At 43.8% G+C, this 144,179-nt stretch overlaps 1 long non-coding RNA gene across 2 annotated transcripts; it reads right to left on the reverse strand.

The window, feature by feature from the left end:
* Positions 1-7,241: 7,241 nt before the first annotated feature.
* LOC134575313 (uncharacterized) lies at positions 7,242-121,322 on the reverse strand. 2 transcript variants are annotated; one of them, XR_010085627.1, is made up of 3 exons: positions 121,187-121,322; positions 120,073-120,492; positions 7,242-7,340 (listed from the first exon to the last, which is right to left on the reverse strand). It is a non-coding gene; the product is annotated as an uncharacterized LOC134575313 (long non-coding RNA). The 2 variants fall into 2 exon arrangements; XR_010085626.1 differs by lacking the exon at positions 7,242-7,340 and adding an exon at positions 117,854-118,209.
* Positions 121,323-144,179: the final 22,857 nt, after the last annotated feature.

Consider the following 144,179-nt stretch of genomic DNA (forward strand, 5'->3'; position numbering starts at 1 on the left):
AGTGGCAGGGGCAGGGCTTATCACAAGGCAGAGCTAATACATACCAGAAGCCCCCCTGTTATGTATTAGCTCTGCCAGGAACTGCATCCACTCCCCTTCCAGCCATAATGGAAAGAGGTAAGTCTGTGTGTGACTGTTTGCCTATTTGTGTGACTGCCTGCCTGTGTGTGTGTGTGTGTGTAAGAGGTGCTGTGTGTGAGAGAGGCGCTATGTGTGTGAGGGGTGCTATGTGTGTGAGGGGTGCTGTGTGTGTGTGAGGGGTGCTGTGTGTGTGAGGGGTGCTGTGTGTGTAGGAGGTGCTGTGTGTGTGTAGGAGGTGCTGTGTGTGTAAGAGATGCTGTTTCTATGAGGCACTGTGTGTGAGAGGTTCTGTGTGTGAGGGGTAATGTGTGTGAAAGGTGCTGTGCAGGACGGGTGCTGTGTGTGTGAGGGGTGCTGTGTGTGTAAGAGGTGCTGTGTGTATAAGGCGCTGTGTGTATGAGGTGCTGTGTTTGAGGGGTGCTTTGTGTGAAGTGTGCTGTGTGTGTGAGAGGGGTTCTGTGTGTGTAAGAGGTGCTGTGTGTGTGTGTAAGAGGCACTGTGTGTCAAGGGTGCTGTGTGTGTGTGAGGGGTGCTGTGTGTGTAACAGGTGCTGTGTGTGAGAGAGGCGCTATGTGTTTGAGGGGTGCTCTGTGTGTGTGTGTGAGGGGTGCTGTGTGTGTGAGGGGTGCTGTGTGTGTGTGAGGGGTGCTGTGTGTGTGTGAGGGGTGCTGTGTGTGTGAGGGGTGCTGTGTGTGTGAGAGGTGTGGTGTGTGAGAGGTGTGGTGTGTGAGAGGTGCGGTGTGTGAGGTGCAGTGTGTGTGAGGTGCAGTGTGTGTGAGGTGCAGTGTGTGTGAGGTGCAGTGTGTGAGAGGTGCAGTGTGTGAGAGGTGCAGTGTGTGAGAGGTGCAGTGTGTGAGAGGTGCAGTGTGTGAGGGGTGCTGTGTGTGAGGGGTGCTGTGTGTGAGGGGTGCTGTGTGTGAGGGGTGCTGTGTGTGAGGGGTGCTGTGTGTGAGGGGTGCTGTGTGTGAGGGGTGCTGTGTGTGAGGGGTGCTGTGTGTGAGGGGTGCTGTGTGTGAGGGGTGCTGTGTGTGTGAGGGGTGCTGTGTGTGTGAGGGGTGCTGTGTGTGTGAGAGGGGTGTTGTGTGTGTTAGGGGGGCTGTGTGTGTGTTAGGAGATGCTGTGTGTGTAAGAGATGCTGTTTCTATGAGGCACTGTGTGTGAGGGGTAATATGTGTGAAAGGTGCTGTGCAGGAGGGGTGCTGTGTGTGTGAGGGGTGCTGTGTGTGTGAGGGGTGCTGTGTGTGTGAGGGGTGCTGTGTGTGAGGGGTGCTGTGTGTGAGGGGTGCTGTGTGTGAGAGGTGCTGTGTGTGTGAGAGGGGTGTTGTGTGTGTGAGGGGGGCTGTGTGTGTGTTAGGAGATGCTGTGTGTGTAGGAGGTGTTGTGTGTGTAAGAGATGCTGTTTCTATGAGGCACTGTGTGTGAGAGGTTCTGTGTGTGAGGGGTAATATGTGTGAAAGGTGCTGTGCAGGAGGGGTGCTGTGTGTGTGAGGGGTGCTGTGTGTGTAAGAGTTGCTGTGTGTAAGAGGTGCTGTGTGTGAGAGGTGCTGTGTGTGAGGGGTGCTGTGTGTGAGGGGTGCTGTGTGTGAGGGGTGCTGTGTGTGAGGGGTGCTTTGTGTGAGGGGTGCTGTGTGTGAGGGGTGCTGTGTGTGAGAGTGGTGCTGTGTGTGTGTGAGAGGGGTGGTGTTTGTGTGTTGCAGAGTGTGAGGGGTGCATGGAGCAAATGTTTCCTTTTTTTTTTTTTTTAAATATTAAATCTACATTAATAAAATCTGCCAGCCCTGGTGGTCCCGTGGTGATCTATACAGCCTGCAGCTCCTCTGGTTGCAGGCTGTCTCCTGTCCTCCCAAACCGAGCAATGTGTGGAGTGTTGCTATGGCACCACTCCACACAGCATGCTTGCAGGAGGAGTGATCTCCTCCATTGTCTCTCCTCCTGCCTCCAGGTTCTCCTGCTGGTTCTCCACTCTATCAAAGGGCCTTTGGGCCGGTGTAGGAGAACTTTGATCTCCCCACCGGCCCGACATGGCCCACGGCAAAAAAGCAGGGACGGCTCTCCAAAAGCTGGCAGGGGAGATCAAAGGATCTTCCCTGTCGGCCTGGGCATGCTGGGCAGCGCGACATGGCCCCCATGCCTGTGGTGCCCCTGAGCAACTGCCCAGCGTGCCCATGGGAAAAGACGGCCCTGCCAATAGTAGAGGCTTCTCAATAATAAAAATTACATAATTTGTCAACATTTTAACAAAATCAAGTGTTTTGAAAAAAAGTATTTTGCTGATCAGTGTGTGTTATTATTGAGTTTGTTTTGGAAACTTTTGCATTTTAATATAAAAACTATATACAGCAAATTATCTATTCAAGGAGTACACACTCAGGCACTAACACACCTGTACTCATTCTCACCGAGACCGACACAATCGTGTCACTGAAAACGGGCGTATAGACACAATCACTGACCTTTATACTCAAAGAGTGAAACACACACATTGGCAAACATATACTCACTGATATACACAATCATTGACCCATGCACACACATGGGCACAGTAACACACACAGACATGTGCAGAAACACACAAATACAATGGTACATATACATATTGACACACAGGGCTGCCATCAGAAATTTCGGGGCCCCTGACACAGTTCAAAGTGTGGGCCCCCTGGGCCCGCCCCCGAGGGCCCATTCTGAGTCCACCCACAAGGATGGCCTGTGTGGTGTGTAAAATGGATACAGATTGCACATTGGTATAATGAATGTAGTTTTGTGTGTTTTAGATAAAGTGTGTGTTTGTGTGGTGAATGCAGAGTGTTTGTGTTGTGGTTTTAGTGTGTGTATGGTGAATGCAGTGCATATTTGTGTTGTGGTTTTAGTGTGTGTATGGTGAATACAGTGTGTGTGTTGTAGTTTTAGTGTGTATGGTGAATGCAGTGTGTGTTTGTGTTGTAGTTTTAGTGTGTGTATAGTGAAAGCAGTGTGTGTTTGTGTTGTGGTTTTAGTGTGTTTATGGTGAATGCAGTGCGTGTTTGTGTTGTGGTTTTAGTGTGTGTATGGTGAACGCAGTGCGTGTTTGTGTTGTGGTTTTAGTGTGTGTATGGTGAACGCAGTGCGTGTTTGTGTTGTGGTTTTAGTGTGTGTATGGTGAATGCAGTGTGTTGTGGTTTTAGTGTGTGTATGGTGAATGCAGTGTTTGTGTTGTGGTTTTAGTGTGTGTATGGTGAATGCAGTGCATGTTTGTGTTGTGGTTTTAGTGTGTGTATGGTGAATGCAGTGCGTGTTGGTGTTGGTGTTGTGGTTTTAGTGTGTGTATGGTGAATGCAGTGTGTGTTTGTGTTGTGGTTTTAGTGTGTGTATGCAGTGTGTGTGCTGTGGTTTTAGTGTGTGTATTCAGTGTGTGTGTGTTGTGCTTTTAGTGTGTGTATGCAGTGTGTGTGTGTTGTGCTTTTAGTGTGTGTATGCAGTGTGTGTTTGTGTTGTGGTTTTAGTGTGTGTATGCAGTGTGTGTGCTGTGGTTTTAGTGTGTGTATTCAGTGTGTGTGTGTTGTGCTTTTAGTGTGTGTATGCAGTGTGTGTGTGTTGTGCTTTTAGTGTGTGTATGCAGTGTGTGTGTGTTGTGCTTTTAGTGTGTGTATGCAGCGTGTGTGTGCTGTGGTTTTAGTGTGTGTATGCAGCGTGTGTGTGCTGTGGTTTTAGTGTGTGTATGCAGCGTGTGTGTGCTGTGGTTTTAGTGTGTGTATGCAGTGTGTGTGTGTTGTGGTTTTAGTGTGTGTATGCAGTGTGTGTGCTGTGGTTTTAGTGTGTGTATGCAGTGTGTGTGTGCTGTGGTTTTAGTGTGTGTATGCAGTGTGTGTGTGTTGTGGTTTTAGTGTGTGTATGCAGTGTGTGTGTGTTGTGGTTTTAGTGTGTGTATGCAGTGTGTGTGTGTATTGTGCTTTTAGTATGTGTATGCAGTGTGTGTGTGTTGTGGTTTTAGTGTGTGTATGCAGTGTGTGTGTGTGTTGTGGTTTTAGTGTGTGTATGCAGTGTGTGTGTGTTGTGCTTTTAGTGTGTGTATGCAGTGTGTGTGTGCTGTGGTTTTAGTGTGTGTATGCAGTGTGTGTGTGTTGTGGTTTTAGTGTGTGTATGCAGTGTGTGTGTGTTGTGGTTTTAGTGTGTGTATGCAGTGTGTGTGTGTATTGTGCTTTTAGTATGTGTATGCAGTGTGTGTGTGTTGTGGTTTTAGTGTGTGTAAATGTGGGGCCTGTATGTAAAATAGGGGTCTGCATAGTGGGTGGGGGGTGAGAGGGGAGCTTTTTTGGTTGCATTTACATTTTATTCCCCCCTCCCTGCTTCTTACCTGGCCAGGGAGGGGGGAGATTGCATCCCTGGTGGTCCGGTGGTCTGGTAGAGGGAGCCAGCCGCTGTAGAATGCAGACGGGGACCAGCCAGCACATCTTAACTCTCCAGCAGCTCCTGCCTGTAAGTCTCGCGAGCTGTGCTGTTTGCCGCGCGGAGCGTTGCCATGGTAACCCATGACAACGCTCTGCCGGCCGCGGAGCTCGTGAGAGTTACGGGCAGGAGCAGCTGGAGAGTTAAGAGGTGCTGGCTGGTCCCCGTCTGCATTCTACAGGTAGCCGGGGCCCGAGGTGAACATATAGATAGCGATATTCGCTATCTATATGTGCACAAATGAAATGTGGGGCCCAGGACTCCCTGAGCAGTCCGGGCCCCCCAGGACCGCCGGGCCCATGACAACCATTATGGTTGTCATACCCTGATGGCAGCCCTGCTGATGTGTGCTATGGTCGTTGCTGCCGCACAGGAGTAATGGGAGTTTGAGTGAAGGACATATTTTTTTTGGTATTGGGTTCCCCTAGTTGGTTGAAACCAGTAAGGATCACTATCCAGAAAGGTGTTGTAAAGACTCTCGGTCATGGAACCTGGCTGACTCAAACCCGGTCTGCTGTGTCCACGATTGATGACTTTGTGTAGTGTTTCTAACCCCACAGAACACTGGGTACTTAACTAATTTTGCTATGTATCTTTGCATAATCTTGGCAAATGTATACATAGGGGTTTCGATGTACTCAGATGTGTAGCTAAGCACAATTTAGATAATTGTACTACAGTAGCACACAGTCATAAGGTTTAAAAAATATGCAGCAGAAATATGTAAATAAATAAATAAATAAAATGAATGTAGTAAATTTTGGAATAATATGGTGAAAAGTGGCATTTAAATAAACCTAACAATTTCTCAGTACCAGGATTTGTACTAGAGTTAAAATTGTAAATGATACTGCCCCCGTAGCAGGCCCTGGGTAACCCGGCTGATTACCCCCGCTATAAATGAATTAAGAGACCCACCTTCCCCAGTAACTGGATAACACACAATTCCAGAGGTACAACAAAGATTTATTGGCCACACTCGGCTTTATACTTTCCCCATGCAGGGGTGGATCACACACAATGACCGTGTTCCCTCCTAGGGTCTTCCCCCGCCCGGGGGTCGCATAACAGAACCGGAAATCCAATCCCTTTGTCCCCAGGTCCTGCCACTCCATGAACCCTCCCAGGGCCCTCCCCTTTCTTGGGGCCTATGCGTGTGACAGGAACTCCAGTCCCTTTGTCCCCAGTTCCCGTCACCCATCCTCAGGGTTTTCCTCTTTATCCCATGCGCCTCTGTACCTGGGAGTTCCAGTGCTGGAAAGTTTCCCGTCTCTGTGACTCCCAGCTACAGAAAGCCCGCCAAACGGCCATTGTCCCCAAGAGCGTGTCCTCACCAATCTCAGGGATCCCCAGAACGCTAACCACCGCCGCTCATGGGGTCCGTGGGTGAAACCAGGCAAGGAAAGTGTCTCCTTTTGGGACACGAATGCTGACCCGGGCCGCCGGTTTCACACTTATGTTGTAAGTTGCCAACTTTCTAATTGATTGGTGTGAACACTCCAAGAGGCACTGGGGAGGTTCTCGTTCGGGACCCAAATGAGGAGGGTAGCAATCCATGAATGCTCCCCCAGATGGCGTTCATCTAACTAACGGGCCGCCACCCAGGGTCGGCACGCGCCAAGGTTTCCCTCTGTGGTTTGCGGTTTTCACACCTCGTTAGGAAGGTGTGAACGTTCTAAATAAACATTTTAAATGGGGTATGGAGGTGGTCCCCATTCGGGAGGCGAACAGAACCCGTTCGTCTGGGCTCCCCTGAATGGGGAGTAAGTAGAACACAGAATTACAATACAATATGGGGGAAGACACGGGGAATACACACAGCAATTCATGAACAGGTCCCGCCACAGCCCATATGACACAGTATGGTAGCAGATGAGCAAAGTAGTTAACACCAATCTATAGGTTAGTCAATTGCAGGTTACAGAGACTGTATAAGTTAAATATCAGACAAAGTAAAGGAAACCAGTGTTCTACCTACTCCCCATTCAGGGGAGCCCAGACAAACGGGTTCTGTTCGCGTCCCGAATGGGGAGGCGAACAGAACCCGTTCGTCTGGGCTCCCCTGAATGGGGAGTAGGTAGAACACAGGATTACAATACAATATGGGGGAAGACACGGGGAATACACACAGCAATTCATAAACAGGTCCCGCCACAGCCCCTATGACACAGTATGGTAGCAGATGAGCAAAGTAGTTAACACCAATCTATAGGTTAGTCAATTGCAGGTTACAGAGACTGTATAAGTTAAATATCAGACAAAGTAAAGGAAACCAGTTAATTGTTAATTTTAAGCTGACTTTATTTGAAAAATTATTCAAATTGAAAGGACAGTGCAAGCTCTACTAAAATATAATGGAACTAAGAATCATTGTGTATATTGTATCCACATGCTCTATAATCAGTAGCCAATTTTTCCACAATCATGCTCATAGCCAATAGTAGCCCATTCAACCTGTTTCCCCATTATAGTCATTAATAGCCCATTCTCACTCTCCCCTTCCCATAGCCAGTAGTAGCCCATTCTCTCCATCTCTTTCCATAGACAGTAGTAACCTATTTTCAAATTCCTGTTCCCATAAAAAGTAGTCATTTATTTTCCAATATCAGTCTCCATAATAAGTGGTTGTCCATTTTCACAATCCCTTCCCTTTTGCCAGTTGTAGATCAATCTCTCCTCACCCTCCATTCTCATGAATGTGTTGATTTGATGAGTTGATTTTATTTGAGGAAAAAGCTTAGATTTTAATTTGAAAGAACTCCTTTGACATTGAAGAAACCTGGTCATTTCAGACAATGAATGGATAGTGGGAGCTCTCCTCATTTTCATCTGGCCTAAAAATAGAAAACAAACTTCAATGGGATCAACACACTCTATAGCCATGCAATTCATAGACTTTGAAGGCTTAAAAAGTTATTTATGTGTAAAAGATTACAGAAGAAATCAAAATACACAAGTTTTAATGTAAAGTTTACTGTAAATTGTCTGTTTTTATTTAGTCACGTGTCATTTTTAAGAACCTTTATTAATGAAGACACCATGCAGGTCCCATAGAAAAACCCATAATCGGGGCATTTAATCAAATTTGCCTATGTCTGTTGGATATACCAATGATATGTAGGACAAAATGTGGCATTTCTGTTTCTAGTCCAATACTCTAAACCTGGTTGGTATAAATGAAAAGTGTTACTGTATAAAGAACAGTAAGTCTAACAAGTAAGCAGTAGGTACAAATATTACAATTTGGTCCAAAGGTTGAGATAGTAACAAATAAATAAAAAAATATATAGATTTTTTTTTAAATTGGGAAGGTTGAACATTTTTAATGAGAGTGGCAGCTTAATCATTATTATGGCCCATCAGTTGGTTGTGAGGGAGTGCTCGAACTTTAGACAGAGGAAGTATTCATGTTTAAGTCTCAGCAAGACATGTACAAGTGACAGAAAATGCTTGACATTTTACAACTGTCACCTCAAAACTATTTTTAATTTAGTAATCCTCTCATCACGTTTTGATAGGAAATATATAAATATTCTTAACTGAATTTTTAGGAAAAAAAAAGAAAAAAAAAAAGAGAAAAAAAACCTCATGTCTTCTGTTAATATATGACAGGATCCTTCTTCCATATACATGCACCTTGGATCAAAAAGTTTTGAAAACCAACCATTAGTCTTTATGGACTTCCCATCATCACTATCTGCACAGAAGTAGGGGAGATCAGACAGAGACTCTAGAAGATGAGACAAATATACTGGTGCATGCCTCAATCTTTATTGGCAGACCTCCTTGGCAGATATTTCACACATTGCTAGAATGCAGAGGACACTGGGAGAGTCCAACATTCTCAGCAGTCACTACGCAGGATAGTGTGGGATCTTTTACACAGAGTATTAAAACTAGACATTCATTTTGTTTCAAACTGCTTTTTTTTTCCTGAATTTTGGTGAATGTCCGAATTGCCCACTTACAAACTGCCATACCGATGTACAACTGAACAAATGACTCATGCAAGTGACAAACATGTTTGTTTGCATGTGGATTTGGAGTTAAGCCTGTCACACTAAGAAAAAAATACTTAATTGGGAAAAAAAGATGATTGCCGGCTAGGTAACAGCAATTAAATGTTGATTTTATTTACAAAAAAACATACTATCTTTACATATATAATATAAATACAGATTTTTAAATAAAACTTCTCCTCCCCTTTTTTTCCCCTCGAATTGATTACTTTTTCTCACTTTTTCTTTGAATCAAATGGCTGTAAAATGCGCCTATCAGTGTACTGCTAAATATATACATAATATTTATATCATGTATATTTTCTGCAGTACACCGAATGGCTAATTTACGCATCCCTTTGGTTCATCTGACTATTTTCGTCTGAATTTTTTTTTTTTTTTGTGTAGCAAAAAGTTGAGAAGCTGAACTGCAACATGTATAAAATTCTGCCAAACATTTTAAGTTTTGAATGACGTGGTTCGGCCAAAACAAATTTGTCTGCCTTGCATAAGTCTAGTGAGCACTTAACAAAATCTTGTGTATTCTAGAAGGAAGACTTTCAGCACAGATGAAGAAGAGGTGGCAAAAATCAGGCAAGCCTTATGATTTAGGAATTAACCAGCGGTAACTCCTTTATACACTTACACGCTTGCACACTTTCCCTACCCACGCTTTCTGGTGCCGGGTGCAAGAGCCTTGATTACCATTCTATCTGTATGTGCCCATTAAATAACTTACTACAGTTATAGACACATTATATTGCATACTAGATTATCGAGCAAATGGAACATTACCTTTCTTGTAGTCTATGCCAATTACCAACTGTGTTAATAGTTTGTAGATGTGCCTTCCATTCTATTTTACATCACTAGTTATGATAATTAGTCCTGAGTTCTTAACTCACCACAGATGTTCTTAACTCACCACTTTAGATGTAATATCGGCCATCCTCATCCTTCCACAGGGAGCCATACTTGGCAAACTTGATCATCCCATTATCAATGACAATGATTGATCGATCACTTGGAACCATGAAGTTCATGCACATCAGCTCATTCTTATCTCCACGTTTTGCTATTACTGTTACAAAGATGTTTCTTTGCAGAGGAATCTTAACGTATTCTTTCGGAGGACACCTTATGTATTGGATCCTGGAATCTGGCTTTAGGGTCACATTTAATTTTGTTCCTAAGTTATTATGTACTTCATGCTCCTTATCGGTAACTTTTACTCCAATGTCTGTAGTGACTTCATATGCTACATCTGAGATGTGTAGCTTTGATGATTGAAAAAAGATCATGATCTCAGATTTACAAGCATTGGCAACATGAGAGTTTTCATTACCCATTTCTGAAATTAAAGAAAAAAAGTAAGTCTAATAAAATATGAAAGCAAATTAGATATCATTTCCTACAGTTCTATGGGGTGGTGCCCGAAGTTATCATGCTTGAAGTGTTATTTAAAGAAACACTATAGTGTCAGGGATACAAACATGCATTCCTGACACTATTGTTGTAAATGTGGCATTTAGGCCCCCAACCTAAAAAGGTGTAAAACTTACCCTATTTCCAGCTGGTCATTACACCTCCTTGGCTGAGATCTTCAAATTAGAATATATCAGCCAATCCAATGATTTCTCATAGGAAAGCATTTGGAGGCTATTGCATATGTCCACTGCAAAATCCCACGTTGCGCCAATCAGCATCTCCTCAAAGAGATGCATTAAATCAACGCGTCTCTATAGGGAATGTACAGCATCTCCATGCAGATCGTGGATATGCTGAATGCTAGTGCTGCACACTGTGCAACCCTCACGCAGGTAACATCTCTAGTGGCCATCTGTAGTAGCAGAATAACAAGGGCTATACCAAGCCAATACTCATTATCTAACAACTCTGTTTAATAAAACAAAAAACTGTTTCCCAAAGTTTATAATGATAAAGTAGAATGATGGGAACCACCTCTGAAGGTATGTAAGCCATAATTTTACCTTTACTTCTCAGGAGGCAACTTTTATTCAGACTTGAAATAAGGTGGCAGAGAATTATATCCACCTCAGAGTAACAATAAATGTCAAGCAAATAGTCCTCAATAATTGATAAAACAAAAGGAGACTATTTAAACAAAGTCGATGAAACAATCCAGGTCTTCAAAAGTTAGCTGGTAAGTGTTTGGGAGATCCGTTTAGAAATCCTTAAACAATCCAGTTTGGCAATATTAATTTAAGTAGTTAAAAAGAAGGGAATCCTAAAGACACATTCCAATTAACAGTCTGAATAGTAGACAGTAGATCAGTCCGAAATCGAAGATTGAATGAGAGGAAGAGTAATCCTTTAAGCTGGTCCAGTCTGATAACATTAATTGATCTCAGAATTTAGGTAAACTCAGAAAGTGAGGGTCAAATAACAAGCTAAATCATACACGAGAAGTAGTATAAACCAGAGATTCTTGTGATGTAATTCTTTTTCAGCTGAAAAAGCATTTGGTTCCTTAAAGAAACTTCCTATAGAGAAGAGAGATGAAAATGTTCTCACTTCAATAAACATTAACAGGAAAAGAAGCACTGAGGGTGTTCGCTATTAAACAGAAAGTGTGGTGTCTGTCAGTGTCTCTTAAAGATACAGTTGCAAAAGAACATTTAAAAATATGTCAAATATTAATAGAATCAAGACAATGAAATTGAGTTACCTGTTATGGTTGCCCCAGGCTAGCTGAGGGTTGGACCATAAAAAGGATGCTCCTAGCGCTCACCAAGGACCATCAGCACAGCACCAGACACCATAGGCACGGCAGACCCCACGAACCGCCACAGCTTGGTTGGGGTCTCGCCATCATCTACCCACCCTGGACCTACGACAAGGCTCCAGGTTCCAGTCGGTGAACCTCTCTTCCTTCCAGAGAGTGAAGCAGGAACAGGAACAAGCTTTTAGAAGAGCTTAGTGAAGCTAAGGGAGAATGAAGAGCATAGCAATCCCGGTAGTGATTATAGTTGTCCCCTCCAAACACGAGTCAAGGCTGTGAGTTGAGGGTCAAGTAGAACTGGTTTAATGAGCATACAGGCCTTTCTTATATACACATTTGCCCACAAGGTTACCACCCACGTGGACCTTGTGGAACACAGGACACAAAGTTACAACAGCCAATCAACACAGTACAGTCAGAGACTCCCAGCTAATGCACACAAACCCTCCCCTCTGCCTGTGATACAATTACTAAACACAATGGGTGAACTTAATTACCACAGGCAGAAAATATACAGTTTTTACCCAAAACACAGAAACACCCCAAAACAACAACATATCCCCCATAAATCATAACTCTGATTTGGGTGAACAACATATCCAAAAATCACCCAAATCAGAGCAGGGGTTCCCGAATTCCATGGAAGTCATATTTCACATAGTTCAAATGCAGTTCGAATGCATGAACGGGGCCGTTCGTGCAAATAGCCAGAGTTAAAGTGGTGTTCGAATTGTCGAACACTGTTCGACTGCCGCCGAAGCTTCAGAGAAGGTAAGGTTCAGCGGTGTTCATACCGTCGCGTGTCCGATTTGAGTGACATGAACTCGATGGCAAAACACCGCTGACCACGTTCAACTAAACAAGATGGCCCCCGCCACTTGTTCGACTATACGAACGGCGACCACCCAGCCATTCATCAATTAGCTTGCGGTTAACCACAGCTTCTGGGAGGTAAATTGGCTGCACACTCCACTTGCGTGTGGTCCGGCTCTTCGGCGGTTTGTTTGGTAAACTCAATTTACCGAACCGCATATAGAAAAAGGCACGAACAAACCTTTTTGCAGTCTGAGAACAAAGTGTTAGCCAGGGGCCATAGTCATAGGGCAGGAGGCTGGCAATCAGACTCCTCCGAAAGCCAGTGGCAAAGGGTAGTTTGTCACATTACCTTTATAAGAATTATAGTTAATATTTCCTCTTAAGCTCCCAGTTCAGGAATTTTTCACTCTGCGGGACAAAACTGTGGTACACCTTGAAAGCCCTAACTGAACAGTGCTTCTAAACTGAACACAGGTTGTGGCTATGTCTTATCAATTTGAAAATCAGAATGAGTGTAATTAGAGCCAAAACACTACCAAAACGTGACTCCTCATACTATAATTAATATAACTACTACTGCATTAAAGGGGAGGCCTCACTTCACTGGGAATAATTCTATTGAATAAAATATTGAAAATCTCCTTGCTTTAACTTTATTTCTCATATGATGCTCCATTTTTTAAAAAAACATATAGAAATTCACATAACCAGTTCATTCAAGGCATAGCCAAGGCACTCATTGCATTGCAGGAGTAAAAACAGAAACAATGTATAAAAACATGTAATGTACTGCAAAGTGGCGCAAGCATGGAAAAGGGGAGGAGTCACCAATGCAATGTGCCGGCTGGGTTCCACAGGTTTCCATGGTGACTTCAACACTTTTATTACTTTAGACCACTTTCAGAACACAGCAACTATGTATACATTAATTCTGATGTTCTTACATTAGTGTCCCTTTACTCCATTTGTATATTGTACATTTTATATCTAGCAAGATTTGTTTGGTAGTTACTTGCTGTTACATCGCCACTCCATTACTGTAAAACACTGCAGGGAAATATAGCGTTATAGTTATGCTTATAATCTCATTGGGATATACGAGGCTGGAATTTGACAAAAGCAAACTTGATTGCATAAAAATGGTAATTGTCTGCAAGTTGTTTGTTTGAACTCTAGTTACATCGTTAAGAGCCATGTTTAGTGACAATCCTAGCTTAACATCAAACATGATTCTTACTCTAAATGTGTTACAAACCCTAACTCACAAATTGCTTACTATCACATTTGTCCTTATGTCCTAATTTTAACACTGTAACATACTCGCTAACAGTCAGTGTAACCTATTACCTTGTAGAAATCTCCATACACTGTGTGCAAGTCCAGTGGTATCAGATAACCAGGCTATTAAGTATGTGCTCACATTTAATTTAAACTATTATCACTTTAAAGTGAACTTGTTATGTATAATTTACCTTACCTGCAGTTGCTCCCATATAGATTGAATATACATATATCACAAACATAAATGCTGTATCCAATGTAAAATATAAAAATTTACTAAGTTTTCCATTGTCCCAGTGCCGCTTCATGGATGTTACTTTTTGTGTAAAACCCACCTACTGGCCATCCTTTGCTCTGCCTCTGTTCTTCTTTGATGTGCCCTACTTGGGATGCATCCACAAGCAGGGCAAATCTCGTCAGTGACGACGGCATGTTGGCTTCGTTGCCAGAGTGCCAGTGTCGGAACGGAGGGATGTCACTCATCACTCTATTCCAATGTTCCTCAGTCAGCACTATTCACACTATAATTAAACTTATCACTGATCAAATCCCATTATAAAACCAGAATTGTGTCTCCTGGGGAAATTCCCAGAGGATTTGCCCAAAATTAAAATATTTATTTTAGCCATCTCTTGGTTTCAGCCACTTCCGTCCTTTCTCGATACTGGAAAACAGCTACTATTCCTTTTATGACTGAGGTGTTTCATAATACTCTAGAAGCCAAGAGATGTGAATTAGCCTTTAGACCACCTTCCAATACAGTTAATGTTCTGAAATATGAATGGGAACTCTGGGAACGGGATGTCAATAATCAATATAAATTATAACGTATAACTTCACCTGACCAGATAACAAAGTTATGTATATGATCTTATTTTAAGCACATTGTTGCACGTAACATATTTGGCATCTTTATTTATTTTTTAATAAATGACTATACTTTATTGAAAAAACATTAATTATTACATATTGTATCGGATGATATGTGTCAATTATATTCCCCGGTTGTTATTTTTTTTAATGTATGTTATTTACATATATATTCATATTATACCATTATTCTTACTGTTATGGAAACAAATTTATCTATAATAAAAAACATTTGAAAAGAATTTCTGGCTAGACAGTTTCCACTGTTGTTGTTTTGCGAGGAGAGCAGAGAGACCTCTTGTGGGAAGTCTTTTCTGCTCTCCCTGGTCAGTCAAAGCCTTGGCATGCCAAAGCAAAACTACTAGCACTACTAGTATTCATAAAATCATATGCTCAATCTAATGAGTATAAGTTGTTTGGGGCACAACCGATGCCCTTTAAGTAGGTATGGTGTGATCATCAACGGCATCAAAATTGAACATTTATCAAACAGTAAAAGCCCCCACAAAGGCAGTTTTTTAGGCTTCTTAAAAATAAGGTTTTGCCCCGACTGGCTGTGTTTTCCACACTGAAAGGGAATCGCTAATGCTACAGACTGGATGTGTAGAAAAGCATATGACACTGGTAGGGGGGCACTATAGGGTACTTTATACAACGTTGTATTCCTAGCACTATAGCTTCTCTTCAAGGGCTGAAATCCAGCTCTATACAGGTTACTGAAAAAATATTGAAGACATCAAAAGAACATTCGAAACGTAGTCCTTACAGTGCACTTGCTGGGTGAAGATGGATTAATGTTTTTAGCATCGTGATTTATTTATTTTTCAACGTATTCTTTTTTTTTTTTAGCTCTGGTCTTTTTTAATTTTAAATTTTTATTATTTCGATGGAATTTATGGATTTTTAGTTTGCCTTCTTAGGTGCTGAAAAAAACAAAGGTTTTAGGAAAAAGAAGATATCTAAGGGCAAGTATGATTTTTTTTATTTACAAATATTTCGTTTTTTATTCCTCCTTTGACTTTTTTTAGGGTGAGGGGAGTAGGGTTTTATTTTATTGGGGGAGGGGGGTGCGGAGACTAGGGGTTTGGGGTCCCCTAGTCTCCTGTTGGGGGGTATTTTTTACATTTAGTCCCCACTGATCGCCAATGGGTGGGGGTGGGGGAGACAATAGATGCCCCCCCTTTTATCAATGATGGCCCCCACCTGCAACTCATAGGTAGGGGCTGGAGGGGAGGCAATAGGCCACCCCATTTTGCTACTTAGAGCCCCTACCCTATGGCCAGCACCAGTCGCTCATGGGTGGGGGATGGAGGGGGGGGGGGGGGGGGCAGTGCCTGACTGGGCCCCTGCTGACAAATTCCCACTGGGTGGCCCTAAGTGCATGGGCAATCTGTTGGGCCCCCTTATTGTGCAGACCCATTGAGAAATAAAAATAAATTGTTGAGGGCAGCAGGCCAAACTTTTGAAGGGAGCAGGCTGATTTGAGCCCCTCAGGAGTAACTGGGCCCAGGGCAGCTACCCCGTTTGCCCCTTGTTAAAGAAAGATTGTCAGGATTACAGAATGATCCAGCACGTATAACACAGAGGACTTATAGGTAACGTATACCGAACCTTAGAATGGCCAGACTAACGTACCAAAGAATATTCAGGAATTGCCGAGGTCAAGGGATACAGAAAGAGACACAACGATAAGGAGTCAGGGATGCCAGAAAACAGGGAAGTCAAAAACAATGCCAAAGTTAAATAACCAGAATAACCAGAATCAATAACACGCTCTCGGACAACCACAAGAGGGCACTGAGCAGGATGAGAACTGGGCCTAAATACCCTTCCTCTAGATCTGATAGGCTGTAACCGGCCTTTGATCCCAAAGGCAGTTACCAGGTTACCATTTGCATAATTGCTGCTCAGCATTAACCCTTCTGTGGATTTGGTTGCTGCTCGGCACAACTTTTCCTGTGTGGACAGTAAATGCCATTAACCACATTTTTATAAGCGGATGAATACGTGACACAGATATGGTCAGTGTATGCATCTATGCAAGTCTCAGTCTTTGCGTGTCAGTGTATGTGTCAGTGTTTGGCTTTGTCAATGTATGTATCTGGGTATGTATGTTAGTGTTTATGTAGGTGTATATATCTGTGCATATGTGTAAGTTTTTGTGTGTGTCAGTCTATCTGTGCATGTGTGTCAGAGTTTATGTGTCAGTGTCTGTATATGTACATGTGGATTTGTGTTTGTGAATTTTGCATGTATGTGTCAGTGTAACTGTGTAAATGTGTTGATATGTCTGTGGGCATCTGTGTGGCAGTGTATGTGTGTTCTTGTGTGTTGTAATGTGCTCCCGTGTGTGTGTGTGTGTGTGTGTGTGTGGCAGTGCATATGTTTCTGTGAATGCACATTTGCATAATTAAAGGACCACTATAGTGCCAGGAAAACATACTCGTTTTCCTGGCACTATAGTGCCCTGAGGGTGCCCCCACCCTCAGGGACCCCCTCCCGCCTGGCTCTGGAAAGGGGAAAAGGGGTAAAACCTTTTTCCAGCGCTGGGCGGGGAGCTCTCTGCCTCCGATCCTCCTCCATTCCGCCCCGTTGGCTGAATGCGCACGCGCGGCAAGAGCTGCGCGCGCATTCAGCTGTTCGCATAGGAAAGCATTTACAATGCTTTCCTATGGATGCTTGCGTGCTCTCACTGTGATTTTCACAGTGAGAATCCCGCAAGCGCCTCTAGCGGCTGTCTGTGAGACAGCCACTAGAGGCTTTGGGGGAAGGCTTAACCCATTTATAAACATAGCAGTTTCTCTGAAACTGCTATGTTTATAAAGAAATGGGTTAACCCTAGCTGGACCTGGCACCCAGACCACTTCATTAAGCTGAAGTGGTCTGGGTGCCTAGAGTGGTCCTTTAAGCGAAGAAGAGTTGGAGGTAGCAGTTAAACTTAGATGGCAAAACCGGGGAATTTTTGTGATAGTAACTGGAGCCAAAGATGTATTTAAGTGTAATAAAACGTCACTTTTAAGAAATAACTAAAAGAAGCCCTTTTTGTACAGGGGCTATAAGAATAAACACACTGACACACGAACATAAAGTGAAGAGCAAAAAAATAATAAACAAATTGTGGAATAAAATTGTAACGGATCCCCTGGCACCCCGACTGGGTACCTCCGTTAAAGGATGCTCCTAGCGCTTCCTGAGGACTTCAAGCACTGCAGCAGACACCACAACCACCGAATCTGAGAAGCATAGGAATCCTCTCAAGCCTCTGAATGCTGTAGACAGTTGAATAGGAACCATACAAATAGCAGTCAAACTGGAACAGCATGCAATAAATCCTCCCCCAATAATGAGACGACACTTCACTTTGAGGGTTAAAACAGGAACTCTCGATTTATTCTCACAAATCCCTTATAAGACATTCTCCCATGCAAGGGAGGGATTTACCACAATTAGTACAGCCACCAATACAGTTTAAGGTACAACCCACACATCTCCTCCCTCTAACTTATCTGTTAACACAATTAAACAGTACACCTTTTCCCCTAAGTTTCAGATGTACCCCAAATATATATGATACACCACTATGGTTGCTCTATGAGTAAGATTATATTGTACTAAAATTGACCACGCTCTCAAAATATTAAATGTGTAAGAAACACATTATAGCAAGTCCTAAGCTCCTGCTGTCAATATATTTAATGTGAGAAATGCACGTAATTACAAGTTCCGAACTCCTTTCTGGTAAGGAACTGTATGCAGTATTTCCTAATGGTGATAGCGATCTATAATAGCAGCAGGGAGCGGTTACGGTGAAAATAGCCTAAATTGCTGGCATTTTTTTGTATCTATAGATACACAATTCATTACTGTCATAGTCAGTCATAATATTTGAACCGTGTGAGGAAATGTATGCAGCCATTCCTAATGGTGATAGTAATCTGCACTTGCAGCTTAGATAGCTGGTAATGTCTTGTATCTATAGCTATCAGAATCATTGCTATCAATAACGTCCATATTATTTTAAATACCAGTTAGATAATGTTGCACTTGCAAAGTCTGATACTTAATATCCGTTAGGATGTCTATGTGAATAAAGCACCTGATCGGTGCGAGATAGAAGTAGCAGCTGAGTTGCAACAAGTTGGATGGATTTCAAGCCATCCAATCACAGTGCTCTGTGTCAATTTACACAGCGTGGGAAAGTTCTTTGGAATTTTCCCCCGCTGTGTAAAATGACAAAGAGCACTCTGATTGGCTTAAACCGGACAATCAGAGTGTTCTTAGCCTAATTGCAGGGCGTGGCAAGGCTTTATAAGCTTTCCCCCGCCCTGCAGAGCTCAGTCTGCGCGGAGCCCTCCATGGGTGAAGATGGATTAATTTTTTTTGCGCTCGTTTTTTTTTTTTTTTTTTTTTTATTGCGTCGGTTATTATGGTTTTTTATTTGGCCTTTTTTGGGGCTGAAAAAAGAAGATTTTAGAAGAAAGAAAACATTGAATGGTAAGTTTTTTTATTTTTTATTTTTTGACAGGTTCTTAGTTAAAGGTCCCCCCTCATTATTTTTAGGGTGAGGGGGGTAGGTAGGGGGATAATTTTTTTTGGGGGGGAGGGGGTGACTAGGGCCCCCCCCATTTATATTTAGGGCCCCCACCTGCCGCTCAGGGGTGGGGGCCAGGGGGGAGGACATTAGGTCCCCCCACTTATTAGTATTTAGGGCCCCCACCCCCTGCTCAGGGGTGGGGGCCAGGAGGGTACAGTAGGTCCCCCCCTTATTGTTTTTTTTAGGGCCCCCACCCACCGCTCAGGGGTGGGGGCCGGGGGGGGACAGTAGGTCTCCCTCTTATTGTTTTTTTTAGGGCCCCTACCCACCACTCAGGGGTGGGCGCCGGAGGGGGACAGTAGGTCCTCCCCTTATTGTTTTTTTTAGGGCCCCCACCCGCCGCACAGGGGTGGGGGCCAGAGAGGGGGAGGACAGTAGGTCCCCCCTCATTATCTTTATGGCCCCCACCCGTCGCCCAGGGGTGGAGGCCAGGGGGGAGGACAGTAGGTCCCTCCCCCTCATTATCATTATGGCCCCCACCCGCCACCCAGGGGTGGGGGCCGGAGAGGGGGAGGACAGTAGGTCCCCCCTCATTATCTTTATGGCCCCCACCTGCCACACAGGGATGGGAGCCGGGGGGGAGGACAGTAGGCCCCCCCCTCATTATCATTATGGCCCCCACCCGCCGCCCAGGGGTGGGGGCCAGAGAGGGGGAGTACAGTAGGTCCCCCCTCATTATCTTTATGGCCCCCACCCGCCGCCCAGGGGTGGGGGCCGGAGAGGGGGAGGACAGTAGGTCCCCCCCTCATTATCATTATGGCCCCCACCCGCCACACAGGGGTGGAGGCCTGGGGGGGAGGACAGTAGGTCTCCCCCCCTCATTATCTTTATGGCCCCCACCCGCCGCACAGGGGTGGGGGCCTGGGGGGAGGACAGTAGGTTCCCCCCCTCATTATCTTTATGGCCCCCACCCGTCGCCCAGGGGTGGGGGCCAGGGGCGAGGACAGTAGGTCCTTCCCCCTCATTATCATTATGGCCCCCACCCGCCGCCCAGGGGTGGGGGCCGGAGAGGGGGAGTACAGTAGGTCCCCCCCTCATTATCTTTATGGCCCCCACCCGCCGCACAGGGGTGGGAGCCGGGGGGGGAGGGCAGTAGGTCCCCCCCTCATTATCATTATGGCCCCCACCCGCCACCCAGGGGTGGGGGCCGGAGAGGGGGAGGACAGTAGGTCCCCCCTCATTATCTTTATGGCCCCCACCCGCCGCCCAGGGGTGGGGGCCGGAGAGGGGAGGACAGTAGGTCCCCCCCTCATTATCTTTATGGCCCCCACCCACCGCCCAGGGAGGGGGGCCAGGGGGGGGAGGACAGTAGGTACCCCCCTCATTATCATTATGGCCCCCACCCGCCGCACAGGGGTGGGGGCCTGGGGGGAGGACAGTAGGTTCCCCCCCTCATTATCTTTATGGCCCCCACCCGCCGCCCAGGGGTGGGTGCCAGGGGGGAAGGAGAGTAGGTCTTCCCCCCCCCCCCTCAATTACTATTGTGGCCAGAAAGAGTCCCTGTGGGTTTTAAAATTCGCCTGCCTATTGAAGTCTATGGCGGTTCGCCTGGTTCGCCCGGTTCGCGAACATTTGCGGAAATTCGCGTTCGCGGTTCGCGAACCGAAAATTTTATGTTCGCGACATAACTAGTTAGCAATAAGCCACTCTTCTTTGTAAAGTGGAAACTTGTTGCAACTCAGCTGTTACTTCTATCTTGCACCGATCAGGTGCTTTATTCACATAGACATCCTAACGGATATTAAGTATCAGACTTTGCAAGTGCAACATTATTTAACTGGTATTTAAAATAATATGGACGTTATTGATAGCAATGATTCTGATAGCTATAGATACAAGACATTACCAGCTATCTAAGCTGCAAGTGCAGATTACTATCACCATTAGGAATGGCTGCATACATTTCCTCACACGGTTCAAATATTATGACTGACTATGACAGTAATGAATTGTGTATCTATAGATACAAAAAAATGCCAGCAATTTAGGCTATTTTCACCCTAACCGCTCCCTGCTGCTATTATAGATCGCTATGAAGGAAATTACTGCATACAGTTCCTTACCAGAAAGGAGTTCGGAACTTGTAATTACGTGCATTTCTCACATTAAATATATTGACAGCAGGAGCTTAGGACTTGCTATAACGTGTTTCTTACACATTTAATATTTTGAGAGCGTGGTCAATTTTAGTACAATATAATCTTGCTCACAGTGGCTTAGATTCCACTTAGTATTGTATTCTAGCAACAACTGTCAGTATTTAACTGCAGTACATATCGACATAACGATATCTGGACATTACAATAAATATATAATAATTTTATTCCACAATTTGTTTATTATTTTTTTGCTCTTCACTTTATGTTCGTGTGTCAGTGTGTTTATTCTTATAGCCACTGTACAAAAAGGGCTTCTTTTAGTTCTTTATTAAAAGTGACGTTTTATTACACTTAAATACATCTTTGGCTCCAGTTACTATCACAAAAATTCCCCGGTTTTGCCATCTAAGTTTAACTGCTACTTCCAACTCTTCTTCGCTTAATTCTACTTTAAACAGGGGTTATCCCCCACACGGAGGTACTAGTTAGTTAAGGTTCCTTTTCTTCTTTTTTCTTTTCTTTTCTGTCTCTATCGCATATTTGCATGCAATCATCAAATATTACACACAAACACCAACACCGTACACAAAACAGTCCTGCATTCAAATGCCAATACTACACAAAAACAGACCCCTGCATTCAAATAACAGCATTATACACAAAGATATTCCATTACATAAACACACTTACATTCATAGATACTGTATATAAATATAACCCTGTAAGTATGGATAAATAGTAGATCTACAGCTGGCAAAGCATCATGGGAATAGTATGACAGCTGAGGATCTACCAAATAGCCTTTGCTCTGTACTTAAATGAGCCAGTAAGGAAAAAAAACCCCAAAAAACAAAAACAGCTAAATGCACACAATGAGCAAACAAAATAAAGTACAAATATCTACATCGTGGGTAACACTAGTATTATCAACTTCCTCCTATCTCAAAGTCTAGTACCTACACAAAATACGTTTGGTACCTGAAAAAGGAAAAAGTTGTCTAAAATATTGAAAATTACTAGGTCCGGTATAGGTTTGCAAGCGTACAAACCATCAAATCCCACGGTTTGCAATGTGTGGGGTAGCAAGACAAACCTTTACCAGAAGATGTATACGTAAAAAGAGAGAATCATTTTATTTTTATAAAATCACTTTGATTTTAATATTTGACTTAAATAGGTGTAGGAAAAAAATACAAGTGAGTGAAACCCCATTTACGTTCTCACAATAAGATAATTATATTTACGTGCAGATGTTTTGACCTCATAAGTTCCTTGCTTAGTGCAAACAAACAGGGAAGCCTATATGAACGAGAGTGATGATGCATATTCCTACACAACCATGGAGGCCATGGAAATCGTTGCCCATTTTTACAAGTGAGAACAGATTACTCAAGTTGCTTCTATTGTGAACTCAGAGGACCAAATCTTAATACTTACCTGGCGATTGGAGTTCTCTGTGAAGCAGTTGTCACCACAGCCTGTGAATCTCTCACAACATCCATGTGTGTCTGAACAGCTACCTACACCTCGGCCTATGGGCAGTGGTGTATTTAGGATTTGTGCTGCCCTAGGCATAATACCTTTTTACAGTGAAGGAGACCCTTGAAACAAGGGGATCCCAAAGGAAATAGCTCTGGATACAAAAAAAGGATTATATGTAGTACCAGAAGATAAATTGAGTCAAAAAAGGAAGGGGGAGGGAGATTCCAAATAATGATAAATACGGGAAATCGAGATGGTAAGGGAACAGGATCAGAACAGCAGAGGAGCCCCTCTCCGCCCTATACCACCCACAGCTTCCCAGATAAGAATAGAACTAGGAGCTGATAGCCCAAACAAAAAGAAAATGGAAAGATCCCCCCTTCTCTCAAAAGCAGTTACTATAAAGTCCTATGGACAAATGGGTCCTTGAAAAAATGACCTAAATATAGAGTCCAAAAAGGGGACTGAGGTAGCTGCTAGAGAAACCAAACTAACTGGGAAACTAACTAACTCACACCAACATACTAACTACCTAAGTGCCACCCAGAGTGAAAATAAAAATAAAAGAAAAGGCGCTCGACGAGCGTTTCAGCATGGATACACGCCGTTATCAGGAGCAAGTGCTCCTGACGACGGCGTGTATCCACGCTGAAACGCGCGTCGAGCGCCTTTTCTTATATTTTTATTTTCACTCTGGGTGGCACTTAGGCTAGCAGCTACCTCAGTCCCCTTTTTGGACTCTATATTTAGGTCATTTTTTCAAGGACCCATTTGTCCATAGGACTTTATAGTAACTGCTTTTGAGAGAAGGGGGGATCTTTCCATTTTCTTTTTGTTTGGGCTATCAGCTCCTAGTTCTATTCTTATCTGGGAAGCTGTGGGTGGTATAGGGCGGAGAGGGGCTCCTCTGCTGTTCTGATCCTGTTCCCTTACCATCTCGATTTCCCGTATTTATCATTATTTGGAATCTCCCTCCCCCTTCCTTTTTTGACTCAATTTATCTTCTGGTACTACATATAATCCTTTTTTTGTATCCAGAGCTATTTCCTTTGGGATCCCCTTGTTTCAAGGGTCTCCTTCACTGTAAAAAGGTATTATGTATAAAATTATAAAATACATACTTCTGTACCTATTTTTCTAGCTTCTTAAAGCTTTACCCAAATAACCACAATTTGATTACTTATTTTTAGAAAAGGAAAATCAAGACACCGATGTGGCCAATTCCTGTAATTTACAGTTAAGACATGTATTTGTATTTACTTTGTATCACACAGCCTGGTTACAATGCTGCTACCCATCCCATGTGTTCCCTATTAAGGGTTAATAAGTAAAGGGGTGTATATAAAAAATACCCCTTTCTGTCTCATTAGAGATATCTTTGCCAGAAGCTCAAGGAAGCAGGCTGAAGGGTCAGTGTTAGGACCCGCTTAGGGGGGGTCTGCCTTGACGTTGGCAGGCGGGCATCCCTCCAATGGCCATTGGAGCAACTAAATGACCTCCATTTGTCTAAATATACATAGGGATTAAGGAAAAAGCGCAAGTAACATTTTCTTTTCTTTGGTTTTTACTACATATTGGGGCTGATGTGTGTTGTAGTCCTTGCTGCTTTAGCGCAGGACTTCTCTTTTTGTATTTGTATTTACTTTGTATCACACAGCCTGGTTACAATGCTGCTACCCATCCCATGTGTTCCCTATTAAGGGTTAATAAGTAAAGGGGTGTATATAAAAAATACCCCTTTCTGTCTCATTAGAGATATCTTTGCCAGAAGCTCAAGGAAGCAGGCTGAAGGGTCAGTGTTAGGACCCGCTTAGGGGGGGTCTGCCTTGACGTTGGCAGGCGGGCATCCCTCCAATGGCCATTGGAGCAACTAAATGACCTCCATTTGTCTAAATATACATAGGGATTAAGGAAAAAGCGCAAGTAACATTTTCTTTTCTTTGGTTTTTACTACATATTGGGGCTGATGTGTGTTGTAGTCCTTGCTGCTTTAGCGCAGGACTTCTCTTTTTGTATTTGTATTTACTTTGTATCACACAGCCTGGTTACAATGCTGCTACCCATCCCATGTGTTCCCTATTAAGGGTTAATAAGTAAAGGGGTGTATATAAAAAATACCCCTTTCTGTCTCATTAGAGATATCTTTGCCAGAAGCTCAAGGAAGCAGGCTGAAGGGTCAGTGTTAGGACCCGCTTAGGGGGGGTCTGCCTTGACGTTGGCAGGCGGGCATCCCTCCAATGGCCATTGGAGCAACTAAATGACCTCCATTTGTCTAAATATACATAGGGATTAAGGAAAAAGCGCAAGTAACATTTTCTTTTCTTTGGTTTTTACTACATATTGGGGCTGATGTGTGTTGTAGTCCTTGCTGCTTTAGCGCAGGACTTCTCTTTTTGTATTTGTATTTACTTTGTATCACACAGCCTGGTTACAATGCTGCTACCCATCCCATGTGTTCCCTATTAAGGGTTAATAAGTAAAGGGGTGTATATAAAAAATACCCCTTTCTGTCTCATTAGAGATATCTTTGCCAGAAGCTCAAGGAAGCAGGCTGAAGGGTCAGTGTTAGGACCCGCTTAGGGGGGGTCTGCCTTGACGTTGGCAGGCGGGCATCCCTCCAATGGCCATTGGAGCAACTAAATGACCTCCATTTGTCTAAATATACATAGGGATTAAGGAAAAAGCGCAAGTAACATTTTCTTTTCTTTGGTTTTTACTACATATTGGGGCTGATGTGTGTTGTAGTCCTTGCTGCTTTAGCGCAGGACTTCTCTTTTTGTATTTGTATTTACTTTGTATCACACAGCCTGGTTACAATGCTGCTACCCATCCCATGTGTTCCCTATTAAGGGTTAATAAGTAAAGGGGTGTATATAAAAAATACCCCTTTCTGTCTCATTAGAGATATCTTTGCCAGAAGCTCAAGGAAGCAGGCTGAAGGGTCAGTGTTAGGACCCGCTTAGGGGGGGTCTGCCTTGACGTTGGCAGGCGGGCATCCCTCCAATGGCCATTGGAGCAACTAAATGACCTCCATTTGTCTAAATATACATAGGGATTAAGGAAAAAGCGCAAGTAACATTTTCTTTTCTTTGGTTTTTACTACATATTGGGGCTGATGTGTGTTGTAGTCCTTGCTGCTTTAGCGCAGGACTTCTCTTTTTGTATTTGTATTTACTTTGTATCACACAGCCTGGTTACAATGCTGCTACCCATCCCATGTGTTCCCTATTAAGGGTTAATAAGTAAAGGGGTGTATATAAAAAATACCCCTTTCTGTCTCATTAGAGATATCTTTGCCAGAAGCTCAAGGAAGCAGGCTGAAGGGTCAGTGTTAGGACCCGCTTAGGGGGGGTCTGCCTTGACGTTGGCAGGCGGGCATCCCTCCAATGGCCATTGGAGCAACTAAATGACCTCCATTTGTCTAAATATACATAGGGATTAAGGAAAAAGCGCAAGTAACATTTTCTTTTCTTTGGTTTTTACTACATATTGGGGCTGATGTGTGTTGTAGTCCTTGCTGCTTTAGCGCAGGACTTCTCTTTTTGTATTTGTATTTACTTTGTATCACACAGCCTGGTTACAATGCTGCTACCCATCCCATGTGTTCCCTATTAAGGGTTAATAAGTAAAGGGGTGTATATAAAAAATACCCCTTTCTGTCTCATTAGAGATATCTTTGCCAGAAGCTCAAGGAAGCAGGCTGAAGGGTCAGTGTTAGGACCCGCTTAGGGGGGGTCTGCCTTGACGTTGGCAGGCGGGCATCCCTCCAATGGCCATTGGAGCAACTAAATGACCTCCATTTGTCTAAATATACATAGGGATTAAGGAAAAAGCGCAAGTAACATTTTCTTTTCTTTGGTTTTTACTACATATTGGGGCTGATGTGTGTTGTAGTCCTTGCTGCTTTAGCGCAGGACTTCTCTTTTTGTATTTGTATTTACTTTGTATCACACAGCCTGGTTACAATGCTGCTACCCATCCCATGTGTTCCCTATTAAGGGTTAATAAGTAAAGGGGTGTATATAAAAAATACCCCTTTCTGTCTCATTAGAGATATCTTTGCCAGAAGCTCAAGGAAGCAGGCTGAAGGGCCAGTGTTAGGACCCGCTTAGGGGGGGTCTGCCTTGACGTTGGCAGGCGGGCATCCCTCCAATGGCCATTGGAGCAACTAAATGACCTCCATTTGTCTAAATATACATAGGGATTAAGGAAAAAGCGCAAGTAACATTTTCTTTTCTTTGGTTTTTACTACATATTGGGGCTGATGTGTGTTGTAGTCCTTGCTGCTTTAGCGCAGGACTTCTCTTTTTGTATTTGTATTTACTTTGTATCACACAGCCTGGTTACAATGCTGCTACCCATCCCATGTGTTCCCTATTAAGGGTTAATAAGTAAAGGGGTGTATATAAAAAATACCCCTTTCTGTCTCATTAGAGATATCTTTGCCAGAAGCTCAAGGAAGCAGGCTGAAGGGTCAGTGTTAGGACCCGCTTAGGGGGGGTCTGCCTTGACGTTGGCAGGCGGGCATCCCTCCAATGGCCATTGGAGCAACTAAATGACCTCCATTTGTCTAAATATACATAGGGATTAAGGAAAAAGCGCAAGTAACATTTTCTTTTCTTTGGTTTTTACTACATATTGGGGCTGATGTGTGTTGTAGTCCTTGCTGCTTTAGCGCAGGACTTCTCTTTTTGTATTTGTATTTACTTTGTATCACACAGCCTGGTTACAATGCTGCTACCCATCCCATGTGTTCCCTATTAAGGGTTAATAAGTAAAGGGGTGTATATAAAAAATACCCCTTTCTGTCTCATTAGAGATATCTTTGCCAGAAGCTCAAGGAAGCAGGCTGAAGGGTCAGTGTTAGGACCCGCTTAGGGGGGGTCTGCCTTGACGTTGGCAGGCGGGCATCCCTCCAATGGCCATTGGAGCAACTAAATGACCTCCATTTGTCTAAATATACATAGGGATTAAGGAAAAAGCGCAAGTAACATTTTCTTTTCTTTGGTTTTTACTACATATTGGGGCTGATGTGTGTTGTAGTCCTTGCTGCTTTAGCGCAGGACTTCTCTTTTTGTATTTGTATTTACTTTGTATCACACAGCCTGGTTACAATGCTGCTACCCATCCCATGTGTTCCCTATTAAGGGTTAATAAGTAAAGGGGTGTATATAAAAAATACCCCTTTCTGTCTCATTAGAGATATCTTTGCCAGAAGCTCAAGGAAGCAGGCTGAAGGGTCAGTGTTAGGACCCGCTTAGGGGGGGTCTGCCTTGACGTTGGCAGGCGGGCATCCCTCCAATGGCCATTGGAGCAACTAAATGACCTCCATTTGTCTAAATATACATAGGGATTAAGGAAAAAGCGCAAGTAACATTTTCTTTTCTTTGGTTTTTACTACATATTGGGGCTGATGTGTGTTGTAGTCCTTGCTGCTTTAGCGCAGGACTTCTCTTTTTGTATTTGTATTTACTTTGTATCACACAGCCTGGTTACAATGCTGCTACCCATCCCATGTGTTCCCTATTAAGGGTTAATAAGTAAAGGGGTGTATATAAAAAATACCCCTTTCTGTCTCATTAGAGATATCTTTGCCAGAAGCTCAAGGAAGCAGGCTGAAGGGTCAGTGTTAGGACCCGCTTAGGGGGGGTCTGCCTTGACGTTGGCAGGCGGGCATCCCTCCAATGGCCATTGGAGCAACTAAATGACCTCCATTTGTCTAAATATACATAGGGATTAAGGAAAAAGCGCAAGTAACATTTTCTTTTCTTTGGTTTTTACTACATATTGGGGCTGATGTGTGTTGTAGTCCTTGCTGCTTTAGCGCAGGACTTCTCTTTTTGTATTTGTATTTACTTTGTATCACACAGCCTGGTTACAATGCTGCTACCCATCCCATGTGTTCCCTATTAAGGGTTAATAAGTAAAGGGGTGTATATAAAAAATACCCCTTTCTGTCTCATTAGAGATATCTTTGCCAGAAGCTCAAGGAAGCAGGCTGAAGGGTCAGTGTTAGGACCCGCTTAGGGGGGGTCTGCCTTGACGTTGGCAGGCGGGCATCCCTCCAATGGCCATTGGAGCAACTAAATGACCTCCATTTGTCTAAATATACATAGGGATTAAGGAAAAAGCGCAAGTAACATTTTCTTTTCTTTGGTTTTTACTACATATTGGGGCTGATGTGTGTTGTAGTCCTTGCTGCTTTAGCGCAGGACTTCTCTTTTTGTATTTGTATTTACTTTGTATCACACAGCCTGGTTACAATGCTGCTACCCATCCCATGTGTTCCCTATTAAGGGTTAATAAGTAAAGGGGTGTATATAAAAAATACCCCTTTCTGTCTCATTAGAGATATCTTTGCCAGAAGCTCAAGGAAGCAGGCTGAAGGGTCAGTGTTAGGACCCGCTTAGGGGGGGTCTGCCTTGACGTTGGCAGGCGGGCATCCCTCCAATGGCCATTGGAGCAACTAAATGACCTCCATTTGTCTAAATATACATAGGGATTAAGGAAAAAGCGCAAGTAACATTTTCTTTTCTTTGGTTTTTACTACATATTGGGGCTGATGTGTGTTGTAGTCCTTGCTGCTTTAGCGCAGGACTTCTCTTTTTGTATTTGTATTTACTTTGTATCACACAGCCTGGTTACAATGCTGCTACCCATCCCATGTGTTCCCTATTAAGGGTTAATAAGTAAAGGGGTGTATATAAAAAATACCCCTTTCTGTCTCATTAGAGATATCTTTGCCAGAAGCTCAAGGAAGCAGGCTGAAGGGTCAGTGTTAGGACCCGCTTAGGGGGGGTCTGCCTTGACGTTGGCAGGCGGGCATCCCTCCAATGGCCATTGGAGCAACTAAATGACCTCCATTTGTCTAAATATACATAGGGATTAAGGAAAAAGCGCAAGTAACATTTTCTTTTCTTTGGTTTTTACTACATATTGGGGCTGATGTGTGTTGTAGTCCTTGCTGCTTTAGCGCAGGACTTCTCTTTTTGTATTTGTATTTACTTTGTATCACACAGCCTGGTTACAATGCTGCTACCCATCCCATGTGTTCCCTATTAAGGGTTAATAAGTAAAGGGGTGTATATAAAAAATACCCCTTTCTGTCTCATTAGAGATATCTTTGCCAGAAGCTCAAGGAAGCAGGCTGAAGGGTCAGTGTTAGGACCCGCTTAGGGGGGGTCTGCCTTGACGTTGGCAGGCGGGCATCCCTCCAATGGCCATTGGAGCAACTAAATGACCTCCATTTGTCTAAATATACATAGGGATTAAGGAAAAAGCGCAAGTAACATTTTCTTTTCTTTGGTTTTTACTACATATTGGGGCTGATGTGTGTTGTAGTCCTTGCTGCTTTAGCGCAGGACTTCTCTTTTTGTATTTGTATTTACTTTGTATCACACAGCCTGGTTACAATGCTGCTACCCATCCCATGTGTTCCCTATTAAGGGTTAATAAGTAAAGGGGTGTATATAAAAAATACCCCTTTCTGTCTCATTAGAGATATCTTTGCCAGAAGCTCAAGGAAGCAGGCTGAAGGGTCAGTGTTAGGACCCGCTTAGGGGGGGTCTGCCTTGACGTTGGCAGGCGGGCATCCCTCCAATGGCCATTGGAGCAACTAAATGACCTCCATTTGTCTAAATATACATAGGGATTAAGGAAAAAGCGCAAGTAACATTTTCTTTTCTTTGGTTTTTACTACATATTGGGGCTGATGTGTGTTGTAGTCCTTGCTGCTTTAGCGCAGGACTTCTCTTTTTGTATTTGTATTTACTTTGTATCACACAGCCTGGTTACAATGCTGCTACCCATCCCATGTGTTCCCTATTAAGGGTTAATAAGTAAAGGGGTGTATATAAAAAATACCCCTTTCTGTCTCATTAGAGATATCTTTGCCAGAAGCTCAAGGAAGCAGGCTGAATGGTCAGTGTTAGGACCCGCTTAGGGGGGGTCTGCCTTGACGTTGGCAGGCGGGCATCCCTCCAATGGCCATTGGAGCAACTAAATGACCTCCATTTGTCTAAATATACATAGGGATTAAGGAAAAAGCGCAAGTAACATTTTCTTTTCTTTGGTTTTTACTACATATTGGGGCTGATGTGTGTTGTAGTCCTTGCTGCTTTAGCGCAGGACTTCTCTTTTTGTATTTGTATTTACTTTGTATCACACAGCCTGGTTACAATGCTGCTACCCATCCCATGTGTTCCCTATTAAGGGTTAATAAGTAAAGGGGTGTATATAAAAAATACCCCTTTCTGTCTCATTAGAGATATCTTTGCCAGAAGCTCAAGGAAGCAGGCTGAAGGGTCAGTGTTAGGACCCGCTTAGGGGGGGTCTGCCTTGACGTTGGCAGGCGGGCATCCCTCCAATGGCCATTGGAGCAACTAAATGACCTCCATTTGTCTAAATATACATAGGGATTAAGGAAAAAGCGCAAGTAACATTTTCTTTTCTTTGGTTTTTACTACATATTGGGGCTGATGTGTGTTGTAGTCCTTGCTGCTTTAGCGCAGGACTTCTCTTTTTGTATTTGAATTTACAGTTAAGGCCTACAGCTTTCAGAAATTGCATTAGATGTATTTACAGATGAAGGAGACACTGTTAGTATGAGTGCAGAAGACCTTTGAGATATTAAAATAAATAAATAAATAACTTAGTCCTGTTTTTGAACATTCCATCAATGGAGTCCCCAAAGATTCCACTACAAGGAGATCTTTATTTATTTTATTTTTTTTATTCTTTATTTTATTTGTGCATGAAATATCACATATAGCACACCCTGCCACAACAGCAAGAGCATGCAGAGTCAAAAAAATATTTGCATGAATTAGGCAGTGGAAAAAACTTTGCACATTTTTGGGTTATTAATGCTTGACACAGAGTTATATCCAAACTGATTACTAATAAAGTAAGAAACAGGATTTGCATAAGACAGGTTATAATAAAAGTAGAGAATATTGCAGGCTAGTTGTTCAAAGGTTGGCTAAACTGTCTGTGTGCATAACATTTAAATCATGCTTATGGTGCTTGCAGACTATCGCTACGGGCTATTCTGTTACAGTCATAATCGATAAATCACATTGCTAAACATTTGCGATAAGTACACAAGGAGATCTTTATGTGACTGTCTTAGCATGAAATGAGCTGATGTCCTTAAACCTCATGATTCCACGTAATCATTCAATAATTGTCATTGATGGTGGCATTCGGTTTTCCACATATGGTTTCCTATGGAAGAATGAGATTGAGCAATACTACTAATACATTCTTCATGTTGAGTTATAATGAGTGCACAATGCAAGCAAATTCTGAACTACTTTAAATCAACCAGGATGGCCCTAAAAGATTCAGAAAGATAAAAAGATTACTTGGGAATTAATTATTCAATGATTCTGAACTGTTTGCTCAGAATAATAAATGCGTATAATAGTTTGCTGCCGAATTGTTTAATAAAAAAATTCTAAAAAAAAAATCTTACAACATACATTTTATAAATTCTTTGAAAAAGACTTTTGAAAATGAGGAAACTGACATTCAGAACAAGACTCCTAAAGCATTATCTTGCAAAACATTGTCACAACATATTTGCCAAAGTGTCCAGTAAGCAGGGGTCAAGTCCTGGGTAAAAAAGTGTGGGAACTCACTCAAGATCCACCCCCCCCCCGAAAAAATAATAAGTATACTCTCGCATGCAAAGGGGACAGGGGCTGAGTAAGGGTATGGGGCTAAGTAGGGGGACAGGGGCTGAGTAAGGGGACAGGGCTGAGTAGAGGGACAGGGGCTGAGTAGAGGGACAGGGGCTGAGGAGGGGGACAGGAGCTTAGGAGGGGGCAGAGGAAGGGAGATAGGGGCTGAGGAAAGGGACAGGGGCTGAGGAAAGGGACAGGGACTGAGGAAGGGGACAGGGACTGAGGAAAGGGACAGGGGCCAAGGAAAGGGACGGGGCTGAGGAAGGAAGATAGGGGCTGAGGAAAGGGATAGGGGCTGAGGAAGGGGACAGGGGCTGAGTAAGGGTATGGGGCTGAGTAGGGGGACAGGGGCTGAGTAAGAGGGACAGGAGCTTAGGAGGGGGGCAGGGGCTGAGGAAGGGAGATAGGGGCTGAGGAAAGGGACAGGGGCTGAGGGGGACAGGGACTGAGGAAAGGGACAGGGGCAGAGGAAAGGGACAGGAACTGAGGTAGGGGACAGGGGCTGAGGAAGGAAGATAGGGTCTGAGGAAAGGGACAGTGACTGAGTAAAGGGATAGGGGCTGAGGAAAGGGACAGGGACTGAGTAAAGGGATAGGGGCTGAGGAAAGGGACAGGGACTGAGTAAAGGGATAGGGGCTGAGGAAAGGGACAGGGACTGAGTAAAGGGATAGGGGCTGAGGAAAGGGACAGGGACTGAGTAAAGGGATAGGGGCTGAGGAAAGGGACAGGGGCTGAGGAAGGGAGATAGGGGCTGAGGAAGTGGACAGGGCTGAGGAAAGTGATAGGGGCTGAGGAAGTGGACAGGGACTGAGTAAGGGGATAAAAAAAGTGAATTCCCCCCTCCCTCAGGCTTACCTTGGGCCAGGAGGGGTGGGACAGGATCTGGAGCCTGCAGCCTTTAGCCAGTGGAGTCGGCCAGCCTCTACAGACGATGTCAGGAGGAGGGGGCGTTATTTCTGCTGCTCTTCTCCCAGACTCCCCAGCGGTCCTGGGAGAAAAGCAGTGAAAATCACGCCCCCTCCTCCTGACATCATCAGGAAACGCTGGCCAACTCCACTGGCTGCAGGCTGCAGGGAGAGACGTGAGTTTAAAAATCTGAGTTCCCAGCCAGAGGCAGGGGATTCGGATTTGTGCTCCCCCCTGCTCTGGCGGCCGCTTGTGCCAGCCCTGGGTTCTGCAAGACTAGTAATGGGAACGGTGTTTCTGCTGTGGAAAAAGTGCAGGAACACCATTCCCACGCGTTCCTGCAGGACTCGAGCCCTGCCAGTAAGGGTATTTGTTATTAATTATCATTGTAACAAGAGTTAAAATTCTTAACACTTCTAAATTATTCTACAAAAGGAAACAATATTACTGACCCACATATGGATTTTATGTATTCATTTATTTTACTTTTAAACTTTTTTTTTCTATGTTGTGGTTGGCTAGCCAGGAAGATAGACATGATAAATAATGTGTTGGGAGAGTTTTACTACATGTCCCAAATTCGACACTGCCTAATAAAACACACACTACATCCACTACACAAACACACACTCTGCATCTAATATACACCTCATACATTACACAAATGTACAATCTGCATCCACTATGCACACTGCTTCCACTTTACATCCGCACTCTGCATCAACTACACACATTCTACATCCACTGTACACACACCACAATCAGTACACACACTGCACCCTGTGGGCGGACTCAGGGGCTATATATGGGTAGACTTTGGGGCTATATATGGGTGGGCTCGGGGGCGACCCTGTGGGCAGACTCGGGGGCAGGCCCTAGGGGGCCCAGACCGTGAGCTGTGTCAGGAGCCCCAAAATTTCTGATTGTGGCCCTGGCTGTATCATTTTATATGTCTCAAAAAAAAGGAAAATAAATTAATAAATAAAAACCCTATGTAAGTCAATAGGATTGTTGTCTTATCTAGAGGTAGAAGTCTGACACATTTAAACTTTTGTTACAATGGTAATTAATAACAAATATCCTTACTGGACATTTTAACCCCTTAACGACGAGTGACGGACGAGGTCTGTCACTCAGGGGAAACCCTTAACGACGAGTGACGGACCTCGTCCGTCACGCGGTAAAATTAACCCCAGATCGCCTCGATCGCGGCGATCGCGGCGATCGCGAGGTTAATGGTGCTCCGGTCTGCCTCTGTATTAAAGGCAGACCGGGAGCACTGGATCGGGCTGTCCCAGCACATGTGCCCGCTCTGACAGCATGTCAGAGAGAGCACATGTGCGGTGTATACTCACCTTCCGCCTCCTTGCACTTCCGGGTTCACTGTGAAGTGCAGGGCGACGGATCAGTGCTGATCCTGCCCCCTGTGTAAAAAAAATAATAAAGTTTTAATAAAATCCCACCCCCTTTACCATTTTAATAAAAAAATAACCCCTTCCCTGCCAATTGATCACTGACTACAGTGATCAATTGGCAGGGATTGCATTTTACTATGATCTGATTTTTTTTTAACCCCTGAGGGTTAATTTTTTTTTTAACCCTCAGGGGTTAAATTTAGTTTATTAATTAATTAAAGTATTTTAAAATGATATATTTAGCTAGCTGGGGAGGGTGGATGTTAGTGGGGAATTTGGGGATTTGGTGTTAGGCTAACTAGGGGTTAACGTTAAAAAAAAGTTTTAAAATGAGCTTTAAAAAGTAAAAAATTAAGTTACATTTTTTTAATAACGTTTAAGTTGAAAAAAAAACCCTTTACCCAGTCCAAATAAAAATTAACCCCTTCCCTGCCAGTCGATCACTGCCTACAGTGATGAAAACACAGATCACAGTATTATACTTTTTACTATTATTTAACTTTTATTTCTTTTTTAATCCTCGGGGGTTCAATTTATTTAATTAACTAATTTAAATATTGTATAATTAAATATTTTTTTTCTAGCTGGGGTGGGTGGGAGTTATGGGAAAATGGGGAATTTACGGTTAGTGCTGCTTACTGCTAGTTAGGGGTTAACGGTAAAAAAAAAGCTTAGAAAAATGTTAAATCTGTAAAAAAAAGTTTTAAGAAAGTTTAGGAAAGTTTAAAAAAATTAATAAGCAAAACAAAAGTTTAAAAAATAGTTTTAAAAAGTTAAAAAAGTTAAAAAAAAGTTAAAAAATACATTTTAACAACGCTCATTACCACTACACCTAGAACAAACTAGAGAAAAAAATGATCCCACGCTAAGGTTCAAAATATGCCTTTTGAATTACCCCAAGGTGTATTCTTTAATAAATAGTATGTGTTTGTGGGGAAGTTTCAATAACCAACCATCTAAACTACTCCAAATTGGAACATGGACACAGCGTAAAACTTCAAAGTTAGAAAAAAAACTGAATGGCTGCGTCTCAAATGTGCCCCTTCAACATCCACATATACCTGGCAAAGGTACATACAGGGGTATTGCTGTACTCAGACCACATAGCTGAGCAACATATGAAGTATTATACAGTCGTAGCACACATAAGGTTTGCAAAATATACTGTGAAAACTCACTTTGTGTGTCAAAAAGGCAGAAAAAACGCTTATTACCACAACACCTGGTACAAGCTAGCGGAAAAATGATCCCACGCTAAGGTTCAAAATATGCCTTTTGAAATACCCTGGGATGTCTTCTTTAAGAAATGGTATGGCTTTATGGGGTATTTGGATCATATAGCCTGGTAAAATACTCTAAAATGGGACATGGGCACAGCGTAAAAATTTAAAGTTTGAAAAAAAACTGGAATGGCTGTGTCCCAAATGTTAGGTCCACATATACCTGACAAAGGTACATACGGGGGTATTTTTGTACTCAGCCGACATAGCTGAGCAACATATGAAGTATTATAGAGTGGTGGTACACATAAGGGCTGCAAAATATACTGTGCAAACTCACTTTGTGTGTCAAAAAGGCAGAAAAAACGCTTATTACCTCTACACTTGGTACAGCTAGCGGAATAATGATCCCACGCTAAGGTTCAAAATATGCCTTTTGAAATACCCTGGGGTGTCTACTTTAAGAAATGGTAGGCCTTTGTGGGGTAGTTTGAATTTAAAACCTGCGAAGATGCTTGGAAATTGCACATAGGCCCAGCGTCAAAATTCAAAGTTCTGTAAAAACCGATATGGCTTGGTCTCCTATATGGCACTGTAGCTTCACAAAATAGTGCCAAAGACATTCATTAGGGATGTCTTTTTACTCAGAAGACTTAGCTGAGCATAATTTGGGGGTTTTGAACTTAGTGGCACATATAAAATATACAAAATTCCCAGCAAAAATGCAATCCGCATGTAAAAAAAATGCCCAAAATAATTTTTTACCACATACTTTGGCATATATTGGTGAAAAAATGGGGGCATGCTAAGGCATAATATGCACCTTATGATATACCCTGGAGTGTCTACTTTTACAAATGGTAGGCCTTTGTGGTTTTTTTTTGAACAGTCAAACTGTTATAATACCCCAAATGGAGCATAGGCTCATTAAATCCGTCTCTCAAAATTCGACTGATAATACTGAAAAGGACAGGTCTCCTGTATGGCACTGTAGCTTCACGAAATAGTGCCAAAGACATACAATGGGGGTGTCCTTTTACTCAGAAGACTTAGCTGAGCATAATTTGGGGGGTTTGAACTTAGTGGCCCATATGAAATATACAAAATGCCCAGCAAAAATGCAATCCGTATGTAAAAAAAGCACAAAATTATTTTTTACCACATACTTTGGCATATATTGGTAAAAAAAATGGGGGCATGTTAAGGCACAATATGCACCTTATGAGATACCCTGGAGTGTCTACTTTTACAAATGGTAGGCCTTTGTGGTGTTTTTTTTGAACAGTCAAACTGTTATAATATGCAAAATGGAAGCATAGGCTCATTAAACCCGTTTCTCAAAATTCGACTGTGAATACTGAAAAGGGCAGGTCTCCTATATGGCACGGTAGCTTCACAAAATAGTGCCAAAGACATACAATGGGGGTGTCATTTTACTCAGCAGATGTAACTGAACACAAAATAAAACTTTGTACAGGAATAGCACACACCAACTCTACAAAATACACATGAGAAGTTCTTTGTTATAAGTTTGTGTGCCAAAACCCCCAAAACACACAATTTTACTCCAATATTTAGCAGAGATTGGCGGTGAAATGGCTACGTAGAAAGTGTGAAAACAACCTTAGGTAAATAGCCTGTGGTGTCTACTTTATATAAATATATACTTTTGTGTGGCAATTTTGTTTTCTTTTATGGCTATTAAGCTTACAAGACAAACATACCAAATTCTAAAATCGCTCCACATTAAAAGTTTATTTTACTCCTTGTGCTTTGTGACCTGTAACTACAAAAAAAAAAAACTTAAAATCCCAGACACATTATATATTCTGTAAATCAGAACAACTAAATGAATTTATTTTTAATTACTTTCCTTAACCTGCACTAATTGTGCACACATTATTATTGCAAAAACTGTAAAAAAAAAACACACAAAATGTTTCATTTTTTTTGCATTTTTCTGTATTTTTTTTATAATAAATAAGCATGTATATATATATATATATATATATATATATATATGTTACATCAAATTAAAGCCCTTTCTATCCTTTAAAAAACAGTATATAATATGCGTCGGTGCAATAAATTAGTCAAATGCAAATTGCAGTTGAACGCAAACAGCAAAAAATGCAAAAAATGCCGTTGTCATTAACAAGCTTCCGAAGCTCTGTCCTTAAGGGGTTAAGAAACATAGAAATATGTTGTGACAATGTTTTGCAAGATGAATTTAAAAATATACATTTTTTGCATGACATTTTACTCACAGTACTGAAAGTCTGTTTCCTCATTTTCAAACCTGTCTTCCTAGAAACATTTTTAAAATGTATGTTGTAAGAGTTCTTAGAAACCATTATTATTATTTTTACATTTTTTTTTTTTATAATTTGGAGCAGACTATGATATACATTTATTATTCTGGGGAAATAGATAGCTTCAAGATGATTGACGAATTCATTTCCAAATAAAATTTGTAGCTGTTTGAGTTTTTTTGTTTGTTTTTTTTTTTTTAGAAGAGTTTAGATCCAATATATGGTATATTATAACGGATAAAAAACAAGAGATAAAATAAAGTTAGTGAACAAATAGCTCAGACAATGTTCTTCATATCTGATTCCATTAATTTAGAGTTCAGTGATTATCTGTCAGGAACAGTTACCTCACTCACCAGAATCCATACACAGCACCTATCATGCTCTTGCTAAAAACTAGTTTATAGCTCACTTACTGTACTTGTTGCTGTAACCCTCAACTGTGTTCATGTATTTGTTTCATATGTAATCTATTAGTCTTTGTTTCTGCTGTTTTAGTGACCTGATCTTGTTAATTTTGTCATTTGTCTTCTGGCTCATTTATTATTTGAGTATATCTGGTACCCACTATCTCGTGTATTATTATTATTATTATTATTATTATGTTATTATTTATATAGCGCCAACAAAGTCCACAGCGCTTTACAGTGGGTGGAAGAACAGACATGTAGTTGTAACCAGACAAGTTGGACACACAGAAAGAGAGGGGCTGAGGATCATGCTCAATGAGCTTACATGCTAAAGGGAGTGGTGTAAAGTGACACCAAAGGTAAGGATAGTATTAGACTAATGACAGTTGCAAGAGAGGAATCAGTCGAGAGCTATTAACAGTTGAATTGATACGCTTTTATGAAAAGGAGGGTTTTTAATGATTTTTTGAAGGAGTGGAGACTGGGTGAGCATCTAACGGAGGAGGGAAGTAAGTTCCACACGCTGTGCAGCCCTCGAGAAGTCTTGAAGGCGAGCATCAGAGGTGGGAGTACGGACAGAAGATAGACTTAAGTCCTCAACAGAGCGTAAGGGCCTAGACGGGACATACTTGTGTATTAGGGAGGATAGATAGGTGGGAGCAGGTAGACAGCCACTGAGGTCAGATTTAGTACTGCAATGTAAACATTGCAGTTTCTTTAACATTGTAGCACTAAGGGCAATAGGGACAATGTACCAAGACCACTTCAATAAGCTGAAGTTGTCTGAGTGCCTGCAGTGTCCCTTTAAACCCTTAAGGACCAAACTTCTGGAATAAAAGGGAATCATGACATGTCACACATGTCATGTGTCCGTAACCCCTTAGTGACCAGGCCATTTTTCAATTTTATTACCGTTAAGGACCAGAGCTCTTTTTACATTTCTGCAGTGGTTGTGTTTAGATGTAATTTGCCTCTTACACATTTACTGTACCCATACATATTATATACCATTTTTCTCGCTATTAAATGTTCATTCTAAAGATACCATTATTTTCATCATATCATATAATTTAGTAGAATACAAAAAGTTAAATATGATGAAAAAAAAAAAAAAAACCACAGCTGGCCATCATGCACCCATGTCCCAGCTTGAACATGTCTGAAGCCGGCCAATGTAATTCACCTCCGTCAAACTGTATGTTTTTGAAAAGTACACACCCTAAGGCATTTCACATGGTGGCATTTCAACACTTTACATGCACTAATTCTACCACCAGTCTCTGCCAAACGTTTTTGTGGTGTAATTTTTCACTCACACATTCTACTTTGGGCATAGATTCTACGCTCCTATTAGGTGTTACTGCCAAAGGACACCCCAATATGTACTCGGCATCATCTCCCGAGTACAGCGATAACACCCATGCATACGTTTGTCGGGTTTACTGGGCGGTGCAAAGCAAAATGTCTGATATGCGTTTTTCAAATTTTACATACCGTATATACTCGAGTATAAGCCGACCCGAATATAAGCCGAGGCCCCTAATTTTTCCCCAAAAAACTGGGAAAACTTATTGACTCGAGTATAAGACTAGGGTGGGAAATGCAGCAGCTACTGGTAAATTTCTAAATAAAATTAGATCCTAAAAAAAATATATTAATTGAATATTTATTTACAGTGTGTGTATAATGAATGCAGCGTGTGCGTATGAGTGCAGCGTGTGCGTATGAGTGCAGCGTGTGCGTATGAGTGCAGCGTGTGCGTATGAGTGCAGCGTGTGCGTATGAGTGCAGCGTGTGTGTATGAGTGCAGTGTCTGTATGAGTGCAGCGTGTGTATGAGTGCAGCGTGTGTATGAGTGCAGCGTGTGTATGAGTGCAGTGTGTGTGTGTATGAATGCAGTGTGTGTGTGTATGAATGCAGTGTGTGTGTGAATGCAGTGTGTGTATGAATGCAGTGTATGAATGCAGTGTGTGCAGGGCCGGTGCAAGGATATTTGCCCCCCCCATATGTCCTGACCTCCCCTCCTCCTCCCTCAGTGGTCCTTACCTCCCCACCCCCGTGTTCCTTCACCCCCCTCCCCCAGTGGTCCTGACTCACCCCTCCCCTAGTGGTCCTTACTTCCCCCTCCCCTCCCCTAGTGGTCCTTACTTCCCCCTCCCCTCCCCTAGTGGTCCTTATCCCCCCCTCCCTCCCCTAGTGGTCCTTATCCCCCCCCTCCCTCCCATAGTGGTCCTTATCCCCCCCCTCCCTCCCATAGTGGTCCTTATCCCCCCCTCCCTTCCTCCCATAGTGGTCCTTATCCCCCCTCCCTCCCATAGTGTTCCTTTTCTCCCCCCCTCCCTCCCATAGTGGTCCTTATCCCACCCCCTGCCTCCGATAGTGGTCCTTATCCCCCCTCCCTTCCATAGTGGTATAGTGGTCCTTATCCCCCCCTCCCTCCCATAGTGGTCCTTATCCCCCCCCTCCCTCCCATAGTGGTCCTTATCCCCCCCTTCCCTCCCATAGTGGTCCTTATCCCCCCCTCCCTCCCATAGTGGTCCTTATCCCCCCCCTTCCCTCCCATAGCGGTCCTTATACCCCCCTCCCTCCCATAGTGGTCCTTATCCCACCCCCTCCCTCCAATAGTGGTCCTTATCCCCCCCCTCCCTCCCATAGCGGTCCTTATACCCCCCCTCCCTCCCATAGTGGTCCTTATCCCACCCCCTCCCTCCCATAGTGGTCCTTATACCCCCCCCCCCTCCCACAGTGGTCCTTATACCCCCTTTTTTTTATTATTTTTTTTATTATTATTATTTTTTTTTTATTATTATTTCTTATTTTATTTATTTTTCGTCCCCCCTCCCTGCTTGATACATGGCAGGGAGGGGGGCTCTCCTTCCCTGGTGGTCCAGTGGCAGTTCAGTGGGGGGGAGAGGGGGGCTGGCAGAGCTGTAACTTACCTGTTCTGCAGCTCCTGTCAGCTCTCTCCTCCTCTGCGCCGTCCGTGCAGCTCCTTCTATCAGCTCACACTGTAAGTCTCGCGAGAGCCGCGGCTCTCGCGAGACTTACACTGGGAGCTGACCGAGGTGCTGAACGGACGGCGCGGAGGAGGAGAGAGCTGACAGGAGCTGCAGAACAGGTAAGTACAGCTCTGCCAGCCCCCCTCTCCCCCGGTCTGTATTATGGCAATGCAAATTGCCATAATACAGACCTTGACTCGAGTATAAGCCGAGTTGGGGTTTTTCAGCCCAAAAAATGGGCTGAAAAACTCGGCTTATACTCGAGTATATACGGTATCTTGTTTGCCTATCTTCCTTATCAGATATCCCAATGTATTTTCTTGCCATGAGCGTGCATATATTTGAAAAGTTGACACCCCACAGTTGTTAAAGAACGTGTGTGGAGGTAACTGTTCAATCCTCAATTTTACACACGCACACCACTTTTTGACTGTGATTTAGGAGAGCCCGTTGTTGGTTATTGCAAGAAGACACCCTGAGTTGTTTTCTGCAAGGCCTCCTTAGGACACCCATGCCCCCCATGCATAGGTCTGCCAGGATTTTGGGAAGGTACGGTTACAATTGTATGACTTGCAATTTGAGTTGAAATTGAGAGTATTTCTTCTGATAGGCCTATCTTTAGCTTGGGACTTATCACGTACCCCACTTTTATATATCGCCACGAAAGGGTACATACTTGAAACATAGACACCCCAAGGTATTGCATGTGGAGTGCTTTGATGCTACTTTTTGTTAGCCAAACAAAAAATAAAAAAAGTTGAACGTGTGTGGAGGTAACTGTTCAGTCCTCAATTTTACACACGCACACCGCTTTTTGACTGTAATTTAGGAGAGCCCGTTGATGGTTATTGCAAGAAAACACCCCGGGTTGTTTTCTGCAAGGCCTCCTTAGGACACCCATGCCCCCCATGCATAGGTTTGCCAGGATTTTGGGAAGGTACGGTTACAATTGTATGACTTGCAATTTGAGTTGAAATTGAGAGTATTTCTTCTGATAGGCCTATCTTTAGCTTGGGGCTTATCACATACCCCAGTTTTATATATCGCCACAAAAGGGTACATACTTGAAACGTAGAAACCCCGAGGTATTGCATGTGGAGTGCTTTGATGCAACTTTTTTTTAGCCAGACAAAAAATAAAAAAAGTTGAAGAACGTGTGTGGAGGTAACTGTTCAATCCTCAATTTTACACACGCACACCGCTTTTTGACTGTGATTTAGGAGAGCCCGTTGTTGGTTATTGCAAGAAAACACCCCGGGTTGTTTTCTGCGAGGCCTCCTAAGGACACCCATGACCCCCATGCACGGGGTAAATGTAACAAACCTCCCCCCCAAAAAAAAAGGCACCCAAAAAAAACTGAACGGCAAATGTTAAAAAATAAATAAAAAATGGACCAGCGTGTGGTATTGTTTGAAGCAGTCACCAATGCAGAGTCCAGGCTGTCCAGGGCAATCAGGACATTAATATACACTATCTTTTCTCTGCCCCCTCTTAGAACAGACCCTGCATCTTTTTGGGGTATTCTGCTTTGCCGAAGTAGGGGGAATTTTAACCCCTTAAGGACAGAGCTTCAGAAGCTTGACTTACGCTTAATGACACAAGCAATTTTTGCATTTTCTTGCTGTTTGCGTTCAACTGCAATTTGCATCTCTCTCATTTATTGCACCGACACATGTTATATACTGTTTTTTAAAGGACAGAAATGGCTTTAATTTGATATAACATATATATATATATATATATATATATATATATAAATGCTTACTTATTATAAAAAAAATACAGAAAAATGCAAAAAAAATAAAAATATTGTTTTTTTTTACAGTTTTTGCAATCATAATGTGTGCATAATTAGTGCAGGTTAAGGAAAGTAATTAAAAATAAATTAATTTATTTGTTCTGATTTACAGAATATATAATGTGTCTGGGATTTTAAGTTTTTTTTGGTAGTTACAGGTCACAAAGCACAAGAAGTAAAATAAAATTTTAATGTGGAGCGATTTTAGAATTTGGTATGTTTGTCTTGTAAGCTTAATAGCCATAAAATAAAACAAAATTGCCACACAAAAGTATATATTTATATAAAGTAGACATCACAGGCTATTTACCTAAGGTTGTTTTGACACTTTCTACGTAGCCATTTTACCGCCAACCTCTGCTAAATATTGGAGTAAAATTGTGTTTTTTGGGGGTTTTCGCACACAAACGTATAACAAAGAACTTCTCATGTGTATTTTGTAAAGTTGGTGTGTGCTATTCCTGTACAAAGTTTTATTATGTGTTCAGTTACTTCTGCTGAGTACAACGGTACCCCCTTTGTATGTCTTTGGCACTATTTCGTGAAGCTACAGTGCTATATAGGAGACCTGTCCTTTTCAGTATTCACAGTAGAATTTTGAGAGACGGATTTAATGAGCCTATGCTTCCATTTGGGGTATTATAACAGTTTGACTGTTCAAAAAAAAACCACAAAGGCCTACCATTTGTAAAAGTAGACACTCCAGGGTATATCATAAGGTGCATATTGTGCCTTAACATGCCCCCATTTTTTTTACCATTACATGCCAAAGTATGTGGTAAAAAATAATTTTGTGCATTTTTTACATACGGATTGCATTTTTGCTGGGCATTTTGTATATTTCATATGTGCCACTAAGTTCAAACCCCCCAAATTGTGCTCAGCTAAGTCTTCTGAGTAAAAGGACACCCCCATTGTATGTCTATGGCACTATTTCGTGAAGCTACAGTGCCATACAGGAGACCTGTCCTTTTCAGTATTCACAGTAGAATTTTGAGAGACGGATTTAATGAGCCTATGCTTCCATTTGGGGTATTATAACAGTTTGACTGTTCAAAAAAAAAAAACCCACAAAGGCCTACCATTTGTAAAAGTAGACACTCCAGGGTATATCATAAGGTGCATATTGTGCCTTAGCATGCCCCCATTTTTTCACCAATATATGCCAAAGTATGTGGTAAAAAATTATTTTGTGCATTTTTTGACATACGGATTGCATTTTTGCTGGGCATTTTGTATATTTTATATGTGCCACTAAGTTCAAAACCTCCAAATTATGCTCAGCTAAGTCTTCTGAGTAAAAAGACATCCCCAATGAATGTCTTTGGCACTATTTTGTGAAGCTACAGTGGCATATTGGAGACCAAGCCATATCAGTTTTTACAGAACTTTGAATTTTGACGCTGGGCCTATGTGCAATTTCCAAGCATCTTCGTAAGTTTTAAATTCAAACTACCCCACAAAGGCCTACCATTTCTTAAAGTAGACACCCCAGGGTATTTCAAAAGGCATATTTTGAACCTTAGCGTGGGATAATTTTTCCGCTAGCTTGTACCAGGTGTAGTGGTAATAAGCGTTTTTTCTGCCTTTTTGACACACAAAGTGAGTTTGCACAGTATATTTTGCAAACCTTATGTGTGCTACGACTGTATAATACTTCATATGTTGCTCAGCTATGTCAGCTGAGTACAAAAATACCCCCGTATGTACCTTTGCCAGGTATATGTGGACATCAGAGGGGCACATTTGGGACATAGTCATTCCAGTTTTTTTCAAACTTTACGTTTTTACGCTGTGCCCATGTCCCATTTTAGAGTATTTTACCAGGCTATATAATTCAAACTACCCCACAAAGGCCTACCATTTCTTAAAGAAGACATCCCAGGGTATTTCAAAAGGCATATTTTGAACCTTAGTGTGGGATCATTTTTCCGCTAGCTTGTACCAGGTGTAGTGGTAATAAGCGTTTTTTCTGCCTTTTTGACACACAAAGTGAGTTTGCACAGTATATTTTGCAAACCTTATGTGTACCACCACTCTATAATACTTTATATGTTGCTCAGCTATGTCGGCTGAGTACAAAAATACCCCCGTATGTACCTTTGCCAGGTATATGTGGACATCGGAGGGGCACATTTGGGACACAGCCATTCCATTTTTTTTCAAACTTAAAATTTTTACGCTGTGCCCATGTCCCATTTTAGAGTATTTTACCAGGCTATATAATCCAAATACCCCATAAAGCCATACCATTTCTTAAAGAAGACATCCCAGGGTATTTCAAAAGGCATATTTTGAACCTTAGTGTGGGATCATTTTTCCGCTAGCTTGTACCAGGTGTAGTGGTAATGAGCGTTATTAAATTAATTTTTTAACTTTTTAAAAAATTTTTACTTTTTAAAACTATTTTTTAAACTTTTGTTTTGCTTATTCATTTTTTTAAAGTTTCCTAAACTTTCGTAAAACTTTTTTTTACAGATTTAACATTTTTCGAAGCTTTTTCTTTTACCGTTAACCCCTAACTAGCAGTAAGCAGCACTAACAGTAAATTCCCCATTTTCCCATAACTCCCACCCACCCCAGCTAGCAAAATATTTAATTATACAATATTTAAATTAGTTAATTAAATTAATTTAACCCCTGAGGGTTAAAAAATAAATAAAAGTTAATCGTCAGGGGTTAAAAAAAAAATTAGATCACAGTATAATACTGTGATCTGTATTTTGATCACTGTAGGCAGTGATAGACTGGCAGGGAAGGGGTTAATTTTTATTTGGACTGGGTAAAGGGTTTATTTTTTTTTTATTTTTTACTTAAACGTTATTAAAACTTTTTTTTAACTTAATTTTTTAACTTTTTAAAGCTTATTTTAAAACTTTTTTTAACGTTAACCCCTAGTTAGCCTAACACTAAATCCCCCAATTCCCCACTAACTTCCACCCTCCCCAGCTAGCTAAATTTATAATTTTAAAATATTTAAATTAATTAATAAAATAAATTTAACCCCTGAGGGTTAAAAAAAAAAAAGAATTAACCCTCAGGGGTTAAAAAAAAAATCAGATCATATTAAAATGTTATCCCTGCCAATTGATCACTGTAGTCAGTGATCAATTGGCAGGGAAGGGGTTAATTTTTTATTAAAATGGTAAAGGGGGGGTAAAGGGGGGTGGGATTTTAAATAAACTTTATTTATTTATTTATTTATTTATTTATTTATTTTTTAATTCTTTATTTTTGTTAGTGCATGAAATAACATTTTGGCTTCCTGAACCACAACAGTTACAGGAGACCATTGGATAACAGTATATAACATGTTATAAAGATAGCAGTGCACATTTAAAAAAAAAAAAAATTGAACTATAAATGAATATAAACAAAGTTGTCAGACATTTAAATGGCGAGTAATGACAATGCATAGGATAAAATGAATGGTGACTAGATATATATATCTTATGAAGTATTGACGTCATTGTAAGCCAGAATCTTTCTAAACGTTATACACATTGAAAAACTGTTTCAGCTAGTATTTCTGATTATACGTCTAATTATGTTGTCACAGGTTAGATTATATAATATGTACTCTTAATAACATCAAGTATGTAAAAATAAATAGTATTAAGGTCGGTCATGATAGCCTAATCTTGGCTTGTAGGTGGGCGCAGTAGGATGCCTACAGCTATCTAATAAGAGCTATAGGCCTGCTTCCACCTGGGGGACACATACATCTCTTGTGGCCTTCTTAAATTATATTGCAGATTAAGCCTATTTACAGCAAAGCAAACATAGTGTGGCGTCTAGGAGAACCTGTCTCGTGTAGTGGTTCCTATATGTAGCAGACTGGCTGCAGTGAGATTGTAAAGACTGCTCTGCGTGCCTATAGTTACGGGTTCAAAAATAAAATAAAAGATTTTATTTGTAATTCTCTTTTTTTTTGTTGAAAATTCACCACTGGTTGAAATGGTGGCACGCATTTGTTCCATACAAAAGAATAAAAGTGAAGCATAAACATAAAGTAACAGTGTGCCAGTATTCAACTTGGTAGTGCACATTGGCAGTTCTGGTATTGCGCCAAAAAGAAAATATACATTCGTTCATTACCAAAAGGTAAAAGGCAAACATATCCTAGAGTAACAGTGTGTGTGTAGTCATCTTGGTATCTCACGTTGGTAGCTCCCCGAACTGGTTTTAAGTCCTGAGTGAGCCTCCGCCCTGTCCCGGCAGTCTTTCCAGCTGTGGCCTCCCCCGATGTTACCTGCCTCTGGTTTTCTTCCCTTCTCGGTGGCGCGTTTGTCTGCTGGCTGCGTCTGACTTGTGGCAATGGCAGCGGGCGGTAACTGTGGTACTTGGAGCTTTTGCAAGAAATCCGCTGGGTCTTCCTCTGCAGACAGCGTTAGTATCGTGTCTCCGCGCGGAACCACCAGGGTACCAAGAGCACCCCACCTGTATTTGATGCCGTGGTCTCTGAGGAGTCTGGTGACCGGCATGAATTTACGTCTCTCCAGTAGGACAGTAAAAGGTAAGTCCTCGAAAATCCGCACTTGACAATTTTCCACCGCGACGGTGGGTGTATTCCGGGAGCTGTTCAGCATCGCTGCTTTCACCGCTGCGTCCCGTGTGATGGCAATAATGTCCCTGGGGGCGTCTGCTGGGGCTGTCGCGGCCTTCCTAATCTGGAATGCTGAGACTATGGGTGACAGCCCTCCCTCTCCCCTTACTGCCAGCACGGTGGCCACCTTGTTAGAAAACTCCAGCACTGACTCAGGTCCCACTGTCTCCGGCACCCCTCTTATACGTAAATTTTTCCTCCGGTGTCTGACCTCCATGGCCGTGACTGCACGGGTGAGTCTTTGTAGCTGCTGGGAGAGGTCTGCCACTTTCGCTCCGGTTTCTGCGAGGCTGCTGTCCCTCTCCGCCCCTCTGGTCTCCACCGTTCCCAGGCGGGACACGATGCCGCCAATTTCACCCCGCACTCCGTCCAGGTCCTTTTTCCAGACTCCGCGGAGCTCTAGCAGGAGTCTTTTAATGTCTCCCTTGGTAGAGGGTGATGTATCTGAGTCGGAGTCCTCCCTTCGGTATACTCCGCTTGAGGTTTGTGTTATTACAGGTCCCTCTTCGTCCGGGGACATGTCCGACTCACTGGAGCCTTGTGGTCTTCCAGACGCCATCTTAGGCCGCATAGTCTGTTGCGGCCTATCAAATGACCGTCTGATATCGGGCTGCCCGGCGGCCTCCGAGGTCTGTATTCTGCGATGTTTGCGCCCCATCTTTCTTTTGGGGGATTCAGGGTCGCTAGTCTCTTGGTTGTAGTCTTGGGTTATTGGTTTTTCGTGGCTTTTTAGGGTTATTTTTGCTGTGTTTCACAGGAGCTCCCTGCACACACGTCTGCTCAGTTGCACGGCTGGCCACGCCCCCATAAACTTTATTTTTTTTTCCACCAGGGGGCAGGATCAGCACTGATCCATCTCCCTGCACTTCACACTGAACCCGGAAGTGCAGGGAGGCGGAAGGTAAGTATACAGAGCACATGTGCCCGCTCTGGCATGCTGTCAGAGCGGGCACATGTACTGGGACAGCCCGATCCGGTGCTCCCGGTCTGCCTCTAATACAGAGGCAGACCGGAGCACCATTAACCCCACGATCGCCGCGATTGCGGCGATCTGGGGTTAATTTTACCGCGTGACGGACGAGGTCCGTCGTTAAGGGTATCCCCTGGATGACGGACCTCGTCCGTCACCCGTCGTGAAGGGGTTAAAAATAAAATGTGTAGCCCCAACTCTGCTCTCTCCCATCACCGCCCGGGGAGCAGGTGAATCACGGTACAAAATCCCCGAAATGATCTGGAGCTAAAACTGTAAAAAAGTTGCGTCCCGGGGTTTGCTTTTTTGAACAACAAGAAAGCGTTGTGGGTTGCAATCTGCATTAGGTAGATTGCAACCTTTTTGTACCAGGCCCTTGTCTTTCGTATAATTAGGTAGGGCTGCAGCAGCTGATCTGCCAGATCAACCCCACCCATATGACGGTTATAGGCCTTGATGCACGCTGGCTTCCTCGTTCTCTCAGCTCTACCACGTACAGGGACCTCCACAGTCCCCTCAGTGTGGATGGTGGTAAGAAGGTACACATCCTTCTTGTCTCTGTACTTAACTGCCAACAGCCAACAGTCTCCCCCCTTCATAACCAGGTGCGTGCAAGTTGTCCTGGGAAACCTGTGCTGTTCTTTCTAATTGTGCCGCAAGCTACTGTATCAAAACAGTACAGTAGCTTGAACAAAGGGACACTTGTATAAAAATTGTCAGTAAACAAGTGGTATACAGCCTGTCAAACTGGGGATGCTCCCTAGGGGGACACAGGCTGTTGTCGCTGAAGTGCATGAAATGCAGAATCATTTCATACCTCTTCCTCGACATACATTGGGAGTAAATGGGGGTAGAGCAGATGGGGCTACTGCTCCAGCAGGAGCGGATGGAGGACTTCTTTATGATGCCCATCAGCATAGTCAATGCCCAGAATCTTTTACATTCTGGCACATCGATGGGGGCCCATTGCTGCTTTGCCAAAAAAGAGTCCGGATTTGTAGCTCGGAATTGATGGGCATATAAATTAGTTTGGGTGACAATGTTCCCAAATACATCATCGCCCAGAAACACCTCCATAAACTGCTGAGGGCAAAATCCTGTGACATCCAAATTAATGCCAGGATTTGCAGTAAAGGATGGGATGTCTGGCCTCTGGCGATGAGGCACTACCCACTCCTCAGCAGTTCTGCCAGCTGGAGCAGCACGTCTCCTTCTGGCAGGGGGACTAGCAGGTACAGATACAACATCACCAGATACATCACTAGCAGTAGACACTGTATCTAGTGATGATGTATCTGAGCACCTGGCAGGGTCAAAATTAGGGTCAGAGTCTGACATAGACACGTCAGACTCTAGCGCAAGGGTGGCATATGACTGCTTAGCGCTGGTTGACTTCCGTGACCCATGTGACATGATCACTATCACTTTACTTAGTGACCTGTCACAAAAAAAATAAAAAATTAACCCCTGAAAAAATTAACAGACAGCAAAATAAGTGATGCTGTGCAAGAGCCTGTGATCTGTATAGTGATCACTGACAGGACAGGGGTTAATCGTTCTGAAAAGAGCTTTTGGGTCTCAACAAAGAAAAAAAGATCACAAAAAAATTAACCCCTAAAAAAAGGCACAAACAGCAGAAAAGTGCTGCTGTGCAAGAGCCAGTGATTATAGTGATCACTGGCAAGACAGGGGTTAATGCCTCTGAAAAGAGCCGTTGGGTCTCAAGATTTTACAAATCCCTACCTATAAATACCTAAATCTCTCTAGCTAAACCACAGATCTCTCTCCCTATCTCACTAAAACACAAGTGAAGAGAGGGAGGCAGATCCACACTAATCAGAGAAATGGGGAACACACTTGGGATGAAATTGCTAATGGGGCAAGCTGTGATTGGATGACCCCAGCCTGCCCCTTATGATGCGGCATGCTAGGGACGCCCCCAGAAGCCCCATGATTCACTGCCTTTAGAAAAAAGGGGGGTGGGTAGTTAATATTGATCATTTTATTTATTTTATATTTATTTTTTTATATATATTATTATATATGCACTGAGTGCCAGGACCCCTCAAGGCACTTGTCACATGCAGAGCATCACTGCTATACTATCAGAGCTTCCAGAGCTCAAAATAGGTGCAGACGTACCTGATACGTCCACGGTCGGGAAGGGGTTAAGGGGTTAAATCCAAATGTGGATGTGATTTATGCCTCTCCTGCAGAAAAACGAAAAAAAGAGATATATAACAGACATGAAAGAACACATAAATACAAAATGTAAAATTGAAGACCAATCGACATGTTTCCCTAAAGCAGTGTTTCCCAATTGGTGTTCCACAGAACCCTGGAGTTCCGCAGAACACCGGTTAGGGTTCCACCAAAAGTTTAAAAAATAAAATGTCCGTGGGCGGTGAGGGAGCAGTGAGCAGTGATCTGTCTGCTCAGGTCCCTCGCGCGCACAGCAGTGATGCTGGAGCCGGAATATGACATCACTCCTGCTCCGGTATCACTAAGAGGCGCGCTAAGGGAGCTGAGCAGGGAGATCACTGCTCCCTCGCCGCCCACATGCCAGCTGCTCAGAATCTCCACAGGACCCCAGGGACTGCACGCTTAGCACGCAAGCCGCTCAGCAGCCCCACTGGACCCTTGGGACTCCATGCCAGCACTTCTAAAGGTAAGGGGGGCTGGGTGGAGTAAAATGTAAAAAAAATAATAATAATTGTATGTGTGTCTGTTAGGGAGTTTGTATGTGTTTGTGTGTCTGTCAAAGAGTATATGTGTGTTTGTCAGTGAGAGTGAATGTGTGCTTGTCAGTGATTGTGTGAGAGTGTATGTGTTTGTCAGTGAGAATGTATATGTGCTTGTGTTCTTGTCAGTGAGAGTGTATATGTGTTTGTATGCGTGTCTGTAAAAGAGTATGTGTGTTTGTCAGTGAGAGTGTATATGTGTCTGTCAAAGAGTATGTGTGTCTCAGTGTGTCAGTGTGTCAGTGTGTGTATCTGTGTGTCAAGGTTTGTGTATGTGTCACTGTGTGTATCTAAGTGTGTATGTGCCAGTGTGTATCAGTGTGTTTGTATGTGTGTGTGTGTTTATTTCAGTGTGTGTGTATCTGAGTGTGTCAGTGTGTATATGTGCCAGTATGTATCTGTGGGGGCAAGTGTGTGTATATGTCACTGTGTGTATCTGAGTGTGTGTATTTGTGAGTCAAGATGTGTGTGTCAGTGTGTATCCGAGCGTGTGTATCTGTGTATCAAGGTGTGTGTCTGTGTGCCACTATGTGCCAGTGTGTGTTTGTGTATCTGTGTGTCAGATACATACACACACACACACACAGATACACACTGACACAGAGATACACACAATGGCGCATACAAACACAGATACACACACCTTGATACACAGACACATACTGTGACGAGAGCAATCTCGCCACATTGCATTGGAGAAGCCTGGTTGCCCGCCTGCTGCCTTTGGACTATGGCCCTGGGAGATTGGGCCCTTTAAAAACAGTATTCAGCCCTAACAGAGTGCATGTCACTCATTCTGGCCCTTTAAATATAGTGGGGTCATTCGGTACTTGCCCTGTGTGAGCGGTGATACCCCAGATAGCTATGCCATGGAGCCTATTCATATAACGAAAGACTATGGGAAAGACTTTAGCTCCATGGCAATTGAACTGTGTGAATAGGATCTGCGCGCTATTCGGTAGTTTTGTGCGCTCAGATCCCAGCTATCTGGGGATATGTGAAATGTCTGTGTGTTATGTGTAAAAGGTGACTTTATGTATTTTAAAGTGTTTTACTGTCTTTGTGTCCCCATGTGCTCAATGGAGTCTGTCTCTGTCCTGGGAGGTAATTGGATTACTTCTCCATTGTCTCCAGGAGAGAGGGCTCTGTAAAACCGGTCTGAGCCGGAAAAACAATGCTGGCAGGGGTTTTAAAAGATACTTTACTAACTTTTGAACCCCTGGTCTGATTCATGCCATTTTTCAATATGTTGCTCCCCTGAATGGATTGATTGTGGATATGTATTTTTATGTGAATGTGATGTATGGTTTTAGAGTTATGAAAGTTGGGTAGAAAGTATGTTTTAACTGTATGTATAATTGAGTTTCCTCTCAGGATAAGGGGAGGGAATATGTGGGATGTAACTGATGTGTGAGTGGTTGTTTTATACCTCCCTGTGGGCGGACCTGTATTTGTAACAACTGCAATAAAAACCAGGCTGGGTGTGCCAGCACCTCAGACCTCTTCTTGACCCTCAATACGTAGCCTTGTCTCGTTATTGGAGGGAACTGCTATATATCACACTGGGGATTGCTATGCTCTGCATACTCCCCTGAGCTTTAATCACTTAGCTCTTTTAAGAGCTTGTTCCGGATACGCTCTCCTGGAGGAGAGGTCTTCCCACACTGTCCTGGAGGACAGAAGCCGATCCAGGGTGGAAGGAAGACGGCGAGGCTCCAGTTAAGCTTCGGCGATTGTGGAGTCTGCGGTGGCTGTGGTGTCCAGTGCGGTGCTTGTGGTCCTCGGCGCAAGCTAGGAAGCGTCCATCAACGGAGGGTACTCGGTCGGAGTACACGGAGCTCCGTTACACATACAAACACAGATACGCACACTTTGACACAAGGATACACAGACTTTGACACGCAGATACACACTATGTGTCAAGGTGTGTGTATCTATGTGTCAGTGTGTGTATTTGTGTGCTACTATGTGCCAGTGTGTGTGTGTGTGTATCTGTGTGTCAGATATACACACACTGGCACATACAAGCACAGATGTACACACACCTTGACACACACCGGCACATAAAACGGTGCATTCTTTTTTTTCTGGGAGGGGTTGGGGGGGGGGGGGGGGGCAACACTTTAGCCCCACACACAAATATACTACTTTTTAAAGTAAAAATGATTTTTATAAAAAAATTTATATACACTTGATAATAATTAGATTTTTTCATAGAGAAATGTCATTCTTTTTTTTAAATTGAGTGGGTTATTTTTACAGTTTTGGCACAATATCACTTTACTTTGTATGGTGTTTGTGTTTTGGCAAATTTTTTATTTCCAGCAACTTTTTGTTGTAAAGTCATTATTAGTGATGTACCGAACGGTTCACTGGCGAATAGTTCCTGGCGAACATAGCGTGTTCGTGTTCGCCACGGCGGGCAAACACATGCGCGGTTCGATCCGCCCCCTATTCGTCATCATTGAGTAAACTTTGACCCTGTACCTCACAGTCAGCAGGCACATTCCAGCCAATCAGCAGCACACCCTCCCTAGCAGACCCTCCCACCTCCTGGACAGCATCCATTTTAGATTCATTTGGAAGCTGCATACATTTTTTTTTTTTAATTTTTTTTTTTATTATTTATTTATATATTTTTTTACAATTTTTTTATTCTTTATTTTTGTAGTGCATGGAGGTATAACAAATGAGCATGTGGTACCCCAACGGCATCCCTCATGCTTTTCAAGTAATAATTGTAACAATAGGGTATATGTTAATACCCTAGTCTGCACGGAGCCCTCCATGGGTGAAGGTGGATTAATTTTTTTTGGGCCCTCTGGATTTTTATTTTATTTTTACGTTCGACGGGTATGATGGCTTTTTATTTGGCCTTTTTTGGGGCTGAAAAATGAAGATTTTAGAAAAAAGAAGACGTTGAATAGTTAGTTGAATTTTACTTTACAGGGTAGTAATTTTATTTCCCTCTCACTATTTTTTAGGGTGAGGGGGGTAGGTAGGGTTTTTTTTATTTGGGTGTGTGACTAGGGGCTTGGGGACCCCTAGTCACCTTTGATGGGGGAGGGGGGATTTTCATTTAGGGCCCCCACCCGCCGCTCAGGGGTGGGGGCCGGGGGGGACAGTAGGTCCCCCCCCCCTTATTGTTGCTTAGGGCCCCCACCCGCAGCTCAGGGGTGGGGGCCGGAGGGAGGACAGTAGGTCCCAACTCTTATTGTAACTTAGGACCCCCACCCGCCGCTCAGGGGTGGGGGTGGGGAGGACAGTAGGTCCCCCCCTATTATTCTTTTATAGGGCCCCCACCCGCAGCTCAGGAGCCATGTTACTCTGTATATAGAGGGAGCCATGTTACTCTGTATATAGAGGGAGGCCATGTTACTCTGTATATAGAGAGGAGCCATGTTTACACTGTATATATAGGGAGCCATGTTTACACGGTTTATAGAGGGAAGCCATGTTACTCTGTATATAGAGGGAGCCATGTTATTCTGTATATAGAGGGAGCCATGTTTACACGGTATATAGAGGGAAGCCATGTTACTCTGTATATAGAGAGGAGCCATGTTTACACTGTATATAGAGGGAGCCATGTTACTCTGGTATATAGAGAGGAGCCATGTTTACACTGTATATAGAGGGGAGCCATGTTACTCTGTATATAGAGGGAGCCATGTTACACTGTATATAGAAGGAGCCATGTTTACACGGTATATAGAGGGAAGCCATGTTACTCTGTATATAGAGAGGAGCCATGTTTACACTGTATATAGAGGGAGCCATGTTACTCTGTATATAGAGAGGAGCCATGTTTACACTGTATATAGAGAGGAGCCATTTTACTCTGTATATAGAGGGGAGCCATGTTACACTATATATAGAGGGAGCCATGTTACTCTCTATATAGAGGGAGCCATGTTTACTCTGTATATAGAGGGAGCCATGTTACTCTGTATATAGAGAGGAGCCATGTTTACACTGTATATATAGGGAGCCATGTTTACACGGTTTATAGAGGGAAGCCATGTTACTCTGTATATAGAGGGAGCCATGTTACTCTGTATATAGAGGGAGCCATGTTATTCTGTATATAGAGGGAGCCATGTTTACACGGTATATAGAGGGAAGCCATGTTACTCTGTATATAGAGAGGAGACATGTTTACACTGTATATAGAGGGAGCCATGTTACTCTGGTATGCAGGGCCGGACTGGGAAAAGAATTCGGCCCGGGCATTTTTCAATCACAGCGGCCCCCTGAGAAAGGGCCAGAGAGGGTATGTTTTGTCATCACTAATGACAAGCACGCCCCCTCTCAAAGTGAGCATGTTGGTTCAATGCGCAGAGCCCCGCTGAGGAGCTCTAGCATTAGAAAAAGGCCCTGTATTTGTTCTGCACAGTGCAAGCAAATGTAATAACAAGCTTGCGCTGTGTTTGCTTTTAACTTGTCTCTGGTGTCTCCATAAGTGGGATACCAGAGGACAAAAGGGCCAGAAAAGCGTATGGTGCATGTGTTTGGAGCATACTTGTGGGATTGCGTGTGTGTTGAGTAAGTTGATTGTGGTGTGGTATTGTGTAAATAGGTCAATTTAATTTGTGTTTGTGGTGTAATATGTGGGGCTAGGGGCTGTAGCGAGTGTTTATAGGGGGCATAGTGTGTATAGGGGATGTAGCGAGTGTGTGCATACGGGCTGTAGTGTGTGTAGGGGTTGTAAAGAGTGTGTGTTTAGAGAATGTAGTATGTGTTTGCTTACAAGGAATGTAGTGTGTGCATAGGGGATCCAGAGTTTGTATGTCAGGAATGTAGTGTGTGTAGGTGGTGCAGTGTGTGTGTAGGGGATCTTGTGTGTAAAGGACCCAGAGTGTGTATAGGAGATTGTGTGTGTTTGTATAGAGGATTCAGAGTGTAAATATGGTAAGGGATCTAGCATGCATCTGGAGCGTAATGTGTGTAGTGGTGCTGTAGTATATAATATTGTAAAGCGCTACAGAATCTGTTGGTGCTATATAAATTGCAATAATAATAATAGTATGCATGCTGCACCCTTCACACATACACACAGCACACCCAACACACTGCGCCCTTCACAAATACAATACGTCCAAACACATATATATATATATTTGGACGTATTGTATGTGTGAAGCGCGCAGTGTGTTGGGTGTGCTGTGTGTATGTGTGAAGGGTGCAGCATGTGTGTGAGGATTGTAGTGTGTGTGAGGGTGTTCTTATCTACTGTCACATTCTATGTTTCTATTTTTTTTGTCTGTTAACTTACTGAGTGTTATTTTATATATTATACATACGTGTGTGTGTTGTATATGTGTGAGTGTGCTGTGTGTGAGTGTGTTGTGTGACTGAAGGTGATGTGTGTGTCTGAGGGTGCTGTGTGAGTGAAGGTGCTGTGTGTGTCTGAGGGTGCTGTGTGAGTGAAGGTGCTGTGTGTGTCTGAGGGTGTTGTGTGTGTGTGTGTGTGTCTGAGGGTGCTGTGTGTGTGTCTGAGGGTGCTGTGTGTGTGTCTGAGGGTGCTGTGTGTGTGTGTCTGAGGGTGCTGTGTGTGTGTCTGAGGGTGCTGTGTGTGTCTGAGGGTGCTGTGTGTGTTAGTGTCTGAGGGTGCTGTGTGTGTTAGTGTCTGAGGGTGCTGTGTGTGTGTGTCTGAGGGTGCTATGTGTGTGTGTCTGAGGGTGCTGTGTGTGTGTCTGAGGGTGCTGTGTGTGTGTGTGTCTGAGGGTGCTGTGTGTGTGTGTGTCTGAGGGTGCTGTGTGTGCTGTCTGTGTCTGATGGTGATGTTAGTATGAGTGTGCTGTGTGTGTCTGAGGGTGCTGTGTGTGCTGTCTGTGTCTGATGGTGATGTTAGTATGAGTGTGCTGTGTGTGAGTGCTCTTAGTGTGTGTATATAGCACAATGATTGAATAAATATTTTTTTTTTATTATTATTTATAAAAACTAAAATTATGTATCCCACCCCCTCCCTTCTTACCTTTAGCCTGGGAGGGGGTGGGAAGCCGGGTTTCCATAGGGGGGTGCCTGGTGTCATGGAGGGTGCCGTTCTGCCTGATCCCTGGTGGTCCAGTGCTGATCTCGCGAGATCTAAGCGTTGCCGCGGCAACGCTCAGACCTCGCGAGAGGACCCGGCGGAGCTGCTGGCTAGAGCTCCGCCGGTGTTCTCTCCTCCTGCCTGCCTCACAACCCAGCACCGGCCACATGTAACAGTGCCTGTGGGCCGGTGAGGGAGATCTTTGATCTCCCCACCGGCCCATGGAGACACACAGCAGGGCCGGCGCTCGGATAGCGCTGGCCCTGCAGGGGCCGGCCGGGGAGATCCTGTGATCTCCCTGCCGGCCTCGGCCCCACGGCCATCGCGGCCCACCGGGCATTTGCCCGGTATGCCCGATGGCCAGTCCGGGCCTGCTGGAATGTAGAGAGGAGCCATGTTTACACTGTATATAGAGGGGAGCCATGTTACTCTGTATATAGAGGGGAGCCATGTTACACTGTATATAGAGGGAGCCATGTTACTCTGTATATAGAGGGAGCCATGTTATTCTGTATATAGAGGGAGCCATGTTTACACGGTATATAGAGGGAAGCCATGTTACTCTGTATATAGAGAGGAGCCATGTTTACACTGTATATAGAGGGAGCCATGTTACTCTGTATATAGAGAGGAGCCATGTTTACATTGTATATAGAGAGAAGCCATTTTACTCTGTATATAGAGGGGAGCCATGTTACACTATATATAGAGGGAGCCATGTTACTCTATATATAGAGGGAGCCATGTTTGCTCTGTATATAGAGGGAGCCATGTTACTATCTGAGGTGGTTAACTATGATTGGCCCTGGCATGTTTGTTAGTCTGGCCTGCATGGTTGTCTGGCATGAATAAAAATAGCATGTTTCAACTATATTAGTAGTTAGACTAGTTTGCACTAAAACATGTGCAAATGGGGAGTTTGCGGTTGTGCAAATGGACTGTTTGCGGTTGTTTGCGGTGCGTTAAACGGGGAGTTTGGTCTGTCACTGTGAAGCGGGCGTAACCCTTACACTAACTGATCGATACAACATCATACCTGATGTTTTAAAGCACGATATTCCCAACAATTTAGGAATGTTAGGTGATTTCTGCCCTTTATGGATTAAAACCAGACTCTGCATCAACTATGTAATTTTCCATGGGAGTTTTGCCATGGATCCCCCTCCGGCATGCCACAGTCCAGGTGTTAGTCCCCTTGAAACAACATTTCCATCACTTTTGTGGCCAGAAAGAGTCCCTGTGGGTTTTAAAATTCGCCTGCCCATTGAAGTCAATGGCGGTCCGCCCGGTTCGCCGGTTCGCGAACGTTTGCGGAAGTTCCCGTTCGTGAACCGAAAATTTCGTGTTTGCGACATCACTAGTCATTATACATGTGTTATATTTAATTTATGTAATGCTGTTCTATGCTCATTCGCACCCGCTACATTGGAAGAGGTTTCTGCTCTGCTCCAGTCCTCCCGCCCCACCACCTGCTCCGTAGATCCAATTCCCTCACATCTCATCCGTATTCTGTCTTCTTCTCTTTCTCCACCTCTCACTAAAATTCTCAATATCTCTCTTTCCTCTGGTATATTTCCATCGCCCTTCAAACATGCAACTGTAACCCCAATTCTAAAGAAGCCCAATCTTGACCCTAACTCCCCATCCAACTATCGTCCTATCTCGCTACTGCCTTTTGCATCCAAGATCCTTGAAAGAATTGTGTATGCGAGATTGACAGACTTCCTCGAGTCCAACTCTCTGCTAGACCCGCTTCAGTCTGGTTTCCGCGCCAAGCACTCTGTGGAAATGGCACTGACCAAAGTATCCAATGATCTACTCGCTGCAAAATCTCGTGGTCACTACTCTATCCTAATTCTCCTTGACCTGTTTGCAGCTTTTGACACTGTTGATCATCAACAGCTTCTTCTCATCCTCAGCAATATCGGTCTACAAAATATTGCTCTCTCCTGGTGCTCCTCCTACCTCTCCCAGCGCTCTTTCAGTGTTTCTTTCTCTGGCTCTGCTTCTTCTCCCCAACTCCTCTCTGTTGGTGTCCCCCAAGGTTCAGTCCTTGGTCCCCTACTGTTCTCCATCTATACTGCCTCCCTTGGTAAACTCATTAGCTCCTTTGGCTTCCAATATCATTTCTATGCAGATGACATGCAAATCTACCTGTCCTCTCCTGATCTCTCCCCGTCCCTCTTGACTAGTGTCTCTGACTGCCTCTCTGCTGTTTCTAACTGGATGACTGCCCACTTCCTTAAACTAAACTTGACCAAAACTGAAATTCTGGTCTTTCGTCCCTCAAGTGTTGTTACTAGTGTCTGTCTCCCTCCAAGTCAATGGTGCTACCATCAGCTCCACCACACAGACCTAGGTGTTCTCTTTGACTCCGACCTCTCCTTCAAGCCTCATGTTCAATCTATCGCCAAATCCTGTCATTTCCATCTCAAAAACATTGCGTGCATCCGCCCCTACTTAACGCCAGATGCGACTAAGGTGTTGGTCTATTCCAGTGTTTCCCAACCCAGTCCTCAAGGCACACCTACCAGTCCAGGATTTAAGGATTACCCAGTTTTGTCTAAGGTGTTTTTAGAAAAAAAAGAAAAAACACCTTAGACAAAACTGTGTAATCCTTAAATCCTGGACTGGTAGGTGTGCCTTGAGGACTGGGTTGGGAAACATTGGTCTATTCCACTGTCCTTTCTTGCCTTGACTACTGTAATCCGCTTCTCAGTGGTCTTACGTGCTCCCAACTCGCGCCTTTACAGTCCATAATGAATGCGGCAGCGAGGCTCATCTTCCTGTCCGCCCGCACCTCCCATGCCTCCCCCTTCTGTCAGTCCCTACATTGGCTTCCTATAAAATATAGAGCCAATTTAAAATTCTGGTTCTTGCTTTCAAATCTCTACATAATGCTGCTCACACCTATCTATCCTCCCTTATACACAAGTATGTCCCGTCTAGGCCCTTACGATCTGCTGAAGACTTACGTCCCACCTCTGATGCTCGCCTTCAAGATTTCTCGAGGGCTGCGCACCGTTCCTGTGGAACTCGCTTCCCTCCTCCGTTAGATGCTCACCCAGTCTCCACTCCTTCAAAAAATCGTTAAAAACCCACTTCTTCTTAAAAGCGTATCAATTAAACTGTTAATAGCTCCCAACTGATTCCTCTTCCGCAACTGTCACTAGTCTAATACTATCCTTACCTTTTTGTGTCATTTTACCCCAATCCCTCTAGCATGTAAGCTCATTGAGCAGGGCCCTCAACCCCTCTGTTCCTGTGTGTCCAACTTGTCTGGTTACAACTACATGTCTGTTCGTCCACCCATTGTAAAGCGCTGCGGAATTTGACGGCGCTCTATAAATATAATAATAATAATAATAATAATAATGTATGGTACCCAATATTGGAATAATTTGTTAATTGGATTTTTGAAGATCACTTGCCATATACAGTTATTAGTTGATCACCTAATAGCAAATTGACTTTTGTGGATTGCATATGTGTTTCAACAGTTGATAACCAATATGGAGTGGAACACACAATATGCTCCAAGGAACCAAGTTTAAGAGCCAGACATCACGGGGCAGACGTGCACCAAAGCGTGACATCAGTAGAGTGCAGTGGTGCATTCTATATTTCATATAGGCTATGATAGAGAAGTTTCTCTCTGTATTGCTCCACCGATTGTGTGTATTTCTTGCACAGGAGAGCAATATTTTGTAGACCGATATTACGGAGGATGAGAAGAAGTTGTTGATGATCAGCAGTGTTGACAGCAGCAGAAAGGTTAAGGAGAATTAGGATAGAATAGTGAACACTAGATTTTGCACCAATTAAATTATTGGATACTTTGGTCAGAATCATTTTGACAGAGTCACAAGCATGGAATAAAGACTGAAATGGGGCAAGCAGTGAGCTGGATTCGTGGAAGTTTGTCAGTCTTGCGTACACAACACTCTCAAAGATCTTGGAGGCATATTGTAGTAGTGAGATAGGACGGTAGTTAATGGGTAATTAGGGCCAAGGTTGGTTTTTTTTAGAATTATAGTTACGGTTGAATGCAAAGATAAATGGCAGTCCAACAGATAGTCAATAGAGGAAGGTAATAACAAAATGAAAAGTTAAATTCCCTGTAAATGGGGGGTGGGGGCAGTATGGCTGTTCATAGAGACATGGAAACATAGAATGTGACGGCAGATGAGCCATTCGGCCCATCTAGTCTGCCCAATTTTCGAAATACTTTCATTAGTCCCTGGCCTTATTTTATAGTTAGGATAGCCTTATGCCTATCCCACGCATGCCCAAACTCCTTTACTGTGTTAACCTCTACCACTTCAGCTGGAAGGCTATTCCATGCATCTCCTACCCTCTCAGTTCCTTAGTCTAATCTAGCTAGAATATATATATATATATATATATATATATATATATATATATATATATATATATATATATATATATATATATATATATATATATAGCTATTCACTGCATATTAGCCAGCTGGCTGCTATCTACCAGTTTGTGAATTATCAGTGCCGGGAACACTCCTGATGATCCCGACGGCAATAGTCGGGTGAAATGCATGTCGAGTGTGAGTGCTGTTCTACTCATTATTATCCCTCTGGCACTGATAATTCGCAAACTGGTGGATAGCAGCCGGGTGGCAAATATGCAGAGAATGGCTATACTATATATGTTCTAGCTAGATTAGATTAGGGAACAGCCATACTGTCCTCCCCTTTTAATAGGGAATGTGACTTTTCATTTTGTTATTACCTTCCTCTCTCGCCTATCTGTTGAACTACCATGCTCTTTGAGAACTACTCAGGTAGCTCTTAGTATCTAATCAATTAGGCTCACTTGTTTTTATTTTGGGTGGACAGTGACCCCTTGTGATAGACTCATCTAACTGCATTCACCATATTATATTAATTTAATGTGTGCCAGTGAGTGTGTCAATAAAAGAGCACCCAGACTGATTCCAATGTGGGCCAAATATTCACTCAATTCATGTGATTGATAGTAAATAAATAAATAATATGTATATATATATATATTAATATTGTTTTTTTGTATTTTATTGACCCCTAATGTAACAATGCAATAAAACGAGAGAAATCTTAATGTATCTTTCCTGGTAAAATATTTGATAAATAAATAAATATACACACAGGGTACGGCTTAAAGATCTCCTATATTTTGAGGGGGCTGTTGTGGGGGTAGAGAGGTAGGTTTAATTCAGTAGGTTAGGCTCTGCCATTTTCATGTGTTGGACCGCTGAACATCGGGGCTTTGTTGTTCAAGTGTTTTATGAGAACAACCGTTCTGTGATACCGACGCAGAGAGCGTTCCATACACGCTTTGTGCTCAGTCGAAATCCATCAGTACCATATCGGAAAACGATTTTGCTATGGATTTCTAATCTAGGACAACTGAATGCACACTGAAAAGAAAATCACATGGCAGATCTAGAACCACTAGAACAGGGATAGGCAACATTCGGCACTCCAGATGTTGTGGACTAATGCTCTTACATCTATAATCAAAAAACAACACAGAACTTCGGGATACGGCTGGAAGTTAATCTAAAAGGAACATGAAAAAATACAACAATAGTGAAGCACAGTTAACACGTTTTTTTGCGCTGAATACAAATGCACTCACAGAATAAAGTAGAATATATCGCTCATAGGGTGCCTCCCCTGGTTGGAATGGGGGGTTGGTAATCCCTTGGCTCCGTTATCAGCTTCCTTAATGATGCTCAGGACTCCAAACGGGTAATGGTAGAAAAAGATGTTTTTTAAACATCAGAAAAACATCTTTTTCTACCATTTCCCGTTTGGAGTCCTGAGCATCATTAAGGAAGCTGATAACGGAGCCAAGGGATTACCAACCCCCCATTCCAACCAGGGGAGGCACCCTATGAGCGATATATTCTACTTTATTCTGTGAGTGCATTTGTATTCAGCGCAAAAAAACGTGTTAACTGTGCTTCACTATTGTTGTATTTTTTCATGTTCCTTTTAGATTAACTTCCAGCCGTATCCCGAAGTTCTGTGTTGTTTTTTGGTTATCTTTGTATGAAAAGGTCGTCTTCTCTGGGTAACGATCTTGGGAGGCTGTATTATAATTAAGTTAAGTACTTTTATACATTTCACTACAGTTATTATCCATAGTAGTGTGTATATTATATTCTTACATCTATAATGCTGGCAAAGCATTATGGGAGGTATAGTCCAAAACATCTGGAGTGCCAAAGGTTGCCTATGCCTGTGCTAGAACATCAGAAAATGTGCAAGCAGAAAGAGCATCCATTCAGCAAACATTCGCAGCTAGCAAAGCTCGACAGAGAGCCACGCACGTTTATTGCCTAATGAGGAGCAATAAACCTGAGTGGCTCTAGCAGTGGGACCCTGTTGTTCCTTGTTACACACCGGGATCTGGATAGATATATATGTGCTAGACTAGTACCCACACACAGAGTTATTCACTAAAGTGAGAATTGCCAAGTGACTTTCAACGTTTAAGTCCAAAATAGCTCAAATGGAAAAAACTCTGATTTAAATTCTGCAACTTTAAATTTGAAAATATCTTTGATTTCCTGACAATTCTTACTGCACAGGGTTATTTACTATCATGGGCGTCCACGGGGGGTGAGGGCACTTGCCCCCCCCCCCTCCCCCGGATTTTTCAGCTTGTTCTGCTATTTTTCGTGTGATATTGAAAATGCAGTGCATTACTGGCGCCGGCCAGTAGGTGGCGCTGTGTATGGAGAGAGACAGGGATAGGAAGCTACATCTTATCCCAGCTTCTCTCTCCTGACTGAATCCGCAGGGGAGCAGCACATGCAGCCACATGCAGCCAGAGACAGCCTACAGATCAGGTAAGTGAGGCATTTGGGTGCAGGGGGAGAGAGAGCCTATAGATCAGGTAAGTGAGGCATAGGGGGTGCAGCCTATAGATCAGGGAAGTGAGGCATGGGAGGGGCAGGCTATAGATCAGGAAAGTGAGGCATGGGGGGGCAGCCTATAGATCAGGGAAGTGAGGTATGGGGGGACAGCCTATAGATCAGGGAAGTGAGGCATAGGGGGGTGCAGCCTATAGATCAGGGAAGTGAGGCATAGGGGACAGCCTATAGATCAGGGAAGTGAGGCATAGAGGGGGTAGCCTATAGATCAGGGCAGTGAGGCATAGGGGAAGCCTATAGATCAGGGAAGTGAGGCATAGGGAGGGACAGCCTATAGATCATGGAAGTGAGGCATGGGGGGCAGCCTATTGATCAAGGAAGTGAGGCATAGAGGGGCAGCCTATAGATCAGGGAAGTGAGGCATGAGGGGGCAGCCTATAGATCAGGGAAGTGAGGCATAGGGAGGTGGTCAGCCTACAGATCAGGGACGTGAGGCATAGAGGGGCAGCCTATAGATCAGGGAAGTGAGGCATGGGGGGGGGCAGCTTATAGATCAGGGAAGTGAGGCATAGGGAGGGCAGCCTATTGATCAAGGAAGTGAGGTATAGGGGAGGCAGCCTATAGATCAGGGAAGTGAGGCATGGGGGGCAGCTTATAGACCAGGGAAGTGAGACATAGGGGTGGGGGCAGCCTATAGATCAGGGAAGAGAGGGATGGAGGGCAGCCTATAGATCATGGAATGAGGGGTGTGTGGGCAGCCTATAGATCAGGGGAGTGAGAGATGGGGGGATCCAGCTACAGATCAGGTAAGTGAGGCATGGGGGACAGCCTATAGATCAGGGAAGTGAGGCATAGGGAGCAGCCTATAGATTAGGGAAGTGAGGCATAGGGGGGCAGCCTATAGATCAGGGAAGTGAGGCATAGGGAGCATCCTATAGATTAGGGAAGTGAGGCATAGGGGGCAGCCTATAGATCAGGGAAGTGAGGCATAGGGGGCAGCCTATAGATTGGGGAAGTGAGGCATAGGGGCAGCCTATAGATCGGGGAAGTGAGGCATGGGGGGCAGCCTATAGATCAGGGAAGTGAGGCATAGGGGGCAGCCTATAGATTGGGGAAGTGAGACATAGGGGTGGGGCAGCCTATAGATCAGGGAAGTGAGGCATGGGGGCAGCCTATAGATCAGGGAAGTGAGGCATGGGGGGCAGCTTATAGATCAGGGAAGTGAGACATAGGGGTGGAGAAGCCTATAGATTAGGGAAGTGAGGGATGGGGCAGTCTATAGATCAGGGAAGTGAGGGGTGGGGGCAGCCTATAGATCATGGAAGTGAGGGATGGGGGGACAGCCTATAGATCAGGTAAGTAAGGGATGGGGGGAGGCAGCCTATAGATCAGGTAAGTGAGGGATGGGTGGGAGGCACCCTACAGGAAGGGTCAGCAAGATGCAGGAAGGTAAAGTAAGAAAAGGAGCAGAAAGGAGATTGAACAGAAATGAGCAGGAAGGGACATGAAGGAGCAGAAAGGGGCAGCAAGGAGCTGGGAGAGACAGCAAGGAGCACACTTGACTTACAAACATATCCAAAATTCAACCAATTACATCCAGGGGTTAAAGAGTTAGCTGTAAGTCCTTCATAACCGACTTTTTCCTGCCCAAAACAGTTCCATAGATTTGGGCTGTGCGGTCGGTCAATTTCACACTGAAAAAATGACTAAGTCCCATTTGAACGTGCGTTCAAATCTTCGAATGGGACTTAGTCTCTGTGGCTGAAAACTCGGTGCAGGAGAAGGTAAGGGTCAGCGGTGTTCGTTGAAATGTGTAGCCGATTTCAGTTCCATGGATTTGGCTACACATACCGATGACCTCGTTCGAATGAACAAAGATGGCCGCCGCCACGTGTTTGTTTGTCGAATGGCGGCCACTTCGACTACTTTGGCACTTCGGCTTTATCCGAAGTACCAATTTAAAATTGCAACACTCCTCCAAAGTAATTAAAGGGCCAGAAACAGCATTATAAAAATCCATTATGCCCAAATACAGTTCTTAAAGGGTCAGTAACAGCATAATATAAGTCCATAAGCCCCAACTCAGTTCCTTAAAGGGCAATACATCCCAGGGCCATAGTCGCAGGGCAGGAGGCTGGCAAACAGACCCCTCCAAAAACCAGTGGCGAGGTTACTGTCGCCACAAGCAGCAAGGAGCAGGAAGGGTCTGCAAGGAGCAGGAAGAAGCAGGAAGGTTCACTTTTATTTACTGAGTGTCAGGAAGCACAGAGTGCCGCTGGGTAGGCTAGAGTGGTCAGCTGACACTCTAAGTCAATCAGTAGCTCCCCATTCATAAAAAAGTAAAACATTTTTATGAGCCTTAGAGCGTCAATTGACCACTCTAGCCAATCTGCAGCACCCATCCCTGACATCAATCTGAACTTCCTGACACTCCATTTCAGAAGCCGTATACCACTGAGCGACCTGGAGATCTGAAACTGGAGGAAGCCTTTGGGGTTAAACTATTTGAGAGCAGTTTAACCCCTTAAAGGAAAGAGAGCACCCAGGGGCTTCCTGGCCTCATAGCATTTTCATTTAGATGAAGTTGTTATGGTGACCAGAATGTTCCTTTCATTTGCTTAAAGGAACACTATAGTATCAGGAATACAAACATGTTGTGAAAACGCTATTCACCCTGCCTTTATGTGATAATGATTATGCCCCTTCCCTTTCATGATACTGTCAAAAAGGGACCAAGCATGGATGTCATTACAATTATGCCCTCCCTTTACCCCCGGAAAAATACCTGCGGACGCCCATGTTTACTACGGTGAGAATTCAGAGTGAATTAAAAAATTTAAAGCCAAATTTGCTGAACTGGTGACTTGTAAAATCTATCCAGCTGGACTATTTTGACCCTCGATTTAAAATTCACTTGAAATACAACATGTATTGAGGAGCTAGTGCACGTGCCTGGCAATCAGCACCTCTTCAGAGCTTGGAAACAAACATCAATATTTTAACTATTGCAGGACCACAACCAAGAAACATAGAAACATAAGAAGCCTCTCTGGAGGCAGCCAGTAGACGAGGCACTAGGCAACAGTGTAAATCTACACAGTTTGTGTACCAGAATCCCTAGATTAAGATTGTAGTGGTTCTTGTGCAGTGCTTGTTTTTTAGTGTTTGTGTTCTGATACAGTTTTTTATGACTAGACAGTACGCATTCTGCCAGAAATAGAACACTTGCTGAATGACGCTGTTCCAGACTATTTAATTTTATGGTAATTGAGGAGAACAACTAAGTATTTTTTAGATTATAAGAAACGTGATACAATATAGGGTCACAGACTCCTGGGTGCAGAATGTTTTTTTGGTACCCCCATGTGGGCATGGTCATCTTACTGACTCCTCCCCTTTGCAAGTTGTAGCGGAACCCCTTTTTGGCTGTCCCATCTCTTGTTTTATTTGTTGGCACTGCAGAGGTTTTTCATGCCTGGATTACACAGATTTACATTGCACCATCTATGGACATACTTTGTTCGATATACGAACAAAGTACCGAACAACCGGACCACCCTGATGTACATCAATCATGTAATTTACCTCCCTGATCGCTTCTCCTATTCCCTTTGTTCATACGAACTCGCTGCTGTATTCCCTGGGTGGCCGCCATTTCGGCAGCCGAACACGTGGCGGCGGCCATCTTAAACTCATGACCAGCGGTGTTTGGTCGTCGAGTGTCTGGAACTCAAAACGGACACTCGACTAGCCGAACACCGCTAAGACCTCCAGGACGGCAGAAACTACCGAAAGCAACTCACAAACGGCCCGTCAATCGGTAGGATAAATCCCACGAACTAGGGGATTCATCCGGTTACTGACTCCATTATGTGTGGCATAGCCTTTCGGGAGTTTTGGGGCACGAATAGAGACCGACCGCAGGGCCAGATTTCATGGAACTAATTTCGGCATCTTTACCCATGTGGTCGGTCAAAACTTTACCTTCCTATAACTCCCGAACCCGTGGTCTGATCTGGGTGATTTTTGGATATGTTTCTCACCCAGATCATGGCTACCAGGGGGTGCCATATTTAATCACACATATTTGGGGTACATCTGGAAAGTGGGGAAAAGTATGTACAGTATAATTGTATTATCTGTTAAGCTAAGGGGAGGAGATGTGTGGGAGGTAACGTCGATATGATTGGTGTAATGTGTAATTAATGTGAATCCCTCCCTTGCATGGGAGAATCTTATAAAAGCAGGAATGTTGTCATTAAACTTCAGTTCTACTCCTGATACTGTGTGTCGTCCAGTGATTGGGAAAGGTGATGGTATATTATTGGATTTTATTGCTGACTGTGCTGGATATTCTCTGGGATTTATTACTTGTTCCTGCATCCTTTGGATATACATCCTTTGGAGTCAAGCTGTGAGAAATCAGCTCTCCGCTACATTGGATGGCAGCGTCGGGATCCAGACCCACAGAGGAGCAAGTACCAGGAAAAGCAACAGCACTAATGGATCACGGAGCAACAGCACTAATGGATCACGGTTAAGCTGTGAGAATTCAGCTCTCCGCTACATTGGTTGGCAGCGTTGGGATCCAGACCCACAGAGGAGCAAGTACCAGGAAAAGCAACAGCACTAATGGATCATGGATGGAGATTGATTACACCACTTTAAAGCGATCCACTTTAAAGGATCTCCTAGAAGCAAGGGGTATTCCTGCCAGCAACAAGACCAAGGCAGTCCTAGTTGCAGTAGTCATGGCGGACTGCAGAGCAGAAGAGGGTCCAACTTTGGTACAGAACAACCCAGCAGAAGAACCGGGCGGTTGGAATTTCAAAGAGAATTACAATTCCGGCTGTCATTTTATGGGGAAAACCCACCAATAGAGATTATCTCCAGAACCATAACAGAGGTACAGGAGTTTGTACTACGACAAAGGGTCCAACAAGCTCCAGAGAGGAACCAGACTGTACCCATGGTACAGGAGAGTAAACCAAAGGTACCGTACCAAGCATTTAAGACTTATGTAGAAGCAGAAGAAGAAATTGATGCTTTTTTAGAAGATTTTGAAAGGCTGTGCCGCCTGCATAAAATAAATGTCGAGGATTGGGTTCCTATTTTAGCAGGGCGGCTAACAGGAAGGGCAGCAGAAGTGTACCGCACGGTACCAGATGAGGAGCTAAGAGACTATCACTGGGTGAAAGAAGTCATACTGGCCCAATACGCCATGACGCCAGAAGCGTACCGAAGGCGATTCAGAGACCTTAAAAAGACTGGCAAAGATTCACACGCAGTGGGTTTGTCGATTACAGAGAGCGGCACTGGGTTGGATACAGGCAAACAAAGCAAAATCCATGGAGGATTTATTACAAATGGTGTTGTTGGAGCAATTTTTTGACGGACTGGCACCAGAGATACAAGAGTGGGTGAGGGATCGCAATCCTACCAACCTCACTGAAGCAGCACAAAGGGCAGATGACTACCTAGATGCTCGGAGGCAACAGAAACCGATCCTGGGTAAAGTCATAACACGCCCAAATATAACACCATCCTATCCGTCCAGTACAACAACTACACCATGCCAACTTCCACCACCTGCAGTCGCTCAACCCCAGTTTAGACAGCCTAACAACATCAAGTGCCATCAATGCCAGCGCTGGGGACACTATAAAAAAGACTGTCCACAACTGCGAGATCGCTCCACATGGATCCGTCCCGGTCCACCACCACCACCACCCAGGGCAGCAGCACATTGTTACCAGGCAGAAGCTGCAATGTCATACGATGCCGGAGTACCCACAACCACAGTGGAACAGCGGGAAGTGCTCCATGAGGCAGATCCCCTACAGGCACACGCAGACAACTGCCAACACCATCGGCAGACCGTTTACCTGGAGGGAAAAGCAGTACAAGGGCTTCGAGATTCTGGAGCCACTATCACTTTGGTAAAGAGCCACCTAATTCCCACCGAAGCAAGAACCAGCAGGACTGTAGCCGTAAGGGTAGCCAGGGGAGCAGTATACCGACTACCCACCGCCCGAGTTCATTTGAATTGGGGGGCGGGTTATGGGAAAGTGGAAGTGGGATTGATGCCACAACTCCCAGAGGAAGTTTTGTTGGGGAATGATTTGGGAAAACTGACATCGGCATATGAACCTCAGACTCCAGCAGTTGGAGAGGCGCACCCCGTGGTCACACGCGAGCAGGCCCGCACCCAGGACTACAACTCACACCTGGAGGTTCAGGTAAGAGACCCTTCCCCATTTGTAGAATGTATACCCTGGGCCCCACCTAGCGAATTTGAAGCCGAGGTAGCCACAGATCCTACGCTACAAGTATATAGGGATAAGATAAACACAGGGGTGGCAGGGTCAGACGGAGAGAGATTCCTATGGGAGGGTTATCTCTTATATAGAGAGACCGAGAAAAAGGTAGACGGAGCAGACCCAGTCATTATGCGTCAGTTAGTGGTGCCCCAGAGGTACCGAGCCGAGTTACTCCGGATAGCGCATGATATACCGCTATCCGGACACCTGGGGGTCAGTCGCACCCGGTATCGATTGACTCAGAGTTTCTTCTGGCCAGGGATAAGTCAGGAGGCCCGGAGGTATTGCGGTACCTGCGATACCTGCCAGAGGGTAGGGAAAAGGGGAGATCGCAGGAAAGCCAAGTTGCACCCCCTACCCATAGTAGAGGAGCCGTTTAGCCGCGTAGCGCTGGACATAGTAGGTCCCTTAAGGAAGGCTAGCCCCTCGGGCAAGAAATACATATTAACAGTGGTAGACTATGCCACCAGGTATCCCGAGGCGGTAGCATTAACTAATATTCATGCGGAAACGGTAGCTGAGGCCCTCATGAAGATTTTCTCCCGGGTAGGAATACCCTGGGAAATTCTCTCCGATCAGGGTACTCAGTTCACTGCAAAGGTCACCCTTGTTTTGGTTGGATTTGATTTAATTTGCAGGCTTACTGGGCAAGTTAAAGATTTGATTTGTAATGGCAGCCAAATCAAGCCCCAAAAATCTTTTAACTTTAAACAAGTGAATCAGTTTACAAAGGTATGAGGGAATGAGTTAAAGTGACACCACAACATTGTCTAACTTAGCTCCTGTATGTAATAAACAAGCACAGTTAAGAGACCAGTTAAAGAAAATTAACTCAAAAATTGCTTATGAATATCAATTTGATTTTATCTTAAATACAAAAAAAGTTAACTTTTGACACAGAAGAACTTGCTCTCCTAAAGGGCAGCACTCTATTTTCTCCTCTAGCTCTGCTTCACTCCACCTTGATTGATTGCTACCTCCTGTCCTGTTGTGTTTTCTTGGGATGTGCATGGGCAAAAAAATTTGGTTCGGTTAGGCAATTCTGGAATTCAGCAATTCGGGACTTTGGCAGTTCGGTTCAGTTTGGCACTTCTGAAATTCGGGACTTCGGCAATTTGGGAATTCTACACTTTGGTTCAGTTCGGTTCAGGTCGGCACTTCCAAAATTTCAGAAGTGCCAAACTGAACCGAACTGCCAAAGTCCCGAATTGCTGAATTCCAGAATTGCTGAAGTCCCGAATTTCGGAAGTTCCGAACCGAACCGAAGTGCTGAATTGCTGAATTTCCGAATTGCTGAAATCCTGAATTGCTGAAGTCACGAATTTCAGAAGTGCCTAACCGAACCAAATTTTTTTGCCCATGCACATCCCAAGAAAACACAACAGGACAGGAGGTAGCAATCAATCAAGGTGGAGTGAAGCAGAGCTAGAGGAGAAAATAGAGTGCTGCCCCTTTAGGAGAGAGCAAGGGACAGGTATGTGAGGTAGAGGTTACTCGGGAAGGCCATAAGCTTTCCTAAAGAGATGGATTTTGAGGCACTTTTTAAATGATTGAAGACTAAGGGAGAGCTTGATGGTCATAGGCAGGCTATTCCAAAGGAAAGGAGCCACCCGTGAGAAGTCCTGCAAGCGTGAGTTGGCCATACGGGTGCGAGCAGCGGACAGGAGAAGGTCATGGGCAGAGCGGAGAGACCAAGAAGGGGCATAACTGTGGATCAGTGAAGAGATATAGGAGGGGCTAGAATTGGTCAGTGCTTTATAGGTGTGGATTAGTACCTTGAATTGACTCCTATAGGATATAGGAGAGGAAAATCAGTCTAGCTGCAGCATTCATTACAGACTGTAGCGGGGCAATACGACTTGTGGGAAGACCTATTAGGAGAGCGTTACAATAATCCATGCAAGAGATTACTGGAGCAAAATGCTACTAAGGAGATGGACAAACTCCTTATTAGCATCTTGGGTAAGAAAGGGGTGGATGCGGACTATGTTTTTTTTTTAAAATTGTTTATTTTTGTTATGACAGTAGGTAGAATCATAAACAAAGAGAATAACAGGGCGTACACAGAAGCCGTCTTGGAAGGCATAATGTGTCCTTTGGATGCCAGGCTTGTGCATAAGCCAACTGATAAAGTAAATCTATGATTGAAAAACAGGGCTTGCGCAGAAGCCTTCTTGGATGTCACAATTTATAAATGACAAGCAGGGCCTGTGCAAAGGCCGACTTAGAAGGCGTAATAATACATTTTAAATAGTGCTTGTGCAAAAGCTGTCTTAATGTATGTGTATTAGATGCATAGTTGATCGAATCGTTACATGCTGTGTGTTTGTGGGAAGTGTGGAGTCTCTATGGTTGTCTATCAAGGTTTCTAACTTCTAGGTGGTGTTGGGGCTGGGAATGAGGGTTGTTAGGGGGTCAGTGTGTGTCTGGGGGAGGGCGAGTGGGTGATGCTGTTTTTCCAGTGTGGTCGGGGTTCCAGTCCTTTGAACCCAGTGTAGATAGGGGGCGAGAGGAAGACGAGGAAGAGGTGGTAGAGGAGAGGGAGGAGGGGAGGAGAGAGAGAATAGAGAGAGAATGAAGAAAGAAGGAGAAAAAAAACAAAAAAAAACACAAACACAAAACCCCCACGTTCCCCATCTCTCCCTCCCGCATCCCCCTGTAGATGGGGGGGAGGGTTAGTGGAAGGGTGCGGGTGGGTGGGGCATGGAAGGAGGGGGAAGTGCTATGGGGAGGTCCTTTGGGGGCGAGGGCTGGTTTCTGTAGAGTCTATGGTGCAAGTGCTGTTCTGGTTAGCCATGGTCCCATATCTTGTGGAAGGATTTGGAGGTGTCATGGATCAGAGCAGAGAGTTTGTCTATTTCGATTGTTTAGTCTATTTTCCATAGTAATTCCGTTGCGGTGGGGGTAGTGTTGCTGCACCAGTGCCTGGCTATTGTTCTCCGAGTGGCCAGCGCCACTCGGGTTGTGAGTTTATTTTGGGCCCTTGTTAAGGATTCGTGTGGTTTTGAGAGGAGCCAGATCCACGGATCCATTGGGAGGTCACTGTGTAGAGTCCTGTTGACTGTTTGGACCATTTCACGCCAGAGTGGGGTAATGTGCGGGCATTCCCACCATAGGTAGATGTACGTGCCCTGTTCTCCGCATCCCTTCCTGCATCGGTCAGAGGTGGAGAAGCGCATTTGTTTCAGTCTCAGGGGGGGTGATATACCATCGGAACATGGTCTTGTAGGCCTGTTCCTTATGTGTGACGCAAATGGAGAGTGATGCTGTGGCTTCCCAGATATCCCTCCAGTCGGAGGGGTCCTCCGGGGGGCCTATGTGGACTATGTTTTTAAGGTGGAATCTACAGGATTTAGTAACATACTGGATGTGATGCCAAAATGTGAGGCCAGAATCAAGTACAACGCCAAGACAGCGTGCTTGCAAGGATGGACTGATGTGGGTACCACTAACTTGAAGGAGAGTGAAGGAGGAGCATCAGTATTAGGAGGAGGACAGACAAGGAGTTCAGTTTTAGAGAGATTGAGTTTCAGAAAGCGGGAGGACGTCCAGTCAGAGATGGAAGAAAGGCAAGCAGTGACACGTTGCAGGACGGCAGGGGAGAGGTCTGGGGAGGAGAGGTATGTCTGAGTGCCATTAGCATACAGGTGGTATTGGAATCCAAATGAGGTAATAAGTTTACCAAGAGAGGCAGTATAAAGAGAAAATAGAAGAGGACCAAGTACAGAGTCTTGGGGGACTCCAACAGAGACAGGACGAAGGGATGAGGTATCATTAGAAATGAAGACACTGAATGTGCGTTGGGAGAGATAGGAGGAAAACCAAGAGAGGACAGTGTCACAGAGAACGAGTGATTGAAGAGTTTGGAGAAGGAGAACATGGTCAACAGTGTCAAAGGCAGCAGAGAGGTCAAGATGAATTAGTATGGATTAGTGCCCTTTGGATTTAGCTGTGATTAGGTCTTTAGTGACTTTAATAAGAGCAGCCTCAGTAGAGTGGTGGGGGCGGAAGCCAGATTGCAGAGGGTCAAGGAGAGAGTTGGAATTGAGGAAACAAGTCAGACAGGTAAAGACCAGTCTTTCCAGAAGATTTGAGGAAAAAGAAGGCAGGGATATGGGACGATGGTTAATAGGGGAGGACGGATCAAGAGATGTTTATTTTTTTTATTTTTTTATTTTTTTTTAGATTGAGTTTTAGATTAATGTGTCACACATGTTCATCTGCAGATATATATTATGACTAAAGCCAAGATATGTAATAGAATTCATTGGAAGAGAAAAAAGCCTATATTGGATCTATTCTACAGAGAAGGAACAGAACTTGTTTATACATTGACAATAAGACAAGGAAATAGCCTATATAAAAGTTAGGGTTGTAAGCAGTAATATGCCAAGAGGATTGTGAGCCTGAAATTAATGACTAGCATATAAAACACAACGGACCTTTCTGATCATGATTGCTCGGAAGTGAGAAGTACTATTTGGCTTAGTCACATAGGGAGGTTATAGGGAGGTTATATAACTGTATGAAGGGCGTCTCCATTGCAAGGTAGAGTGAAATCCTGTAAGCATCTAACATGCACTGGTATGCATATAAAACATGACTTTTACAATGGGTATATTGCATATCAGAATTGTTTGAGGTTATTGAAATGATGCTGTGTTAAAACAAGAGTGTCATTGCAAAGCCATTAAAAATGTCACTGGTTATTGCTGCTGCTAGGCCTAAGGTTAGAATTGGAGGTTGTTACGAGTTGGGGTATTTATGGTTAGATAAAGTAAAGGTTAGGGGTTAGGTTTAAGTGGGATATTGGGTGTGGGTGTGTTGTAGAATTATTAGGCCCCTTTAAAGTGTACCTGCCTAAAAAAGAGCCTTGCACTCCTACTCACTTAGTTATAGACCCGGTGCTCGATGGAAGTGGAACTGAAACGTTGACTTTTGGAGTAAAGAGAAGTTCTTTTTCACAAATCCTGGGAGTGCTGATTATTTTTATTCATATTTTTCATAAAAAATTGTTATTTTCAGTTAGCTTTGACAAAAAGCATGCAACCAATCTTTACAACACTTGACAGGCGCACAGTCGGATTTGCCGGCATATGCGCTAACCTTACCCAAACCCCCATTAAAACACAGACACAGGTTATACTGTTGGAAATAATTAGTCCACAGCTTTATTAGATTATTAATAAAATAATTAAGGAATAACAAATGGGGTCATTGCCAACAAATCTTATTAAAGTTAACATCCCCCCATATACATAGCAATGACCCCACAATAATAACAATAGATAACAATCTAAATAACATGTTAATACATAAACTGGGCGACTTTCATTAATACTATACTAAGACCCCCACAATTCAGTGAAACACGCTGAAATCAACCCCAAACAGACCATGGGCAGAAAGACGAAGAAACAAAAGTCAGACAAGTGCCAGCCGGGCATGACTATAGGGGAAATGTTCCGACAAGCGCAAGGTGCATGCGGGCCCAAGATGGCCGCCGACCTCGGAGAACTGACTGACTCCTCGGAGGACTTGTCCCTGGACGACAGCATCCTGGGGCTGCCTCAACCATCACATCCACGGCCGGCCCCAAAGACCTCAGCACCTGTGATGGAGGCAACCCTCAAAGCAATGCTGGGGGACCTCCAAAGAACCATCCAGGCTGACATGGCGTTAATCCGCACTGACCTTCAAGGGATGGTCAGCCGCCTGGGCAAGGTGGAAACCTCGGCAGAGGCCGCGACACGCGCCATTACGGAGCTCCGTGGTGAAGTGGCCGAATTAAAGAAACAACAGGGCCTGACGGACCTGCGCTTCGCAACGCTGGAGGATGAAAGGCGCAGAAACAACCTCAAAGTGAGGGGAATACCGGAAGAGGTGCCGACAACATAGCTCCCTCATCTGCTGCGGAGGTTGTTGGAGGCCCTCCTAACACTCAAACGGGCCAAAAACGTGTTACCTGAAGAGTTCTTCCGCATACCCAACCCCCGGAAAGCTCCTGCCACAGCGACCCGGGACCTAGTGGTGAAGTTCCGCAGTAGAGCGGATAAAGCGACAGTACAAGCGGCACTCAAAGGGACAGGCACTTATGCTTTCGAAAATATGACCCTTACTTTTTACACCGATCTCACAGGAAATACCCTTCAATGGAGGGCAACGATGAGACCACTCACCACCCTGCTCCAGGACCATGACATCCGCTACCGGTGGCGCCCGCCACGAAAGCTGCACATCCAGCACAGGGACACCGAACACATAGTGCAGAACATGCAGGACGCAGCAGCACTCCTGCAAAAACTGGGCATGCCAGCAGAAGCGTTACAACAACGTGGAACAAGTGAACACGGCCCCTCGAACAGCAGATGGGACCCTGCCAACATTACCCCATTTGTGCCGCAAGGCACCCAGAAGGACACTTACGCAGCAACCTCCACCTGAAATACCGGGCGATGCCTGGCTGCCTTCATTGTAGGAACCACACACCACCCCTAATCAGGGAAAGGACTGATTCCCACATGGACTCAAGTTCACGGTTAGCATATCTTGCATTTTCTGTTTTCTTTTTAAATTTACTTATAAGTTGCTCACAGCCCCACGCAGGGCGTACAGGACACATATGTCTCACCAGGCACGCAAGGGACAATCGCACCCAACTAGGGACCTAACACACGCCATCTTAGAGTCTCCATGCATTTCTGTCTCGATTGTAGCCATTTACTGTTTATGTTTCTCTTGTATGCATCCTTTTAATGTTTATCCGCCTCTTAAACTGCGGCCACGGCCTTGCAGAAATGCATACCACCTGTTACTCAACACACAGTGAGTGCTAACTATAACACTCCCCGCTACTTGCACACCTCCTATACCAGCACAGGGTGACTGGAATACTCCTACCTTAACTGACCACCCAGCAGCTGCACGCCAGTATTATAGCATATGCACCCTATGTTTTATTTAATCTTGTAGTGCCTGGTTTCTCCCTAGGATATTCAACACAGCAGAACTGTTCATACCAGCAAATACCATGTCACAAACAAATTGTTTAGCTGCAAAATGGCGAACAATGCTTAATAGCATGTAATCTAATCCAGCACAACATTAGGCCACCTGCCAACACAGAGGCAGTCACCCAAATCTGCTCATAAAGGGCACAACGCTGAAGGTTTACTTCTTTTTTCTTTTACCTGAAGCGCGCTTTTACCTAACCAAATATAACGACATCCTCTATAGTATGACAAGCATCGATATATGCTCTGCAGCCTTGGTTTGTTTATTTCAAGCGAGAATTTACACTGCACAAACACACCAGCCGGCCTACCACGCTCTATAAAGGATGTTCTAGACAGGCCTGCACATAGGTGTGAACCTAGTACACACAAGTTGCCGAGCACGTACATTAACCAAAGTTTAGCGGGTCGTTTTGTACTTTTATAATTGACTAAGTTAGGACCAATCCATACAAATGTCTTGGCCAGCCTTAAGGGTTTTTCCTTTTCTTAAGCGACAATGTAAGCGGTAGCTTGGATTAATGCATCCATATATTGTCCATGATGACGCACTTAACGTAATGCAAGCGCAAGCTAGTTTAACTCTCACCTTAACTCTCAAATCTGATGGTCAACTTTCTAATAATGTTTTGTCTTAACGTGAAAATACCTAAGCAATGATAAGCCATACTGTTTATAACCCAAAATGTGCTTGTTATATCGTGTACCTCTATGTTATATCGTGTACCTCTATGTCAAATCCCAGCTGCCTAAACATTTCCCCAGGTCCTCACTTAAAACCAGGCGGGACGCCTCTGTCGCCGCCATTATCCGGGGCATGGGCCCAAAAGTGCCCGAGATCCAAACCCAACATTGTCAAACCCCTCCAAACAAACCCCTGCGGGAATTGAATCGTGACAGCGCCTATCCGTCCCCTTTTACCAGTAAGCCACCCGGGATGTCCGGGCAAAGCTCCAAGTAGCATGATGCGCTTGACGCCGGGCGTACCCCTGACCCCAGCAAGGAAAATAGCTTTACCAAAACTTCCTTTACCAGACACATCCGTTCTTGTACAACCCTACCGAATCGTTACCTTAACCGACTGAGGTTCGACAACCGAGTGTAGAACCCCCCAACACCCGCCTGAAAGGCACTCACCAGCTCCCCAATCCGAATTGCTCCAAGCCCCTGAGAAGGCCACTGCAAACAAACTCACCGCAAAAGTAGAGTAACACACCACCAGGCGTTGCGTTACCCAAGGAAACAAGCCGCCCGGCACCGACATTTCATACCTCTCCGTAAAACCGGTGATGCCTGACGGACGTGACAACATTCCGTTACTTCCTCCCAATCGGTCAGTTTGAACCCTAACACCAATGCCGCCATGCTTCTGTCCATTGCCGATGGAGCTAACGCTGAAAGAACAAGCGGCTTAGGAACCACAGCAAGGTATCCCTTCGCCCCTCCTTTGACTGGGACCCCCCAGTGAAACCCACCGCCTCGTCCCACATATCCCAAACCTTCACATAGGCAGTCCCTGTGCCATAGGATTCCGTATCGATCCTCCAAGCATGGCGTCTCGAGCTGCCACATTTCCTCCAGACTGGCCTGTCCCTCCTCCCGCGCCCCCTGGGGCCGCCATTCGCAGCTTGTCCCCTTGTGCGCGAGCCAAGTAACCAGCCCCTACCTTCCGCCAACCAGGCACGTGTCGTGCCTGCACCCGATATTAAACGACCTGCACAGTAATACGAATCGCCGCCATCGGCGTACCTCCTGAACCGAGGACCCGGCTGGATTGTAAACCGCATGAACCCCGCCGTATTGTCCGTGAATTACGACTTTTCGGCCGTTAATCCTTCACCTTTTAGAGCCACGGCCACTCCCAATGGAAATAACTCAAAAGATGCCAACTTCGAATAAGAGGACTTACCTTTCATGCCTCCTGCCAGCGCTCCGTGCACCACCTGCCTTCCAGGTATGCCCTGGAATCTATGTTCCCAGAGGCATCTGTGAACAACTCAATACCACCCGCAATGGCTCCACAAGTAGCCTTCACCATGAAACAGCTACAGACCCATTCCTCGCAACTAACCTGACATGTGAACTTGAAACTGCCTTATGAACAACTGTGATTTCTCAGCATAACCTTCTTGGACCTGCGAACCTTCACCCTGAACTCCCGAAGTGCAGTCAACTGATCGCCAGGCAATTGACACTCTCCTACCACCGAAACAATTTCCAACCTAAGCTAAGACGTGCGGTAGGATTCCCGCGACCGTAAGGTATGTCCACAACGGCCCGGCCCAGCCGAGCCCACACAGCAAGCTATCTTACAGATAATGTACTAAGGAACCCCTTCCTGATTCCTCTTTCACCACTCACTCCCAGACGGAACCAACTTCCCGAAGTAGGAACATGAAATGTAACTGCCCCTTGGCAAGCAGATGTTACCAATAGGTACCTGCAAACATGCAACCCAAAAGATGGAAGGGTCGTCAATAATCGAACGCGTCCAGCTACCCCGAACCAACTCGACGGCAAGGCCGAATGATGCCAAAGATACAGAGCAGGTCCGCGTCGATGTCCTCATTTACCAATGCTCCTTTCGAGTACGAGAAGTTTTATATCAGACGGAATTTGCCTGCCCCTTTCTAGGGGACCACCCCCCTCGGAGACACCCACAGATCCGCTAACAGCGGCATGTAACGGACCCGCCATCCCCCCAATTGGGCTTCCTCGCGTGACCACTCGACTTTTAATGGAATAGCGAAACCCCCCCCCAAAATCCCAGCCATAAAGCTAGTGCCTTCATTGGAGGCTTATTGCCTTAGTCAAGGCAGCAACGCACTGATCGTCACCGGTGCCGCTCCGAGCTGAAGCACCGGCGAGTACCCCTCCTGCCTTAGGTTTTCCTTTCTTGTGCGTCAGTTGACACCGTGACTCCCACCGCCCCTCGGAACACCCGTATCCAAGCCTACCCGCCGGTCCCTAGTTGCATTGACCTTTCTTCTGTCCGGCCAGCACCGCACCTCCTGGAGGCGCGCCGGTAGCCCCTGGAAAGAGCGCATTTCCTGCACCATCATTAGGAACCGGGCACCTTACGTCGATTACGCCTACTAGGATACAAAAGCCCTAGGCCAATACCCGAAGTCTTCAGTATCTTGCGATACTTCCGCCTTTCCCCTCCTCTTCTTTTCCGGCCTCCTTCCTATTATCCCCTTTTAAATCAAGGAACTCCTCGAGCGGAAGACAGGAAAATTATTATTATTTTTTTAATTTATGTATTTATTTTTTTACAAATCCCGTTAATCAAATCTTATCCTCCGCCTTCAAGTGACCCCCCAATGTCCCGGCGATGGACACATGCCCATTTTGTCACGCCGCGCCAAGAATATTGCCACACATTTAACTGTTCTCCTGCCCCGTCGGATGTCCCCGGTACCGGTCCACCATATTCCCCTTCCCTTCCCGGCACGCCGTCACCACCGCCCTAACTTCTGCCTCTCGACCGCCCTCCGGTGACCCCACCTTCCGCACGGCAGTCCTTGATCATGACTCTAAAATGATTTTTGCAATTTAAAAAGTGTTGTGTGTTTATGGACTCACCGCCCAAACCCCCATCTGCGCTCTGGCTCTGGAGTATCCGGTGGACGCCGACTCTTATCCGCACTGGTCCCGCCTCAAGCCCGTAGGAGTAACACTCCTCGACCTGCTGCTCCTCCATCCCTCATCCGATCTCCTGCTGCTGCTGTGCCTGTCATTGTCCCTGCGCTGCTCCCTCCCGTACTCACACCTGCTGCCGCTCCTCCTGTGTTCCTGCTCCTGAGAACGCCCCCCAGGGGGCTCCCGCTTGCCTCCGTCCCTTAGGTCCATTTCCACCCGTCCTTGTCCTCTCTTCTGCCCTCTGCTTGCAGTACCTGGCCTCTCCCTGGCCGCCTCATCCACTTGTGGCCCCTTTAATTAATCCTGGTTGCTGGCCTTCCCCTCCATAGCTGCTCTGCTGCGCCTGTGAAGACTCCGCCTGCTGCTTTCACTATCCCCTTCCTTCACCTCTGACCTGACCCTGGCCCCATCCAGGGCCGCCTCCGTCTGTGTCCTGCCAACCTGGACCCCCCCGCCTGCCCATTGGGGGGGGGACCGCTTTTATACTGCTGGCCCCTTGCATCATTCCCCCCGGCCCTCAGGTATGCCACCAGGGGCAGACTCACCAGGACGCCTCTTGCCGCTCTCCCTGCCCGGCGGCCATCATGTCATGCTGGATTCCGCTGTCCTTCGTGCTTTCCCGCCCCCCGCCTTACGGCAGTGGGCGCTCTTCCTGTGCGGCCTCATCATGACCTGCCACTTTGCCTGACCAGCGCCGCGTCGAACAGACGGCGCCAGCCGCCCTCCAACTACCGCCTGCTTTCCCACCTCATTTTCAGCTGTCCCCTTGCCGCCTCCTGACAGGATCTAGCGCCGCCGAACTGCCGATGTCACTCCCGGGCTGCCGCTGGGGCGGCCTCGCTCTTCCTGCCGGCCTCCGTTCCGTCGCCGCGAGGGGGGGGGAGCAGACGTGCTCGGGGACCCCAGCTGCTCCTGCAGCCACCAGCCAGATTTCTGCCACAACCTTTGTGTCCAGGATGGTGGCTTGCTTGGAGTTCTGTCTGAGGCTGATGGGAGTGAGCATGCAGCAGCAGCTCACTCCAGCCTCTCCTGTACTGATACCGGAGAAACTGACGGAAGCCAAGCACAGAGAGATGGACACAGGTTTCTTCAGGAAGGAAGAGATTCTTTATTCGACTCACCGAACGGGACTAATGTCACCAAAATACAACAAGATCTGAGCCCCAGACAATAGTGTAGGCTCCTTATATAGGCATGTAACTCCTCCCATAATAAGCTCCACTCACACATATTCTTACCCAATCAATCGAACAAGAACTAACTTCCTGTTTGACCGCATGGCTTGCCCAGCACAATGGAGGAGGGGAATACTACATCCGGTATTCTTGCACATGCTCCGTACACTACTGATTGTATCTTTGCCACGTGCAACCAACCGACCGATACACCAGTATATGCACGTACACATGCCACGTGGTAATCTCGGCCTACTAAATTTATTTTTACCGAGATTCCACCACATTCCCCCCTTTGATGCCTCTGATATTTTCACAATTCCGGAGGCATCACTTAACCATAGTTTGCATATACCTCAGGTTGCCATGAGCCAGACCAGACTTTGCGATTAATTACATGAATCCCTCAACATTCCTCTTCCTGCACTGGTTCTCCCTGATTTAGAGCCTCATATCTATATATGGCCATTATCTGTGCAGCAGCCTTTCTCTCTGCTATATTTTCTATAATGCCCTGCACAGACCTAACTACCAAAGGAACAAGACATGGTAGGAGAAGACACAGCATTAAGATTAGCATGACTCCACCTACCAATGCCTTAAGTCCTCCAAACTGCTCATACCAATTAACAAACCAACTACTTGGATTATACCCTGTCCATACCTGAGTAGGCACATGCGATAGTTTAACCATATGGCTAGTAAGCTCAGCTATTGCTTGCCCTTCATCATCTATTTGAAGACAGCAATTGCTTAGATTAAACTTCCCACATACACCTCCCTCTACTGCCAATAGGTAATCCAAAGCTAATCTATTTTGGTAAACGGCTGTCCTCATCCTAGTATTATGCTTCGCTAGGAGATTGAGCGCTTGTGATGTCTCATTGGTAATTATTAACCTTATAATACGGTTTAGCATATATATTGGGGTTCTATATCCAAAAGTACCATCCTCTGCCCATGTAGCTGGCCCATAATAATCTATAATACGCTGGGGAGGCCATTCATTATCTTCCCAGGTATCTATCTCTAGGGGTCCCCTTTTCTTCCTATGATTCACATCATATACTTCAACTCCCAAAGTCTCTCCTGTTTCAATAGGCAACAAGAAGAAGGATGGTTTGAGCATACCTAACACACATGCCCCTTCCCAGTCCTGTGGTAACTCCGAATAGGCTTTCTTACCACAGATCCAGTACAAATTTGCCGGGGCTTTCCAACTAGATGTGATAGATAGATCAAACCACACGTCCTTTAAATTGGCATAACTTGCAAACGGGTTAGGTGGTTCTGAGACATTTGAAGCCGACCACCAGGTTGTATTCTTTGTATTATCATCATAAGCTTTTTGCCCTAGACAAGTTAATTCTCCTACAGATGTATTAAACATTTTTCCTTTCCTTACTATGCAATAGTGATGTACCGAACTGTCCGCTGGCGAACAGTACCCGGCGAAATTAGCGTGTTCGCGTTCGCCGCGGCGGGAGGACACATGCGCAGTTCGATCCGCCCCCTATTCGTCATCATTGGGCAAACTTTGACCCTGTGCCTCTCGGTCAGCAGACACATTCCAGTCAATCAGCAGCACTCCCTCCCTTCCACACCCTCCAACCTCCCTCCCAGCATCCATTTTCGATTCATTCGGAAGATGCATGCTTAGTGAGAGGAGGGAAAGTTTAGCTGCTGCTGATTAGATAGGGAAATTGATAGCTAGGCTAGGGTATTCAGTGTCCACTACAATCCTGAAGGACTCATCTGATCTCTGCTGTAAGGACAGCACCCCAAAAAGCCCTTTTTAGGGCTATAACATCAGGCTGCTTTTTTTTTTTTTCCTGTGTAATGTAATTGCAGGTGCCTGCCTGCCAGCTTCTGTGTGAGGTTCACATTGGATACTGTGCCTACTTGCCCAGTGCCACCACTCATATCTGTTTTAACAATAGGTTAAGCTTTACATTTAAAATAAATATTTTTTTTCACTGTAATAGAAGCAGTTGCCTGCCTGCCAGCTTCTGTGTGAGGTTCACATTGGATACTGTGCCCACTTGCCCAGTGCCACCACTCATATCTGTTTTAACAATTGGTTAAGCTTTAGATTTTAAATAAATAACTTTTTTCACTGTAATAGAAGAGCAGTTGCCTGCCTGCCAGCTTCTGTGTGAGGTTCACATTGGATACTGTGCCCACTAGCCCAGTGCCACCACTCATATCTGTTTTAACAATTGGTTAAGCTTTAGATTTAAAATAAATATTTTTTTTTCACTGTAATAGAAGAGCAGTTGCCTGCCTGCCAGCTTCTGTGTCAGGTTGGATGCCTTGCCCATTTGCACAGTCAGTGCCACCACTCATATCTGTTTTAACAATAGCTTAAGCTTTAGATTTTAAAGAAATAATTTTTTTTCACTGTAATAGAAGATCAGTTAGTTGTCTGCAAGCATCTGGGTGTCAGGCCTACTTCAGCGTGTGCTCTGCAGACCTGTGCCAGCGTGCTTTGACAGTTGCCAATCATATCTGGTGTCTCTTTAGCGTGCTTTTACAAAGAAAAAAGGTTTCCAGTGTAAGCTAATAGCAGACAGTCAGTGTCCTTCAAGCGGCTCTGTCAGGCCTTCCTTCAGCGTGTGCCCTGCACAACCCTGCCAGCGTACTTTGACAGTTGCCACTCATATCTGGTGTCTCTATAGCGTGCTTTTACAACCAAAATTTTGTTCCCACTGTAATAGAAGAGCAGTTGCCTGCCTGCCAGCTTCTGTGTGAGGTTCACATTGGATACTGTGCCTACTTGCCCAGTGCCACCACTCATATCTGTTTTAACAATTGGTTAAAGGGACACTATAGTCACCTGAACAACTTCAGCTTAATGAGGTTGTTCAGGTGAGTGCTACAGCTACCCGGAGCCTTTTTCTTGTAAGCAGTGTATTTTCTGAAAAAATGCAGTGTTTACATTGGAAGCTTGGAACACCTCTTGTTGCAGTCAATCAGACGGCCACCAGAGGGACCTCCGAGTTCAGAGGCCCTAAAAAGGCCTCTCGTCCGATGCATTCTGGGTGAATGCATCAGACGGGCTATCAGCACACAAAGCACTGTGAACGCGCTTTGTGTGCTGATAGCCTGTCAGCACTGCTGTGGGCGTGGCTTCAGCTGACAGCTTCAGCTTCAGCTGACAGCTGAAGCCCGAACCCACAGGGACGCTTACTGTCCACAATAGTGGTTGAAGGGGGGGGGAGACCAACTCTCCTTCCCCCCCCCCCGGCCCCACCGCTGTGCGGCGGGTGGGGGCCCTAAAATTATCAATAAGGGGGGGACCTATTGTCCCCCCCCGGCCCCCACCCCTGAGCGGTGGGTGGGGGCCCTAAAATTATCGATAAGGGGGGGGACCTACTGTCCCCCCCCGGCCCCCACCTAAAATTATCGATAAGGGGGGGACCTACTGTCCCCCCCCCCCGGCCCCCACCCCTGTGCGGTGGGTGGGGGCCCTAAAATGATCAATAAGGGGGGACCTATTGTCCCCCCCGGCCCCCACCCCTGAGCGGTGGGTGGGGGCCCTAAAATGATCAATAAGGGGGGGACCTACTGTCCCCCCCGGCCCCCACCCCTGTGCGGCGGGTGGGGGCCCTAAAATTATCAATAAGGGGGGGACCTACTGTCCCCCCTGGCCCCCACCCCTGTGCGGCAGGTGGGGGCCCTAAAATTATCAATAAGGGGGGGACCTACTGTCCCCCCCGGCCCCCACCCCTGAGCGGTGGGTGGGGGCCCTAAATACAAAGGAGGGGGGGACCCTAGTTAACCCTCCCCCCCCCCCCCCAAAAAAAAAATATCTCCCTACCTACCCCCCTCACCCTAAAAATAATGAGGGGGGGAACATTAACTAAAAACCTGCGTGTGCTCTGTAGACCTGTTCCAGCGTGCTTTGACAGTTGCCAATCATATTTGGTGTCTCTATAGCGTGCTTTTAAAACCAAAATTTGTTTTTCACTGTTATAGATTGAATAGCAGTTACTTGTCTTCAAGCGGGTGTCTCAGGCCTACAGTGTGTGCTCTGCAGAACTGTTCCAGTGCACATCGCCAATCATATCTGGTGTCTCTATAGCGTGCTTTTAAAACCAAAATTTGTTTTTCACTGTTATAGATTGAATAGCAGTTACTTGTCTTCAAGCGGGTGTCTCAGGCCTACAGTGTGTGCTCTGCAGAACTGTTCCAGTGCACATTGCCAATCATATCTGGTGTCTCTATAGCGTGCTTTTAAAACCAAAATTTGTTTTTCACTGTTATAGATTGAATAGCAGTTACTTGTCTTCAAGCGGCTCTGTCAGTCCTTCCTTCAGCGTGTGCTCTGCAGAACTGTTCCAGTGCACATTGCCAATTTACGTTGCACTCATTAGAACCAAACACTGTGGGGTGATTTCACCAAGGACCACACGACGGAACAGGATCTGATTTTTAGGGTCCTTCAAATTGAAAAGGAGGATCCGGTATTTATTCTTATATCTGCTGTCAGTACACAGGAAAAGTTTAAATATTTCTTGTTCTACGTTCTCTGCAACTCCACGCACCGACTCATCCAATACGTGAAGATCTGGGGGTTCTCTGACTCTCCTCAGTAGTGTATCAAACAGAGTCTGCGCTGTGGTAACACGGACATCTTCAGGACATAACTCAACTATTTGCAGATAGGCAGTCTGCAGCTTATCTTTTTCACCTGTTCTCTTCTTTCTCTTATGCGTATTCTTGTCTATATGCAGGTGGTCTCTTGCCTTTCTTTTAACCAATTCGTTCCTTCCATATGGTTTCAAAAGATCTCTGGCATCATTACTTTCAACGCAAATAACGTCATCATAGTTAGTCTCCTCATTATTCACCGGGAAGAGAGTGTTTGCACTGACTACCCACAGCATGCTCTTGCCATTGCCTACTCCACCTTCAACGACAGGGTGCAAGTCCCAAGGAGAAGGATCATTCACTTTATTATCTGTCTTTATTTCACAAGTAGTGCCTGGAACATCCTCATGGGTCACAAGATGTAAATCTGGACTAATGTCAACCCCAGGGTCTGGAAAATCATCAATTAGAAATTTTTCGAATAATCCCAGTGGGCTGCCACATTCTTCCTCCTCTGATGGTATTAAAGTTTGCAGAGATTCACTATGGGGTGGTGTCAAGCATTTTGGAGAACAATTAAGCATCTCCATCCCAATACGTTTCAGATGTCCTATCAGCTCTTCCACCCTATGCGATACTATGGGCAGGCTACCCGTGACGTCATTACTCACGGCCCTATTTCACGCGGACACTCTGTGTCAGTGTGTATCATGGTCTCTGTGGACAGGGAATAGTCTCTATTCTGCTCTGTGTCAGTGTGTATCAGGGGTTTTGAGGACAGGTGTCAATCCATATCTGCCAAGTGACCCTATGTAGGGGGAACAGTCCCTATTCTGCTCTGTGTCAGTGTGTATCATGGTCTCTGTGAACGGTGAACAGTCTCTATTCTGCTCTGTGTCAGTGTGTATCAGGGGTTTTGAGGACAGGTGTCAATCCATATCTGCCAAGTGACCCTATGTAGGGGGAACAGTCCCTATTCTGCTCTGTGTCAGTGTGTATCAGGGGTTTTGAGGACAGGTGTCAATCCATATCTGCCAAGTGACCCTATGTAGGGGGAACAGTCCCTATTCTGCTCTGTGTCAGTGTGTATCATGGTCTCTGTGGACAGGGAACAGTCTCTATTCTGCTCTGTGTCAGTGTGTATCAGGGGTTTTGAGGACAGGTGTCAATCCATATCTGCCAAGTGACCCTATGTAGGGGGAACAGTCCCTATTCTGCTCTGTGTCAGTGTGTATCATGGTCTCTGTGGACAGGGAACAGTCTCTATTCTGCTCTGTGTCAGTGTGTATCAGGGGTTTTGAGGACAGGTGTCAATCCATATCTGCCAAGTGACCCTATGTAGGGGGTACAGTCCCTATTCTGCTCTGTGTCAGTGTGTATCATGGTCTCTGTGGACGGTGAACAGTCTCTATTCTGCTCTGTGTCAGTGTGTATCATGGTCTCTGTGGACAGGGAACAGTCTCTATTCTGCTCTGTGTCAGTGTGTATCAGGGGTTTTGTAACGGAGCTCCGTGTACTCCGACCGAGTACCCTCCGTTGATGGATGCTTCCTAGCTTGCGCCGAGGACCACAAGCACCGCACCGGACACCACAGCCACCGCAGGCTCCACAACCGCCGTAGCTTAACTGGAGCCGCGCCGTCTTCCACTCCCGTAACATTGTCCTGTTGCTGTAGAGAGGGGCCAGCTGCCTCTGCTCTCTGTAGGACACACTGCTGCTGGGGAGGAAGAACGGAATACTTCCCTGTCCTTGCCGGACATTCTGCTTCCATCTGCAGATACTCCGCCAGTTCTCTCCTCACTTCTGGTACAAGATCCTCTGTTAGGTGGGGCCTGTAGACAGCCAACCGCCTCTTCAGCATAGCGTCAAACCTTACGTGACTATACCAATATTCCAGTTTTGCTTGGTGTTCCCAAGGTGCTGCTCCTCGCACTAGGGAAGCCATCCCACCGCTGCCACCAATGTAACGGAGCTCCGTGTACTCCGACCGAGTACCCTCCGTTGATGGATGCTTCCTAGCTTGCGCCGAGGACCACAAGCACCGCACCGGACACCACAGCCACCGCAGGCTCCACAACCGCCGTAGCTTAACTGGAGCCGCGCCGTCTTCCTTCCACCCTGGATCGGCTTCTGTCCTCCAGGACCATGTGGGGAAGACCTCTCCTCCAGGAGAGCGTATCCGGAACAAGCTCTTACAAGAGCTAAGTGATTAAGAGCTCAGGGGAATATGCAGCGCATAGCAATCCCCAGTGTGATATAGCAGTTCCCTCCAATAACGAGACAAGGCTACGTATTGAGGGTCAGAAGAGGTCTGAGATGCTGGAACACCCAGCCTGGCTTTTATTGAGGTTACATGCAAATAGGACACTCCCAGGGGGAGGCATAAAATCACCAATCACACATCTGGTGCAACCCACACATTCCCTCCCCTCAGATAAACAGTTAAACCAATTATTACATACAATAAAAATACAGTTTTTACACACACACTGTAACTTTAAAACCATACATTCAATTTTAATAAAAGTTGCATATTCAGACTCAGCATACATCAAACATAAACCCTTCCAAAAATCAGCCAAATCCCTCCAGTGGATCAAAAGTTAGCTGGAAGTCCTTTATGACCGACCGCAAGCACAATTTCCTGCCCAAAACAGTTCCATAGATTTGGGCTGTGCGGTCGGTCAATTTCATGCGAAAAAACGACCCTATGTAGGGGGAACAGTCCCTATTCTGCTCTGTGTCAGTGTGTATCATGGTCTCTGTGAACGGTGAACAGTCTCTATTCTGCTCTGTGTCAGTGTGTATCATGGTCTCTGTGGACAGGGAACAGTCTCTATTCTGCTCTGTGTCAGTGTGTATCAGGGGTTTTGAGGACAGGTGTCAATCCATATCTGCCAAGTGACCCTATGTAGGGGGAACAGTCCCTATTCTGCTCTGTGTCAGTGTGTATCAGGGGTTTTGAGGACAGGTGTCAATCCATATCTGCCAAGTGACCCTATGTAGGGGGAACAGTCTCTATTCTGCTCTGTGTCAGTGTGTATCAGGGCTGGGCTTTGAGGACAGGTGTCAATGTTAGGTGATTTCTGCCCTTTATGGATTAAAAACAGACTCTGCATCAACTGTGCAATTTTCCATGGGAGTTTTGCCACAGTCCAGGTGTTAGTCCCCTTGAAACAACTTTTCCATCACTATTGTGGCCAGAAAGTGGCCAGAAAGTCCCTGTTGTTTTTAAAATTCGCCTGCCCATTGAAGTCAATGGCGGTTCGCGCGGTTCGCCGGTTCGCGAACATTTGCGGAAGTTCGCGTTCGCCGTTCGCAAACCGAAAATTCCGGGTTCGTGACAACACTACTATGCAAACATAACCTATAATGGAGGTCTTTAATCGCCACTCAGATTTACCTCTAACACTCATTTGATAATCGGCTTGAGAAGATATTATTTGTTCAATTGTCTCAGAACCAGAATACATTACCTCCTTTGCTTCCCAGGGCCATTGGTCTCCCATATTAGTACCTCCACACACATAGCAGTTGGTCACATTAAGACTACCAGCAATACTCTCAGCTAGATCAATAATCAGGTTTTTAGCATTATGGGGGATCTTATTTTCTACACTCATCTCTTCATAAAAAGAATGGAAAACCTGATGAGTTTGGGATGCTACGGTATCGGTCTCTATCCCTATAAATAATATCATCCCAGGATCCAAACCCGTCCCATATATCTGAAACCCAAATACGTTTCCGAACCTATCTATAAATTGTTCAGGATTATTAATAAGTATATGGACTGGGTTACACTCCATAGACTTACAATATGGTTTGGTAGGCAACTTAGTAACAATCATATCCCTATCTACTGTCTGTCCCCAAGTTGCCCACCCCACACAAGACCAATATGGACAATAATTATAATCCCTATCTGGGCATTTTGGATTTACATACTTGTTTTTACTACTGGGACAAATATACTTATCATTAGACCCATACGTTCTCTCCCACTTAAGATCCCCGCATACATTCCACGGTTTTCTACCACTTGATATCGCCTTACATGCATCAAATAGCAGAACACCCGAAGAATGTACGGTTTCTAATACTGTTTTATTTATTAGGGTCCCCTGTGGGTCTCCATTCCGGAGGGTCAACCAAATTGTACGGAGTTGATACTCTGGATTGAAGCACTTAGGTTCTCCTACTCCTAAATGGCATACACTATACTCTATACCTAAGTATCTACACCTAGATACATATCCTTTACACTCATATTGTGAATGCCAAATTAGGGTCTGGGAAATATGATTACCTGTTATAGTAGTCTTAATGCAAACCTCACAGCTAGGTGTGTCGGTACCTCTACCTTCCTGAATAATAAAATCACCAAAATATACATTATCAAAAGCATTTCTTTCGACGTTTTCATCCTCAGTCTTCGTCCGTGCGATGGCACCTCAGCTTCCAGGATGTAAGGGCTGCAAGGAATGGAGTTCTCCAGGTCCTCTCTTCCCTTCACAGAGGTCCCTTCAAGACACCCTGGCTATGTCACGTGGGTAAGTGGTCAGGCTTTATTATGGCCGTCAAAACACTCACTTGCTGATCTCTTTAAACACACTTGAAATCCCGATATCTCCTCGTCACTCCGACTGAGTCGTGCGCTTTAACCGGATCTTGCAGGGATTCTCTGGATCTGTTGTAGCTTGCCAAGAATCTACTGCTGCTGGTTTAACCCTGGAGTGATGAATCCACAGAGTCACTTCAGCCACCTTTATAGCTGTAGGGGTAGACAAAAGAACAACATAAGGACCCCTCCACTTAGGCCCTAACGGTACACTGTTCCACTCTTTAATCCATACTTGATCTCCTGGATAATAACTATGAACAGGGGGATAAATATTCACAGGTAATCTATCTTGTACCCATTTCTGTACCTCCTCCATAGTTTTACCCAACTCTACAACCTGCTGCCGGGTAATTCCTTCTCCCAACTGACTCAAATCCCCCCTTAAGTTACCAAGTACGGGAGGTGGACGCCCATACATGATTTCAAAAGGTGAGAGACCCATCCTTCTGGTAGGTGTACTACGAATACGCAACAGAGCTATGGGCAAAAGAACATTCCACTTAAGCTGAGTCTCTTGACACATCTTTGCCAATTGGTTCTTAATAGTTCTGTTCATCCTTTCTACTTTACCAGAGCTCTGAGGTCTATATGCTGTATGAAGCTTCCACTTAATACCAAGCATATGAGTCAGTTGTTGTAGGCACTGGTGAACAAAGGCTGGACCATTATCCGATCCTATAGAGCATGGTAGTCCATATCGGGGTATTATTTCTCGCAACAGGAATTGTACAACTTCTCCTGCTTTCTCTGTACGAGTAGGACATGCTTCTACCCAACCTGAGTAGGTACACACAACTACCAGTAGGTAGCGATGTCCACCGGATTTAGGCATTACCGTATAGTCTATTTGAAGATCGGACATAGGGAGTCCCCCCATATACTGGACTCCCGGTGGTTTCACTGGTCCTTGCCTTGCATTATTCTTGGCACATATCACACATCTTCGTACAATGGCTTGAGTCAAGTTGGACAATCTTGGTATGTAGAAATGTTTCCTGAGAGATTCTTCCATACTATCTCTTCCAGAATGTGTCCCGTTGTGATAGTTCTGGACAATTTCTACAGCTAGTGATGCTGGAATAACTATTCTTCCATCTTCTAACTGATACCATTTGTTCTCCAGGTACTTCCCAGTTTCAGTCTTTAACCACTCTTCTTCTTGAGCTGTATAAACTGGAGTCCATTGAGACAGTGGAGTCGGTATAAGAGCAGCTATATGTTCCACATACTCCTGTCTTCCTGATTCAGCGGCACGCTTAGCTGCATTATCTGCCATCCGATTTCCTTTGGTTACATCACCATCTCCTTTCAGATGCGCCCGACAATGTATGATACCAACTTCTTTCGGTTCCCACACGGCTTCCAGTAGTTGTAATATCTCAGCTGCGTACTTGATTTCTTTACCCTCTGAATTCAATAATCCTCTTTCTTTACACAAAGCTCCGTGGGCATGAGTGGTTAAAAACGCATACTTGCAGTCCGTGTAGATGTTCACTCTTAAACCTTCTGCCAATTGTAACGCTCGTGTTAGTGCAATTAGTTCTGCCTTCTGTGCCGATGTTCCTTTTGACAATGGCCGAGCTTCTATCACCTTGTCTATGGTTGTTACTGCATATCCTGCATAGCGAATCCCTTCTTTCACATAACTACTGCCGTCCGTATAATACTGGACATCAGGGTTCTGGATGGGAAAGTCACGAAGATCTGGTCTACTTGAGAATACTTCATCCATCACCAGGGCCGCCACCAGAAATTTTGGGGCCCCTAACTCAGCTCAGGGTCTGGGCCCCCTGGGGCCCGCATCCAAATACCGCCCACTGGGTCCACACACAGACACAAACGCACACTGATATAAAAGGACACAGATAGATACTAACAGACACACATACTGAAACAGACATACACGCATACAGGCATACATACTGACACACACATACTGAGACATACACACAAGCATACATAGTGACAGACAGACACACATGCAAGAGGACATAAAGACACATACATACATACATACACACACACACATACATACACACACACACACATTCATACATACAGAAACTGACATCCATACACACATACATTCATAATGGCATACAGACATACACAGACATACATTCATAATGGCATACACACATACATGCATATATACAAACATACTGACAGACATACATGCATACAGACATCCATACACACAGACCTACGTTCATAATGATATGCAGACATACATTCATACTGACATACAGACATACATATATAATGACATACAGACATACATATATACATACATAGACATACATACAGACAGACATACATGCATACATACAGACATACATGTATGCATACAGACATACACACGTAGACATACATGCAGTCAGACAGACATAGACATACACACAGACATGCATCCAGACATACATACATACACACAGACATACGCACAGACATACACACAGACATACACACAGACATGCATCCAGACATACATACAGACATACATACATACACATAGACATACATACATACATAGACATACATGCATGCAGACAGACATACATACACAGACAGACATACATACACATACATGCATCCAGACACACAGACATACATGCATACAGACAGACATACACACATACAGACAGACAGACATAGACATACAGACAGCCATGCATGCCTCCAGACAGACATACATGCATACAGACAGACACAGACAGACAGACATACATACACATACATGCATCCATACAGACACACAGACATGCATACAGACAGACAGACATAGACATTCACACAGACATACAGACAGACATGCATGCAGACAGACATACATAGACATACATGCATACCGACATACACATACAGACAGACAGACATACATACAAGCATACAGACAGACAGACAGACAGACACAGACAGACATACATACACATACATGCATCCATACAGACATGCATGCAGACAGACATACATACATAGACATACATGCATACAGACATACACACAGACAGACATACATAGACATACATGCATACAGATATACACACAGACAGACATACATAGACATAGACATACATGCATGCATACAGACAAACAGACAGACATACATACATACATAGACATACATGCATGCATACAAACAGACATACACAGACAGACAGACATACATGCATATATACAGACACACACATACAGACAGACAGACACAGACATAAATATATACATACATGCGATCACACAGCTCATTTTCCAGCCACCCTCCTGTCTCTTACCTTTTCTTTGCAGGAGGGTGGCTGGGGATGATGAGAGTCGGCGCTGCTCCCTCTTCAGGCGCGCCCAGCAGCACTTCCGGCTGCTTTTTTTTTTCTTAAAGGGGCCCGGTCGCGCTATACAACGGCCACAGCGCTGACCGGGCCCCTGAAGGAGGGGGCTCATCGGGTGGCTCTAAGTGTGTGGGCCACCCGATGGACCCCACACGTGGGGGCCGGGCCCCCCAGGGCTGCCGGGCCCGTGACAACTGTTATGGTTGTCACCCCCTGATGGCGGCCCTGTCCATCACCTCCAGGAAATCATGTTGACTCTCAGTAGGTTGTGGCAAAAGGGTAGCTGGATTTAAGGTGTTAACAGTCTCTAAATGCACTCTTGGGTTTTCACACAACATAGCTTGATACTTAGTCATGCGGCTGTTACTAAACCAATGATTGCCTTTATAGTCTAGCAACGTTTGTACTGCGTGCGGGACTCGCACATAGAGTTCTTGACCCAGAGTGAGTTTATCAGCTTCGGCTACCAGCAGGGCAGCGGCAGCTACGGCTCTTAGACAAGGTGGAAGACCACTGGCCACTGCATCCAGTTGTTTGGACATATCTGCAACAGGTCGTTGCCATGATCCCAAGTACTGTGTCAATACTCCCACAGCCATTCTTCTTTGCTCGTGTACATATAAGTAGAATGGGCGTGTATGATCAGGTAGACCTAATGCTGGCGCACTCATCAAAGCCTTCTTCACATCTTCAAATGCCTTTTGCTGTTCAGGGGTCCACAGGAAGGGATCGTGTTCTGTGCCTTTTATAGCTGCATAAAGAGGTTTCGCCAATATCGCATAACTGGGAATCCATATCCTACAGAACCCTTCTGCCCCCAAGAATTCCCGCACTTGTCTTCTATTCTTGGGTATTGGTATTTGGCATACAGCTTCTTTTCTCTCTGGCCCCATTATCCTTTGACCTTCAGAGATATGGAATCCCAGATATTTGACAGTTGGCTGACACAACTGAGCTTTCTTCCTGGACACCTTGTATCATGCCTTCCAGAGAATGTGTAGTAAATCATGTGTTGCTTGCTGACATATTTATCTTGTAACTGCCGCTATCAACAAATCATCTACGTATTGCAATAGTACACACTCTCCTGGGATGGACTTGAAATCCAGTAAGTCTTGACTTAACCCCTTAAGGACACATGACATGTCTGACACGTCATAATTCCCTTTTATTCCAGAAGTTTGGTCCTTAAGGGGTTAAAGCTGATCCAAATAGGGTAGGTGAATTTTTAAACCCTTGGGGCAGTCTTGTCCAAGTCATCTGGCGTTTCGAGCCCGTCACAGCATTTTCCCATTGGAATGCGAAGATACACTTGCTTTCCGCAGCAATTCGAAGGCAAAAGAAGGCATCTTTGAGATCTAGGACAGTGAAATAGGTAGCCCCGCCTGGAATTAAAGCAAGCAGGTTATATGGATTGGGCACAACTGGGTGTATACTTACGACCGCATCATTGACTGCTCTCAAGTCCTGCACAGGGCGATACTCATCTGTACCGGGCTTTTGAACAGGCAACAATGGGGTGTTCCAGGGGGAAGTACAGAATTTTAGGATACCATTTGGAACTTATCCAAATATGATTGTATGTTCTTCTTGGCCTTTTGTGGGATGTGGTATTGTCTTAAGCTCACTGGATAAACCCCAAGTTTCAGTTCGATTCGAATTGGTGGAATATTGCGAGCAAGTCCTGGTGGGTTGTTCTCTGCCCACACTCCTGGTATATTGAACAAGGATTCATCACTCTTAGGGTTTGGGCTAGTCAACATTGTATAAAGTCGCCACTCTTCTTCCTTTGGTACAGATATTGTCATTATACCTGAAGGTCCATTGAACTTTAAAGATGTTGTTCCATTAGGTAGAAACGTTATCTGTGCTTGTAATTTTGACAACAAATCACGTCCTAGCAGTTGGACTGGACATTCAGGCATATAAAGGAATTGATGTTTCACTACGTGGCCTCCCAATGTACAGAGTCGACTTTTAAGAACCGGTTTAGCAGCATTCCTTCCAGTTGCTCCTATTACGGTGATAGTTTTTCCAGATGGAGGAGCAACTAGGTCAGTCACCACCGAATGTTCAGCACCAGATCGATCATGAAAGCACTCCTTTTTACCCCTATTGCTACATCGACCATAGGCTCCGCTCGGCCAAGGGGGATGGAGCCGGTCGGTATCAATAGTCCTCCATGACTGTGTCTGCCAAACCTACAAAGTCCCTATCTTCTCTATCGCGGGGTCTCTGCGCTGCTGGATAGTACCTGTCTCCACTAACACTTCCTCTATTGTTACCTATTCCCTCCAGGACCTCCTCTACCTCTCGCTCTGCCTCTATAATTACCATATCCTGTCCTAGGTCTGTCTCTCTCATACTGTTCCCTTTGTGGACACTCACTTCTCCAATGCCCTTCTTCCCTACAGTACGCGCCTTTATCCGTTCCCCTATACACTTCCTTTTCCCTTCTATCTACACCTGCGATCGCTACCGCCAGCATATCTGCCTTTCTACGCATCTTGCGCTCTTCCTCCTTCTTTGTCTCGGTTTCCCTATTCATATATATCTTGTTTGCTACCTCCATTAGTAGGGTTATGGACATCCCTACAAACCCTTCTAACTTTTGTAGCTTGCGCTTTATATCTCCATAGGCTTGGCTGACAAAGGCAGAGTTAACCATCCGGGAATTCTCAGGGGCCTCCGGATTAAAGGGGGTATACAAACGGTATGCCTCCAATAATCGGTCATAAAAGACACTGGGCGATTCATCACATTTCTGTAATACCTCAGCCGTCTTAGACATGTTAATCGCCTTCTTTCCTCCAGCTTTCATGCCAGCAATAATAGCGTCCCTGTAAGCTTTTATATGGACCATGTCTGCACCATTTGCATTCCAATTTGGATCGTGTTTGGATAATGGGCTATAATTCCCTATATCTGAATTACCCGTCTATAACATACCCCAGTAACATCGTCTTTACAAACAGTAGTTATAGTACGGTTAGCATTGGTTAGAGTACAATTTAAAGTCACAGTTCAATTAGTAGTGGTTATGGTGTTAAACATACAACATAGACGACAATTATTAGTACTTATTTACAGTGTCAGTAATTATACATGGTTATGGTACCGTGCGCTATAATACAGTTACACACTATTCACACTCTCGCTAGATGGCTAGATGGCAGAGCTCACGCTATCTAGCAAGATATACACGCTACTACAACAATCTTTAGCACATTTACAATTCCCAACTAATCTATTGGCCAGTACCTTGATGGACTACCTAAAACTATCTACATACGTTTTGGTTAGCCACACTGCCCAAGCACCACATATAGCAAACTAGAGGGCGGAATTTACAACAGTACCCTCTTAGTCTATCTACTCTATCAATAGTCTAGTGGGTTCCAAATTTACACGCCTTCCCACTTAGCCAAGATAGGTTGAGATCTAGCGAACCGAATTTTCACAGGCGCCGCTTAGTCTCCCGGTCCCTCCGACCTAGCGAACAAAATATACACTCTAGAACGCTAGTCTAGACAAGACACCGGTGTCCGGCTAGGGCTATTTACACCAGAACCCCGCCTGATTCCAAACCAAAATTAAACGGGCTGACTACAGGGCGTTTAATTGAGCGGTGCGCCTTCGCTCCTTCCCTCCACTGGAGGGGGCAGATTCCAAATAACCCCTTATGGGCCTACCGCACAATCGGTATCCAATACCCCTAGTGGGTCCGCCGTCTAAAACAGCGGTCGTCTTACCTCCTCGTTCCTGAACCTGAGTTCACACTCATCGACGGGGACACCCCAGCACTTACTACGTAGAGGCCGATGATCTCCTGGACAACAGACCAGTGGCGCCGAGACGAAGGGAGGTCCACGCAGAAGTTCAGGGGTGCAGCCGTAGAGAACGTGGGCAAAGATAGACCGTCTCACGCCTCTGCTTCTCAGCTACCGTTGAACGATGAGCTTCCCGGCCAATGCACCAAATGATACCGGAGAAACTGACGGAAGCCAAGCACAGAGAGATGGACACAGGTTTCTTCAGGAAGGAAGAGATTCTTTATTCGATTCACCGAACGGGACTCAGAGGGACTAATGTCACCAAAATACAACAAGATCTGAGCCCCGGACAATAGTGTAGGCTCCTTATATAGGCATGTAACTCCTCCCATAATAAGCTCCACCCACACATACTCTTACCCAATCAATTGAGCAAGAACTAACTTCCTGTTTGACCGCATGGCTTGCCCAGCACAATGGAGGAGGGGAATACTAAATCCGGTATACTTGCACATGCTCCGTACACTACTGATTGTATCTTTGCCACGTGCAACCAACCGACCGATACACCAGTATATGCACGTACACATGCCACGTGGTAATCTCGGCCTACTAAATTTATTTTTACCGAGATTCCACCACAGTACCTCCATGCTGCCTCCTACCTCAATACTGCTCTGTTCTTCTATGCTGCCTCCTGCCTAAATACTGCTCTGTTCTTCTATGCTGCCTCCTGCCTCAATACTGCTCTGTTCTTCTATGCTGCCTCCATGCTGCTGCCTTCTCCCTCCAGGGCAGGCAGCTTTCACAACTGACAGGTAAGCTTAGGTTCAGTTAAAATGGCCACTTCATATAATGGCTGGTGTAAATACTCCCCTTATGGCGCCGCCCTACCCAGCATGCTAGCTGTCACTAACTTCCTGTGGCTGCTATGCCTACCTCCTGGCTCTGTCAGGGCCTATTCCTCTTAGCTGCGCTGATCCATGGGCTACAGAACTTGTGTATATATAAAGTTCAGTGTTGTAAAGATTGGTTGCATGCTTTTTGTCAAAGCTAACTGAAAATAACTACTTTCTCATAAAACTCAATATGGAAAAACTAGTAGCTGCTTTCTTAAAAAATAGATTTTAGAAACATCAAATGCCACTCCCAGCAGTAATTCTGCATATTGCACAAACAGGATGCAACAATTTACTTTTAAACGGGTCAATGTACATTTCAGAAGTCTTTATAGCAAAACTATCAAGGAAATGAAGTCAAACATTAACAGTGGCATTAAAGTAACGTTTACAGAAGTGTACATTAAGTACCGCACATCTCTTGGCGACATAGGAGACTGTGTGGACTGAAATTCATATTACTCTCAGTTATTCTGGCTTGGAATGGTAGGTGTTACAGTGTAATGCATCTTTATTGCAAGTGCCCTATGACTCCCTGGCTCACTTTATTCTAAGTACTTTAACCACAAGTAACCCTTAACTCTAAGAATCTCCATATGCCAAATCCCACAAACCCAGAGTACCTCAGAAACTGTGTAGTGGATTGCCACTACAGCATCACTAAAAAAGAAACGACATCTGAAATGCACTGTATTGATAGAATTTAATAAATGCAAACCCCAAAACAACCATAGAGTGATTAGCTTTATTAAGAAAGTGTAGAAACGTTTTGAATTCTTACATAATTTTCATTCTGCTCAAAATGTGAAGAGATGTTTTTTTTTTTAAGATGGGTATTACAGTAGCATGTAATACTATACTATTGTACTAAACTATATGTTTGTGTTTGTGTATATATATACCAGGCAATGATGGTTTTCTGCACAACTGTCAGGTCAGCAGTCTTCCCCATGATTGTGATTCCTACTGAACCAGACTGAGAGACCATTTAAAGCTCCGGCCCCCCAGATGTTGCTGAACTACAACTCCCATCATGATTCTCTGGCTATCTGTGTAATTCAAAGAATCATGGGAGTTGTAGTTCAGCAACATCTGGGGGGCCGGAGTTTGAGGACCCCTGCTTTAAATGGTCTCTCAGTCTGGTTCAGTAGGAATCACAATCATGGGGAAGACTGCTGACCTGACAGTTGTGCAGAAAACCATCATTGCCTGGTATATATATACACAAACACAAACATATAGTTTAGTACAATAGTATAGTATTACATGATTCTTTGAATTACACAGATAGCCAGAGAATCATGGGAGTTGTAGTTCAGCAACATCTGGGGGGCCGGAGTTTGAGGACCCCTGATTTAAAGGCTCAGAAACCCTTTGCAGGTGTTATGGCTTACTTAGATGATTAGAGTGGGACACTGTGAGCCTAGAATATTGCACCTTTTCACAATATTCTAATTTACTGAGATTGTGGATTTGGGGTTTTCATGAGCTGTAAGGCATAATCATCGCACTTATGGCATATCACGGCTTGAACTATCTTGCTTTGCATGTAATGCGTCTATCTCATATATTCGTTTCCCCTTTTACGTTGCATTAGTGAAATAAATGAACTTTTGCACGATATTCAAATTTTTCGAGTATCACCTGTATATTGCATCCACTGGATTTTAGAGTTTTATAAATGTATTTCATGATCTAAAGTTTCCCGTTTCACTGAAATTATATATTGTCTATTATAATGCATTTAACCCTGCTTAAATTATTTCTTGGCATGATACAAGTAGTCCTTATAAGTGTAAGAAGGCAACTTGGAAGCCGACCTCACAAACAGGATTGCACTTTCAATTCATTTTGTTTTTAACCATTATAAAATATAGCACTTTTTGTAGATATACAAGTTACTTTATAATGGCAAAATGAATCCAAAACAAGACACCTTTTTTCTTTTGAAACACCATATTTGTTCCCCAGCTCCACCAACATGTGCAAATAGAGATCAAATTCCTCTCTTCTGAATGGATAAATAGAACACATGAGAACCCCAAAACATAAAGGCCAACACAAATCCAGTAATAGACATTTTTTTTAAGGAGTCTAGGGTCTCTGGCTTTAAGGACAACCAATAAATCTTGATAAGAATATGTCTGAGAGGCAATGTGAAGTTCAGATCCTTGCCTTCCAGTATATATTTTCTAATATTTGGAGGTAATATATGAGCGGGGATGATTGTGGCGGACCTTATACTATCCCATTTGGATGCCCGTACCTATTCTGAAGCTTACCGAACATACCCTCGTGTGACAGCTTAGGTTCGCTGTATAAAACTTATTTCATTCTATTTGTCTGTACCCCCTTTTCGTGGCCCGAACAGAAGATGTGTGGTCCACCTTTTATACCCTTCGGACACCGACCACCCTTGACTCGATAACTTCAAAGAAGCAATTAGTTCAAGTGCTTTCCCAGGGTGGCCGCCATTCATATAACCGAACACACATGCTCTAGTGAATGGTGGTCATTTTGTATCCCGAACAAAGACAGCAGTACATGGTACATGGTACATTCTTTGGCGGCTACACGATCCTGTGAACTCCAAAAAAATTGTACAGCTGCCTGTTCCTCTCCCAGGCCAGTTAGGAGAATGCCGTTCACAAGAAAGAAACTACCGAACAGGGTATTTGCTCTTTAAAAGCCAAGGGGAGCGTTCGTCGGTGTTCGCATAGAAACCCCAGAAAATAGACTGCCCATTGCCTCTTTTCTCTTTTCCTGTGGAACTATGTTAGGTTATGGAACTATGGAACTATGGAACCTTGTGGCCGGCCGGTAAGAATTTTACCCGAATGGCGAATCCATTCTACCAAATGGATCTGAGAGCTATTTGGACAACTTGGGTGCAAGGATCTATTCGGGGATATACAAATTGTGGGGTTCCTGTATATTTTAGATATGTTTTTGGGGTATTTTGTATATTTTTGTATCATTTCCTGTAACTGGGAGATAATTAAGTTATCTTTCTTTTTACTTAATTATCTTCCAGACACAGAGACTTAATTGAGGAGTTTGTACTATTTTCTATAGAGACCCCATGCTGGGGGTCTGTGCATAAAAGGCAGAATGTGGCATAATAAACCTCAGTTGACTCTCAGAACTGTGTGTTGTCCAGTTACTGGGGGAATGGGCTATAATCACTAAACAGCATTTTGTTCCAGCTCGAGAGGACTTCAGCTGAAATATTCAGTCTCAGGATTGCATCTCCGCTACAATGATCACATTAGATTTAGGAGGATTTAATTTTAACAATGGATTACCTGGTTGTACAGTAGGAAGACATGTCAGGCCAGGTAGCTGATTCAGTTGGTGTCAAAGCCAAATTGCCTGATTTCAGTCTTTCCAGTCTGTCATTAATATGGCTTATAAATGACAAGACTTAAGTTATCATGGCATGAAAATCTATGATGTTTGTACTGCTGGAGCCTTCTCCAGCATCAACGTTGCCTACATTAATCTGCATTAGCCTGAACAATTCAGCTTTCTTAGCTGTTGCCAGAACAGGTACATGTCTTTTAAGTTCTGCTAAGATTTGCGGGATAGTCCATGATCTTATAGAGGTTGAACTAGCTGAGTCCTGTCTTCATGAAGGGGTACAGGTACTAGGGAGAGAAAGTTATTCCCCTTCTCCTGGAGCCTGAGACATACTGAAATGAAAGTAGAGATGACTTCTATATTGTACAGGCTTACTGACTAATGCCAAGTGGCAAAAACATTCTCTAAATGGTTACAGGTTAGGACCTGTCTATCGCCAAGCAGCTTGAGAAGCTCTATCTATGCATTGGGCCAAGGGGAGTGTGGCCACTGAATGTTGTGGCGGGTGGTGTGGGCCTCTCCGTGAGTAGGATCAGAATAAGATAGATTGGAGTGACAGATGAGGTCCTACCAATGCAATGAACATTTCTGATGAAATAATATACAACAAAATAATGAATCTTATTATTGTTAATTGTGGCCTTTCAGGACAGGATCCGAACCAAAGTAAACTAGAATTATAAAAATTAGAAAAAATATACTATTCGGATCCTGCTCGGAAAGGAGCCATTTCTATATGCTACACTCATTCGGCTGGGGAACTTAAAAAAAAATTAGATTCAATGATAAAATGAGAGGGAGAACTGGGTAAAGCATTTAACATCACACAATGGATTAACTTTGTAAATGCATTGAGGGGTATTACACAGTGTGTGGTACATTTAGAGTTCTATTATAAAATGTTACAACACTGGTACCTTACTCCTTCCAGATTACACAAATTTAATTAATCACATACAAATACATGCTGAGGGGGTGTGGAGAAAGGGGATATTTATGTCACATGCTGTGGTCTGCCCTAAAATTAGACCTTATTGGAATTCGATACATAAATTAATTAAAGCTGTTGACAATTCAATTGAAAATTTGAAACCAGAGCTTCGTCTCTTCAAGTAAATCCCCATACATTTATCAAATTATAATAAAATTATACTAGGCCATAGTCTAATTTCTGCAACGGCAATTATCAGTTCAAAATTCTGAACTGTAATACAATGGACAGCCAGTAGAGTGCACACAACCTTGGAAAAAACTCCTGCAAACACCATCTACTAATTCAACATAGCCACAATAAACTGAACTTATAGATAGCAAACAGTCACATAGAGCACTACCCTTTAGAAATGTGGCTGACCGCGGCCAAAACAGAATTACATAAGGTGGCTGAATGAGAGCTAAACCTACATACCGAATATCTGTTGAGCCAATGCAAACACTGTATAATAAGAATATACAGCTGTGTGAATGTTGAGCAATAGGAGAGAGAGAACACTCGTGGAGCAAGGTGTGATGAGCCGAATGCAGTTAAAGAAACAACTGGGGTGGCCGAATAGCTCCAAACTCCCAGTGTGTAGGGTATGAAATATTAGCCATTGCAAATGCACCTGATGTGGGGATGGCTGAACTGGCGAAAAGTATATGGCCAAAAGAGGGCGGGTATTTACTCACTGTTAGTTGAAAGAAGAAAATGCAGTAACTTGGTGATGCGGCTTACATGAAATACTCTGATCTCTATGTAGCTATCGGATTAGATCTCCTGACTTGCGGGAGGTGCCAGAATGGATGTCGGCCTGAAGAACTTGGTCGAGTTCTCTAGATAGGTGGGAGAGTAAGGCATTTGTCACTACATAAAGCGCTGACCACGTAGTTGTACCTTGAGACAGAAGGGGAGTCCCTTATAAGCCCCTCCCACAATTTTAGGCTACTCATTAGGATAACCCAACAACAGTGCCCACAGTGAATAAATAACAAAAGGTAAATCAAAATAATGAGATCCATATGAGGTACTTACCGCCCAATTTCTGATTGCTAGAACCGTCAGCTCTCAAAACTGTGCGGGATAAATCACCGATTGGTGCTCAAAAAAGTGATTGACTGTTTCATTTTTAGATATCTTGTGCTTCTACAGCACAGGTATCCTCTGAGTGCTGTGGCTGTTGGGCCATCACAGAGAGCTTAGTTTCTGTTGCCATCGAAACCTCCTGACGCCAAATATGATGCTAGGCTGATTCTCCACTAGTCCCGGTGTTGCGTTACAGAGGTTCCCGTAGAATGCATGTCAGCATGTGTCAACATGTATGTCTGCATGGGTCAGTGTGTGTCTGAATGGGTCAATGTGGGTGTCTGCATGGGTCAATGTCAGTGTGTATGCATGGGTAATTGTGAGTGTGTCTGCATCGGTCATTGTCAGTGTGTCTGCATGGGTCAGTGTGTGTCTGCATGGGGCAATGTGTGTCTGCATGGGTCAATGTCAGTGTGTCTGCATGGGTCATTGTGTGCCAGCATGGGTAACTGTGAGTGTGTCTGCATCGGTCTTGTCAGTGTGTCTGCATGGGTCATTACATGTCTGCATGGGTCATTATGTGTGTGAGTGAGTTTGCATGGGTCTTCACCAAGGCTAAAGTTTTAATTAAAATAATTAATGCTTTAAAATTGTGGAAGACAATCATGCACATGTACATAAGTATGCACACACACACATATCTATGAAATGCAATGAGCAGATAACTAAACGGCACCCTGTATCTTTGCATAAACTTGGCATTCGGTATACATAAGGGTATTGATGTACTATGGAGATGTAGCTGAGCACAGTTTAATATATGTAAAGGAATGCTTAAACCTTAGAAAGGGGAAGTACTGTACAAGTCTCAGCAAGAGAGATACGATTGACAGAATAGCAGAGCAAGCAAAATTTGGAATGCTTGAATTTTTACGATGTGTTCTGTGATCTTAAAGGGCAACCGTCACCTCAAAGCTGTTTATTTATTCTTTATTTATTGATTTTATAACATTCCATATCATCAGATAATAGTTCGACTGACAGAATAGCAGAGCAAGCAAAATACGGGAAACTTGAATTTTTAGAACTTCCATATCATCTGATAACAGTTCACTTACATGTACAATCATGTATGTGGTGAAAGCAAAATAGAAGAAAAGGATTAGCAAGAAAACTAAAAATAGAACATTTAACATTAAGCCGTGAAATACACATCTGTCACTATCATTTGTAACATGTCTAATATAACAGAGACCATTACCCAAACAATAAACACAATAATACAGTGTTCCCACTGTCCCTGTCCCCTAGTGGTGATTATATATCCCATTGTACATTTTCAGAGGTCATAAATTTATGGTTTGTTGTTTCGTTTAGATGGTTGTACATTAATACACTTTAATCAGTTAAACCATAATAAACTGGTATAATTTTGATCTCAGTCAAATCAATCCTATCTCTTAGGGTCACTGGCGGAACTACCGCGGTCGCAGGGGTTGAAGCTGCAAACGGGCCCTACACTCCAGGGGGCCCGGCCGCCCTGAACCCCTGCTGATACATCTTGTGATAATTCTGCAGCCAAGGGGTACTGACAGCAGGTGAAGTCAGACTAGAAGGATTGCAGTATAGTTGGAGGGCCCCGGGCTATCAATAACCAATCACCCCACATCTCAGTGACTTCATTCAGGTAAGTCTCCCCCCCCCACCTTGGGCAGATCGGCAGGGAATAAGGACAAGGCACACTTCAGACTGTGGGAACCTTAAAAGTATGGAGTTATTTCAGTGTTTTACTGTGGTCATTCCTGGTGTCCCTGTAAATTTATCAGAAATCCTCTAATGGTTAGTGAGGCAGGGTCTGGGCTCAGACAACCTAATCTTAGTTTACTCTTCTTTTTTGAGTTGAATCCCACGCAGGTTAGAGAGCCAAGAGTGTTTTGTAGCCTGTATATGGGCTGTATGAATTGTATACAGCAATGATACACAGCAATCATGGGCTACCTCTAATCCCTGCACTGTGTTCATTACAAGAGCTACTTTTGGACAGTGGGGCCCCAAAGTGGTTCCCCTCTTCCCCAGCTATTGCAGAGCTGCAACTTTCTGATGCTAACATCATGGGAGTTTCAGTTCTACAAAAGCTTGGGGTTCTAAGCTTTACCCACCTTGTTTTAGGGGCATCCATTGCTTGCGCATTACATAGGGAGAGACAGGTTTTATTGTAATCTGTGTAATTTGGTGAGTGAAGGGGCAGGGTACAGATATTCCTGGGTCTGGTGACTGTAACTCTTTATTGTAAACACAGGCTTTTGAAGCATTACATTAGGATCAGGATGTGTAGGTAATCTATTAGTATGGCAGCCCCCTGTAATTAAAATAATGGGGAACGTTGATCATATTCTCATTAGCTGAGAGAATTCATTCAAAGTACTTGATTTTAACTTTTAATCAAATATCAGCTGTTAAATGTTTTGTTACTTCATCTATCTAGGAGGTTCAAAATAGACTTTGTTGAGAATTCTATTAAGTTGGGGCCAGTGGCCGGACTACCATGGTCACAGTGAGTGTGTCTGTTTCAAATCAGAGTGTGTCTGTCAATAATCAAATGAGTGTCTATCTATATGTATGTGTCTGTCAGTGAGTGTGTGTGCTTGTCTGTGTGTGCCATACCAGTGAGAGTGTGTGTCTGTCAGTGAGTGTTTTTGTCAATGAGAGTGTGTGTCTGTCAGTGTTTGTCAAATCAGTGAGAATATGTGTCTGTCAGTGACTGTGTTTGTCAATGAGAGTGTGTGTTTTTCAGTGAAAGTGTGTCTGTCCGTGTTGTCAAATTAATGAGTGTGTTTGTTAGTGAATGTGTCTTTCTGTCAATGTGTGTCAAATAAGTGAGAGTGTGTTTGTTAGTAATTGAGTGGTTTGTCTGTCAATGTTTGTTGTCAGTGAGTGAGTGTGTCTGTCAGTAAGTCAATATAGTGATAAAAGCACAAGGTACAAAGGTGTGGGGCTGTTAGCAGGGGATGTAGTAGGGAGCATTGAATTTTCATAAGAAAAGTTTTTTTATTGCAAAAGTGGACTCTGGGTCTGATGTGTATGCCCACCTGCCCTTTTCTCCTAAAAAAGACTTACTTATGCCTATGTAAGATGTGCAAAAGACCTCCTCCTTTAGGAATGGAAAAGGTGCCATACTTCCCATTGACTCAGTCCATCTTGCTAGATTATCTATGAAGGGCACAGCAAGTTCTTATAATATCCTTAGGTGTTTCATCACGTAAAGTGGGCACATTATTTAGAATATGCTTATTCATATTTTTTGGAGGTTTAGTTTCTACATATGGACCTGTTGGATCTTTACACTGGACTGATCCCATTATCTTAGCAGCAAAACGCAAAATAAAGTATTTTGAAATATTATACACAGAAAAGTACTTTTTTTTTCCAAGTGAAAACAAATACACTTAACCCCTTAAGGACCAAACTTCTGGAATAAAAAGGAATGATGACATGTCACACATGTCATGGGTCCTTAAGGGGTTAAAGGGACACTCCAGGCACCCAGACCACTTCTGCTCATTGGAGTGGTCTGGGTGCCAACTCCCACTACCCTTAACCCTGCAAGTGTAATTATTGCAGTTTTTTTTAAACTGCAATCATTACCTTGCAGGGTTAAGTCCTCCCCTAGTGGCTGTCTATTAGACAGCCACTAGAGGGAACTTCCTGCTTCATAGCACAGGTTTTCTGTGCTAGAGCGTCGCTGGACGTCCTCACGCTGTGTGAGGACCTCCAGCGTCGCTCTATTCCCCATAGGGAAGCATTGAAATTAATTTTCAATGCTTTCCTATGGGGTGCGCTAATGCGCATGCGCGGCATTGGCGCACATGCACATTAGGTCTCCTCGGCCGGCGGGCGAGATCAGTCTCGCCCACCGGCCGACGTAAGCAGAAGGAGGAGCGGCGGGGGAGGAGGAAGCAGCGACCTGGGACCTGTCGCTGCCTCTGGTAAGTCACTGAAGGGGTTTTCACCCCTTCAGCAACTGGGGATTTGGGGGGTGGGAGGGAGAGGGACCCTCCAGTGCCAGGAAAACGGATCGTTTTCCTGGCACTGGAGTTTCCCTTTAAGTTTCTTTTTGCAGAGTGCCAAGGTCTACACTGAAAAGGGAAAATAGGTTGACTAGTGACAACAAACACAGTTTTCTACCTATACTTTCTGCTACCTTATTGTTCTATAAAAAAAAAAATAGTAGGGTGTATGGTTTGGCAAAATGCCAAAATTGCAAAACTTTTAAATGTTACTCCCAGAGTCAAAAACATTAGAAAGCACGAAGAAAATCTGCCATACATGCCATTGATTAGTTCAACACCTTTATAAACTAAGATACCAGTCAATCTGCAAAAAATGATTATTAGCACAGCTTGGAACAATGACAAATCGTATGGACTTCTTAACACCAAATTATGGTTTTAGACTTAAAGGGACACTATAGGTACCTAGACCACTTCATCTCATTGAAGTGGTCTGGGTGCCTTGCCCCTGTCCCCTTAACTCTGCAATTATAATTATTCTAGTTATTGAGAAACTGCAATAATTACCTTGCAGAGTTAACTCCACCTGTAGTGGCTCTCTACCAGACAACGACTAGAGGTAGAGAGCCACGACAGGTGTCCCTAGCAGACTATTAGTCTGCTAAATGACACTGTACGTCCTCACGCTTTGCATGAAGACATCCAGCCGTAGCTAAAACCTCATAGAAAAGCACTGATTCAATACTTTTCTATGGGGAAGTACTAATGCGAGTGGTGCTTGTTCTGCATGCACATTTGGTCCTCCCTGCCGGTTGACCTCAAGGAGGTGCAGAGGTTGACCTCAACCAGCATAGAGAGACATTGGCACTGGAATTAGTTAAGTGACAAAAGGGCTTCCAACCCTTTATTGACCTGGGGGGAGGGGGCGCAAGAGAGGTGGAGGCAGATACTACAGTGTACTATAGGGCCTTGAATAAAACTTTGGTTTTCTAGCACTATAGTTTCTCTTTAAAATCCTTAAAATGTTTTTTTTTTTTTTTTTTATAAAGTTGTCAGTCAAGCAAATTTAGCAACCGGTTTGGGAAGAATAATCACACTGACCAACAGAGTTTCAGGTGCAATTTGACAATATGTTAATATACAGTTTCCATAGATTTCTATGACGTTCTAATACATTATCTTTTAACTTCCAGAGTTCTGACGTATACCATACGTTATTCTTGCCAAATCATGGGTGTTTAACCCCTTAATTACTGATCACTAAATAAACTCTTTATACTCTTAGATGTTTATTATTTTATCACTGCAAACTTATCATACTGCACTGCACGCATTATGCTCTATCTTTAGATATATTAATCTTCATGGTACCTAAGAACTATCACTTAATCTACAGTTTATTCTCTAGTTTGCTTGTGACTAAACGTACGCTTTGATATTATGAGACACTGGAGTTGAATGTTGTGACAGACGTGTTACAAGATAAAAATAATAAAACTAGCTTATCTGACCTTGTATGAAGGTATGAAATAGTTAAAGTCAGTTAAAATAAAACTCAGCGTGACTTAACATATTTAGTATCTTTGCTTGAAAACATTTTCCTGTTTGGTAATGTTCTTAGAGTGGTATAATTTTAAATATGAAAAAAATAAATAAAAAATAGGCCTCAGATACAAATTGTACAAAAGTTAAAAAGATAGGTGGACTGGGTAATTTTGCCCTGACCTCTGAAGCATCTGACTCTGATTTCTGCCCCACCCTTCTTCCACTACATCACCAACCTGCCAGAATTCTGTTCTCACCCTAAGGATATTTGTGGATTGTGCTTGTATTGCACCTGAGTTTCAGGACCAAACACAATTACAGTAGGTTGTTACAACATGTCAAATATTTATTTTAAAGAGCAGATAACTAAACGGCACCCTGTATCTTTTCATAAATTTAGCAAAGGTATGAGTATAGCTATCGATGTACTTGTAGCTGGGCACAGTTTAAATAATTCTACTTCAATAGCGCAATTATAATTTGCAAAATATGTGAAGGAGTGCTCAAACTCATAGAGAGTGGACTTCCTGATATACAAGTCTCATGAAGATAGTTACAAATGACAAAATAGCAGAGAAACTATGATCTGGAATATTCGAAGGTTCCAACTTCCATGTGATCTTAAAAGGCAACTGCCACCTCAAAACTATATTTTTTATTCTTTATTTATGGATTATAGAACATTCCATATCAACAGATAAGACTTTGCTTACATGTGCGATCATGTATGTGATGAAAGCAAAATAGAAGAAAACAAAAATATATTTTAACCAAAACATTAACCATAATAATATAGTGGCCAGTAGTGATCTTATATTCCATTGTATATTTTTAGAGGCCATAGATTTGTGGTTTTTGCTTTTATAAGCGAAAGTTATTTCTTTTAAATGGTTGTACGTTAATACAATTCAATGAGGTACTGTCTTGATACTTACCTGTTCGATATACTTACCCGTTCGATGTGGAGGTTAAGGAGGAAATACTTACCCTATTAATACTGTCAAACTGCTCCTCTCAATTCCTTTTATTATTCAGATGTTGCTCGCTGAAATGGCGCTGCTTATATATATTTAAACTGCGCAATGTCACATGCTGTACTAAAGTGCCCACGTCACCTAGGTGACACCGCACTTGTAATTTTAGGAGTTGCAGAGATGATGTGGACCAATCAGATGTTACATATGCGTATATAAAGTGAGTTAAGACTCTTATTCAGTGCCCTATGATTACTTGTATCTTACATGTAGAGTGCTTACTGTGAGTCTCTCTTGAATTTCTGAGATTGACCTTGGCTTGTTTATTTACTTTGAGTATTTCTGGAATTCTGACCTGGCTTGCTTATTGACTTTGAATATTTCTGGTATCCTGACCCAGCCTGTTTATTCGTATATCAGTATTTCCATAATCCGGCTATTTTTTTCTATAATTGGCTTAATTTCTGACTTTGTCTTTATAGGCCCGGTAATACATCTATTTGTGAGTTTTCCATTTCCTGTAAGTTATTGCAATAACCCCATGACAGTTACAACATAATTAACTAATATGTTGATCCTATCTGTATACAGTGGCATATTAGTCTGATCAGAGCTCTCTGAGGCTTAAAACTGGGATGCTGGTGTAAGAATTACTGCCATGGGATAAATGAGGGAAAGTGCCAACTGGGAATTTTAACTTTTCCCAAGCTTAATAGACCAATAATAAGACTAAAGGAAAAAAAAAGAAAGGAAGAGGTTAGTTGGATGGATAGATGTACAATAAGTCATCCACTGTGTAAGAAAGAAGGAGAAGAGATGTAAGAGAAAGATAGATAGAGGAGTATTAAGCTAAAACAGTTGTTAAATGGTAAAATGGTGCAGTTTACTCTCGGCTTGAATCTGCAACCAAAAATCTTGTGAAAGTGTTTAGATGTTTCATGAATAAGGGCAGTGAGTTTGTCAATTTCCACGTTGTCCTTTACCTTTCTGTGCATCATTGCGATGGTGGAAATTGGGCTATTCCCCATTTTTCTGCTTTTTTTTTTTTGTTTACAAATATTTCTTGAAAAGTATTTTTGTTTAACCATGCTTATATTTTGTACATACAAAAGTGATAAATATTTTAGATATGTATTATTATCTGGATCTCATATAATGATGTACAAATCACAGTAATATAAATCAATATGGTACATACAAAGTAATATAGAAAATGTTTACATCCACACTACTGTACATTCATACATTCATACATTCATACATGGAGACCTTGGTGGGGAGTGAGGTCATCAAGTTGCCATATTTACTACTAAGAGGAAAAATAGAACAAGGATAATATAATCCCCTGATAGCCCTGATCTGGGTGACCAACATATCCAAAAATCATCCAGATCAGTTCAGGGGTTCAGAAATTTCCTGGAAGTCATTTGTTTGACAGACCACAGGCATGGTCCCATGCCCAAAACAGTTCCAGAGAATCAGGGCTTGCGGTCGGTCTAGTTCGGTAGTTTGAAAACAAACAAACTACCGAACAGTCAATAGTCTTATCCTGGAGCTTGTTGCCCTCATCCAGACAAATGATTTCACCGAACAGTGCCCTTCTAAGTTGTATAGAAATGAACACAGGCGATAATGGAAGACAAGCGGTGTTCGGGAGTTTCTGTGTCCGTATGAGATTCATGCCCAAACACCACTGCATGTGTTCATGCAAACAAGATGGCCATCACCTCGTGGTTGTCCATAAGAATTGCGGACACCCTGACGAACAATTAGAACTCTGCAGGGAGAAACATTCCAAGTTGTTAATAGGTGTTAACAAGCTCCAGGGTGGTCTCTGGGTTGTTTGGTAACCAAACCATATAGTCCCAATTGCACGAACAGAGTCTGTTTAAAGTATTTTACCCAGGTCTATTGCAGGGGCCATAGTCACAGGGTAGGAGGCTGGCAAACAATCCCCTTCAAGAACCAGTGGCAAGGTTACTTTCGCCACACATATCCTTTAAACTGTTAGCGGGTTTTCATTCCCCCCATCTCCCTATGACTCCTCTCCTGCAACTGTCAAAAATAACCTACTAAGTTCTCAGTGATTACTTTTCTAGCAACCTATTCCACTACCCTTACTTATACCCTTTGTGTCACTATACCCCACTTCCTCAAGCATGTAAGCTCATTGAGCAGGGCCCTCAACCCCTCTGTTCCTGTGCGTCCATTTGTCTGGTTACAATTACGTGTCTGTTAGTCCACCCATTGTACAGTGCTACAGACTTTGCTGTCGCTATATGAATAATAAAATAATGATAATATAATCTGGAGAAAGTTGCTCAGTTAATTTGGTAAGTATGTATAGGTGAAAGATATCTAGGTGGTAATCGGAAATTGATAGTGATGCGTAATTATTGCAACAGCATTTCCGTTACTGCCAAATTTTTTACATAGTCTCTTTTAAGGCTAATGTAGACATTTTGATACTTTGTTACAACCTCACACAACTTACTAACAACATTTATCGACCATTACATCTAGTGGTTTTCTTTTATTTATATATGACTATTCTATTGCGATTACCACTTAGATATCTGACACCTATACCAAATTGACTGAGCGACTCTCTCCAGATTATTATATATTTTAATTTTTCCTGTCTTGTATTTAGATTTTTCTAGTTTTGTCCTACTTTTATCCTAATATTTAATAATGTTATGTTTTAATATGACCCTTATTCCCTAACAATGACAATTTACATTCTGTTTATTATATTTACTACCAGTGTAACCCCCTCCTTTCTGTCCTAGATCATTCACTAATAAGCTTCAAACCTTTTCTGTTTTGGTATTCTTTTCACTATACTCTCCCCTCTCCAAACATAGCGCTTATGGTTGTGAGCTCTATTTTGGTCTTGTCACTCCAAATAACAGTGTGCAAGAAGATGTGAGACTTGTCAAGGTGTTGTCGGTCATATTGTAACTGGGCTTTTCCGCTTTATAGTTACATAGTTACATAGTTATATAGTTACATAGTTACATATCTGAAAAGAGACTTGCATCCATCAAGTTCAGCCTTCCTCACATATGCGTTTGCTGTTGATCCCAAAGAAGGCAAAGAACCCAGTCTGAAGCGCTTCCAATTTTGCAACAAACTAGGAAAAAATTCCTTCTTGACCCCAAAATAGCAGTCAGATGTCTCCTTGGATCAAGCAGCTATTACCCCACTAATTAAAAATTATATCCCTGTATGTTATGTTTTTGCAAGTATTTATCCAATTGCAGTTTAACCCCTTAAGGACACATGACATGTGTGACATGTCATGATTCCCTTTTATTCCAGAAGTTTGGTCCTTAAGGGGTTAAATATCTGTATAGACTCTGACAAAACCACCTCTTCAGGCAAAGAATTCCATATCCTTATTGCTCTTACTGTAAAAAAAAACATTTTCTTTGCCTTAGATGAAATCTCCTTTCTTCAAGCCTAAATGTGTGACCTCGTGTCCTATGTATAGCCCTGTTTATGAATAGATTTCCAGATAATGCTTTGTACTGGCCCCGAATATATTTGTATAATGTTATCATATCCCCTCTCAGGTGCCGTTTTTCCTAACTGAAGAGATTTAAAATTTTTTAACCTTTCTTCATAACTAAAATGCTCCATTCCTTTTATCAATTTTGTAGCTCGTCTCTGCACTTTTTCTAGTGCCACGATATCTTTCTTTAGAACAGGTGCCCAAAATTGCACAGCATATTCAAGGTGTGGTCTTACCAGCGATTTATAAAGAGGCAAAATTATATTTTCATCTCGAGAATTTATGCCCCTATTTATACATGACAAAACCTTACTGGCCTTAGCAACGACAGATTGACATTGCATATTGCTACCTAATTTGGTGTCTATAACAATTCCCAAATCCTTCTCTTGTGTGGTTATCCCTAGTTCACTACCATTTAGGGTGTAAATTGCTTGTGCATTCTTAACCCCGAAGTGCATAACTTTGCATTTTTCTATGTTAAATTTCATCTGCCATTTTAGTGCCCAGTCCCCCAATCTATCCAAATCCCTCTGCAGCAAGGCAATATCCTGCTCACATTTTATTACTTTACAAAGTTTTGTGTCACCTGCAAACACTGATACATGGCTTTCAATGCCCATTTTAAGATCATTTATAAATATGTTAAATAGAAGCGGTCCCAAAACAGAACCCTGAGGGACACCACTTACCACTTTTGTCCAGCTTGAAAATGTACCATTTATGACAACTCGTTGTACTCTATCTTTAAGCCAATGTTCTACACAAGAACAAGAATATTCATCTAGACCGATTTCTTTTAGTTTGAAGACTAACCTATTGTGAGGAACCGTATCAAATGCCTTGGCAACATCCAAGTAGATCACATCCACTGCAACACCCTGATCTATATTTCTACTTACTTAGTTAGGTTAGTTTGTGCTCCTTGAAACAACCACAATTCTTTTGGCAGTTGTGTTTTCTTTGTATTCCGAACAATTCTTTTGGGTTGTGGCTGAAATCTTTCTTGCCTTGGTTTGGTATCAAGGTATCCCCCAAATTTCCACTTCCTAATAAGTGATTGAATAGTACTTACTGGCATTTTCAAGGATTTGGATATCTTTTTATATCCATTTCCATCTTTATAAAGTTTAATTACCTTGTTACGCAGGTCTTTTCTGCTCAGTGTCCAGCCTGCTCAGTGAGAGCTAACAAATACACAGGTGTGGGAAATTAACCTTTAATTGCCATTTTAACCTATGTGTGTCACCTTGTGTGTGTCACGATTATCATCGTGCCATACACAATATTGTGTATTTGGGCCTGGCTGGGATTGAACCTGGGTCTCCTGCTTCCCAGTCAGTAACCTTACCTTGGACTCCACGCATCTTGTCTCTACGTCTGGACCCTACACACCTGTTCCTGATAAGTGGCCGATAAATCCATATATAAACCCCTCCTTGGTTGTTACACATGGTCAGATCATTTTGTTTCTGTTTGGTATTCCTGCTGTTCATCTGACTCCTGATTTTTGATCCTCTGCTAGTCTTCCGTTTATGCCTGTTGGCCGCCTGTCCTGACTATTGATTCCATCCCTGACTACTCTTTTGGATATTCCTTGCCTGTACCTCGTTCCTGGAAGCACTGGTTATTATCAGCCACAGTGCACTGTTTCACAGCCTTGGGTATTTCTACCTTGAGTCCCCTTGGCTTGTGTAAAATTGCAAAGGGTCTTTAACTCTGCGTGTCGGACTCCACTCTCAAGGTAAGATCATTACAGTGTGTCTGTAACAAAGTCAAACATTATAGGGTATGTATACTTTTGATCAGGGCCATGTGAGTGATTTCTGTTATCATTATGATTTAAAAAGGAGCCAAACAACTATGTGATAATAAATGGCTTCACATGACCACTATTCTTCAATAAAATATATATATATTTTTTTTTGCATGATCAGTCATATTTTAAAAATCAATGCCAAGATTTCACAATTTCTGCCAGAGTATGCAAACTTTTGAGCACAACTGTCGGTGAGCACAGTTTATATAATTTTACTACAGTAGCACACACACATAAGGTTTGAAAAGTATGCAGCATAAATATGTAAACAATATGAAATAAAATGGATTTTAAAAACTTTTAAAGAAATTGTGGGAATGACACCTAACTAAAACTCAAACTGTATCTGTACTAGGATTTGTACTAGAGTAAACATTGTAAATGATACTGCCCCATATGACACAGTGTGCTAGCAGATTAATAAAGTCTATATGACCTGAGAAGTCATAGTAGTTAGCAGCCATCTATAGTTTAGTAAATTGCAGGCTACATAGACAGTCTATGTTACCTGGCATCAGCCTATATATGATGAAGAGGAATAGTTAAAAATATCAGTCAAAGTAAAGAAAATCAGACTCTCATAAATTTTAAGCTGACTTTATTTGACAAAAAATTGTTACATTTGAAAGGACAGTGCAAGCTCTTCCCAAATATAATTCAACTAAGAATCATACATTTATTGTATCCACATGCTCTATTACCGTATTAAACTGGTGTTTTTTCTGCTCCTGTGCTAAAACTTAAGCAGTAGCCAATTGTCACGCAACCCTGTCTACTAGTATACCATTCAACCTGTTTCCCCATCATAATGATTATATATATGATTATAATTATGGCCCATCAGTCTATTGTGAAGGAATGCTCTAACCTTAGAAAGGAGAAGTACTTGTTATAGTTTCCCCGTCTCCCTTTCCCATAGCCAGTAGTATAAGATTCTATCAATTTCTCTACATTGACAGTAAAAATCTATTTTTAACACTCTTGTCCCCATAACCAGTAGTTATTTATTTTTACACCCCAGTCTCCATAATCAGTGGTAATCCATTTTCACACTCCTTTCCCTTTAGCCATTAGTAGATCAGTCTCTCCTCACCCTCCATTCTCAATAATTTCAAGTTGATTTTATTTTAAGAAAAAGCTTAGATTAGAATTTGAAAGAATTCATTTGGCACGGAAGAAACCTGATCATTTCAGACAAGGAATGGATAGTATGAACTCTTCTCAAATCCATCTGGCCTACAAACAGGAAAGAAAAAGAAATGGGATTAATATACTCTATAACCCTGCCATTCATAGACTTTGAAGCCATCATTAGAAAGTGCTTTATGTGTCAAAGAAGTTACAGAATAAATCAAAAGATATAAGCTTTAATATAAAGTTTGCTCTAAATTATGTCTGTTTTTCTACATTCACATGGTATTTTTGAGAACCTTCATCCATGAAGACACTAGTAGGTCCCATAGAAAAACTCATGTAGGACAGAATGTATTTATGTTTCTATGCCAATACTTCAAACCTTGTTGGTATGAATGAAGAGTGTAACTTTACAAAGTATATTTGGTATCACCAAACAGCAGTAAGTCAGCAGCAAGTAAGGTTGAACATCCAAACATCCTTAATGAGAGCGACAGTATGATTATAATTATGGCCCATCAGTCTATTGTGAAGGAATGCTCTAACCTTAGAAAGGAGAAGTACTTGTTAAAGTCTCAGCAAGAGAGGTACAACTGACAGAATAGCAGAGTAAGCAAAATCTAGAATGTTTTTAATTTTACAAGGTTCCCTGTGATCTCAAAAGACAACTTTCCCCTCAAACCTATTTTAATATAATAATGCTCTTATAAAGTTTTGATAGGAAATATATATTTAAACAAAGTATATGTAAAAAAATGAGACAAACTCATTCATCATTTGGCCATATATGTGCACCTTGGATCAGACAGTGTTTGAATACCAACAGTCTCTGTGGTCTTCTCTGCTTCACTCTCTGCACAGTAGCAGGGAAGATCAGAGACTCTATAAGAAGAGACGAACTTAATGGTGCATGTATCAACATTTATTGTCAGACCTCCTAGGCAGCTTTCTCACACATTGCTATAATGCAGAGAACACTGGGAAAGTCCACCATTCTCAGCACTAATTACACTATATATATTGTGTAGGATCTTTTACACAGAGTATTAAACTTGGAGATTAGTTTTTTTTCAAACTACATTTTATTAGAATTTTTGCCGTTAGGGTGAATGCTCAAATTCCCGACTTTTAAACTGCCATACGGATGTACAACTGAACAAATGACTTGTTCAACTGACAAACATGTTTGTTTGCATTGGGATTTTGAGTTCTGCCTGTGGCACCAAGAAAATAAATAATTAAAGGGAAATAAAACTGATTGCTGTCTATGGAACAGAAACTAAATGTTGATTTTATTAAACATTTTTACTTCTCCTCCTTTTACGTCTATTGTTTACTTTTTCTCACTTGTTCTGTGAATTAAATAGCTGTAAAATGCTTCTATGTTATGTATATTTTTTGCAGTACATTGATTGACCCATTTTTGCACCCTATTTAGTTCATCCAATTTGTTTTTCCTGGATCTTTTTTGTGAGCACAAAATTTTTGAAGACCTGAACTGGCACATGGGTGACATGGTTTGCCCCCCAAAATGTTTCTTCCTTGCCCAAGTCTACTGAACACCTAAAAAAAACTTTGGGAATCTAGGAGGAAGACTCTCCTTCAGCACAGATGGCAAAACCAGACAAGTCTTATGATTTTGGAATCAACCAGCCATACTTCTTTTCTCCTCCTTCTGTACACTTACACACTTTTGCACACTTTTCCTCCCTACACTTTCTGGTGCTTGGAGCCAGAGCCTTTATTACCATTCTCTCTATAAGTGCCCATTATATGACATATTACATCTATAGATACATTGTATTGCATAATACATTATCAAGCAAATGGGACATTCTTTCACTTGTACTTTATGCCAATTACCAACGGTTGGGTATAGTGTTTATAGTTTGAAGATGGGCCTTACATTCTGTATTATATCACTAGTTTCAATAATTAGTCATGAGTTCTTAACTCACCACATACCTTAGTAATATCTTTCATCCTCATCCTTCCACAAGGAGCCATACTTGGCAAATTTGACCATCCCATTATCAATGACAATGATTGATCGATCACTTGGAACCATGAAGTTCATGCACATCAGCTCAGTCTTATCTCCACGTTTTGCAATGACTGTCACATAGATTGTTCCCTGCAGAGGAATCTTGATGTATTCTCTTGAAGGACATCTTATGTACTGGATCCTAGAATCTGGCTTTAGGTTCACATTGAACTTTGTAGCTAAGTTATTATGCGCTTCAACCTCCTTTTCTGAAGCTTTTACACCTGTGTCCGTAGAGACTTCAAATGCTATCTCTGTGATGTGTAACTTCTTTGATTCAAAGTAGATCATGATCTCAGTGCTGCAAGCATTGGCAACATGAGTGTTTTCATTACCCATTTCTAGATTAAAAAAGAAAAAAAAAAGTAAGTCTAAAAAAAATATAATCTTAAATTAAGTAAATTTTTCCACATTTCTACATCTTACCATTGGGTAGTGCCAGAAGTTATCCTGCTTTAAGTGTTTCATTAAATAGCAGAATAGCAAAGAAGCAAAGACATAGAGCAACCAAACCAATACTAGTGATCTAACAACTATGTTTAAAAAAAAACAAAAAAAAAAAACTGTTTCACAAAGTCTATAATAAAGTAAAAATATATTGTGAATTCATGACAAAAACAAAGAGCTACAGGTTGTTTGCCATTTGATTATAAACCTGGTTTGTACAAAATTTAGAAAATATTTAATGGATATTCACATTTAAATGAAAAGTAATCAAATATTCTACAGGAGCACAATCAATGGGAGATGCCACTAGAGGCACAATCTCCATAATTGAGGCAGACAATGTGAGGAAAAGTAAGGTGAGCTTAAGGGATCAACAGATGGCATGAATGATAAGTAACCTGGAGAGTATAGGGGGCCTAAAAGAAAACACAGTAGTTGTAAAAGGTATGAATGTTATGTTTTCCTTGAACCTTTTTTGTTTATAAATATGAATCAAAGGAATATAATTATCTTTCTTTCATTTATTTACAGATTTTCAGAAATAAGTTGGAATATCCAGAATTAAAGGTAAGTAAACCATAATTTTACCTTTAGTTTTCAGTAGACAACGTTTCTTCAGACGTGAAATAATCGGCTGAGAATTCTATCCACCTCAGAGTAACAATAAATGTAACGCAAATTGTCCTGAATAATTGATAAAAGAAAAGAGATTTTTTTACAAAAGGTCTATGAAACAATCCAAGTCTTAACAGGTAATTGGTAAGTGTTTTGGAGATCCATTTTCAAATCCTTAAACAATCTAGCTTAGCAATATTCATTTAAGTAAAGAGAGGGGAACCCTAAAGACACATTCCAAGTAACAGTCTGAATAGCATACAGTAAATCAGTCCGAGATTAAAGGGTATATAAGAGAAAGAGTAATCCTTTAAGCTGGTCCAGTCTGATAACATTAATTGATCTCAGAATTTAGGGAAATCCAGAAAGCAAAGGTAAAATAACAAGCTGGGTCATACACGAGAAGTAGTATAAATCAAAGATTCTTGTGATATCATTCTTTTTACGCTGACGAAGAGTTGGGGCCCAGAAATAAACTTCTTATAGAGAGTAGAGAGATGAAGGCAATCTTAAATATACAGTTGCAAAAAAAAAAAAACATGGATTTCTCAATCTGCAGCACAAAGTTACGGAACACAGTACCTTGAAAGACTAACTGAACAGGAGTTTACTCTTCTTTGTATTAAGGTGTTCAGTAAAAAATTACAGCTGCCACACCAACATGGAAATGGTAGAATGGAATGTAGTTTCGGACTTAAATAGCAGCTAATCATGCCTGAGGTAAAATCAAGTATTTCTGTGGAAAACAACAAAAAGTGGAAAAACTGGTTTATAAACTCAAAGACAAAGACGCTATTACAATTTTTATTTAATGAATAAACATTTTCATACTACTGTTATGCAACATATTTCATGTTTAAACACAGGTTGTGGCTATGTGTCACAACGTGCTGGGAGAGGCACTAACCGGATGCTCTGGTTGCAGGAGAGGGCCTCTGTTCTTCAGTGGTTCCTCACTCATTCCTCACCCACTTGCCCCTGCAGCTGCTCCATGTGGGTTTCAGAGTGCAGGGGATGGGAGCCACGCCTTGCCTGCCCTTAGGCCCACCTCCCCTCCAGCATCCCCAAGCAGGGCAAATCTTACCAGCACACTATCCTCATTGCCAACCATTCCTATACTCTGTAGCCAGCACTAGAAGTGCTGGCTAGGCTCACCTGACCGATAAAATACTTGAGGGGTGGACATCATACAGATTACTTAAGATCCCCAATGACAACAGGTGGACACATGGAATTAGGGACTGTAGGTGGTTTATGGGTCAGTCTGTGTAAGTGCTTGAGCTCCAAGAGAGATACCTCTCATCTCGTGACCTCCTCTGTACTCGATTGATAGGCAGCCTTCTCAACCACTACGTATTTGATTGTGCCACCCCCTCCCTGCAAGGTAAGATCAGGGAAAGGAGATTATTATTTTTTTTCCTTTCTAAAAACAATTAATAAAGTAAAAATTGTAAAGCTCTTCCCAATCCCACTCTCTACACCCCCTGAACACAGTACACACTCACAGACCGTGAACCCCCACATACAGTCCCACCAACACAGAGTACACCTTTGCATACACACACAGTGCACCCCTCACACACATCATCTCTTCACCCACATAAACACTTCTTCCCCACATACCTTCACCCCCACACACACATACATACATACATGCTTCACCCCATTACACACCGAATCTCATATATAGAGGATCCGGTCTCTATAGTTACGAGATACACTAATTGCCAGGACATTTCCGCACATAGTCCGTCATTACACATGATGTCACCACGCACTCACATGCCGGTACGTGCATGTGCACATTCTCGGTCATTTCCGAGCTCGGGAGCACAGATGGGCACAATCACACACCTTGGGTAAGTCACGTATTTATTATTTGGTATATATTCATGTATTTCACTTGCTGATATCCATTTTGGATAAGGATCCAGGAGAGTTGAAATGTTGGTTTATTTTTCAAACACACATTTAAAATCCCACTGGAGTACCATGAAGTTGTTGAAAATCGCACATATGCTTACGGTGATATTTCTGTTGTGTTGAAGGCTAGGGATGCTTTTGGTGTATATATAGGGATGTCATATGCTCGGTACACCTGCATAGACAAGAGGAACGTGACCTCTATTTGCACAAGCTGGTGGACTTGGGTAATAAATACGATGGCTCATCTTTTTATGATTACCACAGGTCCTTTTCGGCAAGGGCGTCTGCAATTCTGGATCAGTACAACATCAAAACTGACTGGAGCCGCATGGACACTGAGCTGTTTTGCAGACACTTTGCTGGACGCTGGCTTGTGCAATTTGTGCATCCACCTCACATGCCTCAGACTATTGTCCTATCTTACCCGAGTCCACACCTATGACTTTCCCAGAGACACATACAAGGACCGACCGATCTGGCAAGGACAAACTTGGTTGTCCTATTGTTTACCTGGGAAAGTCGCAGGTGTGCAATAATTTCAATGTAGGTACATGCGGATATAGTGCCTGCAGATTGTTGCACATGTATTCTCATTGTTTTAGGACTTATGCCAGGTCCATGTGTCCTAATATAACTCATGCAAAACCTTACCTGACATCTGTGAATATTGGCTCTCTGGCTAACACCTTAACTTCTCACCCTTCCAAACACCTAGTTGATTTCCTGATCGATGGTTTTACAGAAGGCTTTCATACAGGTCTTGTTCACATTCCTGCGGGCATTTGTTATTGCAACAATTTACAGTCAGCTTAACAACAACAGTAGTATAAGGCTGCGCCAAAGTATATTAATATGGATTATGGGTAATAAAACAAGTATATAAATAAAACATATATAGATAAAGCATATATATGAAATTAGTGCATTTACATAAGTTCAAGATAGTTTAAAATTGCACTCTGGCGATAAGTGTCTTGGGGTGTCCTCACTGTTTATAGTAGTCTGATTATTCTCGGGATATGGAAGACACAAAATAATGGACTGATCGTATAGACTGTGTGGGTCAATATATGTGAGAAGAAGGATATATATATATATTAAACTCACATTTAGGAGAGCTATAGCCAGCTCAGGTATAACAGGCGTACAGCGGCATGATCCCCGCTTATGGGATATATGGGTTGTTCTCTTCTGGAGGGAATGATGCCCAACTCTCAGGAAAGGGGTATATAAAAACAGCTGATAGTGGTCTCTGTTTGACAATATATAACATTTTTAATATGAGCATATATATTGGGGTTCTATATCCGAAAGTACCATCTTCTGCCCAAGTGGCTGGCCCATAATAATCTATGATACGCTGGGGAGGCCATTCATTATCTTCCCAGGTACCTATCTCTAGGGGGTCCCCTTTTCTTCCTATGATTCACATCAAATACTTTAACTCCCAAAGTCTCTCCTGTTTCAATAGGCAACAAGAAGAAGGATGGTTTGAGCATACCTAACACACATGCCCCTTCCCAGTCCTGTGGTAACTCCGAATAGGCCTTCTTACCACAGATCCAGTACAAATTTGCTGGAGCTTTCCAACTAGATGTGATAGATAGATCAGACCACACGTCCTTTAAATTGGCATAATTTGCAAACGGGTTAGGTGGTTCTGAGACATTTGAAGCCGACCACCAGGTTGTATTCTTTGTATTATCATCATAAGCTTTTTGCCCTAGACAAGTTAGTTCTCCTACAGATGTATTAAACATTATTCCTTTTCTAGCTATGCAAACATAACCTATGATGGAGGTCTTTAATCGCCACTCAGATTTACCTCTTACACTCATTTGATAATCGGCTTGTGAAGATATTATTTGTTCAACTGTCTCAGAACCGGACATTACCTCCTTTGCTTCCCAGGGCCATTGGTCTCCCATGTTAGTACCTCCACATACATAGCAGTTGGTCACATTAAGACTACCAGCAATACTTTCAGCTAAATCTATAAACAGGTTTTTAGCATTATGGGGGATCTTATTTTCTACACTCATCTCTTCATAAAAAGAATGGAAAACCTGATGAGTTTGGGATGCTACGATATCGGTCTCTATCCCTATAAATAATATTGTCCCAGGATCTAAACCCGTCCCATATATCTGGAACCCAAATAAGTTACCAAACCTATCTAAAAATTGTTCAGGATTATTAATAAGTATATGGACTGGGTTACACTCCATAGACTTACAATACGGTTTGGTAGGCAACTTAGTAACAATCATATCCTTATCTACTGTCTGTCCCCAAGTTGCCCACCCCACACAAGACCAATATGGGCAATAATTATAATCCCTATCTGGGCATTTTGGACTTACGTACTTATTTTTACTACTGGGACAAATATACTTATCGTTAGACCCATACGTTCTCTCCCATTTAAGATCCCCACATACATTCCACGGCTTTCTACCACTTGATATCGCTTTACATGCATCAAATAGCAGAACACCCGAAGAATGTACGGTTTCTAATACTGTTTTATTTATTAGGGTCCCCTGTGGATCTCCATTCCGGAGGGTCAACCAAATCGTACGGGGTTGATACTCTGGATTGAAGCACTTAGGGTCTCCTACTCCTAAATGGCATACACTATATTCTATACCTAAGTATCTACACCTAGACACATATCCATTACACTCATATTGTGAATGCCAAATTAGGGTCTGGGAAATATGATTACCTGTTATAGTAGTCTTAATGCAAACCTCACAGCTAGGTGTGTCGGTACCTCTACCTTCCTGAATATTTAAAAACACAAAAATACATTATCAAAAACACTTCTTTCGACGTCTTCATCCTCAGTCTTCGTCCGTGCGATGGCACCTCAGCTTCCAGGATGTAAGTGCTGCAAGGAATGGAGTTCTGCTCTTCTCTTCACAGAGGTCCCTTCGAGACACCCTGGCTATGACACGTGGGTAAGTGGTCAGTCAGGCTTTATTATGGCCGTCAAAACACTCACTTACTGATCTCTTTAAATACAATTGTAATCCCAATATCTCCTCGTCACTCCGACTGAGTTGTGCGCTTTAACCAGATCTTGCAGGGATTCTCTGGATCTGGTGTAGCTTGCCAAGAATCTACTGCTGCTGGTTTAACCCTGGAGTGATGAATCCACGGAGTCACTTCAGCCACCTTTATTGCTGTAGGGGTAGACAAAAGAACAACATAAGGACCCCTCCACTTAGGCCCTAACGGTATACTGTTCCACTCTTTAATCCACACTTGATCTCCTGGATGATAGCTATGAACAGGGGAATAAATATTCACAGGTAATCTATCTTGTACCCATTTCTGTACCTCCTCCATAGTTTTACCCAACTCTACAACCTGCTGCCGGGTAATTCCTTCTCCCAACTGACTCAAATCCCCCCTTAAGTTACCAAGTACGGGAGGTGGACGCCCATACATGATTTCAAAAGGTGAGAGACCCATCCTTCTGGTAGGTGTACTACGAATACGTAACAGAGCTATAGGCAAGAGAACATTCCACTTAAGCTGAGTCTCTTGACACATCTTTGCCAACTGGTTCTTAATAGTTCTATTCATTCTTTCTACTTTACCAGAACTCTGAGGTCTATATGCCGTATGAAGCTTCCACTTAATATCAAGCATATTAGTCAGTTGTTGTAGGCACTGATGAACAAAGGCTGGACCTTTATCCGATCCTATAGAGCATGGTAGTCCATATCGGGGTATTATTTCTCGTAACAGGAATCGTACAACTTCTCCTGCTTTCTCTGTACGAGTAGGACATGCTTCTACCCAGCCTGAATAGGTACACACAACTACTAGTAGGTAGCGATGTCCACCGGATTTAGGCATTACTGTATAGTCTATTTGAAGATCGGACATAGGGAGTCCCCCCATATACTGGACTCCCGGTGGTTTCATTGGTCCTTGCCTTGCGTTGTTCTTTGCACATATTACACATCTTCGTACAATGGCTTGAGTCAAGTTGGACAATCTTGGTATGTAGAAATGTTTTCTGAGGGATTCTTCCATACTATCTCTTCCAGAATGTGTCCCGTTGTGATAGTTCTGGACAATTTCTACAGCTAGTGATGCTGGAATAACTATTCTTCCATCTTCTAACTGATACCATTTGTTCTCCAGGTACTTCCCAGCTTCAGTCTTTAACCACTCTTCTTCTTGAGCTGTATAAACTGGAGTCCATTGAGACAGTGGAGTCGGTATAAGTGCAGCTATATGTTCCACATATTCCTGTCTTCCTGATTCAGCGGCACGCTTAGCTGCATTATCTGCCATCCGATTTCCTTTGGTTACATCACCATCTCTGTTCAGATGCGCCCGACAATGTATAATACCAACTTCTTTTGGTTCCCACACGGCTTCCAGTAGTTGTAATATTTCAGCTGCGTACTTGATTTCTTTACCCTCTGAATTCAATAGTCCTCTTTCTTTATACAAAGCTCCGTGGGCATGAGTGGTTAAAAACGCATACTTGGAGTCCGTGTAGATGTTCACTCTTAAACCTTCAGCCAATTGTAACGCTCGTGTTAGTGCAATTAGTTCTGCCTTCTGTGCCGATGTTCCTTTTGACAATGGCCGTGCTTCTATCACCTTGTCTATGGTTGTTACTGCATATCCTGCATAGCGAATCCCTTCTTTCACATAACTACTGCCGTCCGTATAGTACTGGACATCAGGGTTCTGGATGGGAAAGTCACGAAGATCTGGTCTACTTGAGAATACTTCATCCATCACCTCCAGGCAATCATGTTGACTTTCAGTAGGTTGTGGCAAAAGGGTAGCTGGATTTAAGGTGTTAACAGTCTCTAAGTGCACTCTTGGGTTTTCACACAACATAGCTTGATACTTAGTCATGCGGCTGTTACTGAACCAATGATTGCCTTTATAGTCTAGCAACGTCTGTACTGCGTGCGGGACTCGCACATAGAGTTCTTGACCCAGAGTGAGTTTATCGGCTTCAGCTACCAGCAGGGCAGCGGCAGCTACGGCTCTTAGACAAGGTGGAAGACCACTGGCCATTGCATCCAGTTGTTTTGACATATATGCAACAGGTCTTTGCCATGATCCCAAGTACTGTGTCAATACTCCCACAGCCATTCTTCTTTGCTCGTGTACATATAAGTAGAATGGACATGTATGATCAGGTAGACCTAATGCTGGGGCACTCATCAAAGCCTTCTTCACATCTTCAAATGCCTTTTGCTGTTCAGGTGTCCACAGGAAGGGATCGTGTTCTGTACCTTTTATAGCTGCATAAAGAGGTTTCGCCAATATCGCATAACTGGGAATCCATATTCTACAGAAGCCTGCTGCCCCCAAGAATTCCCGCACTTGTCTTCTATTCTTGGGTATTGGTATTTGGCATACAGCTTCTTTTCTCTCTAGCCCCATTATTCTTTGACCTTCAGAGATATGGAATCCAAGATACTTGACAGTTGGCTGACACAACTGAGCTTTCTTCCTGGACACCTTGTATCCTGCCTTCCAGAGAATGTGTAGTAGATCATGTGTTGCTTGCTGACATATTTCTCTAGTAACTGCTGCTATCAACAAATCATCTACATATTGCAATAGTACACACTCTCCTGGGATGGACTTGAATCCAGTAAGTCTTGACTTAAAAATGATCCAAATAGGGTAGGTGAATTTTTAAACCCTTGGGGCAGTCTTGTCCAAGTCATCCGGCGTTTCGCGCCCGTTACAGCATTTTCCCATTGGAATGCGAAGATACACTGGCTTTCTGCAGCAATTCGAAGGCAAAAGAAGGCATCTTTGAGATCTAAGACAGTGAAATAGGTAGCCCAACCCGGAATTAAAGCAAGCAGGTTATATGGATTGGGCACAACTGGGTGTATACTTACGACCGCATCATTGACTGCTCTCAAGTCCTGCTCAGGGCGATACTCATCTGTACCGGGCTTTTGAACAGGCAGCAATGGGGTGTTCCAGGGGGAAGTACAGAATTTTAGGAAACCATACCTTATGAACTTATCCAAGTATGATTGTATATTCTTCTTGGCCTTTTGTGGGATATGATATTGCCTTAAGCTCACTGGATAGACCCCAAGTTTCAGTTCGATTCGAATTGGTGGGATATTGCGAGCAAGTCCTGGTGGGTTGTTCTCTGCCCACACTCCTGGTATATTAAACAAGGATTCATCACTCTTAGGGTTTTGGCTAGTCAACGCTGTATAAAGTCGCCACTCTTCTTTCTTTGGTACAGATATTGTCATTATACCTGAAGGTCCATTGAACTTTAAAGATGTTGTTCCATTTGATAGAAACGTTATCTGCGCTTGTAGTTTTGACAACAAATCAAGTCCTAGCAGTTGGACTGGACATTCAGGCATATAAAGGAATTGATGTTTTACTACGTGGCCTCCCAATGTACAGAGTCGACTTTTAAGAACCGGTTTAGCAGCACTCCTTCCAGTTGCTCCTATTACGGTGATGGTTCTTCCAGATGGAGGAGCAACTAGGTCAGTCACCACCGAATGTTCAGCACCAGTATCGATCATGAACGCACTCCTTTTTCCCCCTATTGATACATCGACCATAGGCTCCGCTCGGCCAAGGGGGATAGAGCCCGGTCGGTATCAATAGTCCTCCATGACCGTGTCAGCCAATCCTACAAAGTCCCTATCTTCTCTATCGCGGGATCTCTGCGCTGCTGGATAATACCTGTCTTCTCTAACACTTCCTCTATTGCTACCATTATTCCCTCCAGGACCTCCTCTACCTCTCGCTCTTCCTCTATAATTACCATATCCTGCCCTAGGTCTGTCTCTCTCATACTGTTCCCTTTGTGGACACTCACTTCTCCAATGCCCTTCTTCCCTACAGTACGCGCACTGATTCCTACTCAGGGGTTCCCTATTCCACTTACTATCGCCTTTATCTGCTCCCCTATACACCTCTTTCTCCCTTCTATCTACGCCTGTGATCGCTACCGCTAGCATATCTGCCTTTCTACGCATCTTGCGCTCTTCCTCTTTCTTCGTCTCTGTTTCCCTGTTCATATACACCTTATTCGCTACCTCCATTAGTTGGGTTATGGACATCCCTACGAACCCTTCCAACTTTTGTAGCTTGCGCTTTATATCTCCGTAGGCTTGGCTGACAAAGGCAGAGTTAACCATCCAGGAATTCTCAGGGGCCTCCGGATTAAAGGGGGTATACAAGCGGTATGCCTCCAATAATCGGTCATAAAAGACACTGGGCGATTCATCACATTTCTGCAATACCTCAGCCGTCTTAGACATGTTAATCGCCTTCTTTCCTCCAGCTTTCATGCCAGCAATAATAGCGTCCCTATAAGCTTTTAAATGAACCAAGTCTGCGCCATTGACATTCCAATTTGAATCGCCATTTGGATAATGTGCTGTGGCCCATGCTGCTGGGTTGGCCTGATTTTGTGTACGGGCCTCTTCTTCCAGCGCTTTAATTGCCGCTTGATTTATCCTAGTCCTTTCCTCGTTATTAAACAATGTCATTAATAATTGCTGGCAATCAGCCCAAGTGGGATTGTGTGTCTGGACTATAGAAGTAAACAGATCCGTCATGGCTTGAGGCTTTTCGGTGTAAGAGGAGTTATGGGTCTTCCAATTAAAGAGATCGGTGGTCGTGAAAGGGACATAGACGTAGACTGGATCAGCATATTGTATCTGGCCGTCATCATTAATGTGTGTTGGGCCAGGAGTCAATCGAAGTGGCATTTGATAGTGTCGGGGTTGGAGAGTACCGGTCAGTTGTCGGGTTAATATGGGGCTTCGTAGAGATGCGTCAGTTAGGGGTTCCGGTCGAGGGGTAGTAAGGCAAGGGGATGGGGAAGCTTTACTATGGGGAAGGTTGGTGAGTAAAATATTCCGGGCCGGGCTAGGGGGAGCCTGACCGGAAGCTAGATATGGCGCCAAATCTGGGTATGTGGAGTTAACGGAAGCAGGTATCGGAAGGGGAGGGTTTGAAACAAAGGGGCTGGGCTCTGAGCTAGAGGAGGAAGTAGGTGGGGACAACGGGGCAAGGGGAGGAGCGTTTCCAGCAGCACCTCCTCTTCCTCTTCCGGTGGAGGAGGGGTAAGGGGGCGGCATAGGGATCTCAGACTCAGGGGGCGTGTCCAAAATGGGCGTAATTACGGCCTTAGTGGACAAACGAGTCCTGGCCACCATGAGGCGACATTGTTCCTCGTGGCATACTCGGATCCATTTTGGCGAGTCTTTTACGGCCTGCCTCCAACAATCAATATATGGAAACTGGCCGTAAAGTTCAGGCCTACCTGATACAGCCACGTGTACACGCTGTACCAGATTAGGATCCAAACTGCCACGTGGTGGCCATGCGGCAACCAAAGTAGGCCATTCCCTACTACACAAAGTAATCAAGCGTGCTGGAGACATCTTTACCCCAAAATCACATGCTTTATATCCCTTTTTAAAATTCTTTATCATACATCCTAAGGGATCCAAAATCGTCGAATCCGACGCGCCCATACTTAACAATGGAGCGTCGTTTCCAACAGAAACTATACAAACACTCTACCAACGGTCACACCCGTTCCCTCGGCAACAGCACCACATGGTACAGTTACTAAGTAAAACGCACACAACAAAACACTCAGGGAATTCCCGTACACACACAGCTGTTACACCAGTCACTAAGTAACTAATACTGTGCCCTTTGGCGAAACTATACGGTCACCCACGCTATAATTCCCTATATTTGAATTACCCGTCTATAACATACCCCAGTAACATCGTCTTTACAAACAGTAGTTACAGTACGGTTAGCATAGGTTAAAGTACAATTTAAAGTCACAGTACAATTAGTAGTGGTTATGGTGTTAAACATGCAACATAGACAACAATTATTAGTACTTATCTACAGTGTCAGTAATTATACATGGTTATGGTACCGTGCGCTATAATACAATTACACACTATTCACACTCTCGCTAGACGGCAGAGCTCACGCTTTCTAGCAAGATATACACGCTACTACAACAATCTTTAACACATATACAATTCCCAACTAATCTATTGGCCAGTACCTTGATGGACTACCTAAAACTATCTACATACGTTTTGGTTAGCCACACTGCCCAAGCACCACATATAGCGAACTAGAGGGCGGAACTTACAACTGTACCCTCTTAGTCTATCTACTCTATCAATAGTCTAGTGGGTTCCAAATTTACACGCCTTCCCACTTAGCCAAGATAGGTTGAGATCTAACGAACCGAATTTACACAGGCGCCGCTTAGTCTCCCGGTCCCTCCGACCTAGCGAACGTAATATACACCCTAGAACGCTAGTCTAGACAAGACACCGGTGTCCGGCTAGGGCTATTTACACCAGAACCCTGCCTGACTCCAAACCAAAATTAAACGGGCTTACTAAAGGGCGTTTAATTGAGCGGTGCGCCTTCGCTCCTTCCCTCCACTGGAGGGGGCAGATTCCAAATAACCCCTTATGGAGGGGGCAGATTCCAAATAACCACTTATAACTCCAATACCCCTAGTGGGTCCGCCGTCTAAAACAGCGGTCATCTTACCTCCTCGTTCCTGAACCTGAGTTCACACTCATCGACGGGGACACCCCAGCACTTACTACGTAGAGGCCGATGATCTCCTGGACAACAAACCAGTGGCGCCGAGACAAAGGGAGGTCCACGCAGAAGTTCAGGGGTGCAGCCGTAGAGAACGTGGGCAAAGATAGACCGTCTCACGCCTCTGCTTCTCAGCTACCGTTGAACGATGAGCTTCCCGGCCAATGCACCAAATGATACCGGAGAACTGACGGAAGCCAAACACAGAGAGATGGACACAGGTTTCTTCAGGAAGGAAGAGATTCTTTATTCGGTTCACCGATCGGGACTCAGAGGGACTAATGTCACCAAAATACAACAAGTTCTGAGCCCCGGACAATAGTGTAGACTCCTTATATAAGCATGTAACTCCTCCCACACATTCTCTTACCCAATCAATCGAATAAGAACTAACTTCCTGTTTGACCGCATGGCTTGCCCAGCACAATGGAGGAGGGGAATACTACATCCGGTATTCTCGCACATGCTCCGTACACTACTGATCGTATCTTTGCCACGTGCAACCGACCGACCGATACACCAGTATATGCACGTACACATGCCACGTGGTAATCTCGGCCTACTAAATTTATTTTTACCGAGATCCCACCACAATATGAGTGGCAAAGTACACTGGCAGAGGTTGGCAGAGTACACGCTGAAGGCCTGACACACCCGCTTTAAGGACACTGACTGCTATTAGCTTACAGTGAAAAACTTTTTTTCTTTTTAAAGGCACGCTATAGTGACACCAGATATGAGTGGCAAAGTGCACTGGCAGAGGTTGGCAGAGTACACGCTGAAGGCCTGACACACCCGCTTGAAGGACACTGACTGCTATTAGCTTACAGTGAAAAACTTTTTTCTTTTTAAAGGCACCCTATTGTGACACCAGATATGAGGGGCAAAGTGCACTTGCAGAGGTTGGCAGAGTACACGCTGAAGGCCTGACACCCGCTTTAAGGACACTGACTGCTATTAGCTTACAGTGAAAAACTTTTTTCTTTTTAAAGGCACGCTATTGTGACACCAGATGAGTGGCAAAGTACACTGGCAGAGGTTGGCAGAGTACACGCTGAAGGCCTGACACCCAGACGCTTGCAGACAACTAACTGCTATTAGCTTACAGTGAAAAACTTTTTTTCTTTTTAAAGGCACGCTATTGTGACACCAGATATGAGTGGCAAAGTGCACTTGCAGAGGTTGGCAGAGTACACGCTGAAGGCCTGACACCCGCTTTAAGGACACTGACTGCTATTAGCTTACAGTGAAAAACTTTTTTCTTTTTAAAGGCATGCTATTGTGACACTAGATATGGTTGACAAAGTACACTGGCAGAGGTTGGCAGAGTACACGCTGAAGGCCTGACACCCAGACGCTTGCAGACAACTAACTGCTATTATCTTACAGTGAAAAACTTTTTTCTTTTTAAAGCCACGCTATTGTGACACCAGATATGAGTGGCAAAGTACACTGGCAGAGGTTGGCAGAGTACACGCTGAAGGCCTAACACACCCGCTTGAAGGACACTGACTGCTATTAGCTTACAGTGAAAATCTTTTTTTCTTTTTAAAGGCACGCTATTGTGACACCTGATATGAGTGGCAAAGTGCACTTGCAGAGGTTGGCAGAGTACACGCTGAAGGCCTGACACTCGCTTTAAGGACACTGACTGCTATTAGCTTACAGTGAAAAACTTTTTTTCTTTTTAAAGGCACGCTATTGTGATACCAGTTTTGAGTGGCAAAGTGCACTTGCAGAGGTTGGCAGAGTACACGCTGAAGGCCTGACACCCGCTTTAAGGACACTGACTGCTATTAGCTTACAGTGAAAAACTTTTTTCTTTTTAACCCCTTAAGGACACATGACATGTGTGACATGTCATGATTCCCTTTTATTCCAGAAGTTTGTTCCTTAAGGGGTTAAAGGCACGCTATTGTGACACCAGATATGAGTGGCAAAGTGCACTTGCAGAGGTTGGCAGAGTACACGCTGAAGGCCTGACACCCGCTTTAAGGACACTGACTGCTATTAGCTTACAGTGAAAAACTTTTTTCTTTTTAAAGGCACGCTATTGTGACACCAGATGAGTGGCAAAGTACACTGGCAGAGGTTGGCAGAGTACTCGCTAAAGGCCTGACACCCAGACGCTTGCAGACAACTAACTGCTATTAGCTTACAGTGAAAAACTTTTTTTCTTTTTAAAGGCACGCTATTGTGACACCAGATATGAGTGGCAAAGTGCACATGCAGAGGTTGAGAGAATACACGCTGAAGGCCTGACACCCGCTTTAAGGACACTGACTGCTATTAGCTTACAGTGAAAAACTTTTTTCTTTTTAAAGGCATGCTATTGTGACACTAGATATGGTTGACAAAGTACACTGGCAGAGGTTGGCAGAGTACACGCTGAAGGCCTGACACCCAGACGCTTGCAGACAACTAACTGCTATTATCTTTCAGTGAGAAACTTTTTTCTTTTTAAAGCCACGCTATTGTGACACCAGATATGAGTGGCAAAGTGCACTTGCAGAGGTTGGCAGAGTACACGCTGAAGGCCTGACACCCGCTTTAAGGACACTGACTGCTATTAGCTTACAGTGAAAAACTTTTTTCTTTTTAAAGGCACGCTATTGTGACACCAGATATGAGTGGCAAAGTTCACTTGCAGAGTACACGCTGAAGGCCAGACCCCCGCTTTAAGGGCACTGACTGCTATTAGCTTACAGTGAAAAACTTTTTTCTTTTTAAAGGCACGCTATAGTGACACCAGATATGAGTGGCAAAGTGCACTTGCAGAGGTTGGCAGAGTACACGCTGAAGGCCTGACACCCGCTTTAAGGACACTGACTGCTATTAGCTTACAGTGAAAAACTTTTTTCTTTTTAAAGGCACGCTATTGTGACACCAGATATGAGTGGCAAAGTGCACTTGCAGAGGTTGGCAGAGTATACGCTGAAGGCCTGACACCCGCTTGAAGGCCACTGACTGCTATTAGCTTACAGTGAAAAACTTTTTTCTTTTTAAAGGCACGCTATTGTGACACCAGATATGAGGGGCAAAGTGCACTTGCAGAGGTTGGCAGAGTACACGCTGAAGGCCTGACACCCGCTTTAAGGACACTGACTGCTATTAGCTTACAGTGAAAAACTTTTTTCTTTTTAAAGGCACGCTATTGTGACACCAGATGAGTGGCAAAGTACACTGGCAGAGGTTGGCAGAGTACACGCTGAAGGCCTGACACCCAGACGCTTGCAGACAACTAACTGCTATTAGCTTACAGTGAAAAACTTTTTTCTTTTTAAAGCCACGCTATTGTGACACCAGATATGAGTGGCAAAGTGCACTGGCAGAGGTTGGCAGAGTACACGCTGAAGGCCTAACACACCCGCTTGAAGGACACTGACTGCTATTAGCTTACAGTGAAAATCTTTTTTTCTTTTTAAAGGCACGCTATTGTGACACCAGATATGAGTGGCAAAGTGCACTTGCAGAGGTTGGCAGAGTACACGCTGAAGGCCTGACACCCGCTTTAAGGACACTGACTGCTATTAGCTTACAGTGAAAAACATTTTTCTTTTTAAAGGCACGCTATTGTGACACCAGATATGAGTGGCAAAGTGCACTTGCAGAGGTTGGCAGAGTACACGCTGAAGGCCTGACACCCGCTTTAAGGACACTGACTGCTATTATCTTACAGTGAAAAACTTTTTTCTTTTTAAAGGCACGCTATTGTGACACCAGATGAGTGGCAAAGTACACTGGCAGAGGTTGGCCGAGTACTCGCTGAAGGCCTGACACCCAGACGCTTGCAGACAACTAACTGCTATTAGCTTACAGTGAAAAACTTTTCTTTCTTTTTAAAGGCACGCTATTGTGACACCAGATATGAGTGGCAAAGTGCACTTGCAGAGGTTGGCAGAGTACACGCTGAAGGCCTGACACCCGCTTTAAGGACACTGACTGCTATTAGCTTACAGTGAAAAACTTTTTTTCTTTTTAAAGGCACGCTATTGTGACACCAGATATGAGTGGCAAAGTGCACTTGCAGAGGTTGGCAGAGTACACGCTGAAGGCCTGACACCCGCTTTAAGGACACTGACTGCTATTAGCTTACAGTGAAAACCTTTTTTTCTTTTTAAAGGCACGCTATTGTGACGCTATAGTGACACCAGATATGAGTTTCAAAGTACACTGGCAGAGGTTGGCAGAGTACACGCTGAAGGCCTGACACCCAGACGCTTGCAGACAACTAACTGCTATTAGCTCACAGTGAAAAACGTATTTTCTTTTTAAAGGCACGCTATTGTGACACCAGATAGGAGTGGCAAAGTACACTGGCAGAGTTTGGCAGAGTACACGCTGAAGGCCTGACACCCAGACGCTTGCAGACAACTAACTGCTATTCAATCTATTACAGTGAAAAACGTTTTTTGTTTTTAAATGCAAGCTTAAGCTATTGTGACACCAGATAGGAGTGGTGGCACTGGGCAAGTGGGCACAGTATCCACTGTGAGCCTGACACAGAAGCTGGCAGGCAGGCAACTGCAATTACATTACACAGAAAAAAAAAGAAAGCGCAGACTGATGTTCTAGCCCCAAAAAGGGCTTTTTGGGGTGCTGTCCTTACAGCAGAGATCAGATGAGTCCTTCAGGACTGTAGTGGACACTGAATACCCTAGCCTAGCTATCAATTTCCCTATCAAATGAGCAGCAGCTACACTTTCCCTCCTCAATCTAAGAATGCAACTTCAGAATGAATCTAAAATGGATGCTGTACAGGAGGTGGAAGGGTCTGGAAGGGAGGGTCTGCTGCTAATTTGCTGGAATGTGTCTGCTGACCATGAGGCACAGGCGAACTGTGGCGAACGCGAACAAGCTATGTTCGCCGGGAACTATTCGCCGGCGAACATTTCGCTACATCACTAGTGACCACAATACAGTAATTTTTTATATAAACTCAAAAAAGTAAAAGCACGTTGTGTATACTAAAATGTATATTTAAAAAAAAGCCAATTTCAATAAGATTAGGGCAGCTCTACAACATATCGACTGGCATAAACTCCATAGTGAAAAAAACACTGAGGATAAATGGAAACTCTTAAAACTAATTTTAGAAAGGTACTATTAGGTAATAAATATAAAAGAAACAAATTGAAACCAATGTGACTTAGTAGAGAAGTAAAAAAAAAAAAAAAGATAAAAAATAAAAAATAAGAAAAGGGCATTTAAAGCATTTAAATCGGACAAATCAGAGGCATCCTATATAAAAGACAATAAGGAAGACAATAATGCTTGCAAAAAGGCAATTAAAGTGGCTAAACTAGAACATGAGAAATTGATAGCCAACAAATGCAAAACCAACCCCAAAATATTTTTCAAGTACATCAATTAAAAAAAAAATTAAAAAAAATGAAAGTGTAGATACACTCTAAACATGGATGGGTCTGTTAGTTAATGATGACCAGGAAAAGGCAGACATTTTAACCCCTTAAGGACACACGACGTGTGTGACACGTCATGATTCCCTTTTATTCCAGAAGTTTGGTCCTTAAGGGGTTAAATAACTATTTTACTTCAGTTTTTTTTTTTTTTTAATAAAGATCCCATGGCAAGAGATATGCAAATGATTGCTGCAAAAAACAGATAACGTGATTGGATGACTCAAGACAAGATGCTACAGCAGGTAAAGAAAATTAATGTAAATAAACCTCTGAGTACTTAAGGACCTAAGTGCGAAAATAAGTGAACCTCTGTATTTAATCTTTCAAGATTCTTTTATTTCAGGTATTGTACCGGAGGATTGGAGGAAGGCAGATGTTGTTCCTATATTTAAAAAGGGTTCAAAATCCTTGCCTGGAAATTATAGACCTGTGAGCTTAATGTCTGTGAAGGGCTATTAAGGTAAAATATTTAGGAATTCTTTTGGAAGAACTTTGTTTTTAGCAATAATCAGCATGGTTTTATGAAACATAGGTCATGTCAAACTAACCTAATTGCATTCTACAAAGAAGTAAGTAGAAGTATAGATCAGGGTGTGTCACGATTCTGGGAACCAAAACACGCTAACACACACACACAGAAAAGGTGCAGTACCGGAGTTGGCCTTAGAGTGGCCGGGCTAAGCACACAAAGAATAGTCAGGAGACAAGCCGAGTAAGGGGAACCAGAAGACAGAATAACGAGAGACAAGCCGAGGTCAAAGGGTAGGAGAAAGTCACAAGGTCGGATAAACAAGCCAGAGAGTACGTAATCAGAGAGAACCACAAGTAGAAAGCAAAGACCACAACAGGGCAGAGAGAGGCAGGAAAGGTAAGTATTTAAACCCCTAGATTAATTCTGATTGGATAATTTCCAATCAGAATTAACAATCACACGTGGGAGATATCTATACCTCCCACTGTGATTGAGGCACTGTGCCTTTAACGCCGGGTCAGGTGGCTGACCCCGGCGTCTATAAAACTGGGCGGTCTCCCAGCGTGCAGCGTCATGCATGCTGCCGCTGGGGGACGGAGAGGAAGACGCGGGTGGCATCCGAGGCTGGGAGGATGCCGCCCGCCGAGTGTACGCCGGGAAGGAGACAGCGGATGGCTGGAGGGTGAGTGCCGCGAGCGGACTGCAGCCTCCCCTCGCAGCCGCCGGCGGGATCCTGACAGGGTGTTGCAGTCTACTTGGATTTTGCCAAGGCATTTGATACGGTTCCTCACAATAGGTTAGTCTTCAAACTAAAAGAAATTGGTCTAGATGAATATTCTTGTTCTTGGGTAGAACATTGGCTTAAGGATAAAGTACAACGAGTTGTCATGAATGGTAAATTTAAAGCTGGACAAAAGTGTAAAGTGGTGTTCCACAGGGTTCCATTTTGGGACCGCTTCTCTTTAACATATTTATAAATGAACTTGAAATAGGCATTGAGAGCCATGTTTTAGTGTTTGCAGATGACACACAACTTTGTAAAGTTATAAAATGTGAGCAGGATATTACTTTGCTGCAGAGGAATTTAGATAGATTGGGGGACTGGGCACTAAAATGGCAGATGAAATTTAATTTAGAGAAATGCAAGAATTCACAAGCAATTCACACCCTAAATGGTAGTGAATTAGGAATTTGGGAACTGTTATAGACAAACAAGGCAGCAATATGCAATGTCAATCTGCAGTTGCTAAGGTCAGTAAGGTTTTGTCAAGTATAAATAGGGGCATAAATTCTAATTATAATTTGGGCTCTTTATAAATTGCTGGTAAGATCACACCTTAAATATGCTGTGCAATTTTGGGCACCTGTTCTAAAGAAGGATATCATGGCACTAGAAAAAATGACGAGCTAACAAATTGATAAAAGGAATGGAGCATTTTAGTTATGAAGAAAGGTTAAAAAATGTAAATCTCTTTAGTTTGGAAAAACAGTGCCTCAGAGGGGATGTGATAACATTATACAAATATATTCGGGCCAGTACAAACCATTATCTGGATATCTATTCATAAACAGGGCTATACATAGGATACGAGGTCACACATTTAAGCTGGAAGAAAGGAGATTTCATCTAAGGCAAAGAAAAGTTGTTGTTTTTTTATAGTAAGAACTATAAGGATATGGAATTCTCTCAGGTGGCTTTATTAGAGTCCATACAGATGTTTAACCCCTTAAGGACCAACCTTCTGGAATAAAAGGGAATCATGACATGTCACACATGTCATGTGTCCTTAAGGGGTTAAGGGGTTAAACAGCAATTGGATAAATACTTCCAAAAACAAAACATACAGGGATTTCTAATTAGTGGGGTAATAGCTGCTTGATCCAAGGAGATATTTGACTGCCATTTTGGGGTCAAGAAGGATTTTTTTCCTAGTTTGTTGCAATATTGGAAGTGCTTCAGACTGTTTTTTTTGAGGGGATCAACAGCAGAAACGTATGTGAGGAAGGCTGAACTTGATAACTTTTATAGTTTTCTGTTTATAACTTATTTTAAAATGCATTTTGCTTTTAAACGTTGCATTACATTCTTCAGCATTAAATCATGTTTCTAATGAAATAGAATTTTTTTTTATTGTATTATTCTAAAAAAGACTGATGTTATCAGCCATCAAAACAAAAAATATACACAATGGCTGTCACTAGTTTAATATAATAATCTAAAGGCTAGATAGGTTGTGGTGGTAGGGGACTCTATTATTAGGAGAGTAGATAGGGTAATCTGCCGCTCTGATTGACTCACCTGGACAGTTTGCTGTTTCCTGGGTGCTTGGGTCCAGCGACGGTGGGGGACATGATGGGCTAGAAGGTTGGAGGAGATTTTAAACTAGTAGTGAGGGGGAGATAGGAGATGGGCTTTAGCTTGGCACAAGGGGGTGGAGATGGAGGGAGGGGCAAGCTCAGAACAGAGGAGGTATGTTATTTTAATATATATTCTCAAAAAGTACAAGCAGGGGCGGACTGAGAACCCTCAGGGCCCCTGGGCAAAATAAATCAAGGGCCCCTTACAGGCCCCACCCATACTCCGCAGCAAGCGCCACCCATGTCTCGCCTCCATGCACCGCCTCCAGCCACACCCTACACAATCTTTAGACACAAAGAACAAAAGTGTAATAATCCCTTCGAGGCCCCAGTAGAGACTACAATTGAGGGCTAATGGGCCATGGAGGGGGGTCTTTCTAGCAGAGGCTATCTCAGTGTCCTTTAGAGAGTGTGTTAGAAAGAATCCCCTCCAGGCCCTATTAGAGACTACAATGGAGTCTAATAGGCTTGGAAGGGGGTCTTTCTAACAGAGGCCATCTCAGTGTCCCTGCTGGAAACAGTTGCCTCCAGGCCCCAGTAGAGACTACAATTGAAGGCTAATGGGCCATGGAGGGGGGGAGCATTCTAGCAGAGGCAATCTCAGTGTCCTTTAGAGAGTGTGTTAGAAAGAATTTCCTCCAGGTCCCATTAGAGACTACAATGGAGTCTAATGGGGCCTTGAGGGGGGTCTCTCCAACACTCTGGTTCCTATTCACAATATAGCAACACAACATAGCTCGCTGATACCTAGGCCAAGTTAGCTCCTCTTACCTTAATTACTGTTGCTGGCTGGCAGTCTGTGGGCTTGCTGGAAGGCTGTGGGCTTACTGGCTGCGGCTGGCAGGCTGTGGGCTTGCTGGCAGGCTGTGGGCTTGCTGGCTACTGCCGGCAGGCTGTGGGCTTGCTGGCTGTGGCTGGCAGGCTGTTGGCTTGCTGGCTGTGGCTGGCAGGCTGTTGGCTTGCTGGCTGTGGCTTGCTGGCTGTGGTTGGCAGGCTGTGGGTTTGCTGGCTGTAAGCCTAACTGGTGGCCTGTGGGCTGGCTGGCCTGCCTGTGGGCTGGCTGACTGGCTGGCCGGCCTGTGGGCTGGCTGGCTGGCTGGCCGGCCTGTGGGCTGGCTGGCTTGCTGGCTTGCTGGCTACTGGGGCACTTGTAGATTATTTAAAGAAATCATCCATGCACAATAACCACTACTGCTCTGTGTAGTCGTTATGGTGCCAGGAGGGCCGCACCCCCCTTTCAGAGTAAGTAGTCAAACCGTTTAAGAACAGTTTGACAACTTACCTGGGGTCTGCTGGGATATGAGGCTGTAGTAGGGTAAAGGAGCAGTGGTGCAATGTGTAAGGGGTGCAGTGTGTGTGAAAGGTTCAGTGTGTGTGAGGGGGTGTAGTGTGTGAATGTGTAGGGTGTGTGGGGCAATGTGTGTATGAGGGGGCTGTGTATGTGTGTGGCAATGTTAGTATTGGGGGCTGTGTGTATGGGTGGGCAGTGTATGTGTGTGTGTGGCAATGTGTGTAAATGTGTATGGTGTGTGTGGTTGTATGGTGGGCAGTGTGTGAATGTGTATGGTGTGTGGGGGCAGTGTGTTTATGGGGCTAGAGTTCACTCTCACCACTGAGACCACCAGGAATCCCTGGTGGTCACAGTGTTGAGAGCGAACTCTAGCCCGTAGCTTCAGGGCTAGAGTTTACACTCGCAAGAGCCGTAACGTTGCTGTGGTAACCGCAGCAAAGATCTGTGCTCGTGCAAGAAGGACCCAGAGGAGCTGCAGGCTGAGCTCCCGGGTCCTCTCTTCCTCCCTCCCCTGCCGGCTGCCCGCACGGTGCCTGCGGACAGGGGAGGGGGCAATTGCCCTCATCTTACTCCCCCTCCCCCTCTTCTTACCCCCCCTCACTCTCTTCTTACCCCCCTTCTTACTCTCCCCCTCTTCTTAGTCCCCCCTCCCCCTCTTCTTACTCCCACCTCTTCTTACTCCTCCCTCTTCTTACCCCCCTCCCCCCTCTTCTTACTTCCCCTCCCCCTCTTCTTACTCCCCCTTCCTCTTTTTTACTCCCCCCTCCCCCTCTTCTTACGTCCCCCTCCCCCTCTTCTTACCCCCTTCTTACTCCCCCTCTTATTACCCCCCTTCCTCTCTCTTCTTACCCCCCTCCCTCTTTCTACTTACCCCCTCCCTCTTTCTTCTTACCCCCTCCCTCTTTCTTCTTACCCCCCCTTTCTTCTAACACCCCCCTCCCTCTTTATTCTTACCCCCCTCCCTCTTTCTTCTTACCCACCCCCTCCCTCTTTCTTCTTACCCCCTCCCTCTCTGTTCATCCCCCCCTCCCTGTTCATTTCCCCCTCCCTGTTCATTCCCCCCTCCCTGTTCATTCCCCCCCTCCCTGTCCATTCCCCCCCTCCCTGTTCATTCACCCCTGTTCATTCCCCCCTCTGTTCATTTCCCCCCTCTCTGTTCATTCTCCCCCTCTTTGTTCATTCCCCCACTCAGTTCATCCCCCCTCTCTCTGTTCATTCCCCCCTCTCTGTTCATTCCCCCCCTCCCTCTCTGTTCATTCCCCCCTCCCTCTCTGTTCATTCCCCCCACTCCCTCTCTGTTCATTCCCCCCTCCCTCTCTGTTCATTCCCCCTCCCTCTCTGTTCATTCCCCCCTCTCTGTTCATTCCCCCCCTCCCTCTCTGTTCATTCCCCCCTCCCTGTTCATTTCCCCCTTCCCTGTTCATTCCCCCCTCCCTGTTCATTCCCCCCCTGTTCATTCCCCCCTCTGTTCATTCCCCCCCTCTCTGTTCATTCCCCCCCTCTCTGTTCATTCCCCCACTCTGTTCATCCCCCCTCTCTGTTCATTCCCCCCCTCCCTCTCTGTTCATTCCCCCCCTCCCTCTCTGTTCATTCCCCCCACTCCCTCTCTGTTCATTCCCCCCTCCCTCTCTGTTCATTCCCCCCTCCCTCTCTGTTCATTCCCCCCCTCCCTCTCTGTTCATTCCCCCCTCTGTTCATTCCCCCCTCTGTTCATTCCCCCCTCTGTTCATTCCCCCCTCTGTTCATTCCCCCCTCTGTTCATTCCCCCCCTCTGTTCATCCCCCCCTCTCTGTTCATCCCCCCCTCTCTGTTCATCCCCCCCTCTCTGTTCATTCCCCCCACCCCCTCCCTTTCTGT

Source organism: Pelobates fuscus, chromosome 10 (genome assembly GCF_036172605.1).
Source record: "Pelobates fuscus isolate aPelFus1 chromosome 10, aPelFus1.pri, whole genome shotgun sequence".
In the NCBI taxonomy this organism is placed as follows: domain Eukaryota; kingdom Metazoa; phylum Chordata; class Amphibia; order Anura; family Pelobatidae; genus Pelobates; species Pelobates fuscus.